The 144179-nt window shown below is 40.9% G+C and overlaps 3 protein-coding genes and 1 pseudogene across 6 annotated transcripts in view; 3 read left to right on the forward strand and 1 right to left on the reverse strand.

Moving 5' to 3' along the window:
• Positions 1-48962: 48962 nt before the first annotated feature.
• On the forward strand, positions 48963-68047 carry LOC117256905 (cyclin-D1-binding protein 1 homolog; annotated as a pseudogene). The gene is made up of 10 exons (XR_013492148.1): positions 48963-49102; positions 53011-53070; positions 53394-53473; positions 55143-55222; positions 55501-55597; positions 55923-55996; positions 57728-58062; positions 59336-59396; positions 66923-66969; positions 67788-68047. The product of XR_013492148.1 is annotated as a cyclin-D1-binding protein 1 homolog (transcript).
• Positions 68048-72681: 4634 nt separating this feature from the next.
• Positions 72682-91702, forward strand: LOC117256386 (protein-glutamine gamma-glutamyltransferase E-like). Its single transcript, XM_033625777.2, has 15 exons — positions 72682-72840; positions 74877-75047; positions 75613-75867; positions 78037-78155; positions 78475-78603; positions 79522-79699; positions 79899-80034; positions 83656-83765; positions 85291-85406; positions 85541-85667; positions 85756-86033; positions 88118-88286; positions 88480-88643; positions 90539-90672; positions 90933-91702. Exons 1-15 carry the CDS (start codon positions 72774-72776, stop codon positions 91078-91080), a joined length of 2301 nt encoding a protein of 766 aa, XP_033481668.2. The 5' UTR covers positions 72682-72773; the 3' UTR covers positions 91081-91702.
• Positions 91703-99154: 7452 nt separating this feature from the next.
• tomm34 (translocase of outer mitochondrial membrane 34) lies at positions 99155-108803 on the forward strand. Of its 3 annotated transcripts, none has more exons than XM_033627229.2 (8): positions 99155-99290; positions 100635-100784; positions 101795-101894; positions 102365-102517; positions 103850-104022; positions 104375-104522; positions 106333-106459; positions 108555-108803. In XM_033627229.2, exons 2-8 carry the CDS (start codon positions 100655-100657, stop codon positions 108654-108656), a joined length of 933 nt encoding a protein of 310 aa, XP_033483120.2. In that variant the 5' UTR covers positions 99155-99290; positions 100635-100654; the 3' UTR covers positions 108657-108803. The 3 variants fall into 3 exon arrangements, with proteins under 3 accessions (XP_033483120.2, XP_033483118.2, XP_033483121.2); XM_033627227.2 differs by having other exon boundaries at positions 99262-99408; XM_033627230.2 differs by lacking the exon at positions 99155-99290 and adding an exon at positions 99509-99614.
• Positions 108804-122426: 13623 nt separating this feature from the next.
• ywhaba (tyrosine 3-monooxygenase/tryptophan 5-monooxygenase activation protein, beta polypeptide a) overlaps positions 122427-144179 on the reverse strand; it is a 23797-nt gene continuing 2044 nt past the window's right edge. Inside the window, exons 2-7 of the mRNA XM_033626336.2 lie at positions 138082-138241; positions 134427-134567; positions 126896-127019; positions 124270-124433; positions 123809-123904; positions 122427-123246 (exon numbers count right to left, since the gene is read on the reverse strand). Of these exons, the coding sequence (XP_033482227.1) occupies positions 123190-123246; positions 123809-123904; positions 124270-124433; positions 126896-127019; positions 134427-134567; positions 138082-138234 (735 nt within the window). The 5' untranslated portion in view covers positions 138235-138241 and the 3' untranslated portion in view covers positions 122427-123189. The remainder of the gene's footprint in view (positions 123247-123808; positions 123905-124269; positions 124434-126895; positions 127020-134426; positions 134568-138081; positions 138242-144179) is intronic.

Genomic DNA, 144179 nt, shown 5'->3' on the forward strand with positions numbered 1-144179 from the left:
AGTTACAAGTGTTCAAAAACACAGTAAAAGGCATTCAAAAACATGTAGGAAAAAACGTACAACATGTAGATTTAATTTCCCATGTGAGCCCTCTTGTCAAACATTTATCTGTAGACATAAGGAAAATGACCAAAAAAAGAACCAGAGTTCTTCAAATACAGATACAGTTGTCAGAGTGTCAGATGTCAGAACACCCAGAATGTCAGAAGACCAAGCTATGACTATATTGACAAAACTCAAAGAGGCTTTGAGCAACGATGATGTTGAATCCCTCAAAACTGAAGAATTATTTGAAAAAATTGGAATATCTCAAAGCAATTTCGAAAATGCTCGCGCCAGACTCAGTGGCAAAACCAGTGTTGTTCACAAAAGAAACCCAGATGCTTTGTGGATAAACCAATACAATGAAAATCTCCTACGGGCCTGGAATGCAAACATGGATATCCAGTATGTGGTTGATACTTATTCTTGTGTTGTATATATCATATCATACATTTCAAAGGCTGAGAGAGAAATGGGATTACTCCTGGAACGAACACAAAAGGAGGCAAGAAATCAAAACCATGATGCAAAACAAGCCTTGAAAGAACTTGGTACAATCTATCTCCATAACAGAGAAGTATGTGCTCAAGAAGCTGTGTACAGATTGACTGGCATGCCGCTTAGAAAATGCTCACGAAAAGTACGGTTCATCCCAACAGGAGAAAATCCTGTGAAAATGAATAAACCACTGCATGTATTGCAACAACAGACCCAAGAGGGAAGCATTAGTGACAAAGAATTGTGGATGGTCAGCTTGTCAGACAGATATCGAAATAGACCAAACACTGAAAACCTGGAAAACATGTGTCTTGCAAGTTTTGCTTCAGAATACAGGGAGTTGTCAAAATCTGAAGTAAATCCATCCAAAGTGGAAAATGATGATAACATTGTGAAATTGAAGGAGGACTTTGGCTATATGAGAAGAAGAACTAGAACTCCACCAGCTGTTGTCAGATATGCCAGACTGTCTCCAACTAAAGATCCTGAAAAGTATCACCAAAGTATTTTACAGCTTTTCTTACCGCATCGAAATGATTCCGATCTGAAACCACCACCTTTTAAGTCATATGAAGACTACTATAAATTTGGAACAATAGATATTGATGGAAATTATCATTCAGTCCAGTCTATAGTTGATGGAAATAGATGTCTGTTTGAAAAAGAATCTGAGAAAATTGACGAATTGAAAGAAATGATCAAAAAATGTGGGGAGTTGGAAGATGTCTGGGGACAGATATGCCCTGAATCTGAACTTGAGCGTTTGGAATGCCAAGAGATCCTACAAATCCAGACACAAGACTTGAATGAAGAGGGCAATGTTGATATGATTCCTGATCTGATGATAAATCATGATGTAGCAGTTCTTATTGAAAAGACCAGATGTGAAATGTCAAGAGATGATGCACATAGTCTCTTACGGTCACTGAATGACTTCCAACGGAAAGCTTTCTACCAAATAAGACGATGGTGCCTAGCCAAATGCCATGGTGATAACCCAGATCCTTTTTATGTTTTCATAACAGGTTCTGCAGGAACTGGAAAAAGTCATTTGATAAAGGCAATACAATATGAATGCTCACGGATATTGCAACAGACAACAACGAATCCGGACGATGTCACTGTTCTTCTGACTGCCCCAACTGGTGTAGCAGCTTATAACATTGGAGCTACAACAATCCACAACACATTTCATATCAATGCTCATAGTAAGCTACCATATCAACCGCTTGGTGAAGAACAAATCAACACACTGAGAGCAAAACTAAGTAATGTACAAATACTGATCATTGATGAAATTTCAATGGTGGACCAGACACTTCTGTCTTACATTCATGGACGTCTCAGACAAATAAAACAAACGGGAGATTATTCACCATTTGGTAAAGTATGCATCATTGCTGTTGGTGACTTCTATCAACTTCCACCTTGCAGAAATTGGCCACTTTACGATGAATCGCATCTGGTTAATTTATGGGCAGATAATTTTGCCATTATCGAACTTCAAGAAATTGTCAGGCAAAAAGATGTATCATTTGCTGAATTATTAAACAGAATAAGGAAGCTGAAGAAGGGTGAACCATTGCTGGAAGCTGATATCCACATGTTGAAACAACGTATAACGGGAGAAGAGAAAAATGTTATCCACATCTTTGTAACAAATAAGGAAGTTGACATTTACAATGCAGAAATGCTGAGTAAAACCTGTAATGACATAATGGAGATTGAAGCTCAAGATTTTGAAAGAAATGCTAAAACTGGAAGATTGGAAGAGAAAATTGGCCACCACTCAAATGTATTCAATACCTGCTTGAAGAAATCTCTTTCTCTGGGCGTAGGTGCTCGTGTCATGTTGGTTAAAAATATCTGTGTGTCAGATGGTTTGACAAATGGAGCCTTTGGAACTGTTGCTTACATTGACAGTGATGATAGATGTTTTCCAAATGCAATTTACATTGTCTTTGATAATCCAAAAATTGGACAGAACCAAAGGTCTAAGGTGTTTCGCAGGCCATGTATACCACAAAATGCAACCCCTATAAAGCCAGAGGAAGATCAAGTCAATAACCATGGAGGCAAAAGAAGACAATTTCCCCTTCGTTTGGCCTACAGTTGTACTGTGCATAAAATGCAAGGTTTAACAGTGGACAATGCAGTTGTTTCTCTAAAGAAGATATTTGCACCCCGGCAAGCCCATGTTGCTTTAAGCAGAGTCAGTTCCATCGAAGGACTTATCATTGAAGATTTTAAAGAATCTGCCATTTATTGCAATGGTAAAATTCAAAATGCTATGAGCAACATGCCACAGTTCATTGAAGTGGAAGATAATCCTGCATGTTTACATCAGTCTTTCAAAATGGTTCTGCATAACATTCAAAGTTTGAAAGCACATATAAAAGACATGATTGCAGATGATCAGTTAATTGATGCTAATTGTGTTTTTGAATCACCAACAGCAAAACCGAGATGTTCCAACTGCCTCGAGCCTTTCGCGGGACCTCCCCGCGACAGTCTCCCACTCCCGTTTCTCATTGAGATTCCCCGTCGACGAACCGAGCCTCTTTGAGGTGTTTAAAGATAGTGTGTTAATCTAATAAAGGCTCCTTACACTTAGAACCAACACTAAATAGTTTTTCAATTCAGTGATATAATACATGAAATGATTATGCATTGCTACCTGACCATATTCTTCCACTTCCAGCTTGTCTGCAACCTGTGCACACACTCGAAGCATCCATACATATTTGTGAAGTGCGTGCTTGCAGCAGAAACCTTTTTTCTGACCCAGCAACAAGAAATATTATTTTCTGATTGGCTGATAGCTCGCTAATTCAAGACAGCTGTATGGATGGATTAAGCAGAAAAACCTGTCTTGCTTGCCCCGATATCGCTGCTTTAATTTTCTTCTTCTTCTGAGGAACTCATACTTCCCATGGGTGAAAACTCACCAAACTTTGCACAAAGGTCCAGTCCCATGCCAGATTACCTCAACTGTAAACTCAAGCCAATAGTCCTCATGGTGGTGCTACAGCAAGCGTCTAAAGTTCAAAACTTTGAAAATTCATAACATCAACCATACTTGCTACATCTTCACAACTTTCATCAAACTGTAGCCTCAATATTGAAGAAACTTTTGTACATTTAAACCTATTAAAAATTATGAAGTACATCACTCAGTTTTTTTTTCAAAAACTGGAAAACTTCTTAAACCTATTCCTCTCTCCTCCTTTGATTTATCAAAAATTGAGCCTCAAACTGAATTTTTCACAACATTTTAAATTTTTCTTTCATGTGAACAATTGGAGTCAATGCAATAATGACATAGCTAAACATCAGTTATTCACTTATGGAGCAAATCAATCACTTTTAAAAACAAATTACAAACATCTCCATGCTGCAATATGTGTATTTTCAGATTTTTGTCTTGATAACTGAATTTTTTACAGTGGTTTCAAATCTGCCTGCACAACAGTGAATGGCTTACTCAATTTGTGAAGCCACTGTTGTATTGCAACTTGCCAATTAGCTCAGAGCGATAGATGACAGTCTTTGGTTCCAGAAGTTGTGGGTTCAAGCCTCAAGTGGTCCAAAATGAACATTGTTGTCAACTGTCTTGTCTTCCTATTCTCCTGTTTCTTGCTCAGAATTGCCTAAATTTGCCAAAAATAGCCCGGACCCGACCCATTGCTGCGCAGCAGCTATAATTTGTTGTTTGCATTTTGGTCTATTTTGTGCTACAGCCGCTCCGACTTCTCCTTGTATGGTGTTCAATATTTGGGTAAAATGTGAGCTGTAGAAAAGAGCCATCGCCTTTAAAGTCATGAGTTGGACCGATACTTGAAATATCATTAGAATACATGGCACTTCCTTTTAGAGGAGGACAAAGAGAGAGGTCTCACTCCACTGCTTCTTGGTTCCCAGGAAGGGTCTACAGACCCACTTCCTGCTTTAATTCAAGGAAACTCTCAAAAAAAGGAAGGGTCATTATATCAGTGACAGCATTCGAATTTTGCATTGGTGCAAGACTTTGGTGCCACTTCTATTGAAGTCAATGGGGCGGCACGACAAGTCTCACTCTAACCCATCATATCTTTTTTTTGTTTCACCTTTGACTAAATAAAAACACACATTACGTGATGTCGACGGAGTTTTTTAATCTAAACATACACGTTCGATTTCCTTGTTATTGGTCTTAAACACATCATGGCTCTGTTCGTTAGCTGCATATAACTCAACTCAAACCCATTTGGTCCAGTACATCATGATACGTGACCAAACGGGGCATGTTTGACCTGTTATCACTGACCGGACTGCAATTTACCGGTCACTGTGCAGCGTGTGCTTGATGTTGCTTTGCTCCCCAGATCAGTCGCCTGGGTGAGTGCAGTGTGACCATAGCCGAAGGAAGTGCTGCCGAAAGGTGCGAGAACAACACCCATGTTATTGTAAACTGCCATTGTCGCACATGTTATTCAGTTAGCTTCAGTGACAGCTAATGACATGAGAAAACAAGGCAAGACAAATTGATTTGTAGCCCCGGTCAAACACACAGGCAATTCAAAGAAAACAAGGCGAAGATTTGTCAGAGCAACTTTACAAAAAACAATTAAAAAATGACGTTTAGTGCGGTCAGAAGTTGCCCCAAATTTAGTAAAGGGAATAAAAAGCTAAAGAATTATTAATCAGTCAAAGACAAAGTGAGTAATTGTCAACCTGCGCCCTATTTTCCCATGTTTTTGTGTCTACATGACTGAAGGGACAGTTTTTTAAATTTAAGTATTGAGTGAGTGCACAGCAGCGAAACAGGCTGCAATGTGACCACTCGGGGTAGCTATGCAATGTCACTTTATGCCCACTGTAAGTGTTTGTTTTTGCCACTGACAGGCTCCGATTATAATAAGTGTCTGCATTATGGAAAGGATCCTGACAGAGACAGGCAATTTTTAAAAGTTAATCAATCAATTCAATGTTATTTTTTTCATCTTGGCTCATCCTTTCTCTCTTCCGACAATCCCCAACTCTGGTTTGGTTAAGATAAGCAGATAAATAAGGGATAAATGGATAAATTAAGGCTCTGTTTTAACTGCAGCTTAGGGCAACAAAAAGTTTATCTTGGCTGCGTCAGTACAATGGACAACCAAAAAAGGGACGTCAGAGGCGATACCTGCACACAAATGCAACTGGGTTGGACGGCCACAAAAAAGTTTAACAGGCTGAGATCAATGAAAAAAAAAAAAGGTCAGTTTATTTAGAGACATTTTTTTTTAATTAATCTCATTGATCCGGGTTTGCTGATGGCGACTTCAGGGCTTTCTGGATAAATAAAAAGGATCTTAATTGTAGGTTTCCAATCAGTGAAGCCATAGCTTGACACTCCAATCATCCCCTTCATCTTAATCCACATGTGCAAGAAAAATTCACTGAACCGCTCAATAAAGTTTAACAGTTTACTTCAAAAGTCAAAGATGGTACAGAAGCAATCATCTCTCTCCAAATCTAAAATCATCCAGAAAAAAGAGGTGAAGAAAAAGGTGAAGACATAAGAGATAAGAGGTCAAAAACTGTGTGGCTCATCTCTCTACTGCAATCAACTCTCTCAAATCCAAAAACTCCTGCTATTACTGGTGAGAGTGTAAGGAAGGGGCAATTAAAGGTACAATGCAACAATAATAGGACCCTCATCTTAAAAGTTACACATGTAAAACTGCATTTAGGCTCCTACATTAATCCTTAACGAAAAGGTCTATCTCTGTAGGGAACGATTCTATAATGTTATGAGGCACTTATAACAACAATCTGATCTTGGCAGTGGCAGACACATGCACTTTAAGTTTATATACCCTCATGTGAAACTATCCATGAAGGAAAAATAGCTCTTTGGTTACACTGTTCATAACTTATGTCCACATCTACAGTATGATGAGGTTTACAGGGAAACATACAGTCAATGTAATGACACTTGAATATAACATCATAACACCTGTCAAACACACAGGCAATGCAAAGTGCGCAAAACAAATTCTGTCAGAGTAACATTTCAAAATACAATTTAAAAAATTACGTTAAATAAATGCAGAAAATCAGCATAAATAATAACAGGAAAGCAGTTTGAGTGCAGTCAGGAGTCATCCCAAATTTAATAAAGGGTATGAAAGGCTTGAAGCACAGTGAATCAGTCCAAGGCAGATGAAACAGCAGATTTTACCTGAGATTTGAAACAACAAACTGAAACAACGCGAGATTTCCTCCTTAACGTTTCCTTTCACTCAGCTGTTGGAGGGAGCCTGAGATTAAGGATATTACTGCCAGACAACAACTGCCTCTCGTTATGGAGGATGAAAAATGACATAAGTGTAAATAGATAAATAAATACAGGAATAAATAAAAACAGAAATAAATAAAAGAATAATAAATACTGAAATATATCCATAAATATGTAATCAATTAATATAATAAATGAATCTCCCTGATCTTTATCATCACCTTCATCGCACAGTGGAGGTCATCACTTACAAATGTGTTTGTAGCAATCTATAACAACATTAAATGCTTATTCTACTGAAGCTATAAACTCTCAATAAAATATAAATACATATTAAAAAAACTTTATATTTTTGTCATATACAGGTATGCAATGATGATTACTGGGTAACATGTAGGAGTTTTAGGCGTACATATATTTTACCTACAGTGCATCTTACTGTCGCTTTATCTTATATCCACTTGCAGATGTCACAGCTTGTCAGTCTGGAGAGATTTTGCACCTAAACTAGCTGCTGTAAATCATATCGTCTCATTACATGATTAAACAGAGACTCGATAGTGGACAAGATCAACATACATGTTACCCAACTATCATCATTACATATCTGTATGTGACAAAAACTACAAAAGAAAATAGGAAATTATTAGTTTTTTTATAGTTTATGTAAAATAAGCACATACATTTGTTATAGATTGATGCTATTTTACATAAAACAGGAAACGATGTTGGAGATATTTGCCTTTTTGAGGGCATATATTAAAAAAAACTCACCATTTTTGATTTAACATGAGTTCTTTGAGCAGTCAATCAATCAATCAGTTTTATTTATAAAGCCCAATATCACAAATCACAATTTGCCTCACAGGGCTTTACAGCATACGACATCCCTCTGTCCTTTGGACCCTCACAGTGGATAAAGAAAAACTCCCCAAAAAAAACCCTTTAACGGGGAAAAAATGGTAGAAACTTCAGGAAGAGCAACTGAGGAGGGATCCCTCTTCCAGGATGACAGATGTGCAATAGATGTCGTACAGAACAGATCAGCATAATAAATTAACAGTAATCCATATGACACAATGAGACAGAAAGAGAGACAGAGAGAGAGAGAGACAGAGAGAGATACAGGACAGATGGTAATGACAGTAGCTTACAACAACATTAATTAAAGTAATAATATTATAATTATAGTTCTGGCTACTGTGGTACAATATGTTGAAAGTATATATTAATATCTGGCAGTATACATGTGTGACAATAATCATATGTGTATAATAACAGTAGAAGAATGACTAATGACTAATGATAACAGCAGCAGCAGGAGGCATCTGGCAGGACCACGGCAGCAGCACAACCACACACGTCACGCTGTCCAGGCACCGCTGCGATATGAGTTAATCTGAGAGACAGTGGAGCACAAAGGCTCCGGAGAAGAAGCCAAGTTAGTGACATCTAGAATGGCCGAGTTAGCAAGATGCAGTAATAGGATACGAGAGAGAGAGAGAGAGAAGGAGAGAAGGTGCCCGGTGTATTATAGGGGGTCCTCCGGCAGACTAGGCCTAAGTCAGCCTAACTAGGGGCTGGTACAAGGCAAGCCTGAGTCTGCCCTAACTATAAGCTTTATCAAAGAGGAAAGTCTTAAGTCTAGTCTTAAATGTGGAGACGGTGTCTGCCTCCTGGACCGTAACAGGAAGATGATTCCACAGGAGAGGAGCCTGATAGCTGAAGGCTCTGGCTCCTGATCTACTTTTGGAGACTTTAGGGACCACGAGTAACCCTGCATTCTCAGAGCGCAGTGTTCTGGTGGGATAATATGGCACTATGAGCTCTCTAAGATATGACAGAGCTTGACCATTTAGAGCTTTATAAGTTAACAGTAGGATTTTAAATTCAATTCTGGATTTTACAGGGAGCCAGTGCAGAGAAGCTAAAACAGGAGAAATATGATCTCGTTTCTTAGTTCCTGTTAGTACACATGCTGCTGCATTCTGAATTAGCTGGAGAGTTTTTAAGGACTTACTAGAGCTACCTGATAATAGAGAGTTACAGTAATCCAGCCTTGAGGTAACAAAAGCGTGGACCAATTTTTCTGCATCTTTTCGGGTCAGGATAGGCCTAATTTTCGCAATATTAATGATAATATTATTGTAATATTAATTATAATGAGATCACAGATACAAGCGGAAATGAGTTTCCTACATGGGGTGGCTGGGCTCAGCCTTAGAGATAGGGTGAGGAGTTCGGACATCTGGAAGGAGCTCGGAGCAGAGCTGCTGTGCCTCCACTATGTAATGCAGTGTTAAGAGGCCGTGGTCCTTTTATGTGTTTTTGCAAGATCATGTTAACAAGTGGTCAGGAAAACAAGCAAGTTTAAGGGTGCTTTCAGACATAGAGTTGTCTTGCTTTGCTCTGAATCAGGGACTAATTTTGTTCCAAAGTTGTATAATTGCCTAGAGTTGGTTCGTGTTCTCACGGCAGCATTTACAAGAGGACCAGATCAAATGCCTTGTGTGAGAAAGCTGCTCTTGATTGGTCAGAATTTCCATGTGGGAAAAATCCAGGAAGTAAAGCAAACGTTGAAGAAGAGTACACTTGCAAGATAAATGTGACACTTTCTAATGTCACAATGGAGGGACAACTACGCAGGTTGATTTTAGCGCTGCTCATCGTGGACTATATTGCTGTCATTGTTCATTTTAGTCAAACCATACAGTTTGAAAACGAGGCGCGGCTCCAACTAGAAAACAATGTTTTGATGCATTGGATGTGCTGAATGTGCATATTAAGGCAGTACAGGAGGAGGTGCACATTAATAATCCTCCAGGACTGTAACATGCTCATGTTTAACCCAAACAATGTGTCATGTGACTGCAGTTGCTTCACATCCAGGTTGGGACAGGTTTGTTTGTAATCAGACCATGTTTGAGACCACCTCTTCAAGAAGGTCTCAGTCTGGTTGTTTTGGTGCACATCCGAATGTGATTGCTGTGTTCACACCTGCCCAACCGCACTTAGGGGGCAAATGAACTTGGGTTTGATTGAACCGAACCAAACAGGGCAGGTGTGAAAACATCCTGTGGCAAACCCTCAAAGTACAAAGGTGATTCATCTGTGGTTCAGCTTTGACCTACTGTACCTACCATACTAACGTACACTCAATTTTTCTGTGTAAAGAAGGGTTACTGACATTTCAGGCATGCACATCCACCTTTGTTAAAGCAGGTAAGATTCTAATAATTACAGAAAGCAACAATGGCATAAAGCTACAAAAATAAGAGTAGACACGAGTGGGGTTTCTGAGAAAACACTGATAAAAGCTTGACATTTGACTAAAATCTGTGCTTCAGGATATTATAAACAGGTTTACGCCTGGCTGCACACACACACACACACACACACACACACACACACACACACACACACACACGCACTGTCACCCTCTCCTCTCACTGCAGCAGCTGTGTGAGGTAATGTCTGTCTCTGTCTGTGTCTGTGCAACACCCTGCAAGAATAACAAATCCACCTCTCCCTCTGCCTCTCATCCTTTTTCTATCTCATTATCTTGCCCTCTGTCTGTCTGTCTGTCTGCCCCCCACCTTTACCTCCCTCTCTCTCTCTCCTGCGTCTACACTCTCCTTTTCCTCGCTCACTCACCCCCTTACTCCCCCGCTCCTGTTTGAGGCTAGACGCAGTAGACTATTACAAATGTCCTCTGTCGAGAAGAGATTATGTTGTAAACAAAGAGAGAAAGAGAGGATGAGGGAAACAGGTGTGAGGAAGGGAGGCTGGAGAGGAATCACACGGGAGAGAAGAAAGACGAACAAAAGAAAAATCAAATAATTTCCATAATATCATTTGCTCTTTTAACCTGAATAGTGAGGTTTACATTAACATCACCTTCAACTGAAGCCTAAGCAAACGTGTATGGGTTTCATTCAGAGATGTTCGTTTACACTGAGGTCAGATCGAAGCCCCAGCAATCTGTTGATGTAAAGGTCAAGTCCAAAGCGGTTCAATTTAGAGTCAAGAAGCTCGGGATCAAGATGTTAGCTGTGTCAACACTGACAATAAACTGCTTCATGTTAGTTATGGATGTGAACTACGATTGAATAACAATAATTCAATCATTCGTTCCATTTCCTTTACTTACCTTACCTTTTTCTAATCTCTTATCCTGTTGGTGGTCACGGGGGGCTGGAGCCTATAGAGGGGTGGGGAACACCCTAGACAGGTCACCAGACTATCACAGGGCTGACACATAGAGATAGACAACCATTCACTCACATTCACACCTATGGACAACTTTATATTTAATGTGTTGCATCTTTATTGTCAAGCAGTTTGGGCTACATCTCTTTGGCAGCTAGGTGATGCAGTGGTAGTGGTTAGCATTGTCGGGTTCCTGATTTGAACCCGGGGTGGGGGAGCCCCTCTGTGTGGACTTTGCATGTTCTCCCCATGTCAGCGTGGGTTTTCTCCGGGTACTCCAGCTTCCTCCCACAGTCCATGACATGCAGGGTAACTGGTGACTCTACAACCCCGTTTCCACTGAGCAGTTCAGTTTCCATTTCCACTGTGAAAAGTTGTGGATGGTACCAATGGAGCCGTTCTGTACCGTCCCCATGTTTGGTCCCCCTCTGTTGGGGTACCTAGCACACAGATCTGGTACTAAAAGGTGGAGCTGTTAACACTGCAGTCTGATTGGTTAGTAGAGGACGGTCACTCTGCTCAGGGCTGAGTTGTGTCTGGTTTTGAGGCTCATGTAACCACTGTTCATACTGTGGAGAGTTTTATTAGTAAACTGTAACTGTAAAATGAAAGGATGTTTTGCTGCCTGACAACTTTGACCATTACTTTAGTTTTTTTATGACTTTCAGTAATGAGTGGGGTCAGAGGGTCGCATCAGGCTAAGGCAACACTAAACCCCTGAGCTTGCCTGAGAAGGACTAAATGCACAAACCTGCTACTTTTAAATATCCCATGGAGGGAGACTCTCACTGCAGCCTGTTCTATTTTATTCTGAAAATGTCGAGGTGCAGCCTCGTTCTGTGGACGATAAACAAGGTGCAGATGGATAAAGGAGTAAATACAGTGAGTGCTGGACAGAGCAGTGAGTGACAACAACCCCGGCCACATTTAAGGGTACTGTTTGAGGTGGGAATGCTAAACGAACGTGGGATCTAGGTACCACGTCTGAAGGGTTACTGTTGGTTCCAAAGGTACCATAGCAAAAGTGTTTGGTGGAAATGGATCTTAACAGACTGAAAACAAACATGAGACACTAGGGAGGGTAAACAGGAAACACAAGAGGGAGGCAAAGCCAAAACCCTAAAATATGCATGGGAATAAATTACAATTTAATTTATTTCAATATATTTCTCACTTATGCTCACATGTGCTATATAAATAAATTTGTCTTGCTTTGCCTCAGAGGCCTTGAAAAGTTACTAAATCTAGTGAGAGAGTTTGCCATGTTGGCAACACTGAGTACACCGCTGTAGAGGAGAGGGGTGTGCTTGATTTATAGCACCAGACAAAATGAGATCATCATTACTAGACAGCACGCGCCGCAAGAATTGTTTTACCTCAATGATCTTGTTTTCATAATCATTGGAAGCCAAAATCATAACTGAATATAAGAATCAGGGGTGACCACTCACTGGGGCGCTCTGTCAAGTGCGACTCGGGGCAGCTCGCAAATGTTTGTGTTATTATTGTTGATTTCTTCATTTCTGTGTCGTGATCCTCAACTTTCTTTTTTTTCGGAGAGCTACGTGTGTACGTTGCAGTTATGAACCTGAGGAATTATGTGACGATATGTGCTGCTTTATGGACTTTATTCTCCTGGCTGGTTTGTGGAGATCAACGCAGTGACAATGGAGGCGGCGGCACTCCGAACCGAATCACTTATAGCCGTGAGTTTCTCCTGTCTTTACAACCTTCTGCAAGCAACCCTGAGATCTTTTCTTCACTGTTACGTGGACTGGACAGTGATCAGCTGTCCAGAAAGAAACCTTTGAAAAGGATTTGCAGGAAAAGAGGGAAAAGGGGAGGTGTCCAGTGGAGAATCAGGAAAGTTGATCTTGACGTCAGACGGAGTGTCCCTCCTCTCCCAACAATTCTGCTTTCCAGTGTGCAGTCCATCCGAAATAAGCTGGACGAATTGGAGGCTTACGCTAAATGCAAGCGGGAGTTTAAGGAGACGTGTCTTTTGGCTCTTACGGAGACATGGCTGGGTGAAGCTGACCGGGATGATGAATTATTCATCAGTGGGTTTGGTTATCCCATTCAGATGGATAGAAGTCCCTCTATCACAAATAAGGCTAAGGGGGGAGGAGTCTGCTTTTATGTGAATGAGAGATACTGCAATACGGTTGTTGTGTGGGAAAGGATCTGCACGACTGACCTCGAATTATTGTCCATCTCCCTCCGCCCCTATTATTTGCCAAGGGAGTTTTCCCAACTCTTTTTTACAATTGTTTATATTCACCCACGGGCCAATGTTACTGCAGCCATGCAGCTGATTATGGATATGAAACATAAGCTTGACTCTCTCTCTCCTAACGCTCCGAAATTCCCTCTTGGAGATCTGAATCATTGTCGGTTGGACAAATCATTAAAAACTTATGAGCAATATGTAACATGTGCCACTACACAACGGAATACAATGATTGACTTATGTTATGGCACTGTGCCTGGTGCTTATAAGTCTGTTCCTAGACCTGCATTGGGAGCATCCTACCACCACAGCATTTTCCTCTTGCCCTCCTATAAGCCCGTATGTAAAAGCTTGGAGCGCACTGTGAAGACAGTCAAGTGCTGGACAGAGGAAAGCATCAGCAAACTTCAAGCTTGTTTTGAGTGTACAGACTGGTCCATTTTTTATGATGCTTGTGATGATTGTAATGACCTGACTGAGGTGGTGTCTTCCTATGTATCTTTCTGCATAGATACTAATATCCCCTGTAAAGAGATTGCTATTTTCCCAAACAACAAACCTTGGGTTACTAAAGAATTAAAAAAGGTTCTTAATAAGAAGAAACGCATTTTCTTTACAGGTAACAGTCAGGATAAGAAAGAAGTATCCAGGGAAGGGAGGACTGAGATAAGGAAAGCAAAGAAAATATATAGAGAAAAAATAGAATTACAGTATAGTAGTGGTAATCTTCGAGATGCTTGGAAGGGCATTAAGTCCATGGCCGCTATAAACCAGAATAAAGACAGTATTGGGAAACACGTTAATCTGGAAGGGGTCAAGGACCAGGACTTGCCAAATGTTCTAAATGCTTTTTATTCTCGTTTTGAGCAGCTTGACTTTTCTGATAAGTGAACTTAAAAATTCACTTTCCCCAGCCAACGACATTATAATATCAGAAGACGAGGTGGTTAAGTTATTGAAAGGCACTGATGTGAGAAAAGCCCCAGGTCCTGACGGTATATGTGGCCGTACATTGCATCACTGCGCTGTGCAGCTTGGTGGTGTTCTTAAACATATTTTTCAAATGATAGTTGATTCTTTTCAGTATCCCAATACATGGAAAATATCTCATATTGTGCCACTACCGAAGAATAGTAAGCCTAGACAGCCTAATGACTTAAGGCCAATTGCTCTCACTTCATTGATAATGAAAATCCTGGAGAAAATAATTAAGAATGAGATTCTCACAGCTATCGAGGGTAAACTCGACCCTCTACAATTTGCTTACCAGGCTGGAAAGGGTGTTGAGGACGCTAAGATTTTTATTCTTAACACCTTGTATAAACATCTGGAGAAACCTAAAGCCCATGCTAGACTGTTGTTTGGAGATTTTTCCTCCACTTTTAATCACATGCAACCTTGTCTTTTAATCGAGAGACTGATTTCTGATTTTAAACTACCACATCAACTTGTTTTATTGATTTTAGACTTCTTGACCAACAGACAGCAGAGGGTCATTGTGAATGGTCATTTGTCTGACATTGTTGTAACTAATACCGGTTCACCACAAGGGTGCGTATTGTCACCTCTTCTTTATATCTTATACACTGACAGCTGCAGATCATCTTGTGACAGCAGCTTCCTCGTTAAGTTTTCGGATGATACTGTGTTGTTGTCTCTCCTTCAGCGTGCCCAACACAACCATGGTGTGGCTCTCCCTGAATTTGTAGATTCGTGTAAGGACAACTTCCTAGAGTTAAATGCATCCAAAACTAAAGAAATGATTGATTTTAGACGTAACAAGAAGGCCTTCACTGAGAGTGTCATAGATGGAGAGAAGATTGAAATTGTCAGCTCCTATAAATATCTAGGCACTGTGTTTGACAACCAGCTTAAATGGGATGTTAACACTGAAGCTCTGGTCAAACGTGGACAGCAGAGGACTCATCTCCTTCGAATGTTAAATTCTTTTTCTGTCAGTCCAGTGATTCTTTGTCGTTTTTATCAGTCCTTCAACAACCTGTCACTCAGGGACAAGAACAGCCTGAACAGAGTTGTGAAAATTTGTTCCAAGATTATCAGACTTAAGCAGAGAGACCTAGGTCCTCTATGGGAGCAACAGATTCTGAGGAAGTCACATAGCATTCTAAGTACTTCCGGGCATGTTTTAGCAAGTGAATTTTCACTATTGCCTTCAGGGCGTTGTTATGCCCAACCTGCTTGTAAGGGTAATTGCTTTTCCAAGTCTTTCATCCCCTCTGCTGTCCGATTGTTAAACACATCCTTATGAATTGTATTGTGTGTATTATGCATTGTGCATTGGGTACTGTGTACCTCTATGTATTTTTATCATCCGGTATTGCCGGTATTGATTACTTTTTTAATGAACATATTTATTGGTATTTTCTTCACATTTTAATGTAATTCATCATGGCGACTAACAAAATTTGCACACAGCTTTTAATTTTCTTTCAGTGTTCTATGTGTTGTGTGTGTGTTGTTGTGCGAGCTGTCAAATGAAATTGCCCTTTAGGGGATTAATAAAGTTGTCTTGAGTCTTGAGTCTTGAGACCTCTGACTCACCTGGTGGAGTGTGCAGCCCATATAGGCTGAGCTCTCTGCAGCAGCCCGGGTTTGATTAAAATCTGTGGCCCACTATAATAAAGGCAAAAGGCCCTCAAAATAATCTTAAGAAACAAAAACAGAAAAGAAAGATTTAAATAATCGCCCAGTCCTGATGTTGGGATGTAGATGCACAAATACCTGTGAGTAAATTTTGTGGTGGAATTTCCCTTTAACAGCTGAAAAAGACAAGTGTGCAGAGACACATTAACAGGATGAAACCAGGCACACACACACACATACACACACTCCTACACACATTATGTATGCTTTTATTTCAGTCCAGAAAATGAAAAACAGCAGGCAGGCTGGTAAAACACACTCACGTTAAGAGACACACACACACACACACACACACACACACACAGACACATTGTTCAAGACAGCCAAGGACACACATTTTTTTTAAAGAGACATATTACACTTAGATATGCACACACATTCAGCACACACACACACACACACACACACACACACATACAGTCTGGTAGGTTATTTTCACTTCATTGCTTAATGACTAATTTTGGTGTGTGTGTGTGTGTGTGTGTGTGTGTGTGTGTGTGTAATGGATTGATGATGTCATTATATGGTCAGACTAATCTGAAGTTTGATGACTCTCATTTTCTTGCCTGTTTTGTCCGTCTTGTGCAGACAGACAGACAGCCTGCTGATGTCTCTGAGGAAATAACTGTCTCTAAAGGCTCTGACACACCGAGCCGACGGTCGACCAGTGGTGAATCTGGGCTGTCGCTGAGCCTCTGATTGAGCATTTTGAATCAGTGACAACAACGTTGGAGCCCGTCAATGAATAGAATTCCTCATAAATACACACACTGTAAAATATATGACTGTACTTTCACAGTAAATTACTGTGACATTTTACAGTAAACTGTTGTGAAATGACAGCTGTATACTGTGATTTAGCAGTATGCTCCTGTAAAGTTACTATATTTAACTTTAACCTCACAGTTAAAACCCATTACATTACTGTGATATCACAGTATATTCCTGTAAATTACTGAATAAACTGTATCTTCGCAGTGTAAATACATTTAATTACTGCTTTTTAGCAATATGCTCCCATAGAATTACAGTATTTCACTGTAATCTCACAGTTTAACTCCATATATTACTGTGATTTAACAGTAAAAGTCTGAATTTGGTTAATAATCACAGTAAAAGTCTGTGAGGTAATAATAATGTACTATATTGTGAAATATTAGTTACATGTAACTTCCTGGAGATAATTTGTAGTACACATACACATATAGTACGGCGGTGAATGAAGAGGAATCTTAATGTTTTCTTTGGGTGATTTGATGAGAATGTGGATCCTTTAAATTAGTTTGAGGAGATCCTAAGGTTTGCATGTTCAACTGTGGCTCACAACTCCACAAGGTTTTCCGTTTTGCTGGAATCCTACCCAGAGTGTCATTTAGCTGCTAGGTTGGCAGCTGCAACTGCAGCTCTATTTCCTTTTGTGCTTCGGCCTTCTTCTTTTCGATCATGGTAAGAGCTGGAGGACACATCATACAGGTAAGACTTCTGGTAAATGGACCTGCATTTGTAGAGCGCCTTTCTAGTCATCCGACCACTCAAAGCGCTTTTTACACGAGTCACATTCACCCATAGGTGGCTGAGACTACCATACAAGGTGCCACCTGCTACCCAGTTTTTAACACACTCACACACTGATGGAACAGCCATTGAGAGCACTTTGGGGTTGGGTCAAGGATACTTCCACATGCAGACTGGAGGAGCCGGGGAATTGAACCACTGATCTTCCGATTGGTGGACGACCCGCTCTACATCTGAGCCACAGCTGCCCACAACTCCACAAGGTTTTCGTAGATCATAACAGCAGTCACACAGTGAGATGGTCATTCCAAATTTCTGACACTGTCAGAGTTTTATCCCAGTCTGTCTTCGATTGCAAGATAGTGATAACCGCCATCCTTGAACCTCTCTCACTGTGCGACGTAGGACCACCATTTTAGAGCCACGACCAAAGAAATCGCCACAGTTCCTTCATGATGGTCATCTTTCGTCTGGGACAGCCCAAAATCGCACAGTGTATACCAGGCTGAAGTGTGTCATGCGGTGTGGGACTCATCTGGTGTGGTCCTCAGAGACTTGGTCATGACTTGGTCTTGGTTTCGGTGGCGTTGACTACGATACTGATGAAAACTGACAGAAATACTGTGGTTGTTCAAAGAATGAAAACAGAGGGTGAAAAATTTAAACTAATTTCCATACCCTCACACACCTGAACAATCTCTCTGCTCAGTGAGTTTGAATGTCTGAGTGTTGGTTTGAAAAAGTGTCGCTGTTCAACCCTCAGACAGGCACTTATATGAAAGCATCCTGTCCTTACTGTCTACTTTTCTTGACTTTCTCTTCTAAATAAATGTTGGTTTTCTGTCTGTCTTGCTAATGGACTGAAATGTAAATGACTGCCTGTCTGGATGCATTTAAATGCAAGGAAAGTAAGTGAATTTGAAAACTGCAGATAATCACTCTTTCACTGCTCCCTGTATACAGACACTCCACTGTTTCCTCTGTAAACTGAGATTCCAGACACTTATTAATCATTTTGCTTATGCATTTCATTGTGTGCGGCAGAATCGTTGAATTTAAATGCTGTACCATGAATAGGGAGTGATAACGGAGACTGTGAGACATGATTTTACAGCTCTTTATCCTTCATCATGGCAGACGTCAGGTTAACAGCAGAAACGTTTAAATTACAGAGGAGTGTGTGTCTGCATGTTTTTTAGTCATCGTGATGATGTTGCATTACATTGCAGCAAAAATTGAGTCTGGTCCAATTTTTTTTTGACTGATTTAAAACCATTAACTGTTTCACTGCCTGACCATCCGTCTCACATACTCTCCAACTCAGTCACCAAACCAAAATGTCGGCATTTTATGGTTCTGCAAACCACGGTTACATTCCATCCATCGTTTCCAAAGTGATGCAGTGTATGAGCTGACCTTGTCATCAGGGGGGTGGAGGGGATGTCTAGGTGGTGTGACACCCAGGCGAGGCACCTGCCATGCTGCAGACCACTGTTGACCAACAAACAACACTGGAGTTTTTTTTAGCAAGGGCCGTAGGTCTGAATCAAACCCCGACCACTGCAAAGGACTATATAGGCTACTCTTGTCTTTAGTCATACAGATGGTGTTATCATTAGTTTGTTGACTTTATGAGAGACTTTGCGGTTGTTCAGACGAAAAGCCCATTCAGATCTGCTGGACATTGCAGTGTTTCTCCAGAATCAGTTGGACACATAACCCAAAACAAAGTAAAACTGGCTTAAACTAAACAGGTGAGTCATGTTGGCTTCCATTATATCGAGCTTTCAAGAAAGGAACGAAAGCGTCTGTTGTTCTATTAAAAGTCAATATTGTTTTAGTATACAGAGAATATTCTGTCACCTAAATGGCAAAGAAAAAAGTCACTGTTTAAAGGCTGAAACTGCAGCGCTGGATAAGCCTATTACAGCCTGTGTGTGTGTGTGTGTGTGTGTGTGTTGGGGAGGTTTTTGGACTCGTTGATTACTCATCACCAAGCTAAGAAACACACACACACACACACACACACAGACATGGAGTAAGTAAAGCCTGTGTGACTGACTCATTCACTCGTTTAATTTTTCTGTTTCCTTTCCTTTCTATCTCTATTTCCTCCACCCTTTCCTAGTTCCTCTCTATCATCCCTTTTGTTTATTCTGCCTTTTTTCCCTCCACATTTTTTCCTCTTATCTCTTATGTTTGTTTTTCTCTCCTCTTTTCTTTCCTTTTCCCATCCCCTTGTTCTCTCCTCTTATTATTCTCATTTCCCAATCCTTTCATTTCTTCTGTCATGTTTCCTTCCATCCTTTTCTTCCCCTTCACAAACTCTCTCTTTCTGTCTCTGACACTACACCTCTCTTTCCTTCACATCACATCACATCCTCCTCCCTCTTTCTCCTTTTTCATGCTCCGTCTATCCCCCCTCCCTCCTCGTCCCTCATTATTCGGTATAATCGGTTGTTTAGACAGAAGCTCCCCGCACAGATCACACCTGAGAGAGAGATGGAGGGAGCAGAGGAAAAAAAGAGACAAAGAAGGAAATGAGACACACACACACACACACACACACACACACACTGGCCCTTAGAGAAACTGCAGCTTGGCAATATGAAATACACTCATTAGTTTTGTTCACTACAGTCTAGACGGGTTGATTTTACACTGAGTGTGTGTTCGTGTGTGTGTGTGTGTCTCGTTCTTCTATCTTTGTGAGGACCGCTTTGATAGAGTGAGGACATTTTTGGAAAGTCAGGACTTTTTGGCCACATTTACAGCTGATATTCCCGTAAGACGCTACCTTGATCTGGATAAAGAAGAGGCATCTTTAAGGTTCAGTGTGAAGGATTTCAGGGATTTATTGGCAGAAATGGTACATAATTTGATTAACTATGTTGTCATTTATGATCACATGAAAAAAAAGAATTGTTGTGTTTTTGTTATCTTAAAATAGGACATTTATATCTACCTATGGAGCAGGTCCTCTTCCACAGAGTCCGCTATGTTGTTTATACAACATATCATCATACAATGGTTTGTATGATAGCCTACGAATTAGCACTCCACTAATGACGTTATGTCCTTAACTTGAAGTTACATAATTGACCTATGGATAAGTCATGCCCCCCTCCACTCACGCGGAGAAAATATCAACATTCAGTGACGGGCGCTATGCCAGGTGTCACAGTACACGGCATTTCGCAGGAGGCAATTGATGATTTTTGGAGACATAACGATCTGGGCCCTTATTCACAAATATTCTCAGAGTCCTCTCAAGGTGTGTTCACACCAGACCTGTTTTTTTTTTCGCTGTTGCTCGGTTCGCCCCTTTGATATCGCTTCATCGCTCAGCTGCAATCACTCGTCAATGTGGCAGAAATCAACAGACTCGCTTTTTCGCTTTGATGACGTCATTGAAGCGATCAGAGAATTTCAGGGAGGGGAAGGGGTACTTGACTGTCATGACATGTCAGCTTCATTAAAAGCATAGCTGCAAATTAAAAGCAACAATAGATGTAAAAACACACAGACACAATGCATCTGTGAACAGTTCCCTAATTTAATATTAACAATTTTTTCAATCTTCTCCAATTTCTCATTTTATTTTATGGACGCCACAACGGTTTTTATAATGCAAATAACTCTGTTTAGATGAAACCTACAAGCTTCTCTTTCTATGACTTTTACTAAAAAAAAATGCGTTAAGTTACAAAAATGAAACACACTAGACTTCTGAGCATTTATACCTCCGACCGCGGCAGACCGCTGCTGAAAGTTATACATTTTGATACACAGGCCCTACAGGTGGCTATACATATTGCAAAACTCTGTAAAAGTACACCAAAGCATACATTTTCGTTTCCAAATATTTATTTGAAAACAAAACCATTCATACGGTCAGTAAAAAACCATTTTGTTAATAATAAAAAACGAATCTCAACAGTGACTGCGCCAGCCGGCGGGACTGCGGCTGAACCGCTTCCAATGTTCATTCATTCATTCAGTCGCATGTTCAGTGTGTGTGTGTGTGTGTGTGTGTTAGTATGTCAGAGAGGAGGAGTATCAATAAAAAAAAGTTTCCACTAATTATTTCGGTGTTTATTTCTTTTATTCTTATTTTTTTTATTAAAATGTGTAATATAGCCAACAATATTATTACCAAAAGTTAATCTAATTTATTATTGTAGAATGTATTTAGCAAATCACCACTCTCAACTTGAGACACAGCGCAGCAGCAGTGCAGCAGCAAAAAGAAAAAAAAAAGGAATTATAAAAAGCCGACAAATAGTGTTAATTAATTGACATGAGACACTGGAGAGGTTGTCAGTCCTATTCTATAGTCTGTAATAATTTTTTTATTTTATCATAACTTCTCGGCAGCATAAACAATGAAGTTACATATGTTGCGGCGCTTGGAGGGGCGCTGTATTCCTGGCGGTCCTGTGTTAAGCACCATGACAGCGCCAATGCATCTATCACTGTAGCGCAGAGGCTCTGATGCCTGAGACAGAGCATGTGAGCGGAGTTGGAGCTGCCTGGAGCGAGGAGCGGGATGATTTTGTATGTATGTGCCAAAATAGGTAAAAAAAAAAAACAACAAAAAACTGAATTTCTTCATCTTTTGTATAATAAAATATTTGGAAACAAAAATGTATGCTTTGGTGTACTTTTACAGAGTTTTGCAATATATATAGCCTACCTATGTATCAAAATGTATAATTTTCAGCTTTTTATAATTATTCTTTTTTATACCTCCGCGGTCGGAGGTATAAATGCTCAGAAGTCTAGTGTGTTTCATTTTTGTAACTTTAAGGGCCCTATTTAGATGGTCTAAAACGCAAAGCGCCAGGCGTGCGGCGCATGGGCGTGTCCCAGTCACTTGCTAGTTAGACAGCGCATTTTCAAACTGTGCGCCATGGCGGAGAGCCTAAAAGGGTTGGACTTACTCTGTGAATTAGTCATGGGTGTTTTTTGGGCATATCATTCAACAAGCTAATCAGAGTGTCACCTCTCATTCCCTTTAAAAGAGGCGCACGGTGGAGAGCTAGTTAGATGGCGGACCTAACTGGAAAGAGTGAGCGTTTTACAGCTGAGGAGACGATAAATGTATCTCTGTATTGACTGTCCCGTCACATCTGATGTCAGATCAAAGGGGATTGGCACCGTTTGGCACGTTTGGCACGCATAATGGAAACCCAACCTGATTTGATTAACACAGCTGCAATCTAATAAGTTCACATCCCTCTCAGCCAGCCACAAACAGCCACAGCATCAGATAGGGAGTATATATTCAGCATCTGTCATCTTAGAAAAGCCAAAAGAAAAGAAACAGAGTGAGACTGCAAGAAAGAAAGAGAGAGCGTGTGCACGCACGAGAGAAACGCTGTCAACAAATTGTAAATTATTCAATTTATTTTATTTTAACCCGGGAGGTTAGAAAGCCCAGCTCCTTCTCCAGCATCCTGTGTGTTTATGTCAAAATAAAATTTATCAATTCATCACGTTTTCACATCATTGATTTTGTGATTTACATGCCAAAATGATCACAATTCAATTGGGAAAGACAAGTTCATTTTACAGGCTATGCATCATCAGCCCATGGAGGTCTGCTCGCAGTTCCGTATATTCGGACACTGCGAGCTTGGACCTCCCGGATTATGATGATCATTATTACTGCGATTAGATCATTCTGATTAATGACTGACCATTAAGACGTGTTTCTGATAAACATTTTAATGAGCACAATAATAACCTTTCACAATGTAATCATATTTTTATCTGTTATGTTTTGCATATGTGTGGCTGCTCCCTGTGTGTCTGAGCAGAGTGCACGCGCGTTGTGCACCCGCCTAGAGACGCATATTACCAACTTGTTTAACAGCGAAATACTGCGCTGTTGACTTTAGACCAGGTTTTTGTTGGTCACTGGCGCATTTGCTTTTTACATCATCTAACTAGCAAGGCGCCATGACTGCACCTGACCACTCCTCATTTTTAGACCAACACACCCAGAGAAGCGCAAGTTCATTTGCTAGTTAGACGACGAGGGCGCAGGGTGTGAAAATGACAACTGCGCCTGCATCTAAATAGCAATGACACTTGCGACATGGATTATGCGCCCTCCCCCGTCCACTTTAGACCATCTAAATAGGGCCCAAAGGCTTCAGAACACATACAAGACACATACAAAGTCATAGGAAGAGAAGCTTGTAGGTTTTATCTCAGAGTTATTTGCATTATAAAAACTGTTGTTGCAGCTCTAGGACAAGTGCACTTACATTGATCACTTCCATAAAATAAAACGAGAAATTGGAGAAGATTGAAAAAATTGTTATACTTTTAATGAAGCTGACATGTCATGACAGTCAAGAACCCCCCAGGATTCCGGGGTTACGGCAGCCAATCAGCGTTGAGCTGCAAGCGACAAGACCCAGTGAAATACCACTCCAGATGAGATTTCTCATCTCAAGCGACAAGCAAAAAATCGCTCTGTCGCTGTTGCTCGGAGCCCAAGCGATTTTTCTCCTGGGCGAATATACGCTCAATCGCCCGTTTGCATTGACTTTGTATGTAAACTCGTCGCTAGCGAAAAAAAAATAATAAGTCCGGTGTGAACACACCTTCAGAGAGCTCCTAACTTAGCCTAAAAATTCCTAGCAAGGAATCTTAGCTTAAGAGTGATTCAGGAAATTTCTGAGAGCAACTCTGAGCAAGGAGGGTACACAAACTTTTATCTTAGTGAGGAGGTGTGGTTGACCCCGTTGCTAGGTATGACGCAGTCTTCTAAAAGCTGTGATTGGTTGTTACAAAAAGGAAAAAAGAAAAAAAAAGAAAAACAAATACGCTCCTAGTAATGAATGGACAGTGAAATCAACCGATCATAGAACTTATTAAGAAATGTCTAATCGTGAAAATAATTTTATGTCATGATGATGAAACTCAGCAAAATTAAATTAATTGTTACACAGCTTCAAAATGTTTGAACGTGCCTCATTCACATGCCGATTATTATATTGATTTGCTTATTGTTATGTTTACTCGCCATGCTGGTAATTTTACTACTTAATCTATTTGATATTAATGGTGGAAAGCAGACTCAGCTGTCAGCAATTACTGTGATTGCTGGCCTCCTTGTAAAAAGCAGTTTGATTTGGCAGAATGACCAAAACAACTAATGAAATGGAGAAAAAAAGAACGAGAAAGCCGAACTGGACAGAAGAGCAGTGCCTGCTGTTGGCACAGCTCGTGGAGGAGAACAATGGAGTTTTAAGAGGGAAATTCGGTCCCGGGATCACGGCACAAGGGAAGAGGCAGACTTGGGAACGCATTGCCCGACAAATCAATGCGTCATTCCCTCTCCTTTTATGCACAAGCGATGAGTGTGAGAAGCGCTGGCACGTACTGCAATCCAAAGCAGGCGTTATTGCGTTACCACACTGGGTGGGAAAAGTAAGCTAATCCCTGATGAGGTCAACCACAAACATTATCCCTGCACGATCAAGCCGGTAGCATCTTATTAAATCACTGTCGTTCAATATACGGAGAATATCTCTCCTTCCTCTCTGTTTTTCCACCATCTTCTCTGTTTAAGACACTCTTAGGCTTCTTAAAAGTCCTCCTCCTTCCTCTTAACAATTTTTACCTTAGGAGCTCTCTTTTTTTTTTTTTTTTTTTTTAGGAGCTCTCTTAAGGCCTAAGATGCTTTGTGAATAACTTTTATCTTACCAAGGGAAAATTCTATGAAAAATCTTCGAATTCGAGGAATTCTAAGATTTTTCTTAGAATGACGTCACTAAGAGCTACTTTTAGTCTTGGGATTATTTGTGAATACGGGCCCAGATGTCATTGAGAAGTAACAAAAGAGCCTAAACTACGCATTGGAGGGATATTCATCATTTTATTGTTGAGAAGGTCGATGAAAAGCTTAAATTACAAGACAAAATTTACAGGTCACAGTGTAAGCGTGATAAAACGCATTTCGTTGCCTAAATTTTGGTGCATCAAAGTGCCACTGAAGTTAAGGTTTTTGGCTCAGAATATGAGAAAAGGATAACGGCCTTTTTACCATCTTTACCAAGAGTGTCTCTCCGTTAGTTTGGTGCTACAGTATTTACACTGAGTCATTCAGCATAACGTTTGCCAACCTTTGTTATCTCTGCCATTACAAATAAGTTAATGAAGCTAAGCTCCAGAAGTTAACGTTAGCTTAACTAGAGCCCTTTGGACAACAGCTAACAATGATGTACGATCACCAAAGTACAAAACTAGAGCAAAATAGGCTAATGAACTCCCAGCAAACAAGGTGACATGATGAACAACGCAGCTAGGAGCTAACGTTAGGCTAACTTTAGCTAACGTTAGCTAGAGATGTTAAAGATAACTTTATATTTCTTTCCAGCAAAGTGACAATATGTTGTCTCAAACACAATGTTGACTTACCTTAGAACAGATGTAGACATCATTGTTAATCTTATTCACCTTGAGTTGATGTTGTGGTCTAACGTTACCACACAACTTTATCCAAAGGAGACACTTTTCTCGGTTGAGATGTGGTTTAAAGTGTAAAAAATACACCTCATCGCCCAGCCTCTCAGGATACCTTGTGTCAGAGTTGCATGTACCCGGGTCATTCTATGGTGGCTTTTTGAACAGCAACTTTGACTTTTTTATTATTTTTTTTCAATCCAAAAGTTAATAATAGTAATAGTTAACTTCTTAACATTATAAATCAACACAAATGACAGCTTAAAGTATTTTTATATTTTTACTACATTACATTAAGTAATGCTTGTTCTCTTTTTTTGTCACTGGTGTTACCTATGTTTTAGATGATAATTCAGGCTTTAAAGAATGTAATTTGACTATTTAATTTGCACATATAATCAAAGACAGAAAAGGTGAATGATATAATTAAGAATTTTATATACTTTTAACACTTATGTGTAAAGTTATATTTTATGACATTTTTCCATTACTACCATTCTTTTTTTTTAATGTAACATTACAAATACTGGACACTCAGTCCTCAAACTTGAAATATCATGCACTTAAAATGTTTACTAATTAATGTAGTAACAGTTGGGTAGATACCAAAAACATATTTAAATTAATTGGGCAACTCTGATACCAGAACACCAATATGGCATACAGTAACACCAGTGACAGAATGTTAAGGAATGATAAAACAACACAAGTTCATTTGATATGATGAGTTCATGTTAATTCAAGGTTAACAATAAAATGATGGTTATTGGTCAAAGATTTCGACCAGAAGTTGACAGCTAAAAATGTGCTTCGTAACACAAGCATTATCGTGGCTAAAGTATGCTTGCTGCACAAAACACGTGCACGTGCAGTTTTCGTGCACGTTTGGCTGCCACGCATATTTTGCGGTCGTTTGGCGAGGTAGCATGACGCGTACGCAAGATGCAATATTGACATGAACATTAGAAGCACTCGTGCAAAGTATACATAGAGACTGTGAACGTGAGGTCGGAGGTCATCACAATGGCGGTGAATAATTTACATACCATCTCCAATGGCAGTGGAGACGCACACGCACGCGTACTATGACGTGCGCAAACTACATCACACGTAAGATGCGTACTGTACTTACAGCGTGTGCACGTCCGTCTGTCACCATTGGAGTAATGTTGTTAAGTGTCAACACACACGCGCGTTTGCACTTGTTGATTCTACGCAACTGGAAGTTTATCTGCATCGCGCACACCAGTCTGTGTGCACGAAGGCTCACATAGTTTCCTTTTTCATGTTATTATATAGTCATTGAATTATAGTTGACCGGGAAAAATGATTGAAAAATCATCAAACTATAGTTGACCGGGGGATCATCACATTGTGGGGAGACCAGCTATCAGACTGCATAATGTTTAGACTGTAATCCTAGCACCCTACCCAGTGAGCTAACTCTGCTCTCTGTGGTAATGGTACAATAAATATTTCATGCAAATACTTTTCTTCCACAATACAATACAATAAAAAAAACTGTATCTAGGCTACTAACTTTGTGTCCGTGTTTTTCCAATTACATCTAATAATAATACTTTAAAAAAAAAACTATAATCATATATACAGTACAGGCCAAAAGTTTGGACACACCTTCTCATTCAATGCGTTTTCTTTATTTTCATGACTATTTACATTGTAGATTCTCACTGAAGGCATCAAAACTATGAATGAACACATGTGGAGTTATGTACTTAACAAAAAAAGGTGAAATAACTGAAAACATGTTTTATATTCTAGTTTCTTCAAAATAGCCACCCTTTGCTCTGATTACTGCTTTGCACACTCTTGGCATTCTCTCCATGAGCTTCAAGAGGTAGTCACCTGAAATGGTTTCCACTTCACAGGTGTGCCTTATCAGGGTTAATTAGTGGAATTTCTTGCTTTATCAATGGGGTTGGGACCATCAGTTGTGTTGTGCAGAAGTCAGGTTAATACACAGCCGACAGCCCTACTGGACAACTGTTAAAATTCATATTATGGCAAGAACCAATCAGCTAACTAAAGAAAAACCAGTGGCCATCATTACTTTAAGAAATGAAGGTCAGTCAGTCCGGAAAATTGCAAAAACTTTAAACGTGTCCCCAAGTGGAGTCGCAAAAACCATCAAGCGCTACAACGAAACTGGCACACATGAGGACCGACCCAGGAAAGGAAGACCAAGAGTCACCTCTGCTTCTGAGGATAAGTTCATCCGAGTCACCAGCCTCAGAAATCGCAAGTTAACAGCAGCTCAGATCAGAGACCAGATGAATGCCACACAGAGTTCTAGCAGCAGACCCATCTCTAGAACAACTGTTAAGAGGAGACTGCGCCAATCAGACCTTCATGGTCAAATAGCTGCTAGGAAACCAATGCTAAGGAGAGGCAACAAGCAGAAGAGATTTGTTTGGGCCAAGAAACACAAGGAATGGACATTAGACCAGTGGAAATCTGTGCTTTGGTCTGATGAGTCCAAATTTGAGATCTTTGGTTCCAACCGCCGTGTCTTTGTGAGACGCAGAAAAGGTGAACGGATGGATTCCACATGCCTGGTTCCCACTGTGAAGCATGGAGGAGGAGGTGTGATGGTGTGGGGGTGTTTTGCTGGTGACACTGTTGGGGATTTATTCAAAATTGAAGGCACACTGAACCAGCATGGCTACCACAGCATCCTGCAGCGACATGCCATCCCATCCGGTTTGCGTTTAGTTGGACGATCATTTATTTTTCAACAGGACAATGACCCCAAACACACCTCCAGGCTGTGTAAGGGCTATTTGACCAAGAAGGAGAGTGATGGAGTGCTGCGGCAGATGACCTGGCCTCCACAGTCACCGGACCTGAACCCAATCCAGATGGTTTGGGGTGAGCTGGACCACAGAGTGAAGGCAAAGGGGCCAACAAGTGCTAAACACCTCTGGGAACTCCTTCAAGACTGTTGGAAAACCATTTCAGGTGACTACCTCTTGAAGCTCATGGAGAGAATGCCAAGAGTGTGCAAAGCAGTAATCAGAGCAAAGGGTGGCTATTTTGAAGAAACTAGAATATAAAACATGTTTTCAGTTATTTCACCTTTTTTTGTTAAGTACATAACTCCACATGTGTTCATTCATAGTTTTGATGCCTTCAGTGAGAATCTACAATGTAAATAGTCATGAAAATAAAGAAAACGCATTGAATGAGAAGGTGTGTCCAAACTTTTGGCCTGTACTGTATATATATATATATATATACATACATATATATATATGTCTACATAGAGTGTATTATTGGCTCCATGGCACCATCTACTGGATGAAAATGGAACACAGAAATAGAATGAAATGGAGAAGTGACGTGACGTGTTCATGCACGTGGACTGGTGCGCATGATGCAGATAAACTTCCGGTTGCGTAGTATCAAAAAATGTGAACGCGCATGTGTGTGGACACTTAACAACATTTCTCCAACAGTAACATGCACACGCTGTAAGTACAGTACGCATCTTCTTGTTACGCATGAAATACAATCTGCACGTAACAACGCATGTGCGCACGCACACGTACCAAAATTTACTATGTTAATCATGCATGCACACACACATTGCTGCGCGTGTGTCTGCTTATTTTGATATGGATAGGATAGTGGTATGAGTATGTGTGATGTGTGTGTGCTTGTGCCACACAGTCAGGTGCTCCTCCAAGTACGTACTTCCAGATACCGTGGCAAATTCCAAAAGATCTTTTTGTCACTGGCAGTGTTTTTGCCATATCTATAAAAAGGAAAGCCATGTGGTTACAATATTGAAACAACAATAAAGTGCTTTGAACCTTACTTTTGGAAGGAAAAAATTTAGTACAGTATTCTGTATTGTCAGTGGTGTTACCCTCATGTCACTGGTGTTTCTAACTGGAACAGTAACACCAGTGACAGTAACACCAGTGACAAATCTGCAGACAAGATGGCGTATCTAAGATGGTGGCCACTCAAGGTCAAATCGCATTTCTTAAATTGTAAATAAATCACATAATCATGCAATTTCATCAGTTATTGTAATCAAATTCCCTTTCCCATGACTATAAACTGTATAACACCAGTGACGGATCTTAAGTCCTCACGTAAAATAACTACCTAAAGCACAAAATTGTTAAATGTGAAAAGGAACTGCAGACTCATCTTGCACCTGAAAGATGGCCACTCTTCCAATAAATCTTTGAACCAGGAAGAAGTTGGAAAGGAAGTTGTAGTTTTTCCAAGGTGGTGGTTTTTAAATACGGTAACACCAGTGACATGAAATCAAGGGACGGCTATTTATTGTAAATTATTTTTAATATTAATACTTTTTTTTTTAGATTTTTAAAGTAGTCTGCTGACTAACTATAACACAGTCCTTTTGTATTATGACGTTTAAATGTGAGAAAATCATGTATTTTAATTCTAAAAATGTCACTAAATCATGACTCCTTACCCGAGGGACAAGCAAATTTAATGGCACTGACAATATTCAACAATGTAATAAAAAAAAAAAGATTTGCAATATATCGGTCTTATTTGTCATTTATTAACAATGAAACACTTACATTATAACAAAGCATGTATATTTTGTGTCATTCTCTGAGACTTTTGGGTGTTTTTCCTGGGGAATAAGGAAGGGACAGCAATGCCACCATTTTCATAGAACGACCCACCCCATGCACACCGTTTGACCATTTTTAAACTTCAAATCTCAGAAAAAGCTCATAAAACCGAACCGAACTTTCTGTAATGCATTTCAATGAACATCCAGGCAGAGAATGTCTGAGTGTATGAAAATGGCTATACGCACTGTGATTGGCTCATCCCGTTTGAGGGCTTGAGATTTAACTTTCAGGCTGGTTTTGTGGATTTGGAGCTAAATGTTGTGCCTGGGGCACGTCGTGTATTAATGATACTCGTTACCTGGAGAGGTTGGAAAAAGATATACATTTCTTCCCTGTTCCAAAACCAAAATCAAACCCTGAAAAGTGTAGGGTTAGCTAGCTAGCTACTGAAGATATAGCCTACTGAATGTATACACATCCTGCTTTTGATTTTTAATGATTATAACAATGAAACAAAGATGGACCCTGCTGTACAGGAACCAGTGAAGGGAAGCAGGGAAACTTTACTGATGTTCAACCAGCTGTGTGTCATTGCAGTGTGAACAGATGAACATTTTTTGACTTTTGACTCCCCTGGAGATCCCTGGCTGTCTGGTGGCAAAGCTCCAGCAGTTGGCAGCACAGGGGTGAAGCCAAACAGTGTTCCTCTGCACACACTGTGATGCCACACAGCTGGTTCAATATCAGCAAAGTTTCCCTTTATATTCATTGTCTTGTGTGGCGATTAGCAGTGATGTGGTGGTTCACTTTTACACTGTGATCTGTAGCCTATAGTTCGGCTTTAGCTTCTATCTTTGTCTTTTTAACCTGTTGTTGCTGCTGAGTCAGTTTGACATCCTGGATATATCCTTCAAACACAGACTGTAGACCCCTCTGTCTGCTTCTGTCATGAACTTTGGCACAGAAAAGGCAGGGCTCAAATGCACGACTCAGACCGGTTAAACACAGTAAAACAAGGTTTATTCCAGGCAGCGGTATATACACAAGGAAGCTGTACAAACCAGGCAGAGGTATCCCAGACGTGAGGCAAAAAGGCAAGGTCAAAAAACAGGCAAGGATCAAACACACTATGACTATGACTATGACTATGACTGAGGAAAAACGCTGGAACATGAGCAGAGAGCATCGACGACCTGGCAACGAGACAAGACACACGGGGGAATATATGCAGGGCTGATGGGGAGTGATTAGACACAGGTGCGGGAGACACAATCAGGGATCAGGTGCACGCAGACGGGGAGGGGGCAGGGCAGACAGGAACCTGGAACAGAGACAGCGGTGAGTGATCACAAAATAAAACAGGAAGACAAGACATGAAACATGAGGGAGAAATAAAATACTTAACAAACAGTGGAACATGACAGCTTCTCTCCGGAATCACTCTTTCATTTTTCCAAAAAATTGATAATATATCTTCAGGGAGTGCAGTTAGTTACTCCGACAGCCTCCCGTCAGCTCATTGGTCACCTGACTGCAGACTTCCAAAATATGTGGGTTATGCATGAATTACTGGCTCATCATTATGGGGGATATGCACAAATTTTGGTCCATTACTTTTCACAGGAAAATGTAAGAACAGTGCATGAAAACAGCCTGTGTTTCTACCGTACAAATCTAACGTGGACTCAAGACAAGCCATTTCGCATTTTTGTGTCAGCCACCACCGCTCTCCTAATTGACCTTCAAAGGAATAGTTTTAGAAATGGGATTTGTGCTTTTTTGCCTGCAGTTCGATGAGAAGTTTGACATCACTCTCAAGGTGATCTGTTTTTTGTATTCAGCTTGATCCAATAAGCGGGATGACTGCCACATCCTTCAAGTGCACACTCTTTTATACTCTCTCCCACAATGCAATATGTAGTTACAAAAATACAAACTACAACTTGAAACATGAACTAACCTGCCTGACTGTCAGCTGACCACCAACCACTCTCCCCACTGTCTTCTGTAAATATCCCTCGTCTCTTTATACTCTTCTCTCTTCTTCTCAAACACACTTTTTCTGTCGACTGAACTCGCCCATGTCTCTGTGCAGCACAGCTCCGCATCCATCTCATATTGTAATGACTTTGTCTTCAGCTGCAGGTGTGTGTCGTAATTAGTATCAATTGAAACCATAGGTGCATGTTGCCCTCTGATGGCCTTTTGGGTGTACTGCACAGAGATTTTCAACTAGAACCAACAACGTTATTCTACTTTTTATCAAGATAGATCATGCAGCTTCTGCTATTGTAAATGGTGATAACTTCCAAAGTGGATGTTTTCATCTACAGTTAAAGTCATGCAGATTTGAGGAGTAAGGGAAGATTTAAAGCTGGAGTTAGTAACTAGAGTTAGTAGATAAAACTGTTGCTAAAACTGTCACTGGGAGTGGAGAGGAGTCTTTAACGCAGAGCCTCATGTTGACCTCCAACAACAACATTTAAACAGCAGAGATCTGATCAACAAACATCATGAGATATCAAAGTCTGGGATCAAACCCGTGGACCACACAGAGGGAGACTGATCTGAGATCTGTGTGTGATACCTTCCATCTCACAATGAATGTATTCAACTGACAAAATAAATGTCGAGTACAAATTCAAAAACACAACACTTAGAAAATCTGTCTATTCAGTTCAGTTTAAAGATTTCTTGTCACAGGTCTAAGTTAAGTAGAAGGAAGTATAAGGTGCAACAAACCCAGAATGTGACGTCTTCATATGAGGACGCAGGTTCTCAGGAGGATATTCAGTGTCATACCTGCATTCGGCCATGTCGTCGAGTTAGTTTGCTGTCTCTGTGAAGTACCTGTCTATTATGGCACATCCACACCAGGATGGTCCGGGGGACTCAGTTCGATTGGGCGGGGAATGCCGAAAAATTTCACACCTTCATTTGGTTCGGTTCACTTTCACACTGCACTTTTTAAAGCGGACCAAACTGCCTGGGCAACGTCACACAGTTACAACAGCTGCTCGTTTGGGGGCGGTATTGCCCAAAACGACCACTGACCAGGAAGAAAAAAAACATGAGGAAGAAGAAAACCCGGCTCATCGATTGACCAGGACCGAAAACGGAAATCCATCCCCTTCAGCCAGCTTGGTCACCACAAAAACATCAAACACCAAAATGCACTGCGCTCTACATCACTTCCTCTCTTTGGTTCACTAGATAGTCTGTTTGCATTTCCCACTGTAAGCAAACCACACCAGGGTTCACTTGCAAGTGAACCGAGACCCCCAGTTTTCAAGCAGACCAGGGTTCACTTGTTTGGTCCGCACCAGAATTCGAATGAGCATTCGAATTTTGATATAGTCATATTTTGATGATTTTGATTATTGTCAGTACAGTCTGATAATCAACTTGCAAAGTGTTTAAAGTGCCTCCACCTTGTAATGCTGTTTCATCTCCTTCTTTTCAGTGCCTCTCCATGACTTCCACTACATCTATGCATGCTTTGAATCAGGGGAAGTGCAGGTGGATGCCCTTGTTGACGGGGACGTGGCCGCGTATGCTGATTTCAGCAAGGACGAAATGGTGATTGCGGTACCTCACGTGCCACAGTCTGCAGAAGAGATAACGAAAACGGCTTACGAATTTGCTAAAGCTAGCATTGTTCACTGTCGCGGCATTTTAGGTAGAATACTAAAAGCAGATCCGGGTGCTATTCTACGGCAAGGTGATGAGCTTATTCAACTTTATTAAAATAAAATTAGAATTTTTAATCATTATATATAAAATAATGATAATGATAATAAATATAAAATCACACCCTCAGTGTCAGTTCTTTCCCTTCTTTTCTTATTGACCAGATGCTCCAGATATCTCCATCTACACCCGGTATGAGGAAGAGGACGGTGTGCTGAACACTCTCTTTGGCTGAATACTCTGTTTGGCCAATCACTCTTCTGTTTGGCCAATCACTTCTACCGCTTCTACCGCTCTCTACAGCTCTCTACAGCTCTTTGTCTTACCCCAGCAAGAGCTGGGGTAAGACAAAGAGCTGTGGTGTCTGTCGTTCAAATCACTGTTGTAATTATTCTTATTATTCATTTTGGAGTCATTTTTCTTAGGACTGTCTAAGACACTAGTTCCCAACTGGTCAAGCCACGAGGTCCAGTTTTCTCCTTAAGCTGGGTTTATACTCGTGCATCAGCTCTATGCAGAGCCTACGCTATAGCCTATGCCGTTGTGCCGCTGTGTCACTCTGCAGTTATACCTCCAAAATACTAGTTGGCAGTGGGGTTTGTGTGAAGTGCTGTAAAGTTTAGTTGACTCAAAACACACATGAAACATGACTTGATAGCAACAATTTCAAACACAAGTACACAAATCAGCTTCACTATAACTCACAGCATTCACAGACAAACACTTGTCTTTATCTGGACACATTTTCCCCACAAATACAACATGCTAATGTTTTTAGCACAAGCCTATGGCATTTTACATTGTATAAATTAGCCTAGCGGCCAGCGAACTTTGCCTGTACTCATATGAAGCCAGGGACAACAGCGACATTTAACTAAGGTGACATTACAAAATTTGTCTCCATTACTACTCACGAGGTTCACGAGCTAAACACGTTTTCCAAGCAAATGTAACATGCTAACGTTATTAGCACAAGCTTATGGCATTTTACATTGTATAAATTAGCCTAGCAACGTGCGGAGATTTCCTCTGCTCATATGAATAGGCTGACCAAACGTCCTCTTTTGCCCGGACATGTCCACTTTTCATGTCCCCTCCAGGGCGTCCAGGGTTTTTTTATAAATTGATGATAATGTCAGGTTTTTCGTGTGTGTGTGTGTGTGTGTGTGTGTGTGTGTGTGTGTGTGTTAGAGTGCGGCACGGGCCACATATCTCTGTCCGAACCCGAACCGAGCCCGACATTATTTAATGACTAAAGCACTGAGTTTGTGTCACACAGTTGTTATGGTTACAGGCAATTTAACAGGCCGGGCATGCGCCGTGGGTGCTCTGCGGAGAGGGAGACCTCCGTGTTTGAGATGGGAGCGGGAGGCAGGATGTCCGACACTTCCAGCAAGGGGAGAGAGAGAAATAAGATAAAATAGGAAAAACCTGTCTCCCTCTTTTATTTTATTTTCAGTGTTTAATCAAGGCGGAGGCGGACGGCTGGAGGTCCAAGACTTCCAGAGAGGGGAGAGGTAGAAACAGTCAGCCAATGTGTGTCTGTGTGTGTTATGTTCAGGTGTTGTCAAGTAAATAACAGTGCCCAAGCAATAAACAGGACAGACAATAGGATTTTATTTATTTTTACACTACATTTTCACTGAAAGCTGACCGAATCCGACCCGAGCCCGAATACAGTTTATACATTTTTGACCAAACCCAGCCCAACCCGTTGGGCTCGGATCAGGTAGCCACACTCTAGTGTGTGTATGTGTCCCCTATCTATAGGGGCCTATCTGAGTGGGCGGAAGTTCGCTGCATAGATCAGCCTCTCATTGGGCAGAACGAGCCACCCACTGAAGTCTCGCCCTACCACCTCCAGTTGTGTAGCAGTTTTCAACACGTCCTTTACTAACTTTTGCGGTGTTTGGTCTTGCGGGGATGTAGCCATGGTCACAAGCGCACCGTTGCTGTGACACCACCCAGAACAATTGTCATTGGTTAAAAAGAAATACAAGCAGCTGGGGCGTTTTTTTCTCCAATCTTAAAGTGAGAGTCGGCCCAGCCAGACCTTTCTTTTCTTGAGAAAGGTCTGGTGAGCAAGACTCATAGGGGCCTATCTGTATTTTTGTCTTTGAGAGATATTATTTTGTAATATAACTGAATTTTCTATCCATACACATAAACTTTAAATATATTAAAATTATAAGGCATCTTTGAGTAAACTGCGAGTATCATTTAAGTAGGCTATCTCGTGGCTGGGCCAAGTGTCCTCTTTTTTGGAAATCAAAATATGGTCACCCTACATATGAAGCCAGGATAAATTCTGAAGTATAAATCAACAAAGGATAAATTACGCACAAGACTATTACAAGACAAGTAAAGTACTATTTTTGTGGAGGCTTTATTGTCTTCACAATTTATTGTTTCTTATCTGTGAAATTAAAGAAAATAAAAGCTTCCTTTCCACTGAGGGAAATGGTTTCAGCTTACAAAAATAGACAGGAGGTCTGCGCCGCTGTGACATGTAGTTACATTTCTGGGGAGGTGCATGTCAGGCCACGGTGAAGGGTACAGTGTAGGCTCTATGCAGAAGTATAAATTCTGCCTTAGTTGTTAGTTCAAGGTCCACACAGTTTAACACATTCAGTGTCATACTTGCGTTTGGCCATGTCATCGAGCTAGTTTGCTGTCTCTGTCAAGTAGCTGTCTGTTAGTCAGTCACTCTACAGCAGGAAACAGTGCTTAAAAAATGCAGCTCTGTGTCGGAAATGTTTTTTACAAACTAGACACGTTTGCAAGTCACTTGCAGTCCATTCAGAATGGACCCACCAGTTGGGAACCATTGGTCTAAGAGATCTCATGGTTACTCATCTCAGACAAAGTTCTTCTCTGTTCTTGGGTACTCATTTATAAAACAGTGCATAAGATCCATGCTAAAAATGTATGCACAAACAAAAGCCAAAAATGGCGTGGCCAAAAAATATTCAACCATTTCTACAATCAGGCCTCCAACTCACCATCTACATCGCCAATTTCTCGTCTCCAAAATGTTCATAAGCATGAGTCAAAGTTTCTCCCATCACGTCTGTTTTTATAGATCACAACTTTTGTGTGGGAAGTGGCGTACGCCTCTTTCAGGTCTTGTTTTGTGCATACGCAATATTTATAAATGAAACTTTGTAGTGTAATGTACTGATTTACTGAAGACATATACTGTACCTTTTAGCTGACCTTTAAAGATATGTGTTGAAGCAATATAATCTGTGCAACTGACAAATTACACACTGGTTTAATATTTCATGTATTCTTATGACACACACACACACTCATTGAGCACTTAAGCATTGTGGTGGAGAAGTACCTAGGACTCACTGTGAATCATTTCTAAAAATAGCATGAGGATGGGTTCAGAAAACACTAGTGGAAAATTAGGGGAATTACAGCTTGTCCTGAGAATGACCCTAGTAAGAGGAGGCGGTCTTAGATCTAGGAAAAACATTACTCAGCAGAAATATGACACCAATATGGTGGAGAAAAAGTGACTCAGCAGAGGTGGGATATGTTACGATCAGAGCCAAGTGAGAAGGATTAAGGGAAAGAGATGACTCAGCAGAAATTCTACGATAAAAGAGCAAGCGCAAACAAAGAAATTCCAGCCTTGCTCCGGAGCTTGGCTCATTTGGGTTGTGATGCGTTTGTTGCCTGCGAGCACATTAAACTCAGTTGCATCTGATTCTACGTGTCTCCAGTGATTTTTTTTGACCTCTGAGTATCTGAGTTTTTGATATCTAATGGAAGATAAAGAAAGTCCGTTTGAGAGGAAAAGAGCGAGGTCGCGAGCTAACTGGCCCGGCTCGGGACCTTGACTTTTTTGCTTCTACATTATTTGGCGAGTCAGCGTAGGAGGACGAGGAGGTCGGATCCTGAGATCGGGGGCGCTTGGCTGCACATCAGACGTACAGGTGGCCACCAGATAAGGTAAGCAGAGCCTTTTTTCTGCCTAAACCGGGTGCGTCTGAGGTGCAGTTGGGAGCCGCCAAGGTCGGAGGTATTTGACAAATTCCTCTCCTAAAGAACCTAAAATGTGATGTAAAAATTACTAACTAATAACACAACATTGGAACATAGCTGATATATTGCTGGAGACAACTGAATCTAGTGCAACACAGTGTGTGTGTGTGTGTAAGTTAGAGAGATAAACATGGAGAGTGAATGTGGGAGGGAGTGAGTGAGTGTGTGTATGTGTGTGTGGAATGTGGGGAGTGAGCTAGAGTAACCAAGCAGGCAAAAGAAAGAGTGAATGTGTGTGTGCTGAATGTACGGTAACAAATGTAGTGAGGAAGGTAGTAAGAGTAAAGTATTTAAAGTATTAAGAGTATTTAAAGTATTTAAAGAGACAAAAGTGCACAATAAGAGAAGAAAAGAGTCAGAGATACTCAAAAGCATATCCGTGGTTACCGCTATTGACTTGACAAACGCATCCTTTAAATCTGTGAAGGCAGGGGCGTTGAGCCAACCAATAGGCTGCTCGGGCGGAATGCAAAAATAAGAGAGTCAGAGGTACTCAAAAGCGAATCCGTGGATACCGCTAGCGACTTGCCACGCACACCTTTAAACCTGTAGGGGCAGGTGTGTGTGAGTCAACCGTTGGGACAGCTCAGACGGAGAGCTTAGGGAATAGAGATTAAGAAAAGGCCTAAAGTAAAAAGCTTCTGTGGATACCGCCGTTTTGAGGAAAGTGACCTCCCAGCCAAGAAGGAGGGGGAGTCACCGTAGACAGAACGGGACTGAACGGGCAGAACGCTTAAAATGTTGCAACCAAAGAGATAAAGGAAAAGTAAAAAAGACAAAAAACAAGTCAAAACAGTTAACAGATCGATCAAAAGTGTAAAATTGTAAAAACCTAACTGTAAGCTATAAAGTTGCTGTACATACATTGTAGTATATTTAGAAGTAAGTTGTAGTAAACACAGTATAATCTATTTAGAGTAATGCATGAAGCGTTGTATAAAGTGTTGTAAATACAGTAAAGTGTTAAATAAAATGTAACTGTAAAAAGACTGACAAATCATTGGGAGACTGACTAAACAGAGAGCACAAAAGGAGGGGGTGAGGCATGCAGCCAGCACAGAGTGAGGAACACAGCCAATAGAAGTGGGCTTATACAAAAAACAAAGCTCTGTTAAAATTTGATAGTTTGGTTCTGACCTCTATTGGGTTAAAGGTCATTACAAAGAAAAAAAGACATTTTGGGGCCTGAATGTTTTATCATAATCTGGTATCTGTGTGTTTGTTTTATGTGATTTGTTTCAAAGTTTTGTTACATGAGGTAGTTATTAACAGCGTCTCAGTGAAACAAAACCAGACAAGGGTAACCTAACGGTGTCAACAAATTGGGGACTGGAAACCTAACGGTGCCAACAAAAAGTCCACGTTTCACTGATTGAACCAGTTGCTCGGGTGAACTCCATACAAACTGGTTGGCTGTTAAGTGGAGAATAAAAAAGAAATATCTGTTATTTTAATTTAATTTTATAGATAAATAAAATAAGTGATAAGTATAGTCTCATAAATGAATAGAATAAGCAATAAAATTATAAATAAATTATAAATGATAAGTAGGTTTAGTTTATATGTATAGTTTTATAATAAATACAATAAGTAATAAAATAAAGAAAAAAGAAGTTGAGATCAAGCTGTTAAGAGTTGGATGGAAGAGGGTGACAGCAGTAGTAATGAAATTTGGGCTGAAGAATATTGCATGACTGATGGTTCAGTGGACACTAGAGGCATAAAAAACACATTTTGGGTTGGAAAGAAGCTACATAGACAGCGAAGGGGGTGAGCAGATAGAGAGAATCAAACTAAGCTGTTAAATAAATCAAGTACACGGGCTCGCTGCTGCAACATTGGGAGATCAAATTAGGCTGACTTCACTGGTACAACATCGTGGACCAGAGATAACACAAATAGGGAGAGTAATAAGGCAAACACATACATTTCACCAGTGACAGGTTAAGAGGTGAGGTTATACATAACTCACAGAACACCTGAAATAGATGGAAGAGGGAAATGAAGGGAGAGTGAGAATAAGACGCAAGAACCAGGTCAGTATGATGCAGAAGAGGAAGCAGACGACGAGGGAGATCAGATATGGTCAGACACAGACTCAAGGGAAGAATACGAGGAGAGAGCAGTGAAGCTTACAGGATTAATGAAGTCATATACAATGCCATCAGAAAAAGGCAGAGAAGGACAGTACAGAGTCAGCACAGGTTCAGCTGTTAAAACTCCAATTGGAAGATGCACGACGTAAAACCAACGATGCAAAAAAAAAAAAAAAAAAAAAAAAAGCAGAGAAAAAATCAACCAATCAGATGGTTCGGCAGCTTCCGCCCTTCCCCATACACACTCCAGATCTATTTCTGACCCCAGAGTGGGTTGATCCTCGCCCTCCCCATTGGAGTGGCTCGAGAAGAGGTACAGGAGGATTCAGAGGCAGGGGTGGGGGTCGTGGCGACCCAAGAGGGGGTCAGGGCGGTAGAGGGTGTTTTATTTGTGGAGCCACCTTGAATCTCCCTGTGTCTAAACACCAAATATCATCCTCAGCAGTTGAACTAACTGGGTTCCTGGGACAACCACAAAATCTGCCGCTCACCAAACCACTCACTACCACCATACTCCAGGCTGAACAGACATTTTCACGCAGATATGTTTCTTCTTTGTCATGCCCTGTGAATCTATTGGGGAGAGATGTGCTGCTGAAGTGTGGAGCTTCCATACTCTGCACCCGGATGGGCTGATAGTGACCTTCCCAAATGGCTACACTGTGAACTGCTCGTTAACAACTGTGCATTCCTCCTCGCAAATGTTGTTATCAGCGGATACCTCCCCCATGGCTGAAGGACATTGAGCTGATATCTACTGGGGCCTTCTCGAGCCAGAAACCATGGAGACGCCTGGCATTGGCACTCTCTATCAGTCTTGGCGTCCCTGGGTTCAGTCATTAAATCCCTACACGCCTCCTCTCGATCCCCTCCATGTAACTCTTTATTATGACAGGAATGGCAACGAGTTGTATCAACAGGCATTTTATAATGAGATAGAAGGGAAATGTGGGAGATAACATCCACCTGCATACTGGTGGGAAATGGGGGAGTGGCTGCAGCTGTTGAACTGACCTCAGAGCAATTGCAGTGGTATGAGGCGGCGGAGGAAGCCTCCCCTCACATATCTTTGGCAGTACATCAAACATCAAGCCAAAGACTTGGGCCCTATGTGTAAAAAACATTATTCACAGATGGATGTTGTTTTAGACATCCAACGGAGGGACTGAAAGCAGCATATGCAGTGGTAAGACAGACAGAGACAGGGTTTGAGGAAGTGATTACAGAAAGTGTGACAGGAAAAGAATCATCTGAATTGGCTGAACTCCAAGCAATGATTGCAGCATTAGAATGGGCTGAAGGGAAAAAAGAGAACATCTACACAGACTCTGCCTATGTCGTAGGAGCGATCCATGTGGAAATGACACAGTGGATCAGATCTGGCTTTTTAACAGCAGCAAAGACCCCCATTAAGCATGAGAAGGACATGAGGAGACTACGGGAGGCTCTGATGAAGCCGGCACAGGTAGCAGTGATTAAGTGCAAGGGTCACGACAAAGCAGGGACAGTTGTCTCCAGAGGGAATGACGCAGCAGATGTGGCAGCCAAAAGAAAGGCAGGATACAGTCAGCAGTATGTAATGCTACAAACAGAGAGAACAGTGCATGACCTCCTGCCGCCCTGTGATGTAAATATGTTAATAGCAGAACAGCAGAAAGCCTCTCCAGAGGAGCTCACAGTATGGAGAGAAAGAGGAGCAGTAAAGACAGAGGGTATGTGGGGGTCTCCAGACGGGAGACCTGCACTGCCCCCAGGGCTGAGGAGATCAGTCCTTCAAGAAGCTCATGGTGTGACTCACTGTCGGAAAACGCAAATGGCGCGATATCTCACTCATTGGTGGCACCCGTTTTTGCCAGCGGTGATTGAGAATCGCATCCAAGAATGTAAGATATATACAGAATACAATGTTAGACCCGCAGTGAAACCACATCAGGGGAGATTTCCCCTCCCCAAACTCCCAGGTCAAGAGGTCATTAATGACTATACAGACATGCTAGAGAGAGTGGGAGGATACAGGTGTCTTCTGGTGGCAGTGGATGCATACACTGGTTGGCCAGAAGCCATACCTGCCAAATCAGAGGATGCAAAGACAGTAATCAAATTTCTGATCAATCAATACATTTCCATGCATGGGTTTCCCGAAAGAATCAGATCCGACAATGGAACCCATTCCAAAAACAGAGATCTACAAGAAGTAGAGAGAGCATTGGGACTAAAACACACATTTGGCACAGTCTACCACCCTCAATCACAGGGAGCTGTAGAAAGAGCAAATGGTATTTTAAAAACCAAAATAGCAAAAATAGTAGTAGATAGTGGAAATAAGCTTAATTGGGTGGATGCTTTACCGCTTGCACTAATGTCTATGCGTTCACAAGCCAGCCGAGTCACGCATCTAACACCGCATGAAATGCTTACGAGCCGGCTCATGCCGCTACCATACTTAAGAGGTCCCCATGAGGGACCGTCCCTGGAACAATTACAAGGCGAAATGTTTGACTATTTACGAAGTCTAACCCGTATCCATAGGGCTATCTCCCAGCAGGTGAAAGGCACCACAGAGGACAGAAGGGTCGAAATCCCAGAAGACCTTCAACGCATACTTCCTGGAGAGTGGGTGTACGTCAAGGTGTTCAAAAGGAAGTGGGACCAGCCACGCAGAGAAGGTCCATACAAGGTCATATTAGCTACACCAACTGCCTTGAAAGTTGAAGGTAAGGACGTTTGGTTCCATCTTAACCACTGCTGCAGAGCTAACAACCCAGAGAGGGTGTCGACAGAGAGCACCTCAGAGGAAAACACCCCTTCCTCAGTCGCCACCTGGTAGCCACAGGGCTGAGGATGAGGGCCCAAGCGCAGAGAGAACAGAGAGAGGAGAGAGAGCAGAGGCAGAAAGAGAGCAGGGAGAAGAAAGCAGCAGCTCAGAAACAGGTGAAGATGGTAACCTGACTCAAGTTTACATACGTATGTAGACAGAGACCAACAAGTACAACATTCCAATTGAAACACTAAAAACCTCATCAATTCTTGATTGGTTAGAAAAGTTCTCTGTTGGAAAAATTTTACAGACTATAGGAGTAATATTTGGACTCAGCATCCTTCCCCTAGTACAGATCCTGATAAGAAGGGCCATGAGAATGGCCACGGGACAATTTATTATGCTGATACAACAGCAGGAAAAGCTCCCCGAGAAAGGCAAATTGTGGAAACTAGATAAACCGTGGGTAAGATCCTATGCATCCAAAAGATTGAACAACGATTTATATGAAACCATGATTGACAATACGGACATATGTGAGAATATGGCTGACAATATAAACTTATATGAGCCAATGAAGGGGAACCTGGAAGGGGAATACGAGGTTGTATAGAGAGAGAGAGGGAGAGCCGATTCAGGGTAAGAAATAACCAAATAATTGGCAATCGATTCAGGAAAAACCTTGCTGTTACCAAACCCATACTAACAATCGACTGATTAACATATATAGGTTATCTATACCACAGGGCAATTAGGAGGAAAAGGAGGGAAGTGAATTGAACTAAACAATGTCCTTTCTAACACAGAGATTGGTGCAGAGCATGGCCAGCATGTGGAGATCCCTGTATCCAAAGCAGCAGAATCCAGGGTTGGCCTACCAAGAGCGCCCAGCCATGTCAGAGGACCAGCCCCCATTTGAGCCCAGGCTAGGGATGACCTACAGCGGCAACTGGTCAACCACCACGTGCTGCAACAGAAGATTGAGATGCTGAGGGGGATCAGGTGGGGTCCTACTGGCGCCTGTGGATGACTGGTACATCCGCCTATGTGCCCGACGGACAGTAACTTGGCAGCATTAACAGCAAAGATAGCTATGTACCTTGCTTACTGTACCCGGTATATGTGAAGTTATCATGTATTCACTGAAGAAAATACCAGTAACGACTGTAGTCACAACCACTGTATAAGAATGTCATTATGATTAATCATGCAACAAGAAAAACAAAGACATTATTAGGCTAGCTCTTATACTCTATATACATACGAATTATTCGAGGTGATAATCATGAATTGTGTGTGATACCTACGGATGACAAAATGTGTGACAGATACTGCTGATAATCAATGAAGTATGACTTATGTGCAGCTCTACTGATGTTGATCACTGGAAAATGATTCGTGTGTGATAATAGCCAATCTAAATCTTAATGGTATGGGACTATAAAGTCCCAAAGGGGGGATATATATATTTTCTCCCCCTTGCTGTGATTTAAGATATTATATGGGACTATGGAGCCCCAAAGGGGGGATTGTAGTGTAATGTACTGATTTACTGAAGACATATACTGTACCTTTTAGCTGACCTTTAAAGATATGTGTTGAAGCAATATAATCTGTGCAACTGACAAATTACACACTGGTTTAATATTTCATGTATTCTTATGACACACACACACACACTCATTGAGCACTTAAGCATTGTGGTGGAGAAGTACCTAGGACTCACTGTGAATCATTTCTAAAAATAGCATGAGGATGGGTTCAGAAAACACTAGTGGAAAATTAGGGGAATTACAGCTTGTCCTGAGAATGACCCTAGTAAGAGGAGGCGGTCTTAGATCTAGGAAAAACATTACTCAGCAGAAATATGACACCAATATGGTGGAGAAAAAGTGACTCAGCAGAGGTGGGATATGTTACGATCAGAGCCAAGTGAGAAGGATTAAGGGAAAGAGATGACTCAGCAGAAATTCTACGATAAAAGAGCGAGCGCAAACAAAGAAATTCCAGCCTTGCTCCGGAGCTTGGCTCATTTGGGTTGTGATGTGTTTGTTGCCTGCGAGCACATTAAACTCAGTTGCATCTGATTCTACGTGTCTCCAGTGATTTTTTTTGACCTCTGAGTATCTGAGTTTTTGATATCTAATGGAAGATAAAGAAAGTCCGTTTGAGAGGAAAAGAGCGAGGTCGCGAGCTAACTGGCCCGGCTTGGGACCTTGACTTTTTTGCTTCTACAACTTCAGCAAAATAAAAACCATTCCTTCACTCCCCTCATACATTTAACAGAAGGATGTGATTGTTTTTGTGTCATCCACAGAGCTGGAGAAGAGTCAGAGCAGTTTGAGTCCTGCAGCTTTATTCTTCATAGCAAGCCTCGTTTTGTGTCTGTTTGGAATCGCGACTGGAATCTTCTTTTTTAACAAGGAGCAAAAGTAGTGCCTTTACATACTACTGAGAGAGGCTCAGCCAGCATGAAGCTAAGCACTCACATGTTTGTTGGCATATTCGAACACAGATGCCGATGTTTAAGAGTTTTTCACTGTTTATTTAACCCCAAACATTCAGAGTTTCTACACCTGAATAATGTTATTTATATTGTTTGTTATTTAATAAAGAGTTGAATCATTGTTGGATGATGTGCTTGAGTTGTTACATGACATACGTACAGTACAGGCCAAAAGTTTGGACACACCTTCTCATTCAGTGCATTTTCTTTATTTTCATGACTATTTACATTGTAGAGTCTCACTGAAGGCATCAAAACTATGAATGAACACATGTGGAGTTATGTACTTAACAAAAAAAGGTGAAATAACTGAAAATATGTTTTATATTCTAGTTTCTTCAAAATAGCCACCCTTTGCTCTGATTACTGCTTTGCACACTCTTGGCATTCTCTCGATGAGCTTCAAGAGGTAGTCACCTGAAATGGTTTTCCAACAGTCTTGAAGGAGTTCCCAGAGGTGTTTAGCACTTGTTGGCCCCTTTGCCTTCACTCTGCGGTCCAGCTCACCCCAAACCATCTCGATTGGGTTCAGGTCCGGTGACTGTGGAGGCCAGGTCATCTGCCGCAGCACTCCATCACTCTCCTTCTTGGTCAAATAGCCCTTACACAGCCTGGAGGTGTGTTTGGGGTCATTGTCCTGTTGAAAAATAAATGATCGTCCAACTAAACGCAAACCGGATGGGATGGCATGTCGCTGCAGGATGCTGTGGTAGCCATGCTGGTTCAGTGTGCCTTCAATTTTGAATAAATCCCCAACAGTGTCACCAGCAAAACACCCCCACACCATCACACCTCCTCCTCCATGCTTCACAGTGGGAACCAGGCATGTGGAATCCATCCGTTCACCTTTTCTGCGTCTCACAAAGACACGGCGGTTGGAACCAAAGATCTCAAATTTGGACTCATCAGACCAAAGCACAGATTTCCACTGGTCTGATGTCCATTTCTTGTGTTTCTTGGCCCAAACAAATCTCTTCTGCTTGTTGCCTCTCCTTAGCAGTGGTTTCCTAGCAGCTATTTGACCATGAAGGCCTGATTCGTGCAGTCTCCTCTTAACAGTTGTTCTAGAGATGGGTCTGCTGCTAGAACTCTGTGTGGCATTCATCTGGTCTCTGATCTGAGCTGCTGTTAACTTGCCATTTCTGAGGCTGGTGACTCGGATGAACTTATCCTCAGAAGCAGAGGTGACTCTTGGTCTTCCTTTCCTGGGTCGGTCCTCATGTGTGCCAGTTTTGTTGTAGCGCTTGATGGTTTTTGCGACTCCACTTGGGGACACATTTAAAGTTTTTGCAATTTTCCGGACTGACTGACCTTCATTTCTTAAAGTAATGATGGCCACTGGTTTTTCTTTAGTTAGCTGATTGGTTCTTGCCATAATATGAATTTTAACAGTTGTCCAATAGGGCTGTCGGCTGTGTATTAACCTGACTTCTGCACAACACAACTGATGGTCCCAACCCCATTGATAAAGCAAGAAATTCCACTAATTAACCCTGATAAGGCACACCTGTGAAGTGGAAACCATTTCAGGTGACTACCTCTTGAAGCTCATCGAGAGAATGCCAAGAGTGTGCAAAGCAGTAATCAGAGCAAAGGGTGACTATTTTGAAGAAACTAGAATATAAAACATGTTTTCAGTTATTTCACCTTTTTTTGTGAAGTACATAACTCCACATGTGTTCATTCATAGTTTTGATGCCTTCAGTGAGAATCTACAATGTAAATAGTCATGAAAATAAAGAAAACGCATTGAATGAGAAGGTGTGTCCAAACTTTTGGCCTGTACTGTATGTACAACTATATATATATTTAACCACATATGAGTGACAGGGAACAATAGGTATCAATAAATGGATGTGCTTCAAAAACTGTTCATATAACATGTGGAGTACCACAAGGATCTATTTTGGGACCTTTATTATTTCTTATTTACATTATTGATTTCTTTAGTGGTCTGTAAATTTTCTTGTCCTATCTTATTTGCTAATGTGGGATCTATAAAGGTGTATCTTATCTTATCTTATCTTATCACAATGTTATCACATACTGGCTTACACACTGTAAAAAAAATAACACAAATGAGGGAATGGTGAGTTTCAAAACAGTTTCAACTCAGTAAGCTCTCATTAAATGTTAAAAAATCAGGAGGTATGATAGGAGGTATAAAACCTCGAACAAAGTCATCAGTGCAGTAATTAACAGGGCCAGATAAACATACAAGGGGGCCCCAGGGCATATATAAGCTTTTGGCCCCTGTTGATACAAGATAAATGATTAAAATTGAAATTTCTTTTACTTTTGTTGTTGAACTTTTTTAAAACTTTATTGAACAGGTATCATCAAGGAACAAAGCCAGCTGTTCTGTGACAGAAAACATAAAATCTCTGCGCATGGCTCTGTTCATAAATATTAAGTCCAAAGTTCAAGTAACATCTAGGGTTGTAGCGATATACCGGTTTTAAGATACACAGTGATATGACGTTGACAACTATTGCACCATGTATACATCTGCTTATCTACGATATTGGGAAAAAAATGCAACTGGACGGAGATTCTCCCCTTTATTTTAGTTACTTTTAAAGGAAAAACTTTCAAGTCTCAGTTAAAGTAATAAAATATTCATTCAACCAAAAATAAGCCCTCCATTTTGATTCCTTCGGCAATCAATCTGACTGATGAAAATATAAAATCTGCAATACCATGAAACTGCATTTTCTTCCTGAGACGGTTATTGTACCATGAAAATCTAATATTGTAACCCTAGTAACATCAGTGTCCTTTTTAGTAAAAAAATTGCAGGATTTATACCAGTGAATGTTCCTAAAAGACACATATTTCACCTTAGTTGCAATCAAGTATTTAGATCATAAAATGCAGTCTTTCATCCAGCTGAAACAAGATTATTTTTTTGCGAAAAAAAGTACAAATTTTATTTGCTGTTATTGAGCTTCTTTGCAGAGAAACAGATGTCACCAATATAAAATAAAAGTAATGATAATTTGTTATCATAACCCATAAAATGTCTCTGTTATCCCAAAACATTTGCTTAATAGACAAATTTAAGGTGAGTTTTTCCCAGTAGCTAATATTACTACGTAAAATTTAAATTCATGCCAGTAACCTGCTTCAAATTAAGGTCAATTTTAAAATGGCCTCTGCTATTTATTCTTAAAATCTCTCTAAAAAGCATAAAACATATTTTAAACTGGTGGTCAGTCTCTGCCTGTGCTCTGCCTGAAATACTCAGGCACTCACTTGTTTCACCACCAGGTGTCACTAAAGCCACAATAAATGTGTCATCTCTTATTTCCTCCGGCTGCAGTGTCGGTGCCTCCCTTATTCTTGTCCCCGGTCCCACTTCCTTTCATTCTGTAGTTCCACAACACGCGTGTATCTGACGTTAGCTGGCAAAAACTTTGGTGACATGAGTGCTGATAATAGTGGTGGAAATGTTTCTGTGCCTTTACGAAATCTTCTGAACTCCATCCAGTGTGTAAGAGACCAGGTCAGAGGTAAATGTGACACATCAGATGTGACGCAGCACAAATAGTCAGCCGTTAACCCTATGGGCCCTAGGCGTTTTTGGGGTATTTTTACTGCCTTTACTTTTAAGCTCATATCACAGTCATTATAAAGGCTACATACACATGCTATATCTTGTTTTTTTTCAGGACAATGTGGGCTATCCATTCCATGTCCTTCTATGTGCCTGTATTTTATATTAATTTTTCTATCAATGAAAAAAACAAATCCGTGTGACTAAATTCTTACATTTTTACATGTATCTCACCATAGCAAGTTGGAAAATGGCATATTCCAGACTCTCTGGAATCTGGCAATATAAGAACCATGATGGTGGGACATTCTGTCACTTCACAGCTGTCCAAAACATGTGGTTTGTGCCAGGCGGACATGATTGCCAGTATTTTTTCATTATTGCAAGAAATTCCATTGACTCATTCACAAGTCAAAAATGTGTTTTATCTGAAGGAAACATGCAATATTTACATCTAAGATCATAGAAAAATAGTCAGCCAAGTGCAATGATGTCCTCCAAGATAATATTTGACACTTTGTTTGCAGTAAACAACATTTGTTGTTGTTTTTCAGTTTCAGTTATATATTAGGGGGGCATTTTGGGCATGGGGGGGGGCACGTGTCCCCCTCAATGTATATGGTGACTATGGCCCTGTCAAGCATGCATAATTAGGCTGCAGTTGTCTGGGTGCACAAAGGTGAAGTGGCTGGTCTTGTCACACAAAGTTTGATGGAGTGTCAACTGGACAGTATGGAGATATTTGCATCTTGAAAGCCGGACTACAAATGTGGATAGACGGGGAGAAACACACGCAAGCCTAAGACGTGGTAAGATACGATATTCCTCACTATATGAAGTGACTGATAACAAGATCTGTATCATGGATTGTAAAGAAATTCGTCAGGTTTTTATTTTGTAGACAGTTAATCTGTATTTATAGCATGATGGGATGACAGCACAATGACGTTTGTGGTATCATTGGAAAGCTCTGCTCCTGCACTTTCATGTGATATTTCTGTGCGAGCCTGCATTCGCGAGTAATCTATCCAACAGTAATATGTGTGCAAAGCTGTATGAAAGCTCTGTTATACATAATTTTAGTGTAACTTTATCATTTTTTTTTTGCTGTGAAAACATTGTACTACCGACAAGTGCTTGGCCTTGTTTCCGCTGTTTCACGTGGTATGCGTGGCTTCTCGCTATGACGCACGGTCGTGGAGAAGCTAAGTGTGCTAACCTGTCAAAACGGTTATTTATATTTTATGTAGAGTTACTTTGGGGGCGATTTCTTAGCTGTGAATTTTAATATTTACTTTTACAAATTAAGCTAGATAGAGTTACCCCCTGTCTGTTTGCTAAACTGTGATGAAATTGTCAGATTTTTATCTCAAATCTTTGGTCAAAATAAATACTCAGGTTGTCGGTGTATTTGGTAACTTACATACAGCTACATCTAGTTATAGCAACAGTTCTTCGCTATTTAATTAACGTTAGCTACCTTATGTAATGGCGTTGATATTCAGTTTCTGTAAAACTTGTGTCATAGACGTGTGGATGTACATTCATGGTCAATTTTTGGAGGCTGTAACATTAGTTTTAAACAGTATTGCGAGTTGTTTTTGTCTTTAGTTCGAGATGGAAGAACTATTCAGAAATGTAACTTGAGTGAAAGTAGCAATACTGCAGTCTGTCATTCAATATAGGGATAAATCGATATGGATTTTTTAGGGCTGATGCCGATACCGATTTTTTTCCATCACCCTTAGCCGATGACCAATTATGGACTGCCGATTTTCTTGAGCCGATATTTGGGGCCAATACTGCTTTTGCTCCCTCAATTTACATCAAAAAAATGACACAATGATAACAAATATTACAGATCTCAAGTTTAAAATAAGAAACATTTATTCAACAGTAAAAAATACTAAAACAAGATGGAAAGTTGAGGTAGAACAGGTAGAATATTATTATTATTATTATTACACATTCAAATAAAAAAAAGAGTTCAGTGCTCTTAAATCTTCCAGTAATGTCTTTATAAAATAAACAAATATTTAAGCTGAAGCATAAATAAAACAACAACTACTGTACACAGTAGGATTCAACAGCTTTGTTCAACTTAACCACATACTTTCAAATGACAAAAAGTGCCAGGGAAAAATAAATCTGCGAACCCACGCGCGTATCAGCCGATGCCGATACAAGTAAAAAACTCAAATATTGGCCCGATATATCGGCCGGCCGATGTATCGGTCTATCCTTAATTCAATATTGTACTCAAGCAAATGTACAAAGGCATCAAAATATACTTAAAGTACTGAGTAAAACTTCTCATAATACAGAAAGCACCATTTCAGAATCATAATTATGCTGTTGAATTATAATAAGTGATGTCAGTGTGTATGTTACTTTAATGTTGTACTTAGCTGTTAAAGGTGGGGATCATAGTAATCACTTTATATATCGCTGAGTAGGTTAACCTATCATAATACATTAGCATTTACTATTTGAACAATGCAAATTTTTAAATGGTGTGGATTAAAACACAACACAGCTCTGCAGCCTCCAGAATGACCATAAAGTTGAATTAACACCTCTTGAAACCAGTTTTGTCATCAAATGTTTTTAAATTGGCAGCTGAGTGTACATTTCAAGTTTGAGTGTATAATTTGGATCAAATCTGCTGCCAACATGTTTTATAAATATGCATATATATCATGATCTTTTACATTTTCTAGAAAAAAAAACACTTGAGAAAAGGTTTATGGATAAAATAAGTAGACCAAAACACATGATAAATTACGGAAGCGTATTGCATTCACTTGACAAATTAAAAGAAATCTGTTTTATTGAGTAATTTTTTCCTGTTTTTCGGAGTAATTCTTTTATTTTTCTGTTTTTCGTGGTAATTTTTTTCTGTTTTTCGGGGTAATTTTTTCTGAGTTAAGAGACCAATAGAACAATAGATGCTTTCATTCCTTTCTTGAGAGCTCGATATAATGGAAGCAAACATGACCCGCTTGTTTAGTTTAATCCAGTTTTACTTTGTTTTGGGTTTGAGACACTGGGAGATACTCTTGTCTTTGTCATATAGATGGTGTTGTCATTAGTTTGTCGACTTTACGTAGGCACCTTATGTTTGCTTCCATTATATTGAGCTCTCAAGAAAGGAATGAAAGCGTCTGTTGTTCTATTGCTCTAACTCTGAAAAAAATACTCTGAAAAACAGAAAAAAATTACTCAATAAAACATACAATAATAAAATCAATAATTTTCCCTCCATGGAAGTACACATCCACCCAGAAATATTATCATATATTATTATAGATTGGTATTGCTGGTACAGCATAAACAATGCAATGAAAAATATGTCAGTTTGCAAACTGAGTGCGACAGAACACAAAATGGACAACTTGATAACACCAGCCAGTAATGAAAAGCAACCATTACTAGGAATGAGCATATACATGAAGATGATGTCGCCATATTGCCAAAAAGAAATCATGCTGCCTGTAGCTATTTGCGGCGCTGCAACTAGCGATTATTCCATTATCTGTTATTATTCTTTAAAATCAGTTGTTTTTAACGGAACAGAAACGGCGAGGTGCCCATCACAAGTTCTGAGAGCTAAGGTCATGTCTTCAGATGTTTTGTTTTGTCTGACCGACGTTGCAACACCCAAATATATTCAGTTTACATTGATTTAAAACAAAGAAAAGCTGCAAATGTTCACATTTTGGTGATTAAATAACCAATTATTTGACGAAAGGTTTCACGTATCACCATTTTTCATTTTTAAGAATAATAATAATAAAAATTTAGTATGGTGTTTTCCCTGGAAGAGAGAACGTTTGCTAACCGAACACTCATTTTCCACCACAGACGGAGAGTCCAATGAGTCAGATGGAGCGTTCAATCTCTCCAACTTCTGGGACACTCTGAGTTGAGTATCATTTATTGTGGCCATCCTCCACTTCCTGTTCCTTCCCCTGCTTCTGTGAAGGTTCCATAATTAGTAAAAAAATCCCATCTTGTCACCCTGGATGTCTTGTCGTTACTTAAACATATTTTTGCATAATTTTTATATTAAACAACACACTCATTTTTGTGTGCTGGTTTTAGAAACCTCCAGATTGTGTTACAAATATTTTTTCATCTTTTAAAACTCAGGACACTCCTTATGTTAAGTACCAGCACCCCATTATCCTTCTGTTCATTTAGTGGGAGCTTTAAATGTGATGTAACTGTGACTCCTCTGTCCTCAGACCAGGCAGTGAAGGCAGTGTCCCAGGAAGCCACTGAACTCAGCCTGGCCTTCTCCAGACCCCCGCTGCCATCACAGCAGGTCAGATTATATTACTAGCATCATGATGTTTACCTTGTTGTGTTTATGTTGTATCAGCTATGATTCATTTTTAAAGCTCTCAGGAAGTTTGACTGAGAGTACAAAAATATAGGGATGGGATCTTAGTGATTGTTATCAGGACAGATCAAGGCATTTTTTAACTGAGTGGCACCGGCCAATGCAGGGCCACACGTAACACACAGCAACGCGAGTGCAGCCATTGTCAGCTCTCCAACTATCCGCTGTCTGTGTGTGTATAAGAGCAGCGACTGAGCCCTGCCTGTGGTGAAAAAACACATGTTCACGCCATAAACGAAAGTAAAACTTAGTATGAGACTTTTTATCTTACTATATAATGACGAAAACTCTGTCTGTGTCTCTTTTCCATGTTTTTCTCCTCACTGACTTGATCAATCCATGTGAAATTTGGCACAGTGGTAGAGGGTCATGGGAGGATGTGAATGAAGCAATATTACATCAGTTGGCCAAAGGGAGGCGCTATAGCAACCGACTGAAATTGCAAACTTTGAATGGGCATATCTCATGCCCCGTATGTCGTAGAGACATGAAACTTTGCACAGAGATGCCTCTCCTCATGAGGAACAAATTTGCCTCAAGAACCCATAACTTCCGGTTATATAGATTTTCCGCCATTTTAAATTTTTTGAAAAACACTTGAAATCGATCTCTTCCTAGGAAGTTTGAGCGATCTGCATGAAACTGGGTGAACATAATCTAGCGACCAATATCTAAAGTTCCCTCTTGGCAAAAGTTGGAAAACTTACTAAAACTGAGCTTCTATAAGGCAATGAATATTGCGGAGGGCGTGGCTCATCACATAAAGGTGTATAACATCTCAAGGGTTTCACCCATCACCACGCAACTTTGTAGGCATATGACCACACATAATCTGAGGGGACCCCTCCATTATTGACCCCATCAAACAAAATGGGGGCGCTAGAGAGCTAATTTCTTATCTAGGCCTAACCGCCATATGGATTTTTACTAAACTTGGTAGATATGTAGAACAGGACGCCTCAAGGTGACTGGAGAAATTTAACTCTAATTGGCAACTGGGTGGCGCTATAACAACAGAAAAATGCTTCAAAATGGCTAAAATGCGACCGATCGCTGTGGCTCCCCCTGTGGCCCAATGGTGTTGTTTTGTTCTAATTTTTGGTATGACCAAGTCATGGTATGGTATGCTGTACATAATCACAGAAACTGTCAGTGTGTCATTCTGTCAGTCAGTCATTCTGTCTGTCCCACGTTTTTCTACTCACTGATGTGGTCAATCTATGTGAAACTGCACATAGGCATTGAGGATTGACATAGGTAGAAGGTGACAAAGCTACCAATGGGTATGGACTAGCATATTTTATTTACCAAAGTTATGAGCACTGCTGTCATCTAAGGTGCGTGGGGTTTCACTGACGCAGCAATGACTCTGGATCGGGGACAAAAAAACTTGATTGGGACATCCCTAATGATATATTAATAAGGTGCAAATCCAGAATATACACAATGCCAAAAAATATAAATAGGTTAACAGTAAAGATCATCGATATTTAGTTCTAATATTTAGTTCTAATATTAATAGTTAAATTGTCACGCAATTCCCAACATGTTCATGTGTATTCTGTCTCTCTTCTTTCCTTCCTCTCTGCAGGATGGAGAGAAGTTAGCAGAGTCCATCCTGAAAAGTGTCCTCACTGTCCACTGTGTACTACTGGCTACCTAAGAGCCAAGGTAACGCCGCCACTCACCACCTGAAGAGCGCAGGACTTTGGCTTCTTGGCTGTCACTTCAGAGGAACAGCGTATTTACTCTGTTCTCATATATTATCACTGCAACAGTATATGGAGGCAATCACAGGATGTTAGAAGTCTTCAGAGAATCTCATGCTACACTTGATATTGTGGAACCAAGAGCATGCAGCCAAAATTAATATAAAATGGATGTAAAGCTTTTATTAGCAGCTTCAGCTTGTCACCATGTTTCTGTTGTCTGTCCTCTGTGTGTCTCAGGTGTCAGTCTGTGGCGACAGGTCCGAGACGCCACAGTCCAGGTTCTGGAGGGAGTCACACAGCTGGTCGAGGTCATACTGAGCTCACCGCTACAGAGGTACATTAACACACAGACACAGAGTCAGTGCAAGATATAGCATATTTATGAGTCACAGTAGAACAGAATGTATGAAAGACACAAACACACACTCACACTGGTGTTGTCATAATACCTGAAATTTCAATATTAGTGATACAGAAATTTGATCAACATGATTTTCTTCTGTTAGCTGACGTGTTTTATTAGTACAGAAAATAACCTTTTTACAACCGTCGATTTTCCATTTTCAGACAGACAAAAAACAGTATGTTGTGTGGTTTGTTTCTTTTCTGACTTCCTCCTTTTCTCTCCGTCCTCCTCTTCTCCCTCTGCTCACCTTCAGTCTGTCCCAGGAACAGCTGACGTCAACAGGAGGTGTGTGGTCAGCCTGCGACCACTTTGCCCAGTTACCACAAGGTTAGTAGATTTAAATAGATTCGATTTTTATAAGTGGAGTCGTTACTGAAGTCAGACACAATGAAATCCTGGCAAACTCTGTCACTAATTTGAATTTCATTGTTGAAGTAACAGTAGAAATGGTGGTGTTAGAAGTGTCAGTAGATTACTGCAGGTGGTGATGTTAAGTTTAATACAGAGTGTGTGTGTGTGTGAATGAGAAAGTTTACTCTGAGGGTGTGTGTGTGTGCATGGGTGTGTTTGTATTCATTTATTTATTTCATTTGTATTTATGATAATAGTAACCTTTAACACATTACAATCGAAACAGTGACAATAATATAGATATAAAATCTGATATAAATAGCAAAGAATAAAACAGACATGGTCAGATTACCTGACATTAGAAGGCAGTTTAAAAAGTTAAGTATTTACATTGTAGAAATACCAGCATGTTCGCAAAGTGCTGAGAAAAATGGAAAAAGAACAATAAAAGGACTTAAAATTAATTGTGACCTCAAAGGTAGAGCAGTAGGTGAAGTGAGGTGTTAACTAAGTTTCAGTAATAGTGATATAATACTTGCCGCAGGAGAAAAAAGGACTGGTTGTGCAGGGATTAAACACGAGAGGACTGGACTCATTCCAGAGCTAATTATGTTCAGACTAGTACCAAGTGTTCAAATCTCCCTTCAAAACTAAATATTAAAAGTGCACATGTGCTTTTCTCCACCACCAAATGTACTTTTAGCAATTCCATATTATTTCTAGACATAAAATCACGGTAATAGATGATTTACAAGTGAGCATGTTTTCATCCTCTGTGTCAAAGTACACCAGATTTTCTGAATCTATACAAACATGCTTTTAGTGTCATTTATGGTAAAAATTTAATAGAGAACCATCCTTTTTTGGCATGAAGCCAAACACGTCGAGTGGCCAACTGTAAAATATCCCCGGATGATCAGCACGGCTTCCACATAGAGCAACCGCAGTAGAGACTTGTGCCAGTCAAGTCGACTACTTCCGGTTATGCACTTCACTAACTTGAATAGAGTTAAAATGATTGAGATGTACAGCTCATGTAGATTTACCAAATGTTGTCGGACTGAATGGAGCAAATTCTGATCGTGAAACGAGTCAAGAGCTAAAAAAAATGTAATCACTGCTTGTAAGTTTATGTGAAAAAGTCTTTTGGGCCTATTAGCATCACAGGAAGGTGTAATTACACGGTATGACCACTACAAAAATTGGCTTCACAGCTTGGCTCACTTCCTGGGGGCGTGGATGTTCTTAGGGGCCTGGCAGAGATGCTGAGAGGGCAGATATGGAGTCAAAGCAGACTGTGCTTTTCGAGAGGGGCTAAATCTGAGTATTTCAGACAGAGGGTGAATACAGGTGTTCAGCAGAGAGTGTTTTTTGACCATTAAACCCTGTAAACATGCCCATTATAATGACCTGTTCCTCTTACATGAAGTAGGTGGCACACGATCAATCCATTTTGGGCGGCAAAAAAGTCAAATGATGCCACATTGATAGGAACGCAAACAGAGAAGAAGAAAACTGGGTTAACAAAGACAGCTGATAATCACAATAGTGATATTATCTTTGACTGGGTCAGCTAACACAAAGAAATATCTAATATGAAAAGAGTTTATTTTGCTTTCATGTCTTATTTCTGTTATTTTGTTTTGGGAGTTTTGCAAAATTTTAACCAGGTTTGTTGATGAAAAAACGTGCATGTGTGTTTCACAGATAATAAAGCAGCAGTGCTGGTGGTTCTGTCCAATCAGATTGGAGTTGTGAAAGATGCCATAGAAGAAATTGAACAGGTAGAACCACACACACACACACACACACACACACACACACACACACTCATCTGCAAATAGATCCAGGCTTTTATTAGACACTTACTGGTCAGAGAAGGACAGACGTGTGATTGGTCCGTGCCAGGGGCTGATGAAAGCATCAGCAGCATGTCTAAGGAAGCTGACGTTGGCCGTCAAAGCCAACGGGGACGTCAACACGTCTCAGAACCTGGCTCAGCTCGACGACCTGGCTGACATCACCAAGGAAATCAGTCCTGGGTAGGAACACGCGCACAGTCGTATTATTGTGTCATCAAAGTGACGATTTTCTCTGTATTGAGTTGTATGGCAATATTTTATAAGTCATCATATTTGGGTGAGAGGCTGGAGCTGCGGAGGAGTGAGGGGTGGATCTGACTGAGAAGCCGAGGACACTATCAGCAGATAGACTGTTGACTATTAATCACACGTAACTTTAAGCCTTAATAAAATGTAAACGGGTGACTTACTTGAAAATTTATCTCTGCGCAGGTGTCATGGACGGGGAATTAGCTGTAGAAACCAAAACTCGCTCTTGGAGCCAGGTTCAAGTGGCCATTAGAGGAACTGCAGTTTATGGCACTTCCATGTTGGCTTCATTTTTCAGTGCTGGAGGTTGCTGCTTGTTACATTGGCTTATGAAGTAATTTGCAGTCAATCGCAAGCTAGCCATTTTACCAGCCAGATGAGAACTGGAGTCTGAATTAAATACGCTGATCACTCAAGACAGTACTTTGCTACATTTGCTCATCAATAAATTGTCAGCATTAGCGCCAGGGGGCACTTAGACCACAAATGAGACAAGAATTAGCTAGCTAGCACAGCCCATAAACCCTCCACCTCACTTTCTGCCGCCATGACACTACGTCCCTGGGAGCAGAGTGGGCTGCTGTAGCAACTTAAATTCAGCCGGCTGGGTCGAACATGTGTAATGGCAGCAACAGAAAGTTTGCTGATCCGACAGGGACTTGGGTTGGTTGAAAGGGCGATATGGGATCAGATCCAGCACTCGGGTGCTTGATCTGGCTCTTGGTGAATTTGAGTTGTCACAGGGCGCCAAGTGAGGGTCCGTCTCCAGGCTGCTGCAGTTGCAAAATGTATCATGGAAACACAGTATGTGTCGACTGTATGTTGTGGTAGTTACAGGCTGTTTGTTGACTTCAGCGGACTCCATTTCTTGTTGTTACATTCTATTAGTGCTGTAGTGGAACTGAAGAGAGGCAAGGCAATCATAAGTGCACGTAACGTCCCATCTTTTGGATCTTCTCGGGAAATTTGTTTCGAGTTCTCGCATTGAAACAATCAATAACTCTTTCTTTATCAGCACAGCAACAGTTTGAATGAGATGGTGCATGTTTTTATGCATTTATAGGCTTCGTTCCTGCTGTCAGTGATTGTTGCGAGGCAGCTTTTGCCCAATAAGCTTCCAAAGTTTGATTTTTTTAAAAAATCAAAATACAATAAACATTTTTAAACAGTCATGCAAACAAATCTATGCGTCTTTTCTCCTCAGTGTTGATGATCTGGCTCTCTCCGTCTACCCACCGATGGACTACAGCGGAGTAGAGAGCAATGTAAGACACGCACATGCGCACACACACACCCACACACACACACCATCGTTAAATTTCTTTGATGTTCAGAGTAGGGGTGTAACGATCCATCGATCTTGATCAATATATCGATTTAATGATCAACGATCCAGTCACATCAATGCAAAGTGAAAAAATTGATCCATATTGTCATCTTTAGTATAAGCTTTTATTTTGAAAGTCTGTGTCACTTTCAAACAGCGGCAGGCAGATGGAAAGCAGCCAAGAGAAAGACGATTAGGATAATGTTGTTTACTTGGGAATAAATCAGCATATAAGGATTAACAGATAGAGCACGTGGCGTATGTAAACTGATGTTAGGAGATAAAACACGACGTAATGTTAGAATGCTGTTCTGTTGGGAGATGCAGTGACTTAAACCACCGGTGAGTAAGAAAAATAATAATGTTACATGTAATATGTTAAGCTATGAGAAGAGGAAAAATGTCCACTAGGCTAATTTATGCAATGTAAACATGTTTAAGCTAATAATGGGTGATTAGCAAAAAACAGTTGTTTTGTCCATGAACCTTGACAGTTATTACTGAGCTGAATATCCAGGGCTTGAAGTTCTCCATCACAGTGCTGGATTTCCGGCGCAGGAATATTCGAAGCGCAGCGCCCAGCAGCAGAGGCAGTTTTCAATCGGCGCCCATAGCTCAGTCCATAGGGACTTGGAGGGTCGCCTGTTCGAGTCCCCGTCCGGACCAAATATGGAGCGTGGACTGCTGGCTGGAGAGGTGCCAGTTTACCTCCTGGGCACTGCCGAGGTGCCCTTGAGCAAGGCACTGAACCCCCCAACCGCTCGGGGCGCCTGACCAAAGGGCAGCCCCCTCACTCTGAGATCTCTCCACTTTGTGCATGTATAGGCCCTGTTTGTGCATGTGTGTGTCTTTCAGACCTGTGTGTAATTGACAAGCAAGAGTGAAAACATTGAATTTCCCCTCAGGGGGATTAATAAAGTAAATTAATAAAGTAAATAAACTAAACTTAACCTATCTGACTGACTGTCCACACAGGCCGCTGAGCAAAGCGGAGCGCCCACGGAGGCTCGCGCACTGCAGTGCGTCAGTTCGGCATCTGGTCTATTTTTCACGCGAGCTGCGAGCGCTTCTGTTAAGCTGGATAGAGCGGATCGTACCAAACAGGAAGTCAGACACAGAAAAGACGAGAGAATCCGGCCAATTTTCAAAATAAAATAAACTTTAAAAATAAAAGCCTGTTTAATTATGATGTTGCTTGTCCGTCTATAAATATATGTTCAGTTTGGACTAGACACGAGAGAGATGAAAACACACACACACACACACACACATAAAGAGAGAGAGAGAGAGAGAAATGGCTACAGGTTGGGGGCTGCAATTCAGAGAGATAGAAGATGCTCCTTGATGTCAAAGGTCGTGAGTTCAAGCCTCAACTGATGTAAAATGTACATTTTAATGCAGACGTTTTTGTTGTCTTCCTATTCTGCCTCTTGTTGCTCAGAATTGCCTAAAATTGCCCGGCCCCAACCACATTAATTCATTTAGATGTCAAATGTTCAAAATTTTAACCGGGGGGGCATGCCCCCGGACCCCCCTAGCCCTCTAAAAAAATTTCAGGCACAGGATTTTTTCTTGCTTCAAGCCCTGAATATCGTATCATGATGAAACTGGTGATCTCAGCCCTAGTTCACATGAACCTTTATTAAAGCAAGTGTGCAAATTATCTAACCATTTGCCATCAGTCTGGAAACCTTTTCCCACATTTAAGTTGCCAGATCTTGTGCCAGTGGTAATGCGATTCAAATGTCATGTTGTTCATGGACCTGTGTTGGCTTGAATGTGCTTCGACAGTCATATAAGGATATGTTGGCGTGTTGAGTGATAAGAGGTGTGACAGAGAATCTTCCACAGAAAAACATCTTGCATGTCAGTTGAGATATTTATCGTTCCACATGAGTAAATAATTTCTAAAGTGCGGCAGCGTAAAAACAGTAAAACGTTTTTTTTTAGCCAACACATTAAAAGTGTGAGTATTATGCTGACAGCACAAAATACAAATGTAAGTCCATCGCCTTTGTTGACCAAAAATTAACATCAGCTGACACTATACGCCACGTGTGCCTTACAAGGGATTTTATATATGGAAATATTAAGCAGTTTTCTTAGTCCATTAGATTAAATTAGGTATTTTAATCATAAAAACGTGAATTATTTGATTTTAAATTAAACATAATATGTGTGTTTGAAAAGTAAAATAGATTATCACACCATGTCCTGTAACACACCAAAGTTGTACTAGTTTCTTTTGGCATGTCTTTGTGCCAAAGATCAGATAAGATCATTAACTGTAACTCCCTAAGGCAGCATACACCTTAAATTTGGGTCAGGTCAAAAATCTGCCAAATCATCAAGGTAATTAAACGCCTTTGTCAGGCTATTCCTGTCTTGTAGAGAACATTTGCTCTGAGCTGCATCACAGTCTCTGATCAATGCTTTCATAGCCTGCCAGGTATCCCCAGTCAGTGTCCAACATAACTGTAGGAAAGTTTACTATTTTCTTTATTTTGACACCTCTTTTTTCTTCATGTACATCACTTCCTTTTCTCTCTTTTCCTCGGCACTGCTTGGTTCCTGTTACTCTTTGTTCACTCATTAACTGACTGAGTTCACCAGTTCACCCCTAATGTTGATAGATGAAACTGTACAAAGCAAACCACGGTCGCTGTCTTCCACCCAGGCTTATTGTTGCGTCTGCAGAAATAGAAAACCCCTCTTTCTTTTTGTAGCCGCCTGGACCACACTGCCTAATTCTGCCTGCACAGTCTCGCTGGACTGCTGCAGCTTGTACATGTGTGGTGTCCACACAGACAGCGTTGCTGCTGTGGCGCTGCCTGTCAGTCCAATCTTTCTAAATTGAGTTTGCCTTTAATAACAGCCATAAATAACATCATATTTCATTTCATTCCATTTCATTATAAATGTAATTTATCTTTATTGTAGACAGAAATAGGGTAAGAAGGGTGTGCTCAGTTGTAAATAATACATGATTATATCAAAATAAGTAAATAATGAATATACAGTGATCCCGCTTTACTTGGCCTGGCTATGACTACTATGTTTCCACATTTAAAGGCAGTACTTAAAGGGGAACTAATGTTTTTTTCAACCTGGGCCCTATTTTCTGATCTACTTTTGTCTAAATGAGTGAGGGGATGTTCAATATTGGACATTTCTCCGGTACGAAGCTCGGGCTGACCTGCCTGCAGCCCGTGAGCGCGCGCTATATTAAACAATAGGGCACTCAGACAGCGTCAAACAACGTCAAAATACGTCCACTAAAAGTGCATTTTTTTCACACAGATAGGCTCGGATTGTTAGTATAATTATCCAACAACATAACATAAAGGAGAAATGAATGTCTGTGTTTACCTTTAGCTGGATTCGGACATGTTCCTCTGCCTGTTGCAATTTTAGTATATGTGCTACCAAAGTAACACTGCTCCCTCTCTCTCCTTGACCGCTCTTCAGTTTCAGTGAGCTCTGCTTTCGTGTACATCTGTGAACTCCATATTTGTCGGATAATTATACTAACAATCCGAATATTCAGAAACAAAGTCCACATTACTCAGGATGATTCACAGAATACAGTGTCAGCAGTTTTTAAAGGGACTCTTTCATCTGCAGAAAGTCAGTGCGTTGCAGTCAGAACAGGTCAGGATCTGGTTGGTTGGGGTCTTTTTTGTGTGATGGTGCCAGCTGCTCCCGCGTAGGGCTGGGCGGTATGACCTAAAATTCATATCACGGTATAAATCGAATCCCTTCACGGTAACAGTATATATCGCGGTATAAATTTAAGTGTAAAAGTTATAATAGAAGTGTTTCTGAATGGGTTTTGTAGTCCCTTAGCAAAGCTAAATTGATAAAAAAAAAAAAACAACAACAACAACAAAAGCAAAGATATAATGTATTTTTTAGAGCATTTATTGTGCAGAATGCAGATCTCAGAACTCAAAATTAAATCCAGTACTCTATGGTGCAAAATGTCCCCTGGGATCTATATCAAAAGGTAATTGCCTTCTTTTAGCAAAATCCTAAATGACTGAGTTGTGTTTTTTCCACCTGGACCTTCATGCTCTGCCATTTCTCCTCTAATCATCACGCTGTAACCTGTGACAGGCTGTTATGATACCACAACTATCACACAGTCACATATATGGAGTGTTTTGTCAAGCTGTGAGCGTTAAGTAGGTTTACATTACCAAAGGTTTATGACAAACTCTCTTGCCGAAAACCAACTCCCGTGTGCGCACGGCGAGAGAGGAGAGGGAGAGACGCTGTGCTGCTGCCAGAGGAGACACTGAACGAGTTCCCTCTGAGCGGTAAGTCGCTAAAAGAGTCTGAGAAGTCCGGGGCTGTTCATAAAACATTAACTTACTCACTCACAAGTTCTCCAGCAACACATGTTGCACGCGCTACGCTAAATCACGGACGTGAACCAGCTCCTCTTGCTCCGCTGTCTTTGTGCTCGCAGCCATTTTCACACTGAGGCAGGTGCGATGACGTCATTGACGATAGGACGGTAGAGTGCAAATCTCTACCGTGAGCCAAATTTATATCATTTCTACCGTCTACCGCATATACCGTGCAGCCCTACTCCCGCGCGTTATTTACTTACATGCTCCAGTCTGTCAGTTTCAACACTAACCCTTGTAAAGTATACAATAGGCAACAGCATGGCCCCCGTCCCTGTTTTATATTAATAGATCAGTTTTATTGAAGAGCATTGTTGGTCGAGGAGGAGCTAATTATATCTGCTTTATTTACTGCTTTCTGGTTCAGTCTGTTATCATACATTGTATTATTGTGTCCTCATCTAAAAGGTCATTAATGCCTCTGCAGAGAGTGGAGCCTCAACATGAACTCCACAACACCTTAAATAAACTTCCTAAGTAGAGAAACTTAACTACAGACATCAAACACCCCACAGGGTAAACATGCAGTATAGACAGAGCAGAGTGGGTGGAGGCTGAAGGAGCAGGCTCTTTACGTATCTCACTGAAACAGTGAAGTGCTCATGATAAAGAATCTGTTTTTAACCAGCAGCAGCACGGCTCTGTTGATCAGCCAGACGCAGCAGTGAAAGACGTAGTCTTGTATGAAATTTGAAGTAGCAGTACCACAGTGTGGAAATATATTAGTTAAATTATTTATAAGTCCTGCATTCAAAGTCGTATTTAAAAGTACAAAATTGTGAGCATCAAAATATAGTCCGACTCAGAGTTTCCAAAGTGAAAGTACTCAGTCTGTAGAATTTTCCGCTCATTATACCTGTGTGTGTTTGTAGTTATGTATTTCATCAATGCATCAAGATATTCACATTCAGGTTTTTTACACATGCAGAAGAACCCCCTGCACACTGTCACATTAAATCTGGAATCAAACTGAGCTCACATTTTGAAATGACATGAGTTAAGCTGAATCATCTCTCATTCTGCCTGGCTTCATTTTGCAGTTTGTCACAATATCTGTCAGTTTAACCACTTTAATACGAGAATCAGTTTCGTATGTGGGACACCTAAGAGAATATGTCAAACAATGCTGTGCTTTGTTCTACCTCCAGAGCAGCGAAAGGTACTTATCAACATTCCTAGCAGTACATGTAATTACTGTTGCAGTATGCAAAATTCAGAGCATTAGTACAGCGGCCAACAAGGCTTGGGGGTTAAATTCTTTTCATACCTTCATACCAAACTCAAATTTCTACATGACGATATTTGGGTGAAAATCTATCTCGGTCAGTCTTATGTTAATTGTAATATGTCGTTTTTCCTTCGTCTGTCTCTGTTGTTGCTGTAACGTTTCTTCAAATAAAGATGTATGTGTTAACCCAAGGAACACGTAGTATTATCTTACGTTTAAAATGCAACGTTACAAACTATCCAGATGGTTAAAATTGTAAAGTTAAGAGTTTAACCGTTTTATTTTTTTAAATGGATAGTAAAAAAACTGGTCTCTTTGGGAATTTACCTGTAACGCCGCTGCCATCTTCTTCTTCTTCTTCTTCTCCTCTCATTTCCTCTCATCTCCTTCTCATTTATTGGTGGCAAGAGTGTCAAGAAATCGCGAATTTGCATTTTTGACCCTGTAGACTTGCTGTTGTACACGCCCAAGTCATGACATGAGAGGTCATGAGACGAGAGCCATGAGACGAGAGGCTCCAGTCTGCAGCCATACCCGTCTCGACGGAGCAGTGAGTGACAACAACCCCGCCCACATTTAAGGGTACTGTTTGCAGTGAAAACACTAAGCGGACCTAGGGTCTAGGTACCATGTCTTAGGGTTACTTTTGGTTCCAAAGGTACTATACCAAAAGTGTGGTGGAAACAACGCTTAATATTATCCTCACCACTGGCAGCCACCATGTCTGTCAGCTCAGACTGACCTCTAGTGGTGTGTGGTGTGTACTACATAAGAACATCCTCAATACAGCACCTCCATATGAGTTTAATAGAAAGATGGGCATATATTTGAGAGTGTAGAAATCATATTGTTGGGATTTCTAAATACCCTGAAATGTCCCTGTGTGTGTAAACCACTCCCTAGCTGATATCGCCCTTACAACCCAAGGCATTATCGTGGAAGCCTAACGCCCACTCTCCTGTCAGCACAGTTAGCTGCTAGCACTGTTTACTGGTACTCACCGGCTCAGACACCTCCATATTAGGGCCTTGTGCAGGCAACCCTGGCTCAGGCTCAGAATCATAGATTCGCTCTAAATGTTGATAAACAGCTTCTTTTTTTCTTTATTTTAATTTGATAGGGACGATGCACTTAAACATAGTTCCAGTGTGGGACCAACGTGTTGCACAGAGAGTTTATAGCTGCTGCTAATTTTCAACTCTTGTCCCGAATTGGGCTTTTACATGTCAGCCTAAAATGTTATTAAAGATATACAGTTTATAACATCATAAAACTACAATACACTATTAACATGGAAGGCACAATAAAATACATTTACCACAATACATACATCACAACATGTACCACAATGCATCTACTACTATACACAAAATACGCCAATACACATCCAATTTGAAATTGTAAAAATTTTTGGCGCAGTTAACTAAAAGTGGGTACAGCTTTGGTTTGCTTTTAGCCAGCACTCGACCTTTTTTGTGACGAACTTTAAATCTGTCATCAGTTTGATTTCAGTTGGTAATGTGTGGTATTTTTCAAGTGCACTTCACGCTGCGCCTTGTTACTCTTTTACTGTCTTCTCTTTGAATAAATGTTTAAAGAGACTGGAGCTAAACTGTTGATACATTTGAAAGCTAATTTCAGGAAACAAAAGTTGATGAAGCTCTTCAAAGCTGAGAAGATTGTATTGCTCTGATATGTGACAGTGATGCTAGCAGACAGGCTTTTTGTCCATTATTTTTTGTGCCTGATTATGTAAAGATGTAAGGTTCCTTCTTGTTAAATATTCAGTTAAACATATCGCTGACATTTGTTTTTTCTCTTCAGGCCTCTAAATTGGCAGCACTGTTGATGAAAGTTCTGGAGATTATCAGGTAAGATTGATTCACCTTCATCAGACAAAACTAATGCCTTCTATGGAGAGTTGTCCTGACAGTCAATCTTTATATTATGGGCAACAGCATGCAAAACCACTGACATGTTACTTCAAGTGCTGTAAATGATAAAGAGATTGCAGCGCTGCAGTTGAGTTAAAGTGGAGCAATAAGGGCAAGTTTATTTATATCGCACATTTCAGCAATAAAGCGATTAAAAGTGCTCTACAAAAATCATCTGAAGCGTCAATTGAAGGCAGTGCTGCTAAGGAGGAGTGAACGTGGCATGGTGAAACTGCGGGTAAGGTGAAACATTTCCACGGAATCAGTAGTGACTAGCCAGATGCCCCCAGAGAAAGGTTTGGGTGTGAGAGGCAGTTTGAGAAACAAGTGGGCGGTGTGTCTGTTATCAGTGTTGTCACAGAACTGGAATTTCTAACTTTGGCACAATACCTTTATTTAAAGGTAAATCAAGCAAGGCACACGTTATAACATTTCTGTTTTAACTGCTATGTGTGATGGTTCTTTGTTTGCTTATCGATTGTTGTTAATGCCTTGTTCATGCATGACATCATTGAAAATTAGTTTTAAATAAAGTTTTGAATGAATGAATATGTTTAGTTAAATTGATAACATCCCATCAGCTCATCTTATGTTTGTTTGTTCACTTCATGTTTCTTAATGACGGCCCTGAGGCCACCTGTGCGTGCAGTTGCCTTCTGTGACTGATGGAAGCTGATGATGGTCGACCTTTAATTATTATTCTATCATCCTTGTTCGCCTTTCTTACAACCCTCCACTCCCTCTCACCTGTGCAGATCCAGTCATGTGTGCGGGGAATCCCAGCTGACGTGGGTTCAGTTCTTAGATGGAGCTGTCGATCACAACCTGCAAAAAGCCAAAGACTTTATTCAGCAAGACAGCTAGTGTGTGTGTGTGTGTGTGTGTGTGTGTGCGTGCGTGTGCGTGTGTGTGTGCGTGCGTGTGTGCATGCGTGTGCAGAGCATGTTTAAGAACTGTGCAGTATCAATGCTTGTGTAACATACAAATAAAAGGGATGACTTGAGTCCTAACATGAACTCTTTGTGTGTCAGTAGTGTTGTCTACTCAGTTAATCTTCACTTGACTGCACAACCGGTTCCAGGGACAGTTGTGTCACAGCAGTTTGCTAACTGGATTAATCACAATAAGAAGCAAATCTCTTCTATTTGTCTTGAACCGATGCTCCTTGATGACTGACTGAACAGCAAACAGTTTAACACAACAACTTTAAAGGCGGTGCTATGTCATGCTTTATGCAGTGTCCACAACAGGTTTTAAAGTGGCCAGAAAAATCTGTTACTGCAGGTGAAAAGTCACCTGGAAATACAGGAAAGTCCTCAGAATGAACTTGTGCATACAAAAGTTAAGACAGTTCTATAGATAAAAGAAATCCATGTATGTGTTTGGGTAAGAGTCAAGTAGATGTAGTGACATTTTCAGGGCCGCTGCTGGACATTTGGGTGCCCTAAGGCGAAATTTATACTTCTGCGTTGAATCGACACCATACCTAGCAGTGAGGCAGATCCCCTTCTATTTCTGTAAGCTGAAACCATTTCCCTCAGTGGAAACAAAGCTTTTATTAACTTTAATTTCACAGATGAGAAACAATAAACTGTGAAGACAATAAAGCCTCCACTAAGATATTATTTTAACTCTTCTGCATTATTTATCCTGGCTTCATATGGGTAGAGGAAATCTCAGCTCGTTGCTAGGCTAATCTATACAACGTAAAATACCATAGGCTTGTGCTAATAACGTTAGCATGCTATATTTGTTTGGAAAAGGTGTTAAGTATAAAACAGTTGTTTTGTCGGTGAACATCATTAGTTGTATAGAGTTGAATTTTGTGACATTACCTTTGTTAAATGTTGCTGTTGTCCCTGGCTTCATATGAGCAGAGGAGGGGCGGCAATAGCTCAGTCCATAGGGACTTGGGTTGGGAACCGGAGGGTCGCCTGTCGCCTGTTCCTGTCCGGACCAAAAATATGGAGCATGGACTGGTAGCTGGAGAGGTGCCAGTTCACTTCCTGGGCACTGCCGAGGTGCCCCTGAGCAAGGCACCGAACCCCCCAACCGCTCAGAGCGCCTGTCATGGGCAGCCCACTCTGACATCTCTCCACTTAGTACATGTATAGGTCCAGTTTGTGCGTGTGTGTTCGGACCTGTGTGTAATTGACAACAGAGTGAAAAATTGAATTTCCCCTCAGGGATTAATAAAGTATATAAAATTTGAAAAAAAAAAAAAAAAAAATCTGAAGTAGCTGGTAGGCTAATTTATACAATGTAAAATGCCATAGGCTCATGCTAATAACGTTAGCATGTTGTATTTGTTTAGAAAACATGTTTAGTATAAGACAGTTGTTTTGTCGGTGAACCTCATTAGTTGTAATACAGTAGAATTTTGTGATGTTACCTGTGTTAAATGTCGCCTTTGTCCCTGGCTTCATATGAGAAGAGGAAAAGTTTGCTAGCCGCCAAGCAAATTTATACAATGTAAAATGCCATAGGCTTGTGCTAATAACGTTAGCATGTTACATTTGCTTGGAAAATGTGTTTCGTATAAGACAGTTGTTTAATCCTGTATAACCCTTGGCCTTTAACAGTATTAAACTGTCCTATCAAAGACAAAAAGCCAAATAAAGACACCAGAACTTTACAATGCCAGTGTGTATTACACTATAGAGCTAACTACAGGAAAAGCAGACAGACACACACACACACACACACACGTTTGTGCAGTCTTCTTCAATTAAATAAATCATTACAGAGTCATTACAGACTCACCAAGGAATGAGTCCTAAAACCCAGAAATGAGTTAGCAATTCAGCACTCCTGGTTCCCTCATCTCAAAGTCAATGGGTTTTTCGTTAGATGCCTGAAACAAGGTCTGTAGTTTCCACAAGCTGAAGAGACTTTCACATTTTGTTCTGCAACATAAAATACATCAGTGAGTACCCCACTTGTGTATTTTGAAGCTTTTATGTGTCTTAAAAAAGACGGTACGGCCATGCTGTGGGGGCAACATTCAGACACGCAACTGTAGTGTAGTTTGTTTTTTACCTCTGGTGGCTGCATTCAGGCTTCAAAAATCATGAAAGTCGTGTTAGTTGATGAAGATTATCATGCTGGACAAAAGGTGTAGGGATCATAAATGTTTGCCACAGAGCTTAATTTCTGCAATGAGTCAAAATCCAATGGGAAAATCCAGCAGGCTTTTTGACGATTAAACCAGGACGACGCTGACTTCAGCGCCATCCTACAGAAAAAAGTCACCCCTGGAGCACTATGTGACAGCTTCTGAGCGAGTTTTGCATTGATGCTGCTGACAGAAAGACCGCCAGATGTAGCCTACCTGTCCTATTGTTGAACACAGGTATGTTTTAATGAGCTTAAGTTTTTTCAAAAAAAATTTCATCAGCAAAGGCAACAGACAGTATTAATGACTGTGACACTAACCTAGTGTGAGTTCAGCACTTAGGGAGATCGCGCAGCCGATCTTCCAATCAGTCTACCTCTGAGCCACTGTAACCATCAGCAGTGCAGCTCCACCGTGCTGTGTCTGAGGAGGTCTTCACTGGGAGAGTTAATGAAATATGCTCGATTATGATTGATGATGATAATATTGGGCTGTTTTGGTCCTGCGTGCCCTCAGCGGCGGCGCTGACTGTTTTATTTGTCCAGATTATGTGCTCATTTTTCATCCAGTAGATCTCATCTAAGATTTTCTCAGCCACTCCTTGTCACTTTGTACTGAGTGTTTGTTTATACAGCTGTTCAGGATGAACCAGCTTCGTTTATAATATTAATCACTTTATTTAAATAGCACCTTTATAAACAGAGTTTACAAAGTCTTTTGACATGCAAAGCGAAAGCACAAACAGGACACTCAGTCCTACCAAACAAGCAAGACAAAACTAGGGTAGAGTCAAGATAAAGTTCAAACAAGATGACAAAAAATACAGAATGCAGGACACAAAATGTCAGTATGTAAACACAAATCCATCCATTTTCATCTGCTGATCCAAAGCCGGATCATGGGGGCAGCAGGCCAAGCAAAGCACCCCAGACGTCCCTCTCTCCAGCAACGCTTTCCAGCTCCTCCTGGGGGACCCCAAGGCATTCCCAGGCCAGATGAGTTATGTAATCTCTCCAGCATGTTCTGGGTCTGCCCCGGGGCCTTCTACCAGTGGGATGTGCCCGGGACACCTCAAAAAGGAGGCGCCCAGGAGGATCCTGATCAGACATCTGAACCACCTCAACTGACCCCTTTAAACGCGAAGGAGCAGCGGCTCTACTCGGAGCTCCCTCCAGATGTCCGAGCTCTTCACCCTATCTCTAAGGCTGAGCCCAGACACCCCATGGAGGAAACTCATTTCAGCTGCTTCAAAATACAAATAAAAAGACCAAAAACAACAAAAGCAATAACAAGGAAATAAATACATATAAATAAATAAAAGACAACATCACATAAAAGCATCTCTTGTGAGGCATTAGTAAAATGGGAAGGCAGTGATGATGGAATCTACTAACTTGGATAAAATTCTGGTGTTGGAGTGATTTGCTAAATTTAGAGAAGAACAACGCTCTCGCTTCTTCAACTGCCTTTTGATATTTTTTCATTGCGTCTTTTTGTTATGTGATGAGGCAAGCTGCTGTGATGGCAGATGGTTACCAGGTGGAGAAGGAGTGGAGCAGGAGGCAGCAGACCTGGATAACGCTGCAGGTACAGGGAAACAGGTGCATTAATCAAAAGCACAGGATTCACAAGGTGGCTTGAACGTGACTGACTAGTAAGCAGAGTCTACGATCTGGCAGCGTGCTGGAGTTGGAGCCTGGTATTTGAAGCTGAGCTGACTGAAGATGATGAGCAGCTGTGGTGACTCCTGTGCACCAGACAACACTTCTTTAATCAGAGCGAGAGAGGGGAGGTGGGAAGCTCCTGGCTAGGAGGGAGAGGAGGCTGCAGTTAATAATAATTAATAACTTTGGCAACTTGATATATGTGCCTCCTTCCTCTTCAGCCCAGACAGCACAGTGGTGCAGTGGTTAGCACTGTTGCCACACAGTGAGAGGGTTCCAGATTCGAACCTGCCAGCCAGGCGGGGGTCGTCCTTGTGGAGTTTTCATGTTCTCTCTGTGTCAGCGTGGGTTTTCTCTGGATTCCCCAACTTCCTCCCACAGTCCAAAAACATGCAGGTTGGGTTATTTGGTGACTTGAAATTGAACTTGTAGGTTTGAGTGTGGTGTGAATGTGTCAGTCCTTTGATAGTCTGGCAACCTGTCCAGAGTCCAGGTTTCTTAACAGGACAAGCGGTTAGAAATAATGAATGAATTCATCTTCATCAGCACTCGCAAACCATGTCTGACTTTCATTTTTATGTCAGTGTGCACTTAGTTACACAAGTTGCTACCTGCCCATATAATTGGAGCTGAGGAAGCGTCTGCACGCATCCCACAGTATAGTATGAAATGCAGTCACATACACACACTCATAATACAATGTGATGGCAGCAAAGTGAACAGACATCTGTTACAAGCCTGCTAAAATCATTCAATGCTTAACTGAATCTTCAGTCCGATTGCATGCAGCAGTTTCAGGAAGTGGTCAAAAAATCCATGTTGCAAAATGTGTTGTATGTAAATGTGAGAATGGGGCTGGGCTTGCCAGGTCTTTAAAATCAGCCAAAGCTGGTGCACCCGTCAGTGCGCTGCACACAACCTGTCAGTTTGCATTGTACTGTCTTCAAATCCACCACTCTAAGATGGACAACAGTAGAACCTGTGGGACGTGTGAGGCTCCTCTAATGGTGCCAGGGGGGACTACGTCGAGTAAGTACACTAGAGTTTTTAACAAAGGTATCTGTTTTCACTTTCACGTTTTATCTTGTCCTGTGTCGATCTCTGCATCCACACCCCAAACCTGATTGCGTGCAGTGTATTGTGCTGTACATGAATACAGTCTGTAATGTTGTATCTGGTTGCGTAATGTGTTTAGACAGAAGCACACGGTATTGTACAGTCAGCTGGAAGTTTGGAGGATGATGCATACAGCTTGGTATGTACTTCAAACTGTAAATTAAATCAACATAATAATAAATCCTCACAGATCAGCTGCTGCTGTCGGGTCACATGGGCTCAGTCACATATCCGGTTTCCGTATGAAGCTGTCTGGCATGTGGTTTTTCATAGCAAGGTGTAATGTGTCTCTCAGAAAAACGGAAACAAAACAACAACAATGACACAAAAAACTACAAAGAAATTAAAAGCAACAGGGACAATGCTGTTTATCAGCTGTTATTTTACTGTCTTTTTAGCAGCTTAATTCAGAAAACATGTTTTCAGTTTGTCTCAAACTGTGCCTGTCTGTGGTTTGGTGGTCAAAGCCTGTTCTCATGCCAGCTGCTGCTGTAAGTGTTCATATGACTGTGGCGAGACACAAAAAAACAAGAAGCTGAGGTTAAAATGCTCCGTAGAGCTGACGACAGCTGAGACATCAGGTGATAACTCTCTGTGGGTTCGTCAAAGGAAGCAGATCCTTCATGTTATACATTATCATTTGATCTATTGTTAATATAAAAATATTTATTTGTAAGTGCAACGTTGGGGTTTAAAACAAGCTCATGACAAAGGAGCAATGGACAAACTTAAACTCAACAGTTAAAAGTTTCAACTAAGTCATTGCTGGTCAAGAATTGCCTCCGGGACATTTGAGGCACAGGTATTGTAAAGGTATTTCAGACTTACTGTGTCATGTTCAAGGGGTCATTTCATGTTGCACAAACTTGTCTCTGCTGCGTATCACACACAGCGTTAAATGAAATTGCCTCTGGCAGCTGAAACTGCTTTTATCAGAGTCTGGATTGTGTTTGTGCGTGACTGCATCGCCCCCACAAGCTTTTGGGGAGGGGGCTGACGTGATTTTCCAGGCTGCTGTTCTGGGGGGGCCTGAGGTGGAGCCGAGCATTTTTCTTTTCTTCTCTTATCCTCTCCTGTTGCATCACGCCCCACCCACGCACATTTCTTCACCACATACTGTAACTCTGCCAAAAGTGGTTGCATGTACAACCTGGCCTGTCCACCCCTGCCCTGCTCCAGTTTCTGCCAGAAACAGCATGCAAATTGTCAACATGCTCAGCCAGTTTGTCGAGGTGAATCTGGGTTTCTCCACATCCTCACCTGAGCTCGCCAAGCGTGACCCTCACCTGGGTCAGCACCAGGCTGCAATCTCCAAGGCTGAAAATGAAGCTAACACTCAAGTGCCAAAAACTGCAGTTCCTTAAATGGCCACTTAAGGCTGACTTCAGGAGCGAGCCAATCCACACAGACCCCCATGTTAAAATGCCAAACTTTACAGCAGAAATAAACATGTTTACAGCCTGATACACAAAGCAGAGAAAGAAAAACAGGTTTTGGTCTATGTAGTTAAGCGTCTACATATAAAGGACGCACGATATTATCAGTACATCATCAGTATCGGCCAATATCAGCTTTAAAATGAACTACCAGAATTGGCCAACATGCTTCTTCTAAATTTGCACGATGAGCAAAAAACATCCAGCATCGTGCATCCTTGGTATACATGTCTATGACTACGATGACAACCATAAAAATTGCACTAATCTAATTTGTTTTGGACACGAAAGAGATGGTCAAGTAAATGTTAGACATTATATTTGATTTATGCAAATTAATTAAATTATGGTCATTATCTTTGTGTGTGTCGCGGATAAATTAGACTTTTCTTCTACTCGAGATTTGCTCTTTATAAAAAGTGGATTGTAATGAAATTCACTGCCATCAAATAAGTAAATAAATGTTGTATTGTATTAACTTGTTCATGGTTGTTTGTTTTTAATCTCTTTCAGTCTTTGACTCTGTGCAGCCTTCCCCCATGAAGAACAACTTTCTGCACCACACCAGTGAAATCTCATTGACGGAGCTGATTGTGAGGCGAGGCCAGCCCTTCGACGTGGACATTAAACTGACGAAACCTTTCGACCCTAAACTTCACCCACTCAAAATTGTTGCAAGTACAGGTTGGTGTTTCATTAAGTTATTTGTTTTGAGTATTTTTTGAGGGTCTGTTCTGCTCTACGAAGCCAAAACACAGTAATATCTGGAAAGAACTCCGACCATGTGGCATCTTTTTACTGTATAAAAACATATGAATTGTTATTAATGAAATATTGTCACCGTTAGCAAGACAGAAGAGTTAGCGTTGGCCCGACAGGGAAGTTAACGTTAGCGTCTTAGCTTAGCAGAGCAGCAGTAACTGAAAATATGCACACTTCTACACATGCGTAAGAAATAAGATAAAATAAGATTTCATGCATTTTAATATGAGTATTCAGCTCAACTCTAGTCGGTACTGAGTTTCCCCTGAAGATTGTAAAACTACATTTTAAGTTAGCTTGAAATTTTCCCACAGTTTTTCCTTAATTTCACTTCTTAAAGTTTGAGGGATCTTGACAGCTAGTGAAATATCACATCACTACATTAATTGGATGGTCCAGTCTGTTTAAACCAATGGATGGATGAACGAATGGATGAATGGATGGATTGTTACATCGGTAAATGAAACGTCTGACTCCCTGTCTACAGGAGAAAAACCAAGCGAGGACTCGGGGACAGCATCAATGTTCGGCATCCCAGATACTGTGAAACGGTCAGCATCAGCAAAGGCAGTGTGGAAGGTGGAGCTTCACAAAGACTCTGACCCAAAGTCGGGCAAACTGGTCCTCAGCATCTCCCCCCCAGCTGACGCCCCCATAGGGGAGTACACCCTCAAGGGTTGGCACAGGGACGAGGAAAAACTGCTGGCAAAGCCTGTGGTGCTCTTCAACCCCTGGTGTCGCGGTAGGTCAATCATCTGTCTGTCTGTTAAAATACTCTGTTACAAGTAAACTCCTGCATTCAAATTGACCTACTGCTAAGCCACGCCCCCTCCACTCACTCGGACAAACAATCAACATTCAGTGACCGGCGCTATGGCAGGTGTCACAGTACACGGCATTTCACAGGAGGCAATTGATGATTTTTGGAGACAATACGATCAGATGTCATTGAGAAGTAACCAAAAGGGCCTAAACTACGCATTGGAGGGATATATTCATCATTTTATTGTTGAGAAGGTCGATGAAAAGCTTAAATTACAAGCCAAAATTTACAGGTCACAGTGTACGCTTGTGAACCGCATCTCGTTGCCGTCACCATCAAAGACAACAAGTTAAAGTGCCACTGAAGTTAAGGTTTTTGGCTCAGAATATGAGAAAAGGATAACGGCCTTTTTACCATCTTTACCAAGAGTGTCTCTCTGTTAGTTTGGTGCTACAGTATTTACACTGAATCATTCAGCATAACGTTTGCCAACCTTTGTTATCTCTGCCATTACAGATAAGTTAATGAAGCTAAGCTCCAGAAGTTAACGTTAGCTTAACTAGAGCCCTTTGGACAACAGCTAACAATGATGTACGATCACCAAAGTACAAAACTAGAACAAAACAGGCTAATGAACTCCCAGCAAACAAGGTGACATGATGAACAACGCAGCTAGGAGCTAACGTTAGGCTAACTTTAGCTAACGTTAGCTAGAGATGTTAAAGATAACTTTATATTTCTTTCCAGCAAAGTGACAATATGTTGCCTCAAACACAATGTTGACTTACCTTAGAACAGATGTAGACATCATTGTTAATCTTATTCACGTTGAGTTGATGTTGTGGTCTAACGTTACCACACAACTTTATCCAAAGGAGACACTTTTCTCGGTTGAGATGTGGTTTAAAGTGTAAAAAATACACCTGGTCGCCCAGCCTCTCAGGATACCTTGTGTTGGAGTTGCATGTACCCCATGCACACCGTTTGACCATTTTTAAACTTCAAATCTCAGAAAAAGCTCATAACACCGAACAAAACTGACTTTCTGTAATGCATTTCAATGGACGTCCAGGCAGAGAATGTCCGAGTGTATGGGAATGGCGTTTGAGGGCGGGACTTAACCATAGGTCAATTGTTACATAGGAGTATATAAATATAATCAGGAAGAGTATTTAAAATGCAACAAATACAACATATACCGTAATACAAAAATCCACCATAAAACAACAACTATTCAAACATAGAGGCCTCTCAAGAAAAACAAGCACATGTCTCTGTCACCACATTCTTTATGATGCCCTTAAATTAATTAGTGGATATAAGTGTTTCTTATATTAGATCTTTTTGAAGATTGTTCCATATCTATGATGCGTAGTAGGAAAATGCAGTTTTCCCCAGATCTGTTAAGACCATTAAAAAGCAACCACTTAGAGAAGCGTAGCTGGTAAATACCAGAGCCGACACACAGCAGTTTGCCCAATATTGCTTTATAGATAAAGATATACCAGTGCTCTTGTCTACGAGTGGTCAGTGATGTCCAAACCACTACATCATAAGGAATGCAGTGATGAGTAAGTGACTTTGCATTTGTAATAAAACGTAGAGTTGTGCATTTTCATTTGCTTGAGCTACACACGTGAGCATAGACTTTAATGAGGACTGAGATCAGGAGCCACTGCAATGATGGCAGTGAGGCAGGTAGATGAGATGACTAACTTCAATGTTAAGAAATGGTGTGGTCCACTTTAGGGGTTAGTTAGTGTCTGAAATTGTTTTACAAGATTCTTCCTGGCACGAATATAATATTTACAATTACAGGTAAGCAGAATTTGTACAAGTTTCGATCCCCCTGTTGTTTCTATGTCTTCTTGGGGGGGGGGGGGGGGGCAACTGTCATAATTAGGGAGGTGGCAAAGTGGCAACTCAAGTAAAGTATAATAAATTTGTACTCAAGTGCAGTACTTGAGTAAATATACTGCTATCTTTTACTTTTAATACGTTAAATACATTTTACTGATAATGGTGATGTTATCTTATGTGTAAGACTTTGAATGCAGGACTTTTACTGAAGTAAAGTATTTGAATACTTCTTAACCGAACACTGTCTGTCTGTCTGTCTGTCTGTCTGCATGTATTCACTCTCTGCAGACGACCAGGTGTACATGGAAAATGCGAAGGAGGTGGAGGAGTATGTGATGAATGAACAAGGAGTCTTGTACAGAGGAAGTAAAAACTACATCATGCCTCTAGACTGGGACTTGGGACAGGTACACACACACACACACACACACACACACACACAAATAACGGCCATAAAGATTTTAATCTTATAAGCAACTGAATACCTACTTGTGAAATTTAACCACTACTGAATACGTAGCCTTGATTCAGTATATCATGCATCTCTAGGTTTTATTATTATGTGTCATAAATTATCAATAATTGCAGTCTGATATAAAATAAGAGCAGATGATGTCTCTTATAAAGTTTACATAATAATCCCATCTTCAGTTTAACACCACTGTGTTGCCATCAGTAACATGAACTTGCACCTCCTCACCTCTCTTCCTGTCTGCTTCTGTCCAGTTTGAGGAAGACATGGTGAAAATTTCTTTAAAGATGTTGGACATCAGCCACAAACACTATGAGAACCCAGCTGAAGATGTTGCCTCTCGCAGCGACCCCATCTACGTCGGCCGCGTGATCAGCGCCATGGTAGGACACAAGACAACTCCACGAACCTTTTACAGCAGCGAAGCGTTTACAGGCTGACATTTCTGACTGTTGTGTGTCAAAATCCAGCCGTTATGTGATTCAGAGTGATGCCATGTTGGGGCTGGGGATGGAGTCTGCAACAAATTAAAGTCTCAACCCCTAAATGAGAGTAAAAGAAGGGTTTTTATTTTGGGTTTTCTGTGCTAATTAGCAAGTATTATTGTGCTAACATGATAAACTAAGATGGTGGTGGTGGTGGAAGCACTCGGGTAACTTACTTGAGTAAATTGTAAATGGACTGCCCTTGTATAGCGCTCTTTTTAGTCTGCTGACCACTCAAAGTGGTTTTACACTATTCACACAGTCACACACTGGTGGCCAAGGCAACCATACATGGTGCCACCTGCTATTCAGTGACCATTCACAGGCATCGGGAGCAATTTGGGGTTCAGTATCTTGCACAAAGATACTTTGACATGCGACACTGTGGAGTCAAGAACTCGTCTGTGCAGGGAGGCAGGTTGGTGAAGCAGTAGGTGCTCAAACTGTGTTTTTCTCCTATGTAATTTCACACTAGCTCCTGTATGTGTGTGTGAGAGAGAGAAATAAAGGGATGGTTCCTTATCAGTATATTTTTGAACGGTGGTATGAAGCCACATGACCCATCCCCACCTTCAGTGTTTCCCATGATATCCACTTCATGCCCCTCCCCCACAGCCAGTCAAATCACTAAAGGGTTAAAAGTAAAATTATTCATTATACAGAAAGGCCTGTTAGAAAGGCCACATATAAAAACATTAAAAAGACTTGGCAAATGTCTCTCATGTGACACGGTTTTAGGGTCATTCTTTGGAGTTGTGATTTTGAGGCAAAAAAAAGTCACATTGTAAGAATGAGAGTTTCCTTGTTTTCTTCCAGATCAACTCTGAAGATGACCACGGTGTCTTGGAGGGAAACTGGGGAGGCAATTATGAAGACGGGTTCTCACCCTCTCACTGGAGTGGCAGTCACGCCATCCTTAAACGCTGGTACGACAGCGACTGCAAACCGGTCAAGTACGGGCAGTGCTGGGTGTTCGCTGGTGTGATGTGCTCAGGTAACGTCTCACTCTGCAGGTCCCACACCTGGAACATATGTAAAGATAATTATCAACTCCAGTCATCGCAAACTTAACTGACAATTTTTGACTCAAATGTATGGACTTGTTTCTCCTCTCTGTTTTATATGATTGTAGATTGAATGTGTTTAGGTTTGGGACTTACTGGAATGACTCAAATCTTTGTGTTTGGTTCCAGTGATGCGTCTGCTGGGTGTGCCCACCCGCACGATCACCAATTTTGCGTCAGCCCACGACACCAATGGGAATCTGACCATCGACCGGTTTTACGCCGAAGAGGGAGTCACACGAAAACAGACCCATGACAGTGTTTGGTGAGACACACAGCGCTTTAATACAAGTCCATCAAAAGTAAAACATGTCCCACCACATTCTGTCCTTCAGTTTCCAGTTTCCTTAAATTCAATACATTGATCTGTAATGTGACTGATTGATCATATCCACCTTATTCCTGAGGGCCATTGATATGAGAAATAAAGTTTCACAAGACATCGCGAAAAAGTATCAAATCAGAATTAGCAGAAGAGAATGACACTTAGACTGACAGGTCCGTCACTCAACGTCAGTACATGATCCCTGTCATTCCCCGTCTGACTTCATTCTCAATCTACATTAGAAAATTGCTCGTTATAAAATAAACTCAGCAACATACATTGAAATATGTATTTAGTCATTAGGGCTGAGAATGTGTTACTGATTTACCGTACGTCCATTATATCATATAAAAAAACGAATGCCAAAAGTTATTTTTTTAACTACTACTTTATATGACTATAACTGAAGTCTGCTGCTAAATTCAGCTTCATGTTTCGCTCAGAACAGTTTTTATATTGGAAGTTAAAAAAACGTGTAAACTGCGTTGCTAATGCAGATGAGTGGAGGATTAGCTGTGAAGCATCACATTTATTCACTTTACATGGAGCTACAGTTAATACTGAATTATGTTTGTATCATTCACATTCATCAGAAATCAGAAATCATCTTTAGAAGGAGCAGATGTTAACCTTAAGCTAGCTCGGGCCATGTTAAAGTTAACAATATTTTAACGGAGTAAGGTGAGTTAATTACTAGCGTGCTCGGTTGAAAAAGAAAAAAAAAACACAAAGCTTTGAGATGGCTGTCAGAGATGGCAGAGGTATGATCACATGATCCTGTTTGAGCTATAACAGGTGGTGTGTTCCATGTTTTATTTCCTAATTACTCTTGGAAAGAAGAATAGAGTACTGTAAACAAACTGTTACCACTGGAAATCACCAGTTTCGGCTCAACGCTGGAAGTTGAACACATAATTACCTCCGCCAAGGAGGTTATGTTTTTGTCGGTGTTGTCTGTTTGTCTGTTTGTTTGTTTGTTTGTTTGTTTGTCTGCAAAATAACTCAAAAAGTTACAAACGGATTTTGATGAAATTTTCAGGAAAGTTGGATAATGGGACAAGGAACAGATAAAATTTTGGTGGTGATCGATTGAAGCAAAGTGGATAAAAGAATGAAGTCTATCGTCTGACAGCCTCAGCAGCAATTCCAATTTCTAATGACACGGTGAAAATAGTACCATCTGATGGCTGGAAAGCACGTCTTCTTCTACTTGCTAAGTATTGTTGTAATTCTAAAGTTGAAATTAATGTTCTGTGTTGGAAAAAAGGAAGTGAAAAATACAAAAAAACATATTATATTCTGTTTTGTTACAAAATAAAAACGAAATAAATATACCACAGTGTCTCCATGGTGAAGGCGTATATAACCTAATAATGATAGTGATGCAAATAACCTAACTGTGATGCAGGCTGCAAAATCTGATGCAGAGGGGGAGGGAATATCACTTACTTGGCGGAGGTCTGCACTCTGAGTGCTTTTCTAGTTCGCGCAAGGTATCGTGAGGGCTAAGAATAAGGTGGATAGATTATGTGTATACGAAACATTACAATCATAATTCAGAAATAATATTTACAAAATATCACTACCTTTTAGAAAAAAAAGGACCCATGCTGTCACACTACACAAGTTATTATAAGCGGTTAGCTAGCTAGTTAGCAGCACACGTTACAGACGTTTTCGAATTCACTGAAAGATTCGTTTTCCATGTCTGTGCTGATATAATATTCACATGCTGCTGAATTATTCACGGACACACTGTCTTGTAAATTCCCATGGGTGTGTAAAGTATCGTGCCAGACCAGTGCCACTCCTTACAGCTGAGTAAACAACAAAACTAAATAAAAACCAAATTAACAAGGGCAATCTGCCATGTTTTTAATGAGAAAGTGTTCCCAGTTTATAGAGGTCGGATCAGAGTAAAAAGGTTTCACATTAAACACATTCTCAGGCCTATTATCATGACAGCATGTCATTACCTGCTAACCGCAGCTACCAAAATAATCTGACCTCTGAACACTGTGATGTCTGTTGTGTTCTGGCATTTTACCTGATTTATATCTGAACATGTGGAGGTGTTTGGGTGTGGTGACTTATCGTAAGAACTTTTGATCCGCCAAGAAAGAATGTCACTATTGTCTACTGTGGAGAGTTGAAGTGTCCCATGACGCTTTGAATACTTTTTTTGGGGGGGGTCTTTCCCAACACCTTAAGTGTTATACTCAGATATCAGAATAGACTTTATTGTCATTGCACAGGAAGTACAATGAAATTTGCTGTGCCGTGCCTGAATATAAAAATAAGAAAAATAGACAGTAATAAATACACAACACATACGTGTACACAATCATCCCAAATCAATTCCAATATTTAAGAGTTCATCTGAACTGTATGAGAGCGATGACTCACTCAGCCCCACACATATCCACTCACATAGTGGATATGTGCGGTTTCAGAGTTGGAGGTTTCAGAGAGCACTGAGCTGCTGCGTCTGTGCGCGCCGCCATTCTCGACCAGAAGAGACTGGTTTTTAGAGAATTTATTTACAGGTGCACTTAGGTATGAGAAATGTCTTTGGCGATCAGACCCCATCATGATGTCATCTATTCCAGGAGGGTGGAAACCAAACCAACATGCTCCTCCTCTGCCCTCTTTATGCACCGCAGCCCCAAACTGCACATCATTTTTCTTTATTTAATTATCAGAGGCGTGATGTGGGAGACGTAAATATTATTTCAAATTAAGTTTTGGTCTAATAAGACCTGTGGACGTGGGAAAGCAATTTGCCGTCCGACCAGGCAGCTGGTGAACCCGAATCTGGCAGAGAGTTGGAGGGAGACGGTGTGGTTTTACGCCAGACTATCATACTTGTTGTTCAACTTAACGGTGGGTTATTGCCTACATCAGGCTGCCTGTATTAAGATGTTCTAATAGTGGTGTCATTTTACAACAGTGACAAACAATGCTGAGGCTCAGGGCAGACTGACAGAGATGTCACTCTGCTGATGTAAGCAATGCACTCGTCTGCAGCAGAGAGCTGTGACTGGGAGGAGCCTGCTGTAGCTGTTGTTATTGTGTGTACTTGAGCGTGTTTTTTGCATCTAGTTTAATGTCGAACTATTTTCGTTTGACTTTTTGGATGGTTCAGATGATACGGAGTTAACTGCACCTGTTTCATTTCATTTACCTGTCTCACATTACTGATAACAGAAGAAAATAAAATGTTTTTCTCACCTTCTTGAAAAGGTGGTTGAGGGAAGTTTACCATATTTGCGCATAGCCACAAACCTGTTGATATCCAAGTCTTTTATGATGTTTGAAAGTAGTTGTGTTTCTCCTTCCAACCAGAAATGTTGGCTTTTCTTTTGAGCATGCATCTCTACCCCAGCCTTGCAAACTGTTGGCTAGTTGGTTTGTATTCAACACACAGAGCCAACCATAAACAAGCAGGAGGCCGTGTGTTGGACCAGAATGTTCTGGTTCTTCTAAATCCAGTTTATCAGTGATGTATTTCAGTCTCACTGCACCACTGTGGCAGAATCTGAATGCTGTTTTGTGTTTTAGGAACTTCCACGTGTGGACGGAGTCGTACATGAAGCGCCCTGACCTGTCAGAAACAGGCAAATATGACGGCTGGCAAGTTCTGGATCCAACACCGCAGGAGATGAGCGATAGTACGGACTCCTTTGTTTATCTCCATAAACTTTAAATGTGATGTGCTTTCTTCCCTGCTCTGATGACCTTATTTCTCGCCCTAATTTTACACGCTGACCTGTTTCTACTCTGAGATTTTATCAACAGTGTCACTCATAAGTCCAATGCTTTGATGCAGATGATGATGACCAGGGAATGAGAATGGGCTGGAAAGCCCCTTTAAAGAAGTATTTCACTGCTGGAAAGAGTCTTTTCATGACGCAGAAAAATTAGTTGTAGACATATTTTAGTCATTTTTATCCGTCATAGTTTTAGTTGACGAAAACTCTAAACGTTTAAGTCGAGAAAAATTCCCGACATTTTAGTCATTATGTTTTCCATGTTTTTGGTTGTCAAACTAATCCAGTGAGTGAGAGTCAAGGTGACAGGTTGTATAGAAATTTAATTTAGACAATTTTTACTACAACAACTAATAATTTCTACACACTTACAAATTGTCATTTCCTGCGGGGATCAGCTGTGAAGTCCGACGGCCAGTGGCCGCTTGCTCCACTGCCGTTCCGCGGCTAATGACCGGAGCTAACTGCTAACAGCCACCGCTGCAACTCCCAAACTCCACAAAATTCATTCAACAGCTCCACCATCCACAGTCAGACACACACGGCTGATTATTTACTGCTGAATTACAGCTCACAACTCGCACCAACGGTGCACGCTGCTCCGGCGTGAGTGATTTTGCTGGCTATGTAAACATCCTGGTGTGGACTATTAACTTGAGTTTACCAGCCTGTCTCTTATGCAGCATGTGAAGAAAATTACAAGCACGGCTGCTCTCGGCTTTCAGTGTCAGATAGTCCACCACATTTTCGTCACGTCTTGTCTCATCGACGAAAAAAAAAATCGTTTTTGTCTTACTTTTTATTATCAAGATCTATTTTTAGCTCTTCATTGTTGTGTTTTCATCATGGAAAAAAAAGGTCATTGATGAAAAATTATCATCATAGTTATCGGGGAGGGGGTGTGGTCCTCTTCTGGCAGGCAAGACAAAAATGTGGAAGTTCAGCCTGCAGTTTGAGCAACAGCCCGAGAGCCAGCAAGACGTGTTTTGCATCATCAGGTTGAGTTTCTCTGGGAGGGGAGCAGGAAGATGAAGGCGCTGGTTAGATGGAGGGAAGTTTACCATAGTTCATTTACACATACTACCCACAGTTATGACACAAAGCTGGTTGAAAATCTGCAAAGTATCCTTTTAAAGTTATCATCTGTAGAAGTTCTCTTTGACTGCAGGAGATTATGATTGCATATGTGAGTTTCTTTTTGTATCAAAAGGAAACTCTATCCAAGAGGAGTCTTAAGTTCAGGACTGACGAAGCCTCTTAGATAAGAGGTGAAACGTTTTCCACGATACAGCAATTAGGACCATCACGTGGCAGCAAAGTGAGGAATTCAGATCAGACAGTGGTTTTCTGTGGTGGAAAAAAAATCTACTTTAAGTTGAGCAGTTTGTTACAGCATTTCATGATTTAATTGTCTCTTCTCCTGTAGATGTTTACTGCTGCGGTCCAGCCTCGGTCAAAGCCATCCGGATCGGACAAGTAGACCTCAAATATGACTGCCCTTTTGTCTTTGCTGAGGTCAATGCTGACATTGTTGATTGGCTGGTCAGTGAGCAGAGCTTGAGTCTAACCTCATCAACATATACATTTAATCAAGGGCTGCAGCAAAAGCTACTTTGATTGCAGATTTTGTGTGATGCATTGTTTCTTTTTGTTGTTTCTTTTGTTTGTCCTGTCAGGTCAAAAAAGATGGCTCACAAACAAAGATCGAGTCTTTCCCTGGGAGAGTTGGTATCAATACCTCCACCAAGGCTGTCGGCTCCAAAAAGAGGGTGGACGTCACCGACACCTACAAACCAAAAGAGGGTGGGTTCACCTAACAAACAGATCACACACACAAACTACTGAACTACAGTAGTGGCTCTGGAAATTGACCGAATTTCTTCATTTATAGGGTCAGATAAGGAGAGGGCTGTCTTTAAGTATGCCATCAACGTCACCAAAGACTACTCTGCAACTGATGACGATGAAGAGATGGAGGAAGAAGAAGAAGAAGAGATGGAGGAGAATGACGGCGCTGAAGAAGGGGAGGACAGCGTCGAGACAGAGGAGGGTGCTGAGGATGAAGAGGTGGAGGAGCCAGACATTGACGAGACAGAGGAGGATGAGGAAGCTCCAGCTCCAGCTCCAGCTCCAGCTCCAGTTCCACCAGTGGTCATGACGTTTGTAGAGGTGCGTCACAGAAAGCAAAGTCCCTGAGTTTCCCTTTAGTGCAATTGAACAGTGTTTTTTATCTTATTTTTAGTCTCAATTTTGTTTCTCAATGTTTTTTTCTCTGGTTAGGTTTAGGCACAAAAACCATTTGGTTATGATTAGGAAAAGATCACATTTTGGCTTAAAATACCAAGTTTTGGGGGTCCGATCCCTGCTGGAAATGCAGCGATGTCTCAGTACCCTGGGAGAAACACAGGGACAGCTCCCTAAAAAACAACTGTGTTTGGTGGCTAAGAAGTTGCTGGAAACACAGCAATGACCCGCTAAATCACAACCGGTTTTGTTGTTTGTGAGTCACTAACAGTGGTCTGCAGCTTGGCAGTCTTCTCACCTAGGTGATACGCCATCCACCCTCTCCTCCACCTCCAGATTACAGTGTCAGCTCATAAACTACATCAGTTTAGAGATGTTGATATGATACGTATGAAATGTGCCCATGTGATGAATCTGTGGTTTGAAGAAACATATGATGCCAACATTTTCTTCCAGTGATGTGACTGGTGATGTAGCACTGAGCGACGGCTAAATGTTAACAGACAACAGCGTGCAGAGTTAAGGGGGATTTAAACTTGTGTGGCAGACCCTTTACCGTGGCCTACGGCGTTGTGAGCATTTATACTTGTGCAGTGGTGTGTCTGTGTCACTCTGCAGTTAAACCTCCAAAACACTAGTCGACACTAGTGCTGTAAAGTTAAGTTGATTCAAAACACACTTTAAACACACTTTAAACACAATTTCAAACACAAGTACACAAATCAGCTTCACTATAACTCACAGCATTCACAGACAAACACTTGTCTTTATCTGGACACATTTTCCCCACAAATACAACATGCTAATGTTTTTAGCACAAGCCTATGGCATTTTACTTTGTATAAATTAGCTTAGCGGCTAGCATACTTTTCCTCTACTAATATAAAACCAGGGACAACAGCAACATTTAACAAAGGTAACGTTATAAAATTCGGCTCCATTACAACTCACAAGGTTCACTGACAAAACAACTGTCTTATACTAAACATGTTTTCCAAGCAAATATAACATGCTAACATTATTAGCACGAGCCTATGGCTTTTTACATTGTATAAGTTAGCCTAGCAACAAGCAGAGATTTTCTCTGCTCATATGAAGCCAGGATAAATCACACACAAGACTTAAAATGCTGTTTTTGTGGAGGCTTTATTGTCTTCACAATTTATTGTTTCTTATCTGTGAAATCATATAAAAAACTGAGGGAAATGGTTTCAGCTTTTAAAATAAACAGGAGGTCTGCGTGTAGTTGCATTTCTGGGGAGGTGCACGTCAGGCTACAGTGTAGTTTATATTTGGTTTTTGGATCTGACTCACACACTGCAGCGACGCCTCACGGTCGGCCTGTCACTCAAGCAGCCCCACTCTTATGAAGCCTCACTAAAATATACACGAGTGAGTAATATAAAAATTCACCTCCTGTACAGCTGTCATGAATGTTGAAATTAGCTGTAGAGACCAAAACTGTCTTTTGTACCAGGCTGTAAACATGTTTATTTCTGCTGTAAAGTTTAAGGCATTTTAACATGAGGGTCTGTGGAGAGTTACTCTGTTTTGGAGCCAGCCTCAAGTGGCCATTCGATGAACTGCAGTTTTTGGCACTTCCACACTGGCTTTCAGCCTCGGAGGTTGCAATTTAGTAATGATGGGGTTAACCTTCACCAACCAATATCTGGGTCATGCCTAACACCTCCTCTTAGCTGTTACAAAATCACCCTAATCCGTCTCTTGGCTCATGCTTAAACAAACACACACCTTTAACTGTTATTATGGAATGGGGGTTTCACATTTATTTGCGTAAAGCACACCCAAATAAGGAATGTTTTTTTGGCACTGTTGTATAGCGTGCTCATGCAGAAACACTCTCACCATCCCATGGTAGAGCACAAGCTCGAGTGCATAATTACTCTTATGTAACACTGAATTGATCAACCTTATTAAAGACCAACTTAGCTTTGTTTCAATTAAGTTTCATTTGGCCCTTCATCAATGTCTCCGTCCTGCCATTGCAGGTGACTCACCCGACAAACGGGAAGGATGTGAGATTGAAGCTGAAGCTGAAGAGCAGTACTGCCAGGCAGCTGTCCATTAACATCAGCGTCCAAGCCATGCATTACAACGGCAGGCCAGCTGTCAACATCAAGCATCAGGAGATGGAGAGGTCACTGGAACCTGGGAAAGGTGAATCTCTTTCACTGGACAGAGGTGTTTCTGTTGACTGCTGGAGGCAGATAAATAAAAGGGTGGAGAAATAAAACCAAAACCGTCTGCAAGTTTAGACACTATGAGGGATAGGTGAGAAAACATTGTATGTTTTTATGGAATTTGTTGTGAACCGACTTTAAATCTCCCCTCTCCTCTCTGTCTCTCAAAGCTCTGTTAATCCCTATCCGGATCCCGTTCATCATCTACCATGAACACATGATTAATGCTGACAGCATGAACGTATCAGCTGTGGTCACAGACATGGAGAACCCAGATCACACGTACCTGGCTGATGATGAAGTTGTGCTGCTTGACCCTCCCATTTCCCTGGAGGTCAGTATAAAACCTCTGTCTCTAATATCCCGTATTGTCTGGCTTCGTTCAGCTGTTTGTCACATTGGTATCTCATCTCACACTCAAAGTCTGGGATTTTAAAGAAAACAATCCCAAAACTAATGAAATAGTAATAGCAATAGTAATATAGTTCATTAATACCTTTGTCTATAAAGCTTTAAATAATGGCAACGCGCTTGAAGTTTTTTATTCATTCATCTTTTGTTTGTTTTGTTACATCTGGTGCATAATGTTGATTTGCTGATGTACTACGTTGTATTTTTATAGTTGCAATATGAGTGTAGAGCCCAAGACAAATTGACTTTTGCACACGACGTCTGTATTTTTCACAAGCATGTCAGAATCTTCCTCACTCATCTTATAGAACATGATGCATTGCTGTAGGTGAAACTACCCAACAGTATATTTAGGAGTTAAAATGAGCACAACCTTCAACATCTACAGTAAAATGCAACATATAGGCCCTGATCACACGGAAAGTGTTTTAGCAGCTGGAGGCGTCTTTTTGTAATTGTTTTTAATGAGAATGAAGCTTTTTGCTTGCGGTTTTGCGTTGCAGCCTGCCCCACATATCTACGCTCTAGGCGCCTGGTATTTTTGCCGCAGCGCTCTAAACACATCAAGTTGAAAAACTTCATCTCAGAGTGGAAAAGTGCCCCACGTTTCTTTTTTCGTCATCTTTGTCCATTCGGATGATTTGAGAGGCGGGCCTTCTGTGGTGGTCACAACAACAAGTTTTTTTTTATGTAAAACCTTTAATTGACAGGACAGACAAGTGTGAAAGGGGGAGAGAGAGGGGGAGCAACATGCAGGAAATGGCCACTGGCTGGAGTCGAACCCGGGCCCCTGCGGCAACAGCCTTGTACATGGGGCGCCTGCTCTATCCACTAAGCCACTGACCTCCCAACAACAAGTTTACAGTTGGTAAACAATGGAGGAGAAGCTGGTGGTAGTGGTTGCTGGATCCCCCAAGCTGGACAATAGAGAGCAGGTTGTCAAACTGCCCCTGAGTCATCCTAAAATATGCCTAGAAACAGCCATCATCGAGGAGAAGCTCCTGGACCAACTGGTGGTACTCCCCATGATCCACCCTCTTTTTTAGGGTCTGCAAAATGCATTCTGTTTGATCGGAGCCTAATGCAGCAGTAATAATAATCCAAAAACATCAGATAGTGTAGTAAAACACTGACAGGGAACATTTACTGCAGAGAAAATACTTTTACTTTGAGTAATTCAAGTATATTTAGCTGAAAATACTTACATACTTTTATTTAAGGTTTTGAATGCAGGAAGTATTTTACAAAGTGGTGTCAGTACCTTTACTTAAATGTCGGCCATTGTTATGTCATTACTTGGTTAGAGTTTGGGAGACAAATATAATAATTGACATCAATAAATCATCAATCAGTCAATTTAAAAAAAATATGTACACAAAGAGGATATTTTTGGCAGATATATAGATGAGGACAGGTTGTGTTAGAGGAGTGCATATTTATTTAGTAACACTGGGTGGTACTTTGACTGTAAATAAACTGGGTTTATTACTTATTTATTTAATTGGGTTGTAAATAGACTGTTGAATTTGTTGAAATATTGTATAAGTTAAAAGAAGAAATGTAAGGAAGGGATAGGGACTTATAATTTTTACTTCTACCTACTTCTGTTCAGACACTGTTATCTTTGTCGACGCTCATGATATAAGAATATATAACCGTAAACGTACACTGCAAACTTCTTTACATTAAAGCACATCTTGTGTTTGGGCTGTTTTTCTCTCATCTTGATGCATGATGGGAAGTGATGTTTCAAGAGGTTCCGGTTTGGTTTCCTGACTGAGTGTATCTGAATTATCTGTTAAAATGTGTGTATTCCAGATTTTCGGTAAGCCCCAAGTCCACCGAAGAGCGAGAGGGGAGGTGGTTTTCAGGAACCCGGCCAACGAGACACTGACAAACTGCCATCTGACTCTCTCTGGAAGTGGCCTGTGGCGAGATGAGGTTGAAGTCAAGTGAGTGTGTTTTCTTACAGCTGATCATCTTTTGGTACCTGACAGTTTTCAATACTTGGCGCTACGGACACATTTGAGTCGGCACCAAAAAGGTTTTGTGGTTTGACACACAGCTTTAGTTTGTGGTATATGACGGCAAAACAGTGCATCCCTTCAAAGTTGTGTTTCCTTTTTATAATCCAGACAACACCAGGCAACATAAAGAGCTTTACTCTCAAACTAATCTTTTTGTTTATTTTTACTCTTTGTGTTACTCACAGGATTCCAGATCTGAGGCCAAACAGACAAGTTCGTGTCAAGTTCTTTTTTTTCCCATACAAGGCCGGCAAGAAGACCGCCATGGCCGACTTCGACTGCAACAGCTTCAGAGACGTCAAGGTCTCTTGCCCGGTCAAGATCAGGAAGTAAATTCTCCCTGATGCTGACTGAGAGTCACATATGTTTACTCAGAAAGGTTTACTGTGGAGGTATGGAAGAATATAATATTTTCTTCAAGAATTCAACGTAACACGCAGGGAGTAATTATTATACAAATGGTCATATGCGGGTGAAGTATCCCTTTAATGTCAGTAAGGTGTCCACAACAGTGCAACAATGACTCTGCTTTGTAACAGGTGAGGGTAGAGGTGGGCTATTTTTGATAAGTTTCTCCTCAGCATGTGAAATAAAATAAATATCAGTAAATCGTCTGAGAGTTTGAACATGTTTGCCGTAATGGAATTACTAGAACTATACACAATTTCAAGTTGTGCTTTTTAGACAAAGTAAGACAAAAAACGTCTCATGGATAAGTAGAGTTTCTCTATAAAGGGTGATGTGGGAGTACTCAATGCAACATGCATCATTAAGAGAACCTTTTAGATTTGATGAGCATAAATCATAAGGTACATTTCAGTTTATAGCTTTTTGTGAAGCATACATTTAACAAGTTTTTTTAAATATTGAAATCTTTAATTTGACTCTTTACCCTTGACTGCTGTAACACTGGAATTTCTCAATTGTGGGATCAATAAAGGTGTATCTTATCTTATCTTCCATTTTTACTTTGACTTCATTCAGTGATTTCCAAACGAAAGAGCATGTTGTTTTCAGTCAAATGTGGTTTCAGGGCATAGACTGTGTAAAAGAAGTGGAAGGAACCACCATGACGTCACCCACTGGCTTGTGAAGGCCTGTTTTGAAGCCTCTCATTTTGGCATTTGGCCATCGCCATCTTGGTTGTTTGGAGCCAGAAGTGACCATATTTGGACAAGAGAGTGGAGCTGTAAAGCAGTGAGAGGTTGATCTGACTAGGACCCTACAATACCAGAGTAGCGACTCACATTGGTCATGTGGAAAGTTGGTCACGTGCCCTCTAGTGGCGGGATAGCATGTTGCATATCCGACCAAGAACTGTCTGAACTTCAGTATTGCTGCATTGCTGCCAACCAGGAATTCTTGTGCGTTTCCAAAGTCAAGCAAACCTAAAAGCATAATCTACCATAATCTACCGTAATAGGAGTATCGGTGACCCGTTTACAGGTAAAAAAAAACAAAAACAGTTGTTTTCATCAACTTACAAGCAAGTGCGCGTCAGACATACTGTAAGTGAATGGGTTTTCTGGTCGGGAAGGTAATGCCCTCATGCCCCACTAGAGGGCGCGTGAGGCTTAACTTCAGCATACCACAGGGGTCAATGGAAGTGTCGTCACTCTGGTATTGTAGGGTCCTAGATCTGACTACTGCGGGATTTATACTTGCGTGTCAGCTCTATGCAGAGCCTACACACGTGGCCTACGCAGTTGTGAGCATTTATACTTGTGCGGTGGTGTGTCTGTGTCACTCTGCAGTTACACCTCCAGAACACTAGTTTCTGTGCTGTAAAGTTTAGTTGGTTCAAAACACATTAAACACACATTAAACATGGCTTAATAGAGACAGTTTCAAACACAGGTACACAAATCAGCTTCACTATAACTCACAGCATTCACAGACAAACACTTGTCTTTATCTGGACACATTTTCCCCACAAATGCAACATGCTAATGTTATTAGCACAAGCCTATGGCATTTTACATTGTATAAATTAGCCTGGCAGCTAGTGGGCTTTTCCTGTACTCACATGAAGCCAGGGACAACAGCAACATTAAACAAAGGTAACGTTACAAAATTCGGCTCAATTACAACTCACAAGGTTCACTGACAAAACAACTGTCTTATACTAAACACGTTTTATACACAAATACAACATGCTAACGTTATTAGCACAAGCCTATGGCATTTTACACTGCATACATTAGCCTAGCCACAAGCTGAGATTTCCTCTGCTCATATGAAGCCAGGATAAATCACACACAAGACTTAAAATGCTATTTTTTGTGGAGGCTTTATTGTCTTCACAATTCATTGTTTCTTATCTGTGAAATTAAAGTAAATAAAAGCTTTGTTTCCACTGAGGGAAATGGTCTCAGCTTACAGAAATAGACAGGAGGTCTGCGTCGCCGAGATATGTAGTTTCATTTCTGAGGAGGTGAACGTCAGGCTACAGTTTAGACTCTACGCCGTGGGTTCGGCATCAATTCAATGCAGAAGTATAAATCCCACTTAAGAACTCAAGCAAACCACCATGGTAGTGACGTGTCAGTCACAAGGTAGCCATGCCCTGAAGCATACCGTGTTATTGTCTATTTTACTCTAAGTGGGACCATAACTTACTAAATGAACATCATGCTGTACTGAAGAGGACATTAAACTAGTGATTGAGGCCATGAACTCATCAGGAAAACCTTTACTAAGGTAATAAATCAAGTGAGTAGTAGAGTCATTCTCTCAGAGACAGTAGAGTCGCCATCTAGTGACCATTAAGGCACTTCTGCATTAACTTCACTTCTCAGACCCGGAGGCTCAGTGTTACCGACTTGTTTCCAATGAAAGTCACCAGCACAAGCTCCAAATGTTGCTGAAAGTCACAAGATGTTGTCATATGCTCATTTGCATATTGGTGGTGTCATCATGTGTTAATGGAAGCATTAATACTCCACTGAATTAGATTCAAAACATTTGAGTGGCATGAGAGCAATAGCACTTACACTACAGTGCTACAGAAGTCGCAAAATTTTTTGCCAGTTGCATTTCAGAAATAAAGTCGCAAGGGTCTGAAAAGTCACTGAATCTATAGTGATAAAGTTGGAAACACTGCAATGCTACATTCACTTCTTTATACAGTCTGTGGTGCAGGGTATAAAAAAGCCGGCTATGCAACTAACAGTTGGGATTTTTTGTCAGAACCAAACTTATTTGTTGTTTGCATTTTGGTCTATTTTGTGCTACAGCCGCTCCGACTTCTCCTTGTATGGTGCTCAATATTTGGGTAAAATGGGAGCTAAAGAAAAGAGCAATCGCCTTTAAAGTCATGAGTTGGACCAATACTTGAAATATCATTAGAATACCTGGCACTTCCTTTTAGAGGAGGACAGAGAGGTCTCACTCCACTGTTTCTTTGTTCCCAGGAAGAGTTTACAGACCCACTTCCTGATTTAACTCACGGAAACTGTTAAAAAAGGGAGGGTCATTACGTCAGTGACAGCATTCAAATTTTGCATTGGTGCAAGACTTTGGTGCCACTTCTATTGAAGTCAATGGGGCGGCATGACAAGTCTCACTCTAATCCATCATATCTTTTTTTTGTTTCACCTTTGACTCAAAAATGTATCCACTAAATAAAAAAAACACACATTACGTGATGTCGACAGAGTTTTTTAATCTAAACATACAGATTTGATTTCCTTGTTATTGGTCTTAAACACATCATGGCTCTGTTCGTTAGCTGCATATAACTCAACTCAAACCCATTTGGTCCAGTACATCATGATACGTGACCAAACGGGGCATGTTTGACCTGTTATCACTGACCGGACTGCAAATTACCAGTCACTGTGCAGCGTGTGCTTGATGTTGCTTTGCTCTCCAGATCAGTCGCCTGGGTGAGTGCAGTGTGACCATAGCCGAAGGAAGTGCTGTCGAAAGGTGCGAGAACAACACCCATGTTATTGTAAACTGCCATTGTCGCACATGTTATTCAGTTATGCTTCAGTGACAGCTAATGACATGAGAAAACAAGGCAAGACAAATTGATTTGTAGCCCCGGTCAAACACACAGGCAATTAAAGAAAAACAAGGCGAAGATTTGTCAGAGCAACTTTACAAAAGACAATTAAAAAATGACGTTTAGTGCGGTCAGAAGTTGCCCCAAATTTAGTAAAGTGAATAAAAAGCTAAAGAATTATTAATCAGTCAAAGTGAGTAATTGTCAACCTGCGCCCTATTTTCCCATGTTTTTGTGTCCAAGTGACTGAAGGGACAGTTTTTTAAATTTAAGTATTGAGTGAGTGCACAGCAGCGAAACAGGCTGCAATGTGACCACTCGGGGTAGCTATGCAATGTCACTTTATGCCCACTGTAAGTGTTTGTTTTTGCCACTGACAGGCTCGATTGTTACTGTAAGTGTCTGACAGCATTATGGAAAGGATCCCTACAAAGACAGGCCATTTTTTAAAAGTATAAGATCCTTTTTGTTTAACCAGAATGTGCTCCACAATCGCTATCGCCAAACCCACCAGACTCCATGTAAATAAACAGTTATTTTATCATCATAAAACACACTTTATTCAAAGTGAACAGAAACAAAATAAATCTCATTGGCTCATCCTCATCCTTTCTCTCTTCTGACATTCACCAACTCTGGTTTGGTTAAGATAAGCAGATAAATAAGGGATAAATGGATAAATTAAGGCTCTATTTTAACTGCAGCTTAGGGCAACAAAAAGTTTGTCTTGGCTGCGTCAGTACAATGGACAACCAAAAAAGGGACGTCAGAGGCGATACCTGCACACAAATGCAACTGGGTTGGACGGCCACAAAAAAGTTTGACAGGTTGACATCAATGAAAAAAAAAATAGGTCAGTTTATTTAGAGACATTTTTTTGTATTGCTCTCATTGATCCGGGTTTGGTGATGGCGACCGGGGCTTTCTGGATAAATAAAAAGGATCTTAATTGTAGGTTTCCAATCAGTGAAGCCATAGCTTGACGCTCCAATCATCCCCTTCATCTTAATCCACATGTGCAAGAAAAATTCACTGAACCGCTCAGTAAAGTTTAACAGTTTACTTCAAAAGTTAAAGATGGTACAGAAGCAATCATCTCTCTCCAAATCTAAAATCATCCAGAAAAAAGAGGTGAAGAAACAGGTGAAGACATAAGAGATAAGAGGTCAAAAACTGTGTGGCTCATCTCTCTACTGCAATCAACTCTCTCAAATCCAAAAACTCCTGCTATTACTGGTGAGAGTGTAAGGAAGGGGCAATTAAAGGTACAATGCAACAATAATAGGACCCTCATCTTAAAAGTTACACATGTAAAACTGCATTTAGGCTCCTACATTAATCCTTAACGAAAAGGTCTATCTCTGTAGGGAACGATTCCATAATTCTATCAGGCACTTATAATAACAAACGTCTACAGCATGATGAGGATTCATACAATTTTAAAGCTCCTGATTAACAAAATAAAATGTTTTGACAGACATGTTGGAGATACAGTGTGATGGATTTCTTTCTTTGTCACAAACACAACATTTTACAAAACACAACAACATTTTAGGAAACACGACATGTTTTGTGAAAAGTTGTCCTCTGAAATGTCATTGTGTTTTGTCCCTTCAGGGCCACTGTACTTTAGGTACAGCTCCTAAGAAACTAACAAAATCAATACATCTGAAGTTTGGTGATTACAGGGAAACATACAGTCGATGTAATGACACTTGAATATAACATCATAACACCTGTCAAACACACAGGCAATGCAAAGTGCGCAAAACAAATTCTGTCAGAGTAACATTTCAAAATACAATTTAAAAAATTACGTTAAATAAATGCAGAAAATCAGCATAAATAATAACAGGAAAGCAGTTTGAGTGCAGTCAGGAGTCATCCCAAATTTAATAAAGAGTATGAATGGCTTGAAGCACAGTGAATCAGTCCAAGGCAGATGAAACAGCAGATTTTACCTGAGATTTGAAACAACAAACTGAAACAACGCGAGATTTCCTCCTTAACATTTCCTTTCACTCAGCCTGTTCTCAAAAATAGAAACTTACCAACTGCTGCCCTCTGTCTGATGATGCGTTCAAGGCAGTGGGAAAGATGGACTACTGACAAGTTTTCACCTCGAGAATAAAACAGGACACCCTCTAATTTAACAAACTACTATTTGTTAAGTCACAAAATATAATGTGTGTTTCTATTTTATATATTTATTCATATATATATATATATATATTGGAGTCAGACCTGTACTCTGTAAGAACTTAGTTAACATTGTTCATGATTAGGTGCTCCACACTGACTGATGAATGTAAATCATTTTCAAATCAATTATAAATGTAACCCTTTATTGTTTTAACGTCTACACTGTTTTATGTTTTAGATTTTTCGGTTTTCGCTTGTATGATTTTCTTTAATGAGTGTTGCTGGAGGGAGCCTGAGATTAAGATTATCACTGCCAACAGCTGCCTCTCGTTATGAAGGATGAAAAATGACACAAGTATTAATAAATACAGGAATAAATAAAAACAGATATGAATAAAAGAAGAATAAATATTGAAATATATCCATAAATAAATAGATATATAATTAATTAATATAATAAATGAAACTACTTGATGTTTATCATCACCTTCTCAGCACAGCAGAGGTCTTCTCTTACAAATGTGTTAACTTGTTTAATTAATTTCCCACATTTTTCACATCCTTTTTCAAAACAGTTAACACAGATCTCATCGAAAGACCCAGAACTCTATTGGATTAACTACTGATTATGAATCTCTGATGCACCTGGGTGAAACTCCTTTGCACAACTCTTTAATCAGCAATCAGTCCTCATCCATCTGTAGAAGACACCACCTCTGCGTTGCTGCTTACAAACATGGATCAAAGAGGCCTCTTCAGCATGTCTGAGATCCAAAAGTATAGAAACATCACTGGGTAAAAACCTATTATAAGGCTGCTGTAGCCCAGCGTAAAAAAATGACAGTCTGGATGTTTCTTTATTTATTTTTAAATTTGGGGAAATATTTTGTGCAACTCTGTCTCGACTGTGTCTTCCTTGCAGGGCCATAGATATAGACAGTGCAGACAGTGGTGCAGCTGAACTGGGGCCCACAAATGATTCAGATGGTCAAAATAATAATTTTCTTTTCTTTTTGTGGGTAGAATAGTCAGCAGTAATCTATAACAACATTTAATGCTTATTCTACTGAAACTATAAACTCTCAATAAACTTTATATACATATTAAAAAAAACGGATAAAGTAAATTAATAATTTGTTTTTTTTATATTTTTGTCATGTACAGGTATGCAGTGATGATTGCTGGGTAACATGTATGGTAATGTTGTCGAAAGTCAAGTCTCTATTTGATCATGTAACAAGACAATATGATACAGCAGCTACCTTACGCCACTGTTGCTGTGGCGTAAGGTAGCTGCCATGGGCCCCAGTGCATGCTAGGTACTAGTCATGAAGCACACACGCACACACACACACACACACACACACACACAGTTTTAGGTGTACATACTGAATATTTTATCTACAATGTGTCTTACTGTTGCTTTATCTTATATCCACTTGCAGATGTGCACAGCTTGTCAGTCTGGAGAGATTTTGCACCTAAACTAGTTGCTGTAAATCATATGGTCTCATTACATGAGACTTGATATAGGACGAGATTACATTACATATCTGTATATGACAAAAACTACAAAAGAAAATGGGAAATTATTAGTTTAACTAAAGTTTATTCAGTTAAGTTATAGTTTTTTTATAGTTTATGTAAAATAAGCACATCATTTTGTTACAGATTGATGCTATTTTACAAAACAAAATGATGTTGCCTTTTTGAGGGCATATATTAAAAACTCACCATTTTTGATTTAACATGAGTTCTTTGAACAGTGTATAGGTTATGTGTATGTGTCTGTTTCATTTATGATTTATTATAACTACTTGTATTGTCTGTTACATTCTCATGTTTGGGAGAGAAATACTTTTCATATCAGAAGAGAATTGAAATTCTAGAGGGGAGGTTTTCACCATAAGCTCCGTCGTGTTTCTTACCTCTCCAACACAATGCCTGCCATGTGTATGTCTATATACTTGTTTTAAATTAAATATTGTGTGCTAATAAAATTCAAATTCAAACGGGTGCATATCTCCAGGTGGTAATCGGGCTCCTCAATGTTCCATTTGTGCTCCTGAGACTACGTCCTTGCACATTTGACTCTCTCAACAGGTGTTATATCCATTTTGACCAGCAGAGGGCGCAGTATGTTCTCCAAATCCTACAACTTCCACATGACTTTGAACGCAGCTTGAAAACCGAAGCGAAAGCGATACAGTAGTGACTCCCCCCTCAGCCCTTCCTCCTCCTCCTCCTCCTCCTCCTCCTCGTCTGGCCTCAATAAGCAAACCGAGAAGTTACCACAAGTTACTGGCAACTTCTCCGCTGCACCTTCTCCACCTTAAACACACGCAGAGGACCGGTCCGACCCACCTGGAGGGAGCAAGTACACAAGAGTAATGTCAGTATTAACACCGTACACAGCGGGTACAGATAGTTTCAGGTGCCGGTAGTCGGTTAGTGTCGTGAAGAGGACTAACGTTACTCGCTGCTTTGCTTTCTCTCAGAACCGACAGCCGGTAAGAAGCGTGAGAGCCCCCTACTGTTAGCACAGCTAGCTGTATGAGTGTGCTAAGTTAGCTTGCTAGGTTAGCTTTATTTAAACAGCGTTCGAATGCGAGTTAGCATGAGTAAGCTAGCGAGCTAGAACTTAGCAGTTAAGCTAGAAAAGAGTGGAAGTAACGGCTAATTTAAACAAAAGACAACTCAGGAACATTACGTCCAGGTGTGTCTTCATTTAAAGCCAACTTTTAGTGTTATTTTGGACACAAACGGTCGTAAAGAGCTAACGATAATTGAAGCTACCCGGATAAAACAACAACTACTGGCAGTTTAAGCTAACATGTATCTTGGATAAGTTAGCATACCGGAACAGTAACGTTATGGATAGGTAAACTGTGTTAAATTGATTTTAAGACAAACGCAGGTAAATTATATATGTGGACATCATTAGCAAACATAAAGTCTCTATTTTATATTCACAATGTATTGTGTCCAGCTAGCTAAAACCAGGTCAACACAACAGCCCTGAAATACATTTTACCTTAATGAATTTCATTTTTGTTGTAACTGTTTTATATTAAGGAATGTAGTAGATATTAGAAACACCTCTCAGGAGCAGTACAATTAAATAGCAGCACAAAAGCCTTCAGATTTATCATAAAGGTGAAATTAAACCTCTCTAAACCAGAACATACAAGCTTTAACCAGGGTACCTAATATTCTGGCCACTAAGTGGAAGCAAAGTGTGTAATGATATCTGCATATTTTAACATGTTTTAACCACCATTTCTTGTCTTATCTATGTTGAGATGCAGTTATTATTTAAATTGTGATGCGGAGCAGTTAAATCTGAGTGAGCAGGTGTGGAGCTCAGGAGCACACACTGCATTTGATTGACACACAACATTTGTCACAGCTGAAGTTATGTGAGTGAAACCCCGTGGCCTGGTAGTAACAGAAAAGCCAGGGGTAGGCAACCTGTGGCTCCGGAGCCACATGTGGGTCTGTAGCCCCTGTCCAGTAACTCCCTGTGGCTTTGACCCAAAAGTTATATGTAAATGATTAACAGTTATTTTTTATTTATCAATTTTATAGGCCTAAAGAAATTCTTAGATTCTCCAATTGTAAGAATGTTAAGCCTATATACCTATTAAAAATGTTTTAACAGAGCCGTTTGACTCTGTGATTATTTGACACAGACTGTTTTCATGTGCAGATGGTAACCAGTGTTTCATCTTTTCAGATAAGCGTCAAAAAGACGAGATGCCTCACAAACACAAGTCCAAGTCCTGGACGGAGTTGAAACAAACTGGGAACGATAGTTTCAAGGCGGGCCAGTATGGAGAGGCCACCAATTATTACAGCCAGGCCATCAAAGAGCTGGAGAAGTCCAGTAAGTGTTGCTTAAATATGACCTGTTTATTGTTTATTTATTTGCACACATAAAAGGAACAAATTATAGATTCAGCACAAATACTCTATATAGAGAGGGAGTTAGAGAATGTGCAGGTGAGGTCGGGGACCCAAGGAGCGCTTTTAAATTACACTAGTAGTCTACAATGAAAATTCAGTCAGTAGTAGATGATACATTTATCTAAAAAGATAAAATAGAAAATAGCACAAATGGCACAGAGGTCTTCCAGAAAGGAAATGTCTTCTTCAGAAGAACAACAAGGACACTATCTGTCAGCTGCTCTGGAGACCCAGACCTCTCACCCTGCTCAGCACAGACCAGATCAAGAAGGATATTCAGAAATACTGAAAGATCTTTGAGCAGAAGCATCGTCTGAGCCAGTCCAAGGCCTCCAAGGAGCTGGTGGACAAGCGCAGGTCCATGATGGAGGACTACCGTCACTACTGTGACCACAGTGCAGCAGACCTGTCTGGAACAGAAGAGCATTCGCCTCGAGCTCAGGAGGAGTGGAAACGGATGAGCTGGACATTAATGTGGACGACTGGGAGGAGGAGACCATTGAGTTTTTTGTCAGTGAAGAAAGCATTTCCCTTGGAGCTCTATAGCCATAAATATGAATATATACACATTACAAAGTCCAGGATATCCATATTTTGTGTTGAAACATTTATATTTTGCGTAGTGTTTTTATTTTTGTTAGTATTTGTGTTAGGTCAGAGGCTCTGTACATGAGGTCTTGAATATTTCCCAATGGTTAAATACTACACAGTGACAAATGACACGCTTGACTACATGGACACCAAACTGATCCTTTAATCAGTGTTTTATTGTCTCTCTTATTATTGCAACAGTCTGTCTTATTAGTTGGCCTTTTCTCATCTTTCCCCTTATGTGTCCTCTAAAAGGACCGAGCTAAAGGATGTTTGACTCAGACTAAATGACCACTCTGGTGAAGTGCTTCTTTTAAACCGTCTTATTTCTCTCTTAAGATAAAAAGAATCCAGAAGATTTGGGCATTTTGTACTCAAACCGTGCAGCCAGCTACCTGAAAGACGGCAACTGTGCAGAGTGTGTGAAAGACTGCAACACGTAAGTGTTTTTATCTTTTATTTTTAACTACTTATCTTTTATATATCTTTTTTATTACCATTTTACACTGTGTCATCTGTAGTCTGTGATTCTGTGCGGGTGTTTTAATTCTTGTAATTTTTGTTTGTTCGTCGTTCAGATATCACTTTGTTTTAGTTACACCGCACTGTTGTGTGGTGTAACTAAAACAGGATGTTTGTTCTTGTCACATAATTTTCTAATGTGGCTCACATTTGCTTCATAAGTAAACTTGTTAAAGACCCCAACCTTTAAGTTTTTAAGTTATTATCAACCATGAAGATATTAACCTTCATGCCAACAGTCCTTATGTTGTAGTACGGATGTTTTTTAGGCGTCTTTGTCTCTTTCAGTTTTGACACTTGACCTTGTTACAAATGGAAAATAAGCCTGTTCTGCTGTTTTGCTCTTTGTAAGTGTCTAACTTGTGAACTGAACACATTTTCTCTCAGGTCTCTGGAGTTGTACCCGTTCAATGTGAAGTCCCTGCTGCGTCGTGCTGCTGCCTACGAGGCTCTGGAGCGTTACAGGCCGGCCTATGTAGACTATAAGACTGCTCTGCAGATCGACTGCAACATAGCAGCCGCTCACGATGGCACCAACAGGTACCTTGGTTGTAGACTGGATTTATCCACTCTGGGGAATTTATAAGAACTAAAAGTTTGTTTGCTCTGGTCTGAGTGAGGGACCAGTTTTTCAAAATGTTGCATATCACCTCAAGTTTGTCCTGCATTCACATGGCGTTATTTACAAGCAGACCAAAGAGGAAACTGCTCTCTAACTGGTCAGAATTGTCATATGGAAAAACTACTGGAAGTAATCAAAGAGCAGAAAAAGAGTTATGTTACCGAAATAGATTAACGCACCACTTTCCAGTTTCAAAATGGAGGGACTACGCAGGTTGATCTTGGCTCTGTTAGTCACATATTGATTTAGCCTTTTTTAGCAAACAAGATGAAAGGTGAAAGTCAAGAGTTCCCACTTCGCTGCAAAGCCTAGGGAGCAAAGTGTCCTCAGAAGTACACAGCGCAGCACACTGACTAGGAGAAAAACAACAACAAAATGACTACTCGACTTGAAGCACTTGCAGTCGACTTGGGGGGTCTCTGACTGACAATTTGAATCTGTGACTTTCAAGGGCCAGCCCTAATAACAGAGAAGCTCCAGTTGTTGCCATGGTAATTGATGTCCAAATCAGTATTCGAATGGTGAATATATATAGATCAATCCATCTATCGATCATTCATTCATTTTCCATAACTGCTTATCCTGTTAGGGGTCACGGGGAGGCTGGAGTCTATCCCAGCTGACACTGGGTGAGAGGCAGGGTTCACCCTGGACAGGTCACCAGACTATCACAGGGCTGACACATAGAGACAGACAACCATTCACACTCACATTCACACCTACGGCCAGTTTAGAGTCACCAATTAACCTGCATGTCTTTGGACTGTGGGAGGAAGCTGGAGCACCTGACACTGACACAGGGAGAACATGCAGACTCCGCACAGAAGGGCTCCCCACCCTGGGGTTCAAACCCCCCGCCAAAAACTATTTCAATTTGCATCACTATTAATCAATATTAATTATTCTCAGACAGGGACTCTAAAACTTAGCGATAGCTTGTCATTATTTTAGGAGCATCGAATGAAAACTGATGATTAAAAAAGTCAGATTTTTGAGTGTTACTCAATTAGCAAATCTGTATTTCTGGTTGTTTCTGTCCAGCTGTTGGCAAGCTGTTATTGGGGTTTTAATGAGCTGACTAGAATTATATTTGACTATAACACGATGGCAATAATTATCCTTCAGACTGTAATTTCTGATTGTGAAAGTGCACAGGATGTTTTGTCTTTCCTGGCATCTTTCAGTGCACATAAAGGACCGCACAGGGTGTTAAACTCTAGATGTGTTTTCTCCCTATGATTGTGTCTCAGGATGACAAAGGCGCTCACAGAGGCAGACGGTCTGTCGTGGAGAGAAAAGCTTCCTCCCATCCCCACTGTTCCTCTGTCTGTTAGAGAGAAACTGGTCCAACAAGCTGCAGGCAACGCCGCACCACCAAACCCTACACCGAAACAGAACGGCACCAGACAAACAAACAAATCTGGTAAGAAGATTTTATGTTTCCTGTTTTGATTTCTACTCGAGTAAGTAAAATCATAACTAACTGGATGAGTGATTTTTTTATTAAGATAAAAGGACCTAATTTGTGTTGGCAAATGTATTTGATAATAACCAGTTTGAAAGTGACATCACTTCATATAGGATCAATTTGGAGATGTCAAAGAGTCTGATTACTGAGCAGCTGCATGTTAACACAGTCCCTGATTGCCACCAGTAACAGTTTCTTCTGTGTATGTCGTCAGAGTCAGGAGTATTGTCAGAATCTTAAAGGTTGACTTAGATCTTTTTCTTTTCTTCATCTCTGTCCCTCCCGTCATATTTTCCACTCTTGTCAGCTCCCAGTGAAAAAGACATGAAGAAAGGCCAAACCCTGAAAGAGGAAGGCAACGCCCTGGTGAAGAAAGGAGAGCACAAGAAGGCCATAGAGAAGTACACCCAGAGCCTCAAACTCAACCCCACTGAGATCACAACCTACACCAACCGGTGAGTCACATCTTCTTATTTTATCCCTTTAACCTTTTCCACTCCACTAGCTGACGCTGGCATGCTCTGCCAACATCACCGTCTTTCAGAGGGTGTAGTGGGCTGAGTTTAGTTAAACAGCGCTCCAAAGTTAGGCTAAATTTTGGCAAGTGAGAAACTGGCTTAGCTATTTTAATAGGGCTCCCTTGACCTCTCACCTCAAGATATCTAAATGAAAATGGGGTCAATGGGTGACCACGAGTCTCCCCTTGACAGACATGCCCACTTTGTGGTAGTTCTATTCAGCTTTTCCTATGCAGAACACGTGTTTCATTCGGGAGAGACTCGTTCTGAAAGAAAAGAATATTTATTTACATGTGCACATATGTATGAGAAATGTGAAAAGGCTTTGGCGTTTAGTCCCCGTTGTGATGTCATCTATTCCAGGAGGGTGGTAAAGACGTAGTAGACATGAAGTCTAGGCGCTGGTGGTGGTGATGAGATGAAGAGGGAGCTGAGGATGTGGATGTAAAGAGGAGTGGGCTTTTGATGAGCTCGTCCAGTCAGGTGACTGGAGGTGAATGGGGTGGAGGAGAGCATGAAATTTCGTCCTGAAATGACAGCTGACGGGAGCAGAGAGGAGAACAGATTTAAAGTCAGCTGATTTTAGGAAGCAGTGGGAAATGGGATAGGGAGAGAAATGTGAATGAATATAGCATAAAGAAAGTCTTCCTGATTGAACTTGCACTAGGCTTCATCAAATTAACCTATTGTATTTGAATATTTTTGCATGATCGGGTCCATAAACATTATTGAAATTTAAATTGAGACTCTTGTAAAGTCATTGAGCCCAATTTTATCCATATGTGATGATGTTACCTCTCCTTGTAACCATTTGACTGTAGTGAGTCATGTCTTTCAATTTGACATCACTGTGGAAAATGACCTCTTGTGACCTCTAGGATGATCACAGCCTCATGAAACTTTACAATCACAAACTAGAGACCTCAGACATTCAGAGGACGGATGGCTTTCATAGGTATTTTGACAGTTAGAGGGTTCTCAGCTGTTTCCAGAACACAAGTGCTTGAAAGTGTCACAGAAAAATGCCATTCTTAGAGTAATCTCCAAATCTCAAAAGTGTTTGATATCAAATCACAGCATGGATTTTTCTATGGTGTTCCGCAAGGGCTTGGTATCTTCCTGTGGTGTTTTGAAGGGATTTTTCGATCATTTTAATTATTCTCAAGCGGTAAAAAATGCTTAAATTTAAACCTAAGCTGTGTAGCAAATGGCATCAATGCAAAAATTGCTGCCACAACATAGGAGACATAATTAAGCATGGGAATGGCCGTCATATACCTCCATCATAATGTGTTAAAAACCAGTACACTCTAAAAGTTTGAATAGGCGCCTGACAGAAACACAGTGTTTATTTAGATTTATGACTAGAAATACTTGACACACAGAGCTGAGCTGCATCTCAAATTAATCTTCAGGTTCCCAGTTGATGTGAACCACTGCTGACTCACTATCTTTCCCCAAAAATCCCCTGCCCCCCCCCTAAAAAAGACAAAACTGGAGGGGAATGCTGTATACTGTAACCCAGTGTAATAATTATGATAAACAAATACAACCTTTATTCATCAATATGTGAGTGTAATCTGATCAGAAGCTATTACTATTATGTAAAGAATCAGTGCAGATTAAAAGCATCCCAGAGGCAATACACAAAAATAAGTGACCTTCTAGGTTAAAACACACAAGTAGCATATGAGCTCTCTGATGTTTTGATTCAATTGTATTTATTTGTGTGTGTGTGTCTTATCAGGGCGCTGTGTTACCTGTCAGTGAAGCAGTACAAAGATGCTGTCAGAGACTGTGACGAGGCCCTGATGATTGACAGCAGCAACGTCAAGGCTCTCTACAGGAGGGCTCAGGCTCACAAAGAGCTCAAGGTGAGAGCGTGAATCTTCATCACTGCGCCACAGCCCCCGATTCCCACAAGAGAGTAATCAGACGTTCGTTTTTAAAAGCCTCTCTCTCTGGAGGATTTCAGGGCGGGTGACAAAATAAAAGCATTTCCTGCCTTGATAATTGCTGATGTTTCCCCTGGCGGCCTCTCCTCATCAGTATTCAACACACACAGAGGACACGGTTAGCTCGGCTCTCACTGCTCCGTACAGTTGCAACTGTCGATTGTTTTGGAGGTTTGAGTTGTGTGAAAAACGTCCAGAAAAAAAAGCCATGACGAGCTGAGTAAACATAACCCAGCATAAATCTAACATTAGTGTGGCTGAACATGTACCTGGGTATCTTATCTGGATCAGGACAAAGTAGCGGTGGTTGCTATGTCGATTATACGCAATGTATCACGGCTTGTTCCACGCAAGATGTCCAAAATAACGTTTTTGAGAAGATTTAATATTAGTAGTCACACCATTTTTTTGTTTTTAGGCCACCAACATGAGACCTGCTTTGGTGTTTTCGTTGTCTTGCTCTGTCCTATGGCTCTCTCCCTATCTCAAAGACAGAAAGAGACTCACAAACATGACGAGTCACGAACACCCCCCTATCGAGTGTGTTTTTGTATCTGCCGGGCTCCAGGCCACACGACTGTATAGTAGTGTTTTGAAATCATGGAGCACTAATGTGAGTTGTAAATACTATAACTTATGAACTGGAGAGCTGTTAGGTTGTTTTCAGCTCACAGTCACTCATGTTTAACAGTGTGACAGCTTAACTTTAATAGCGAGCAGCAGCAGCGTCTTACCGTCCAACACCGGCACACAGTGAGGAGAAACAGGGCTTGGCAGGGACGGAGCACCTGCTGCAGCAAGCGTTTGGAGCCATGTTGAGTTGACGAGCAGACTTCACTACAAGCTGATTAGCTGTTGAAATAGATGACAGGCCTTATGTTCTAAAACCAGCCGCCGGCAATTTGACCAGCTGAGTTGCAGGAGACACCATCAACCGGCTTGAGTCGAGCTCAGACTGGCCAGTTCACACCGCTGCGAAGTTCTAAATCTTTGGTCTGAAGTGGGCTTAACTGTTAAAAGGAAGCTTCAAGTTCACGGCAAAAACATCAACGAATCACTGATGCAGTGACACGATTCAGCCACTTTAAGTCAAACACTTGACCTGTTTCCCAAAAGCTTCATCCACACCAGATGCAAGTTTGATCTGTTTACTGTCGCTGGGACAAACGTGAGCTTGGTCTCGAGACGCTTCTGGGAAACGCAGGTCTGGTTGATGAGAACTCAGCAAAAACATCAACACTTCTGGCCCGAGGTGAACAGGGGGCTTCGGAATAAAAGCGTCAGATGTTTCGCTTTGATTTATTTGGCTATGACAATATATAACTTGATCCTAACAGTGCTTTATTTATCTTTATTCTAACAGTACGTGACTTTACTGTAACAGTACAATCTAAGACTTTAAACCTTTTTGCGGGTCCATGAACGCAGTGTGTGTGGAAATTGGAAGGTTTTTTTTTCCTCAGCAGCAGTTTGTTCAGTTTGTCGACTGTGTAACGGGATGGAAAGTCTATCAGTCGATCAGTTTTGGGTCGAATCACTTAGAGCTAATCGGCTCAGATTAGAGGAGCAGCAGCTGCAGAAAGCGAGTGAAGCCAAATCCCTACTGCTGAAGCACAGGTTAGACCAGGCACTAGATGGCGGGGTGTGCGGTTTGTAAGGGAACGCAACCTGTTTTATGAGCAGGTTGGAAAAAACGATAGACGAGACATGTCAGCTGTCTGTCCCACCAGTAGACACTGACCTCTGGTGGCCCATGTTTTGCACTACAATACAGTGCCTCAATAAGGCATCTCAATATTAGCTAAAAAGAAAGATGAGCGTCTGTAGTTTTGATGCTACTGAAAATCACACTGTCAGATTTCTAAATACCCTATCGTGCACACGTGGTTTAAAAACAGTGGAGACACCTACATCTCTGAAATCAGCCTGAAAATTTACTGTTTCATTTCAGTGTCAGCGCTCTCCTCAACCTCGTTTTGTTTTTAAATCTAAGTCCTCTTTGTACGTCCTGCAGAACATCAAAGCCTGTGAGGACGATCTGAACAGCCTGCTCAAAGTGGAACCAAAGAACTCTGCCGCCCTGAAGCTGCTGCAGGAGGTGCAGAAGAAGAAATGACGACACATCAGGGACTCTGGAGGCAGCGGTAAGGATCTGTCACTGCACTGCGTACAGAAAGGAGAGGACGACGAATCACTGATGCTTTTATAAGAAGATTTAAAAAAACAGCCGAGCAGTGACACGATTCAGCCGCTTTAAGTCAAACACTTGACCTGTGTTTCCCAAAAGCTTCATCCACACCGGACACGTGTTTGATCTGCTTACTGTTGCTGGGACAAACGTGAGCTTGGTCTTGAGACGCTTCTGGAAAACGCAGCTCCGTTTGATGAGAACTGAGGCGCCTTGGCCATGTTTGTATTTTACCAGTTCAAGTCACTTAGTATTTATGTTTATTTATAAGAGGTGAAATTATTGACACACATCATAGTTCTAGCTGAGAATTAACCTTTACCGTCATCACTTGTTAAACTTCAGCAGGTAATCAGCCGTCACGTCGAGCTCCAAAACCTAGATGTGTTAACATGACAAGCTTGTTCTGCAATCACATGACATCAGGTCATGTGATCCAGCTCCACAGACACATGAAGTTTATGGCTTAAAAATGTTCTGACATTAGAACTGAATTAAAAAGATGAGGTAATTAGTTGCAGCTCATTAGGTTTCAGATAGGAGTGGGTGATATAGCAATCTGTCATGGTATATATTGATCAAAATGTATTGTGATACAGTCAGGGTTAGGAAAATAAATTGATAAAGGCCTAATACAAGTACAGTATTATTTCTTTTATTAGTACTGTCTTGTCGATCACCTTGTTTTGTCATTTTGCACAAAAGGTGCTATATAAATAAAGTTTATAAAGAAAACATTTTACCTGTTGAGACGTTTATATCGTCCCATGGTTTACGTCATATTTAGCAGCTCAGGTTCTCGTTGCAGTCAAGGTAATCGTTTGTTACTGCCAATAACGATATTCTGGAAACTCAAGATGACATTTTCAAGTTGCTAGTTTTGTCTGACAATCCAAAGATATAATTTAACTAGCGCATAAAACAAACGCCTTTAAATGATATTTTACAGAATGCCGTGCAGTGAAAATAACACAATCAGTGAAATTGGCAAACAACCTAAAAACAGTCTCTCAACTTAAATTTAATCTGCTCCTTATCGCATCAAAGCTTAAACTGTGTACACCAGGTCTGAAGAACGCGTGAGGTACCCACATTTATAAATATCAGTTTGTGTGTGGCAAAAGGCGTACGCATGGTTTTTATGCACACACATCATTAATGCACCTGGTCCCTAGTGTGTAGGATGTAGCGGTATCTAGTGGTGAAGCTGCAGATTGCAACCAACTGAAACGTCTCCCGTGTGCCAAGCGTGTGGGAGAACTATGGTGGCTGACGTGAAAACAAGAAACCATCTTGAGCCACTGTTGTGTTTGTCTGTTCTGGTCTGCTGCAGAACAACATGGCGGACTCCACAGACGAACATAACGAAACATAAACGGCTTATTCGAAGGTAAAAACACAGTGATTATTGTTTTCAGGTGATCATACACTAAAGAAAACTTAGTTATGAATATTATAGTCCAGTTCTCCTCACCTCAAAATTCAACCAACCCGCCCATCCAAACTTTGGTGATCGTAAAGGTTTATTCTGTATTTCATTGACAAGTTAACGACCATTTTTCACATAATGTTCTACACTCAGGTAGTTAACTTATTTATCCTATATTTGGTTTTCTGTACGTGTGAATGTGTGTCTTTTTCTCAGTGGACTGATATTCATGCCGTGTTCACGTCATATGGGATGGATTGTACTAGAGCTGCAACTAAAGATTGTTCTCATTATCGGTTACTCCGCCCATTATTTGTTAATAAAATGTTAAATTGTGAAATGAGACGAGTGTAATGTCCCGGAGCTCGAGGTGACATCTTCAGGTGGTTTGTTCTATCTGACCAACAGTCCTGAAATCCAAAATTATGTAGTTTATTATCAAGTACGACAAAGAAAAGAAGAAGCTTGAAACCAGTAAAAGTTTGTCTTTTTTGCTTCAAAAAACCCACTAAAATAATTGTGCAATTATTAAAATAGTTGCCAGTTAATATGAGGGTTCCCACATATTTCATGGACACAATTTCCAAACCTTTCCATGACTTTAAAGACCCACAATAATGATTTTTTATTTCCTTAGTTATCTGTTGATCGACTGATAGTTACAGCTCTAGAGATTACCATGTTTTCGACTTGTAAACATTTACATCGTCGGGCAACATGGGACGATTGCACTTAGTTATTGTTTACCATGCCATGGCAATATGGCACCATATATGTTTATTACCTTGAACGGCAGACTTTAGCAGACATGAGACGTCCACTTGTGCACTTCTGATTATTCTGGACGACTGATGTGAACTCTACTTACAACTCAAACCAGTAGTTATCATAATTCCGATATGACTTGAACGTAGCATCGCAAATTTGTTCGTCAGTATTGAAGACGGCGGCATCCTCAAATCCAGAGTCTGTCAGAAACAAAATGAAGTGTTCTTACCTGCTTTCCTGCCTCGTTTCAGACGTCTGAGACACACCTGTCACTCCACTGAGTTATATTTTTTGTGCTTTTAGGATCAGAGCTTCAGTTTGAAAGACAAATATGTGAACCAAGTGAAACTATCCTCAAACGGGTCATTATATTCACAGTACTGTCACAGTCTTTATTTCATCGCTATTATTGTGAAACAAAATCTCATCAGTGATCCTGCTGCAGCTTGACAGTCTCCATCCTGCCTGAAGTGCCTGTCTCCATCCTCTGTAGGTTTCAGCTCAGATGTAAAACGTCAGTTTCTGGTTTTAAGTAAAACAGCAACTCCGAGTACATGTGTCATGCAAGGAAAGCTTGTGAAACACATCTACACTTACTCATGTCTGCGCCATTGAGCCAAAAAGCTGCACAGTGCTACCACAGCCTGATGCTATTGGAAACAGAGATCTCTTATTTTATCTCACTTTTATCACCTTTCTGCTGTTTCTGTAATTTGCTGTTTTGTTTCTGTTGAACTGCTTCTGTTTTAACTGCAAATAAACATGAAATAAAAACACAGAATAATCCTGTCTTTTCTTCATCCTGAATGCAAATGTTCTATACGCAAAGTATCAATGCCCACTCATGTCTGTTTGGTTTATATGAAGCTACATCCTATTTAAGGTAGAAATATCACACTGTAACGTCGCCTTGCTGTTCTGTATACGAGGTATGATCGCAGAATGGGAGGACAGAGGTAGTAAAAGCAGAGAAACAATAGCTGTATAAATGGGATAGCTGGCAGGGTGGGATCGTGGGTGGCACCGGCATGACGTTTTGATGATGTGTTGTGTGTGCAACCCACAGTGGGAGATTTAAAAGTAGCTGATAGCAGTTAGTGGCTAACGTAAAGAAGAACAGTGACTGAAAATGTCCGCAAATAGGGAAAACAATGAGGTCTGAGAGCTCCTTACCTCCAAGCAGAGGACGAGATCAGCCGCCAAATAACAGGGATGGTGAAGGTTTAAAAAGAGCTGGTGATGCATGTTACATGTCAACATTTTTGATTCTGCAATGACAGGATGCAATCTATAATCACACGCTGACATGGTACGATGCTGCTGTCGTTTGATTCCAAGTAAAAAATGTGGAGGTGGCATTAAGAGTGGACTTCATGGCGGCGCTACAGCACTATTTCTGTGTAAAAAGGGTAAAGGTGGGCTGGTTTCAACTTGTTAAGCACTTTATTGACGCCTTGAGGGGTCAACCAAACATATGTGTTTGTTTCTAGCTGTGGTGCCGTGTTATTGAGCTTAGTTAGCCGACGCTATGATAGCTTTGGATGGCGTTCAGTTGAGGTGCTTTGTGGCAGGTAGGGGACGCACACAAGCCTGTGACAGCATACCAACGTTAACAAGCACTTAAGCCACACTTTAATGGTGACTCGGCAATAACGTAGCTGGTCATACTGATGCTGTCGCTCGTAGTGTGAACACAGGCAGCCGGCCGGCCTGACAAAGAAAAATTGCAGAACATATCCCCACTGTTGGATAACATATCTAATATCTATTACATATCTGATTCTGTACAAATGCCGACAGGAGGATTGTAGTAACTATGGACAGTCTATGCTAAGCTAACTAGCTGCTGGCTGTAGCTTCACATTTATCATACAGACATAAGATGTTGTAGTCATGCCCACCCCCAAAATACATTTTATATCAAAATACAAAATCTGCTCGAACACAGTGTCACTGGTGTAAAAGCAGCTCAGTGGTATAAATGCAAAATCTTGTTTAAAGGAATTCAGCCTCAAAACCAAAAGCACACTTTTTCTCTTCCCTGCAGTGCTGTTCATCAATCCTTGTTCGGGTGTGAGTTGCCCCGAATGTTGGAGATATTGGCCATAGAGATGTCTGACTCTTAAATACATTGGAATTAGATTGTTCTTGTCTTGTGGTGCTCAAAGCACCAAAGAAATACATTTGGAAAAACTGACTGTATCACCACACAGAAGGAAGCATGGATTTACTCATGGATTAACTGCATCTTCCTCGGCTGCGCTGTGATGTTAGCTAGCTCAGAGGTGTTAGGTGAGCGAGCAGTAGATGCACGCTTCCTTCTGCGTGGTGATACGGTTGGTGGGTGAAGTTCGATAGAAAGAAAATAGTTCCTACATCAAACTGCTCAACAAATCTGTGGATTTTCTTGAGTTACTGTGTCATGATTTCTGGAAAGAGACACTGCTGTTGACTTTTGTTTTTTTTGGCACTTTGAGCACCCTAAACTGAGTGTAATCTAGTTCCATTATGTTGGAGAGAAGGCAGACATCTCTACACCCGATATCTCCAACACTCTGCAACTCACACTGAAACAATCTAGATTGATAGCTAGCACTACAGGTAAGATGAAATATTTGTATTTTTGATTTTAGGGTGAACTGTCCCTTTAAGGACAGCCCTGAACGTTCTCATTCTTCCTGGGGGTGTGGATTTTGGGAATCTGTATTGTTTGTTATTCTTTTTAAGTATTTGAACTTCTCCCTCCTCTGTTAACACAGACAGCCTCGAATTGAAAGTGCAACTAACAGATTAAGATAAGAGATATTTATGTTGGCAGTAAACTCAGACATGACTCCTTTGGCAGATCCGGTCCAACTCAAACAAAGGGATGGGGACAACCTCAGTTTAGAGGAGAAGGTGCTTACTGAATGAGCACATTACAAATGTTAATTTAGTCAGAACTACAGCTAAAAGTTGTCTTTGTGTTAAATCATTAATAAAGGAATATGTTGGTCGCAAAAAGAGCATTTGGATATTAATTACTCAACATGTGTTACCTTGAATTTTTCTCGCATGTATCAACGGTGAATGAGGAATTCAAGAAAGACGAACCTCCTTCATAAATAGAAGAAATTGGGGGCCATGTTTAACAACAGCAAAGCTTTATCAAAACATCAGTTTACAAACTGTAACATGCAGCATGCCACACTGCAAACATGGTTCAGGAATGGCCCAAGGAATGTGACAAAGACCTCAAGGTGTCGACCTGGCCTCCAAATTCCCCAGATCCCAATCTGAATGAGCACCTGTGGCACGTGCCATTAACCCACCTCACAACCCACTGGACTAAATGGATCTGCTGCCAACGCACTGGTGCCAGACACCACAGGACACTCCCAGAGATCCTGTGTCCATGGCTCCACAGGTCAGAGCCAAGTCCCATCCAAGGAGGCCCCACCTTGGATTAGGGGTACATCTGGGGTACCGGCACATCACAAGAATCCTTGAGCAGATTGGGACCTGGGTAATTTAGAAGCCAGGTCGACACCTTGAGCTTTTTGTCACGCTCCACAGGCCATTTGTAAACAGTTTGTGTAGTCTGCTTTTTTCTGCTGGGGGGCCACTGCCATTGGGGAGTACTGTTGCCATGAGGTGTGGTACATGTCAGGTGGTATCCACATGAATGCCAGAACCAAAGGTTTCCCAGCAGAACAATGCATTGGAACTAAATAATCAAAGTTATTCACTTCACCTGTCAGTGGTTTGAATGATTTGGCTGATCGGTGTATGTGGTCTTGTGCAGAGTTAAGTAGGAATATGTTATCAGAGTGAGTTAAGTCAATCTACATTTTGCCAACAGGTAAGTACGAGTACCAAGTAAAATAACAGTATTATAGTTTTTAAAAGATTTGTAACATAAATGTGGACTTCTACATTGAAAGTCTTCACTCATTTTCACAAAAACATTGTGGATAAATGAAATTAGATAAATTGTCTGCAGTAGTTAAGAACTCACAAATTCAAATTTAAGACTCATAACATTTAAGGCCTTATCGTTGTAACATTCAAGACTTTTTAGTTGACACCCTTATTACATATCAGCAAAAATCTATTGTTTGTGAAGTACTGAGCTCACAACTGGATAAATGAGACTTGGATCAAGCTGCACGAGTTGTGTGAGAGTGTGAACTGAAGTCTTGCTGGTATTAAACGCAGACCCCAGTGACTTCAGTTTATAAAGAATTAGATGTGTCGAGGCGTGCAAGAAAAACCGTTTTCTTTATGAGTTCAACGCAACATGCAGTGAGTGAGTGTTAAACTAATGCCCAGGTTGTGGGTAAAGTCCACTGTCCCTCTGGTTTGTGCAGCTTTGTTTAACGTCCAACCATCTTAACGTGCATTTTGGTTGACGCATACTGAATTATATCGACTCTTAACCAAATAAAAAGCTTCTCTCTGCCTCTTTCAACATGTACGCTTTCTAATTCAAGCTTTCCACTTTGGGAGTCCGTTTAATGATGTTAAAGCGGCAGTACTGTTTATTTCCATTAATGACAAAAAAAGAACACAACAGAACAGCAAAGTCAGGCAGCGTCCACCTACATCTAACCCCAGTCACAAAGGAAGGTCATCTGACGGGCACTGACACAATGACATAAATCACCAAAGTGTCACCGTGTCTGAACGGGGTATCAGGGTTCTTATGCTCGTATGCAGAATTGGCACTTCTTATTCTGCTGTGTCGTCTTCTATGACAAGAATAACATTTAGCGTCTTTTGCATTAAACAGTTCAGGACCCAGGCACTCTTCAGGACAGTGACACTCAACTTGCAGCCCGTGGGCCAAATCTGGTCCGCAACGGGGTGCATGTTGGTCCGCTGATAATTTTCTAACTCAGTGAAAATAAACAAGCTTTGTTTCAATTCAGCAGCTGCAGCCTTTGGAGGACGCGGCCTTCACGGTCATCGTCAGTCAGCCATGTCCTTTGAGGACCACATCAGCCAAACTGAACGGTCTCCGAAATGTGATGGTCTGGTCTGCGGAGGATTTCCTGGTTGCATCACCACTTGTTCTTGCCCCAACCTGTTGGCGTTACTGTTACCTAGCAACCAGCTACACTTGATAAAAGAAGTAAGCTAGTTAGTTCGCCCTAAATCATGGACCCAGTGATTGTTATACAGTACAGGCCAAAAGTTTGGACACACCTTCTCATTCAATGCGTTTTCTTTATTTTCATGACTATTTACATTGTAGATTCTCACTGAAGGCATCAAAACTATGAATGAACACATGTGGAGTTATGTACTTAACAAAAAAAGGTGAAATAACTGAAAACATGTTTTATATTCTAGTTTCTTCAAAATAGCCACCCTTTGCTCTGATTACTGCTTTGCACACTCTTGGCATTCTCTCCATGAGCTTCAAGAGGTAGTCACCTGAAATGGTTTCCACTTCACAGGTGTGCCTTATCAGGGTTAATTAGTGGAATTTCTTGCTTTATCAATGGGGTTGGGACCATCAGTTGTGTTGTGCAGAAGTCAGGTTAATACACAGCCGACAGCCCTATTGGACAACTGTTAAAATTCATATTATGGCAAGAACCAATCAGCTAACTAAAGAAAAACGAGTGGCCATCATTACTTTAAGAAATGAAGGTCAGTCAGTCCGCAAAATTGCAAAAACTTTAAATGTGTCCCCAAGTGGAGTCGCAAAAACCATCAAGCGCTACAACCAAACTGGCACACATGAGGACCGACCCAGGAAAGGAAGACCAAGAGTCACCTCTGCTTCTGAGGATAAGTTCATCCGAGTCACCAGCCTCAGAAATCGCAAGTTAACAGCAGCTCAGATCAGAGACCAGATGAATGCCACACAGAGTTCTAGCAGCAGACCCATCTCTAGAACAACTGTTAAGAGGAGACTGCGCCAATCAGGCCTTCATGGTCAAATAGCTGCTAGGAAACCACTGCTAAGGAGAGGCAACAAGCAGAAGAGATTTGTTTGGGCCAAGAAACACAAGGAATGGACATTAGACCAGTGGAAATCTGTGCTTTGGTCTGATGAGTCCAAATTTGAGATCTTTGGTTCCAACCGCCGTGTCTTTGTGAGACGCAGAAAAGGTGAACGGATGGATTCCACATGCCTGGTTCCCACTGTGAAGCATGGAGGAGGAGGTGTGATGGTGTGGGGGTGTTTTGCTGGTGACACTGTTGGGGATTTATTCAAAATTGAAGGCACACTGAACCAGCATGGCTACCACAGCATCCTGCAGCGACATGCCATCCCATCCGGTTTGCGTTTAGTTGGACGATCATTTATTTTTCAACAGGACAATGACCCCAAACACACCTCCAGGCTGTGTAAGGGCTATTTGACCAAGAAGGAGAGTGATGGAGTGCTGCGGCAGATGACCTGGCCTCCACAGTCACCGGACCTGAACCCAATCGAGATAGTTTGGGGTGAGCTGGACCGCAGAGTGAAGGCAAAGGGGCCAACAAGTGCTAAACACCTCTGGGAACTCCTTCAAGACTGTTGGAAAACCATTTCAGGTGACTACCTCTTGAAGCTCATGGAGAGAATGCCAAGAGTGTGCAAAGCAGTAATCAGAGCAAAGGGTGGCTATTTTGAAGAAACTAGAATATAAAACATGTTTTCAGTTATTTCACCTTTTTTGTTAAGTACATAACTCCACATGTGTTCATTCATAGTTTTGATGCCTTCAGTGAGAATCTACAATGTAAATAGTCATGAAAATAAAGAAAACACATTGAATGAGAAGGTGTGTCCAAACTTTTGGCCTGTACTGTATATTTATATGTTTATTTTAATACTTGAGGAGAGGATTTACTGCAGGAGACACTACAGTTTGATATATTTCAGGCTGATGGAGGACTTCTTTCAGGTAAACTTATTTAATTACGATTGTTTCAGCTGTGTGCTTTTAGCTAACAGTAACGAGTTATTGCTGTTAGTTAATATATAATCGTCACCGGCGCGCAGTGCATCTTGGGATAGGGTGGGCCACGAAGGATTCATCCGTTGCATCCTCCAAATTCTGGGAAAGAAGGCTGCATTTATTGGCCGCATTTGAAGAAGCCTTCGAAATTGGACATCCTTGGTCGCGCCGATGTGACGCGATTGTTCTTTGGAAGGCTGCAGCCCCCAGATTGTACTTGGAATGTAAATAACGTGCCAGAGTTCATCAGAACCCCTCAAAAAATATTTTTTTTTATTTTAAAAAAAAGTGCCAGGGGAGGATACAGGGTCTGGGCTGAGCCCCTCAAATCAATGTCGTCAAATCCTAGAAACGCCCCTGCGTACACCTCTCCTGTTTATGGCTAATGCGACTGGATCTGCCTCGTCTAGTCATTTTACCTGATAAATATTATTATTATTATTTGTTTATTAACTGGTCCCCAGCCTCCTGTCATTTTGCAAAAGTGGCCCCCAAGCTACGAACGTTGAGCATCCCTGCTCTAGAAGAACAGAGCAGCCTTCTGTTATCCTGATGAATATTTGCATTCCTGTCCCAAGTGAGTGTTGCCACCGGGGCGGAGAAACCCAAACCTTTGATAAACTCACACACGTCCATGGCTTCACTGAATTTTGTTTATAGCCTCCTGGGACCCTGTGTCCTCATACAAGGACATCACATATTGGGTTAACTGGACCTTCTATTTCATTCTACTTAACTTAGACCTGTCATCCTCGTTCGTGGATACTTGTAGTGCCATCTAGTAGTAGTAAGAGCACAATACACTAATCCATGTAAAAACAAGATGGCAGCAATCTCTGCCAAGTCAGACTGCAGCTGATCCCGACAGTTAAGTGGACAAGGTCCAAAACCTGATCACATTTTATGTTGAAACTTGTTTATTTATGATTAATAATGTGGAGTGCGGAGTTTGCATGTTCTCCCCATGTCAGCGTGGGTTCTTTCCGGGCTCTCCAGCTTCCTCTGCTGTCCGGCTGTCCAAAGACATGCAGATTGGGGACTAGGTTAATTGATAACTCTAAATTGTCCGTAGGTGTGAATGTGAGCATGAATGGTTGTTTGTCTCTATGTGTCAGCCCTGCGATAGTCTGGCGACCTGTCCAGGGTGTACCCTGCCTCTCGCCCGATGTCAGCTGGGATAGTCTCCAGCCCCCCCGCGACCCTCAAGAGGATGAAGCGGTTAGAAGATGAATGAATGAATGTTTGTAGTTTGATATGGCAACTAATTTGACCAATTTTAGCAAAAGCAACAAGTTAAGACACTGTTAATTATGAAGTACTCATTTTAAGACATTCATACTTTATTATTATTGACAATGTTTAGTTTATTTATACTTATCAGGTCCTAATGATCTCAAATAGCTGAGGAAATTAAAAATGCGAACCAAACAAAAGTTCGGGTCTCAGAAGGATATATTCTAGTGCGACCTCTAGCTCACCTGGTTGTGTGTTCCCCCATAAAGGCTGAATCCTTTGCAGCGGTGCGCGTTCGTCTCCAACTTGTGGTGTTTTGCTTTCCTGTCTGTCTACGGCTGTCCAATGAAACGCCCCAAAAACAATAATAATCTCAACCTCCTTTCGCATTGTTTTCCGTTCTTCTCGCAGAAACTTTGACCCCTGCATGCTCTGAATCTTCAATCAGGAAACTCAGTATGAGATCAAGTCATAAACACATGTGGCATTAACAGGCTCGTGGTGGTAATAAACAGAACAGGGCTGATTCGGAACTGATAAAACCTTTATTTCACTTTAAATTGTCTTTTACATTTTGTCCTGTTTATAACATGTAAGGTGAAACTAGAGTTGGATTTTTTTAAAAGACATACACAAATCTAGTATTACTTCAATAACCAGGGTGGGGGGGAGGTGTCGAAGGGTTTTAATTTTTTTTTTTTTGTAATTTTTTTCATTTTTTTTTATTGGTGTCCTTAAGCTAAGTCTAAATTTTCACAACCACGTGCGCGCTAAGCAATAAAACCGTCACAGAAGCAAACTTTTTTTTTTTTTTTTTTGTTGGGGTTTTTTTTTGGGTTATTTTTTTTTCCTTTTTATTTTAAGCATAATACTGGTCAGTAAAAACAAAATGATTTGAGATACCAGATATACAGACAGGCTCGGTGCCACATTCACTACTGCATGGGATCATTTTTTTCCTTATAAAGCGTAGAATAACTGCCTTTTTGTTCAGCTAATGAGAAAAAGAGCGGCAGGGAGGAATTTTTTTTTCAACCTTTTTAAACTTCAGTGCATGAAAACATTTGTCCCCAGCAAAAAAGAAAAATAAACAAAAAACACTGAGACACATGACTTTTCTACACCTAAAGAGTGGAATGTCGATGGTTAGTGACAAGGTTATTGTGACACTGAGTGGATAAGTTTATAAAAATGGGGCTCTGACAGACTCACAGGTCTGCGCTGTGGTTGGCTGACATCCCCTGATAGTTCTCCAAGTTTGGGATTTGCTTTTTGACACGTACAGCATCTCTATCGGCAGGTCGTAGACATTTAAATAAGAGAGACTACAGGGCGTTTGTTTTATGCCAGGTCGAATTTTCTTATTGTAAAAGATCAAACGCAGGAAAAACGTACCGTTTACTGCTGATCGAGTGTTTTCCCTTTTCTAAATGCAGTCAGACAGATCATCTAAAGGTCGGCATGTACGCATATTTACATACTAACCTCAACACATTAACCATGATCCCAACGTCAGGTTTCCACAAACAGATGATTGGCTGATCGGCTGCCGGGAGATTTGGCTCCTTCAACGCACGTACCTGTTGTGGACTCAAACTGCGCATGGGTGACACTTAAAATCTTTAGTGAAATTTAATATCAGTCAGCTGGGTTTAGCCTGAGCAGTCTCGGACTTGCACAAAGTACTGAATCGAACTGTTATATATCAGGGCTCAACAATAGGGATCATCTGGGGCAAGAAAACGCCACGTCAGGCTAGTAAATTTAGCAACTCATCTGCCCAATCATGCAAGTGGTGTAAAAGAATGAAACTTTTTCCCAGAAATGATGATGGAAGTAGCTACAGAGTGAGCTGTCGCGCTGCTGAGAGTTGCACATGCGCAATATGGATTGGGCACTCGTGAGAAAATGGCGGCAGTTAAAATCAAAATTTGAGAGCTAAAGCAGCAGCTAGCATTTAGTTGGCTGGCGTTCGAGGATGTGGGTGAAACTCCAACTAAATATTGCGCAATTTGCCACAACTTTGAGAGAAGGTGGATAAAACAGGCCCATTTTCAATGACAATTAACTTTAGTCTGTGTTGGCATTTGATAACCACTAATGATAAAATCATTTGTGTTGGGGCAAGTGAAAACTACATTTTGAACGAGTAGATTTCTGTCCCACTTGCCTGATCGGGCAAGTTTGGTTTCACCTTTCTCGCAGATTTTAGTCAAAGATGCAACTTTTTGACTTTCTAAAGGTCCACTTATGTCACCTGAGTTTAGTTTTTGAGCCTGCTTTCAAGGTCAAGATGAACTCTGACGCTCAAATCCACTTTTGTTTTTAAGTCTGACCCTCTAATCTTGATCATCGTAGACATAACGATCAGGTGGCAGGAACAATACCTGACCTAACTGCCGCTCATATTTTGGAAATGAGAAAACAGGAAGTGTAAGTGTTGATCCACAGAGTGTAGAATTCCCCGCTCCACGCTCGCGGCAGATTTACATGGTGATAAATGACGGCATGCATTCCTGTTGGCAGATCATTCAGCAGCGAAGTGGAAACTAAAGACTTTTCTAGACTTGTCAGTACAAGCAGTTAGGGGGCATAAGGAGGCGTAGGGTAGGGGGTGGGGGGGACAGTACCAAACAATGTTCTGGTCAAAAATGCTAAAGCATAAAACAGCAGCTGACTGTAACGGCTTCAAGGTTTTCATTGCAAGCAGGTGTTAACGAACAACATCGACAAACCGTTTTCCAAAAGACAGATTTACAGTTAAGCTCTAAAAATGTTTTACAATTTTACAGTTCTCAAAAACCGGAAAGAAGTTTGATTTGTTATGCACACACACACACAAAAGGAAGGAAAAAAAAAGCAATCGCAAGGGGAAATGAACATGTTTAGGTTTTAACTTTAGGGACAGCAGTGCTGATGTCTCACAGCACCGTGACTGGAGGGAGCAGGCAGGTCCCGATGGTGGTGACAATGTCTAAACTCTCAGACATTAAGATGGAATGTATGCTCTTTTTTTTTTTTTTGTTTTAATCATTTTTAAATCGGTTTTTAGCTCCGAACAGAAAATATGCTGTTGAATAAACCTCCGGGTCTCAGTTAGAAAATAAAATAAAATAAAAAACAGTAAGTGTTTGATTACACAGCAGGTAAAACACTTTGTTTTTAGAATTGTCAGTGTCACAATACAGCCTTGTAGGAGGACCCTTCTGTATAAACCTCAGCAGAATTGCACTGCTGCTCAAACACACCCCCTCCCAGCTGAATATCATTGTTTTGTCATCAAACAGAGGATCTGGTGGCGAGGTGGAGGAAAAACTAAGCATCACAGTGTTTGTTGAAAATAAACGGACAGTTTAATAACCATTTTTTTGATGTTTTGTTTAAAGTGGAATAAAACCAGCCATTCGCCAGTACACTAAGAAAAGCCAAAAGAGAAGGGATGGACAACTACATGAGTGCGTTAACTCACTAGAGCGAGGAGGGGGAGGGGGGGAGGGGTCGTGGACAACTATATAAGTGCATTAACTCAATGGAGCGAGAGGGGGTGGACAACTATATATGTGCGTTCTCATTAGAGGGTCGGGAGGGTGAGAGCACATCCTGAAATGTTAGGAAGGAGGGAAGAGGAGTGAGGGAAGAACAAGAGGAGTAAGAACAAACAAGGAGGGTAAAAACAGAGGGATGTGGACTCTAATAAAAAGGATTCATTTTGTAGTTTTGGATAAAAACCCCTCCCTGCGTGCTATAAGACTAGACTGACCAGGAGGTTGAGTCTGCTGGCCGGCCTTGGAGTGCCATGATCATAAGGAGGGTGGGAGGAGGGATGGAGGGATCGTAGGCGGGGTGATGGAGTAGTTTTCTCTTTTTCCCCCTTCTTCTTCTTTTTAAATTATATTTTTAAATATCTGTCTGTGAAGGTCAGGTACTATTCATGCTGTTGGTTATACAGAAGGGAAGTCGGGAGGCTGGGCTTGAAAAAGTGGGACGAGGGAATGAACGGGCTGTTTATGTGTACGAAGAGAGGGAGAAGAAAGAGGAAGAGAGATAAAAGGAGGAGGAAGAGAGTGGGGATGGGTTAACAGTGAAGTGCGCTCTAGTTCTCTCCATCGCCAGCTTCGCCCTCATCTCCCTGGTTTTCTGATGTCCACAGCTGCAGAGAGACAGAGAGGAGAGATCTTTCAGTTATCTTACCAAAGCAAACACTTGAATCCTACGAAGAGTTTCTCAACAGGTTGAAAAAAATGTAACCTGTACTGAATCATGTGAGCTGAAAGCAGGATTTATACTTCTGCTTTGAAGCTACAGCACTGACATGCACCTCCTCAGAAATGTAACTACACATCGCGGCGTTTATTTTTGTAAGCTGAAACCATTTCCCTCAGTGGAGAGGAAACTTTAACTTCACAGATCAGAAACAATAACTTGTGAAGACAATAAAGCCTCCACAAAAATAGCATTTTCTTGTGTGATTCATCCTGGCTTCATATGAGCAGAGGAAATCTCTGCTCGTTGCTAGGCTAATTTATACAATGTAAAATGCCATAGGCTTGTGCTAATAACGTTAGCATGTTATATTTGTGTGGAAAATGTGTCCAGCAAAAGACAAGTGTTTGTCTGTGAGCATAAATAAGCCCTCACAAAACTTCTCCCTATTTTTAACCTACAGACGTGCTCGGATCATTTTTGGTGTCCAGTTTTTTGTGTGTACTCACAGTGAGGTTGTCCCTTAGTAGCTGCATGATCAGCGTGCTGTCTTTGTACGAGTCCTCGTTCAAGGTGTCGAGCTCGGCGATCGCCTCATCAAAAGCCTGCAGGGAGGAACAGAGAGGATCAGTGATGTAAACTCATGATGATGATGATGATGATGATATTTAAGCCATTTTCAAATTAGTCAGTCTTTGTTCAATGACTGTTCTGATGAAGACTTATGAGTTTATTTAGAAGTAGAAGTACACTTTCACATAAAGAGATGTCCTGGGCATGGCCTGCACATTTATTCAAATAGGCCTCAACGTTTCAAAACCTAATTCTGTCCAGAAATGGCGTCAGATGCCAGAGGACTGCAGATCCGTCTGGAGCTCCATCTTAACTGTTAACTGGCAGACTGTCCATGATCTGTATCGCCATCCAATACAGTGCTCTTACGTGAATAGACAAAGTGTTGTGTGCCCACCTGCTTGGCCAGAGAGCAGGCCTGCTCGGGCGAGTTGAGGATTTCGTAGTAGAAGACGGAGAAGTTGAGGGCCAGGCCCAGCCGGATGGGGTGTGTTGGCTGCATGTCCTTCTTGCTGATGTCGAAGGCTTGCTGGTAGGCCTGCTGAGAGTTTTCCACCGTGTCTATACAACACAAATAAAAGAGAAAAGATGAAAAATATAAATTGCGAGGACAGTAAAGCCTTTGAAGTCTTATGTGTGATTTTTCTTCCTCCTTCATGTGAGCAGAGGAAAAGTCTACTTGCTGCGAGGCTAATTTGAGCAATGTGTCGAGCAAAAGATAAATATTTTGTCTGTGTACCTTTTGAGTTTTTTACTGTGGTTTAATATTGTCGCTATTAAGTCATGTTTATGTGTGTTTTATGTATGCTGGTTAGATCAATCAACCTTTACTGCACTCTACAGAAACTCAACACAGAACACGACAGCCTCGTCACCAGCATGGCTGACAGCAAATCCAATCTGGTGTAAATTCTACGTGTGTCTGCATTAAACTTTTGTTTTATGACAGCTGGTGCACATCTGAGTGAACCTGCCACCAGCAGAGAGCAGTAACTTTGTCAACATCTCGTCTCAATTTCCTATACAACAGTTGCTAACCCTGGCAACAAACCATCATTGGTTACCATCTCTTGGCAACCATCTGAATGAGTCTGTCTCAGCGTTAACAACAGGAGCTCAACAAAAGGATATAAATAGATGACAAAAACATGTACCTGTTGAAGGTGTTACAAGCCTACTTTTCAAATATCACTGACTTGTGAAGCCTTTGTATGACATCATGGCTGAGACTTTTACCATAAACCCTGACGCTTCATGTGTCCTCTGACCCCTCTCTGCCATCTTTGTCTTTACTGAACAGGACTCATATGATGTGAAATTTGTTTTTTATTCCTTTTACCATCTGCAACCATGATAAAAAGCTGCATTTCTCAGTTTGTGCCTCGAGGCAATCTGGCACATTATTATCCTCAAAATCAAACCTGTTGCAACACAACGTAAAACGCAGTGTAGAGGCCGCTAGAGATTGACCAGCTCCTCAGTACTTGTCTCATTTGTTTACAGAAATAATACTACTGCCTCAACTTTAATACAATATTGGCAGACGACAGAATTGAGTGACGATTACAGACTATTGCAATTTGCTTGTGTGGAGAGTTATTTCCTCTCACACAGACGCTGAATGTATGGACTGGTTGGGCATCGGCTTTAGTCCTTGTCTGTTCATGTCCAACTTTTTGGCTGAGACACAATGACGTCAGGTGACTAGTTGCCACTAGTCATCTAAAGTTGTTGTGGTTGGTGACAATTGGTGTGGCTGTAATAGTGGCAGGGTCTTAAATTAACTTTTTTCACTGCCTTCCACTGTGGCAAGTGGTTTTTCTGCCATGCAGCTACTTTATCTGCCACTTTTGAAATCTATGTGCTAAAAGAAGGAGTAACATTTGCATCATAATGTTGCATCATTTAATGTAATGTATAATGTATAATGATATACCAGTGTTTACCAGCTGCAACATTAAAGTGACACACGCATTACTGCAACAGTAACTACACTCAAAAATATAATTTATATTTTTATTAAATGAGCCATTCTGCATAACGACTACTTTTACTTTTGGTACTTAAAGTATATTTTGATGCTAAAACCTATATACTTTAACAGAATATTTTCACACTGTATTATTACTTTGACTTAAAGATTTGAGTGTTTCTTCCAACACTGGTAAAATCCAACGTGAATTACACCATAGCTTTTGGGGAAGCACCATTTTTGGGGGATGGGAGGGTACTGTAAACATGCACGCACACACATGAATGCATCTACCTGTTGCCAACTGCTGTCTGCTCTGAGAACATCTACCATCACTTTCACTCTTGCTCGATCATCACATACTCGCTGCGCACTGAGCTGACAGTACAGGCCATGTGTGTATGTATTTGCGCATCTGAAATCTGGTGAACTCGACTGTCAAAATGAATAATGTTCTTCAGCTAATAGCGTTGCTTTTACCTATCAATTCTAAGTAAGCAACTTTCAAATGTGTAGCTCTATCCAAACACGCTAATTCCGAAACATGTCTTTCCATTGTGCCTATTCCCTGTCTGCCAAAGTAGCAGCTGGCCTGAAGATTTTACCAACAATTGATTCAGACCCTCATCAGTGGAAGGAGCTCCTAACTCTTAGCAATAAAGTTTTCTCATTACTGCAAGCAAAACAAATATTTACCAAGTTCTGTTTATTAGAGAGGAATATTTACTCTGAGCAACGCCGCAAACAGACTTTTGTTTGAGCGACAGAAAGACGCTCTGGTTAGTCTTTGATTTGACTGAGTGAGGAATCCCTTAAACAGGGTTGAAGATCCCTGAACCAACAAACTTCTCTCTGCTCAACTGCCCACTAACAAGACACTGAACCCCTCTGAGCTCCAGGACTGCAGCACTGAAGCTCAGCTACACCGAGGATCCGAAATGATGCGAGATGCTGTAATTATATCTACTTGTGCCTCCTTTAATAAAGGAATAACACTTTGCTTATTTTCCCAGACAAAATGCTTTTTGTAACTGCTCAAACCCACACTCACCCTTCTTTGAGTCCCCAGAGGCCACCTCTGACAGGTATCTGAAGTAGTCTCCTTTCATTTTGAGGTAGAACACCTTGCTCTCCGCCTGAGATGCGTTGGGAATGAGGAATTTATCGAGCAGATTCTGAAACAGACAAGACCAGAAGGGTTTATAAACAGAAATGTAAAACCAGACCAGCAGATTCTGTGTTTATACAACAACGGCAGGGCAACACAAAAAGAAACCTGCCAGTGTGCAAGTAAAGTGACAACTTGAGTACAGATGGTTTTACTGATGCATATCTGTGCACTGCAGCGTTTGTTTGGGTAGGGCGTGGCATTGAGGATATCAAGTGTGTGATGACGTGGAGTTCGTGTGGGGACACAAAAGAAACTGGACAGTAATTGCTTAGTGTAATGAGCCTGGTTAGCAACATGTGTGCCAGCGGTGATAGCAGTCAAAGCTAACCAGTCACTGACGAATGCTTATCGGATGATTGAATGGCTTTAGAAACCCACTCCCACACCATTTCTGGCATTGGGCTACGCAGGGATCATACTTCTGCACTGAATCTGTGCCGCAGCCTTTGTTCAGATGCGTAGCCTATGTCATAGCCTGACGTGCACCTCCTCCGAAATTTAACAGCACATCAGGGCGACGCAGACTTCCTGTTGAAGTGGCAATAAATCCCCAAGTAGCATTTGAGGTCTTGTGTGAGATTTATTCTGGCTTCATGTGAGTAGAGGAACATCTGTTAATGGCTAGGCTAATTTTTGCAACAGGGGATGTCAAAGGCTTGTGCTAATAACGTTAGCATGTTGAATATGTGGGTAAAAGGACTCCAGTATAAGAAAACTGGTTTGTCAGTGAACGTTTGAGTTATAATGGAGCCAAATTTTGTACTTTTGTTTAATATTGTTGCTGTTAAGCCATGTTTAAAGTGTGTTTAAGGCGTGTTAGTTGAGTCAACCAAACTTTACTGCACTTCATAGAAACCCCACCACCAACTAACATTTTGGAGGTGTAACTGCAGGGCACCACTGCACAAGTATAGATGCTTACAACAGCGTAGAGCTTGGACAATAAATTAGCCCTAAGCTAACCCTACTTTCTGAAACTGATGAGTTTGAACTTTCCCCTCAAATTCTATTTTATTCTTGTCACTATTACAACTGAGTTCAACACCATAAATGTGTTCCAGGAGAGAAGATTTGAAAATGTGCACCCTTATCCCCACATTAAAACTGAACCTCTACTCTTTATGACGACCATCTTTTCACTCTGAATAGCAGTGTGGCCCCTTTGAAACAACTACTAACATTACTGCAGACATGGTCGGACGAAATATTGTTTAAAAAAAGCTTATTTTCTAGTATAATCCAGCCCTCACACCCCTGTGGAAAGTCACTGTGTGGCAAGCTAGCATCTCTTCTGCAAGAGGCCCTCTCATTGTTTTCATAAAGTCCAGTATATAGACGTAGCCCTGCTGTTTAGAATGGTTAACGCTACTGTTTGTCAGCCTTATATATCAAGAGGAGCTTGTTAAAAATCAGTTCAGCTGTTCACATGTACACACAAAGGAATACCTCCTGGCCCCCAGCTGGGAACCACTGTATTAGACTATTTTATATCTTGTTGTAAATCAGTGATCAGGAACATTGGATTCCATATAGGCTTTGATTTGTCAGGTGTTTCATTCAAATGGATCTAAATGGATTAGACAATTAGATATATTCCAGTCTGGTTATTTTATCTAGAAACAGTTTCTCAACTGATTTTCCATCGAGTCTTACAATATATATTAATATTGCAAGATCAAATCAAATATACTTGTGACCCACTAGGTGGGGTTCTCCCACTGTGTTGAAGACATCAATCCATTTTGTCAAATTGATTCAGAAACACTGTTCCTCCACCTCTACCCATCTCTACTCCTTCAGCTCTAACACTGCCCACTAAGCATGACAAACCAGGCAGTCAGAAGTCAGTAGTGGCTCACACACCTCACACACCCACCTACAGAGCAGAGTGATCGACCAAAGCAGAAGCACCACTCTCGTTTCTTTTTTGTTGTCAGGTTGTGGGGCATTCGTAGCCGTGTTGCAGCCATTGTGGTTGCCTGTAGTAGAACTATCCAGTCGTCATAGCAGTCAGTTGTTAACAATAAAATAAGAATACCTACCATCGGGGATGGGCATTTTTAGCAACTCCCATTTATGAGTAGTACTAACATTAAATTATTAATTGGTGCATGGGTTAGACGCAGCACTCCTGCGACCACGCTCCTTCCGGTAAGTTCAGCATCTGTACAGTTAGCATGAAACAGCAACTCGAAACAGCCTGTCGTTAAAGCGCTTAGGATTTGTCGTTAACACCTGTTATAAAGCGTAGCATGCCGTAGGACTGCCCCCTGAAAGTCGGAGATTCGAATCTTTAGTCAGAGTCCCCTTTAGTCAACTGAGATTTTTTCAAGCAGAGCAGTCTTTCCTTTTCAGTCAGTCAGTGTGCAGTGTACTTCTGGGAGCATCCCCAGATTTAGTTGCGGAGTGAGCGCTCCTCGCTTTTGTCGGTACAGGCAGCTGTGGACACAGAGGCAGAGAAGATCACGTATCTTCTGCCTTTTGCTTAGAAGCGGTAAATTTACAGCTCACAGCAACTTACTACGACACAGTCTCTGGCTTTTGTTTGATATCTACTGTTGGTTCCATGTTTCTGATCCATCGTTAGCATTGCTAGTTTACTGTATGACGTAAATGTCCCTGTCACACTGAACATCTCGCTGAACGCCATTCAAACTCCATATGAAAAAAAAAGGAACACATATTCAGATTTGATTCGACTGATATGATTCTGAATCAGGTACAGATCACCGATGTCCAAATGCCGATCTCTACCTATGTACCTATACAGCAAATTACCTGACTTAAATGTTCACAGAATGGTCATTTCTGAATGCTGCTTATATTTTCGTCTGTATTATCAAACACGGTGCTCCCAACGCATGAAAGAAAAGCACTACTGTTCAAACTATTTTTTCCCCCACTTCAGGACAGAACAAATAAGAGAATCTATTTTTAGCTATAGTCTAATCCATTGGTAATATCTTGTAGCTCAAGGTCATGGACACACTCTTTGTCCTGCAGATGCATCAAATCTTTCTCTTTCCAAGCCTCCTGCTGCTTTAAGGACAGCATGTCTCCACCCGTCCTTCCCTCCCTTCATTCCTACATCACCACATCACTGCAGAGGCTTCCAGTTTGACCTTGAAGATATTATTAGAAGTCTGCTCAGGCGCTAAAAATTTGAGTCTGCCTTGACCTTGAGCAATTTCTGTTCTAACCCAGTCAGGACCTGGCAGTGTGGAGGTTGATCATGAGGACTGAATCAAAGACCTAACTGTTTAAAAACTGCAGATGATACATTTTCCCTCAACACTGTCCGACAGCATCTCTGAACTCTGACAGCCGAGTGACACTCAAATCTTTTAGGTTCTACTATGTTTAGGCAGGACTGACCACAAACTTACAGGACATTCAAGGGACTCTGTGTCGAAAGATTACGCAATTAAACAGACAGAAACTTACAGCTTTTAGGTGACAGAGCACTCGTAACTATTCTCTACAACTGCAAGTCACCGTATTTTTCCTTACTGTAATTTCCTCTTCCTCAGAGGCTCCGAAAGCAGCACACACAAGACCACCAGTGTTAACCCTGATTGTTTCTGTCACTGACTGAATCATTTTTCCTGATACAAAACTTTAAACACAATCTATTACTTGGATTTGAAGTAATTATTACAGTCATTTTACATACAATCAGACATTTTTCCATCAGATTTTACAAAATATAAACACAAAAAAATGTAAAGCGTAGAAACATAAAAAAAAATATATTTTCTAACACTTCTAAAGTTATTTAAATTATGAACATTATTTAGTTTTGGAGATGCAAAGCTGCTGTGGTGAATTCATCAATTAGTCCTCTGGCACTACTGCGCGTTTTCGCACCACATGTAATGAAACACAATGACGTCATTACAAGTGTACAACAAGACGACAAAAGACAGAGGCATTAACTTCCTGCTGCTAAAAGAATTAATGCTCTATGGTTCTTGTGGTTTTCATTTTAGCTCAATATACGAAGGAATATGCAAACAGCGATTTCCCACTGCCAATACAGGGAACTAATGGAATAATGAAAGCAAAATACCACGTTTGCACAGCATGTAAGATAAGGTAACGTAAGGTCATGAGGTCGAGAAAGGGAAGACAGATGCCTTCGCTTCCTGCTGCGAAAAGAATGATGGCTCTAGCGATTATGGATCTTATCATAGATCTATTTAAATAGAACCATGCAGAAAATGATCTCCTGCGGCTGTCCACTGGTGGTTCGTTTTTAAAGGGTTTTAAAGAGAAATATTACACTTATGTTTCAGGTGTAAGCACCACACATAATTAAACTTGTGGGGAGTTTAGGTAGGTACGTACACTGGTGAAGGATATGTTTTTTTTCTGACAGATGGATGACAAAAGAAAATACAGGCGAGTCAAATCCAATCCAGAGACGACTTTACTTGGGATTCAGGTTGAAAACAGCACTGCATTACAAAATCGTGGGGTCAAGGGATTAAGGCTTTTTGCCAAAGGTACCCCCTCTGCATTAACAACCCCTGTGCCAACACAGCGGCCTAAATGACTGCGAACACAATCTTATCCCTTAGTCAAAAGCAGGCCATGAGCCCATAGGTGGAGGCATGTTTAAACAGAACAGGTTTAGAAAATGTTATCAGACCACAACTAAACCTGTTCATAGGTGTTCCTGTTTCTAGCTGTTCTTAATCGCCACACCAGAAGGTGTGAACGTCACAGAAAGAGGTGAAATGAGGTGGTTTATAGTTGTTGCACATTTTTAGGTAATCTCTCACGGAAGGCATTAATGGTGTTAAACTCCGTTGTGTAAACAGAAAATGACCAACTGACAAGCACCTCTGTTGAAGCATACCGATCCCTGAAGGGTGTGTTCAGGCTGACAGTAACACTCTATCAACAGTAATCGCAGGTTCCTCATTCTTTTCAATCAGACCAATGTGTGTCTGCAAATATGCTGAGTCATATGCCACCTGGATTGACTCTTGCCTCAACGCGATGTAACATCACCTGGCAATACAGTGCGTTGACTAATCAAATGTAGGGATAAGCCAAATGTGAAATTCTGGGCTGATACCGATGTTTTGTTTTTGTGTATTTATTCCCCCTTTAGTGCCAGGGAAAACAAGAAATCTACATTATAGAAGAATAACTGTTTTTAGGTCACTCAGCCGTTCATTAAACTACATTTGACTGAGCATGAATTAAAAAAAAAAAAAAAAAAAAAAAATATATATATATATATATATATATATATATATATATATATATATATATATATATATATATATATATATAGCAACGTAATATATAACCGTTCACATGAAAAACATCTTTTAAAACTGTTTCAGATGCCTCTTTACTATATATCACTATTCCCTGTCTAACATCTATTTTATATTACTATAAAAACATTACTAAATTTATCCTTCAAGCAGCTGTGTTAATTCAAGTTTCCTACCTAAAATTACATTTTATAAGATTACAGTTGAACACATCATGATAAAGTCATAGCTACCTATGCTTAATACTAGAGCTGGGTATTGTTTAAAATATATCAATACCAGTACCTTTACAGTGATACCGATACCAACAGAATACTTAATTTGTATACTGTAAAAATTAACAGCCTGGGCTTTTATATGCTCCAGTCTCTTTAAACGACCCAGCTGGCCACCAACATCATTAGAGAGTGATATTCGGTTGAATTCAGGTTGTGACGTCTGGTGACCAAAGAAACTGAAGCTGCTGCTGAGTGTGAGGTTTGCACTGGTGCAGGTTGTGAGAGTCAGCCCGTCTGTACACACACAGCAACTGGGCTAACTGTTAGCTTCACATGGCTTGTCATCGATGGATTTAACAACAGTCTCGAGCAATTTCGGTGTGAGTTTATTGGGGGCATTTAACGGCATGATGTTGGATTTCAGCTGCTGCTGCAGCTGTGTAGCCAGTGCTTACCGGGCAGACACTGAACTAACCGTTCATGTTGAGGATAGCAGCTCTGGATATGACTAACAGAAAGCCTGCTAATGTGGCAAGGTGATGGGACAGGATTAAACCTCCGGCACAAGAAGGATCGAATGCAGGTGTTGTTTAAATGGAGATGTTTCAATACTACTTGGTACTGATTTGTTTCGGTTGGTACCTTGGAAGTATAGAGTACCAACACCCAACCCTATCCAACACTTATTTTTACTGAATAGAACTTGAACGCATCATAATGTAACTCAGTGCAACCTTTGTCGGCAGTTAGTTCAGCCACTGGCTATCAGCTAACATTAGCTAGCTCTCCTCCTGCCAAAAGCAACACAGATTTGTAAGCTGTGTTGTAAGCTGCTCCCCTTGACGTGTCGTTGGTGAGTTTACTGCTTACTTAAACCAAAACACATTTTATAATGTCCCTGGGAGACCGTTAGTCTCGAGCCCTGCTTGTTAGCCTGTGCCACATTGATGTGACATGACAGAAAAACATCGGCCACTGCCATTAGTGAATGTCTCATGATGATGATCTCATTTGATCTCATTTGCCGAACATGTAGTCAACAAGGAGAATATTGGTCAATAAAGCAGGGCATCCCTCATCAGATCCACACACACACCTTAAGCAGATTACTATGCAGTGACAAATTAAATTATTATGCTGTGGTATCTCAGCTGTAAAATCCTGTCTCATGCTATAAAATACTACTGGGCAGTCTTTTACCATCTGATAAGACTTTAAACTCATAGATTTATAACTTACATTGGACTTCCTGGATCATATTTCATCCTCTCACCTCCTACCTGTAGCAACACTCCCACGCTAGCAGCCCCTTGCTTGTTTTTCTGAATGCAACACTATTTACTTTCTGAACACCTGCTCAGGACTAAACTGACAGACACCACTTCAAAAAATAAGATGCAGTAGTAACGACGGGTTCATAAAATATATTCATTTAAAAATCACCCCTTGTCATTTCTGAGCCTTCATATGAGCAGTCTGGCCACACACACACATATATGACTTGAGCCACAGTGTTGCCTTTGTAGCAATCTTTTCCTCTGAAGCGAGTAAATACAATAAATGAAACACAGATACCCAAGTGAGGAAAAAGACAGAAGACAGAGAGGAAAACTAAGCTTTGTTTGACAACTCTTAGGAGCCACCAGCACTGCTGCTAGCAATATTATTACTGCCTCCACGAGTAACACCATGTGACTGGTGTTCTCTCCTCAGCCAGGAGGGATCAGCTCCAGTTTGCTTCCTTCCTCCATCTTCCCCTCGTCCTGCTCCGCTCCCTCTGTATACCTTCTGTACCACTCCTCCCTGCCCACCATCACCATCGCCACCCATCATGTCTATCCTTCCTCTCCGTCTTCACACCCCCTCGCTCCCTGCCTGCCCTTTCCCCATCCCTCTCCGTACCAGCACGTCGTGGCAGATTTCTTGGAGCTCACTCTCGATCTTCACACGGTATTCGCGGGCCATCAGCTGTTTCTTCTCGTTCCCCTCCGTCTTCTGCTCAATGCTGGAGATGACGCGCCAGGATGAACGACGGGCCCCCACCTAAAAGCAACAACAGCTACGTCAACCACAAAAACTGACATTAAATGACAGCATCTTATACACCTTTAATACAAGCCATACTTTGTGTTGTAGAGTAACCATGATTAAAAATTAAAAGCAAATAATTGCAGTTTGAAATCATTTACACATCAACAATATACAAGCAGTGTAATTTTATTAAATACTTGAGGGAAATGTGACAGTTTCCTTGTCATTAAAATGATGTTGAGCAATGACACAATGTGAAGCTGACATGTAAATCAACCACGAAATATATGTTAAGTATAAATAAGAACTTTTATGATAATTTTTTAAACTTTACAAATACTAATTTGTAATAGATGTAGGACAAGATAATCTTCAACTAAATTTGCTCTGTGATGCTCAATACAAAGCCTACAGTATCTTTCCCATCTTCACATTAGAACATGACCATCATGTGAGATAAGTGTGGCTGATGCTATTCCCTACGTCCAAACTAAACATATCCCACAGAGTGACTTATACCGTCCTCCTGGCTGGGTTACACATGCAACTTAAATAGTACTGAGTGGTCCTCTATGCTGTCAAGCACTGACAAAAAAATAAATAAATAAATAAATAAAAAATCAAGCAAACCTCAATGTAACTGGAGCAGCAGTGCTTGAAAACCTGAGGCTGCTCTTACATAATTTCTGCTTTTATAGTTAGATTATAAAATCTTCATAAAAACAAAACAAACAAAAAAAAAAAAAAATCACAAAAATTGTGGCCGTGCAGCAAGTGACAGACTACAGTTATATAAGAAGCTAAAGATTTTAACAGCCACTGTAAATACTATTAATAAACCTCAGGGGAGAGCAGACTGTTTTGTAAGACGTATCTCAAATCTGTGACTCCTGTTATAGCACATCCTAAACAAAATACAACTCTGCTTTCAAAGATGGCATTTTAACAAGTGAAGAGCTGAGATGTGACGAGCTGCAGTCAAACGTTGCAGCCTCAACATTATGTCCGGTTGTCCCAAACCACCACAGAAATGTTTCCCTGGAAAGATCTGGCAGTCATTTGAGAAAGAACAGAGGCTGTAACTTCAGAGGGAGATGTTTGCAACTGCCACAGGAGTTAAATCATTAACCTCAGATGCACCAAAGGTGTCTATTATGGGTGTAAAAATATATCACGGTGCAATGTTTGGAATAGAGAAACAGATAATCAAGTGGTGGAGCTGAAAAATAAATAAAATATCAATTTAATTCTATCAACATGCTGTGAGCGCAGTGCAAAGTTGGAGTGGAGAACCACAGAGTGAACTGTCACGTCACTTTGAGCACTGATGTGTTTATTCTGTTTTTTAGGCCACAAGAAGTCAATGAACAATCTTCTCATATGATCAGTCTCCTCTAGACTGTCCGCTGCTCCTGTCTCTAAATATATAACAACCCTTTGCTCAAGTTTAGGAAGGTCAACGGTTAACCCTTAACTGGTTAACTGCCAAGAATAGCCCCTTTTACAATGCCTGTTCAAGACACTGTTATTCCTTCTGGCCATTCCGTATCAAAGGTACCATAGTTGAAAGAGGGGACAGCGTTGTCTCGCCTCTGAGTCGGGAACGGGAATGGAGGTAGCAGCAGTGCCGAAACAAGATCTGTATTAACAGGACAGCCCATAGAACAGAATCATGGGCGGCATGGGTGTGATGATTTGACAACATGTTATACGTGCAACCCACCACGGGAGGTTCAAAAACCAGCTACCAGCAGTTAGTGGCTAACTCAAAAATGAAACAGTGGCCAAAAAAGTCCACACATTGAAACAACAATAAGCTCTGGGACCTCTGAGCGGAGGACGAGATCGGCCGCCATATAACAGGGACAGTAAATGATTGTTATTGACATGTTATTATTCATGAAGCACTGCTGACACGATTGTTACATGTCATGTGTGACATGACGCCTCTTTTGATTCCGCAGGAGTGGCATGATGCTGCCGTTGTTTGGTTCTGTGCAAAAATACAAAGGAAGCATAAAGAAGGGACTTCGTGGTGGCTCTGTAGCGCAGTGTCTGAGTAAAAAGGACTAAAGTTTAGCAACCTTCCTTTAGCAAATACCTATAATACGGCCATTCTAACACAAGTGTTGCTATGGAAACACGTTGCCCACCCTCCAGTCTCCCCCAGGTCACTCCACTGAGTAAACAGCTCAATTTTTATCACTGTTAGCTCTAGCCCTTTTTAGATAGGAATTGTGCAAATTCCTTGTCTCCTCAGTTGCTCATCTTTACAGTGTCTGTCAGGTTTGTGTTTCCCTCTTGTTACTAGCTGCTCGCTAATTCCTGCTATCAGCTGTTTCCTGTTTATCCACCACCAGTGGCTCGCACGTGCGGCGTCATCAACAGCTCCTCCCACAGGTCATCAACAGCCCCTCCCGTTGCGAAAGGCCGCCTTGGTCTGTTTAAACTAAAAGGGTTCCACCAATACGACTACCCTACGAGGCGGAAAACTGAGCACCTCGGATCAACTCGCCATTCCGCCTCTGTGTGTATAGACGCTTTCGGCTTGCCGGCAAACAGCCCAACATTCGCGGAAAATCTGGCAGTGTAAAAGGGGCTTCTGTTAGCACCACTAGCAGTGTCAGTAAAGCTAAAGTTGCTAACATAGGTAACAATGCTAAAGGAGGTTTGCAGCTCAAAATGAAGCTGCTTACTCACCAGTGTTACCTAGGGGGAGACCCGAGGGTTGGCACAGTGTGTCTAAGAACGCTAGACTGCTGTCTGTCTGTCAGCAAAGCCAACAGAACATACAATATAAGTCAAGACATTTACATCACAAAACTTTAAAATACCACCACTTCTAAATGGATGGCACTTTAAAATGCGGCCCTTACGCTCAATAGAGTCAAAGGAGTGCCAGACCTACAGAAAAGATCTCTTGTATTTCATGTCATTTAGCTTTTTTTTCCCCTCAAAAATTAACCGCCTAGTTACCAGTTCATGGGTGTTGTGCTACTGACAGCAAAATGAACTGAAACTGACATCCGTATTCCAGTTTAAAAATTCAGCCGCACATGTATGGATAGAGTTATGCTCGCCTGAATTTGTGCTGCCTAAAGAAAAACTGCTTCAGTTTGTATTTCCATTTCTTCCCCAAAGTTTGCGTTCATGCCACCTCTTTTTTGTGTTGCAAAAATCTAACTGAACAGCATCAACCACACTTAGTAATACATTTATTCTTTCTTCATGTGGACATTCTTATTTAGATATTGATTATTCCTTAACTTAATTTTATGGAGAAAATTTACTTGTAAAACAAGCTGATTCTATAATTAAGAAAATATATTATTTGCATTTTATAGTAAAATCCATGAGGTCATTTATCATTTATTTTTTAACTAAAAGTACTGTGGCAGTCCTAAGCTTTATATTGTGAAGTGAACCAAATCATGAGCTAACTGTACCGTTGCACTCTGCACATCTCCACATTTTGGGGGATGGGCAAACAAAGAAACCTGTCTGAGTCATTAGGTAGAAGCCATACCACGTTCTTGTAGGCGACAGAGAGCAGGTTGCGCTCCTCGTTGCTCAGCTCCAGGCCCTGCTCCGTCACAGCCTTCATGGAACTCGCCATGTCGTCGTAGCGCTCAGCCTGCTCTGCCAGCTTGGCTTTCTGCACCAGGTCGTTCTTATCCATTTTTAGGCTGCAGGCAGAAGAACAGGGGACAATTAGTATTTGGACTTAAGCACTGAGGCTCTCCGTTTACCATCTGGGACAGGCAAAAAAAAAAAATAAGGAAGACAGACTGGGAGAGAGGCAACAAGAACGTTACGAATAGTGTGAGAAATACAAGTGTGCAAGATCTGAGGGACCAAAATATGAGTAGAGTGTGGTGAAGAAGGGGAAAGAATTAAGAGAAACGGAAAACCACCCGAGTGGGACAGAGTATCGGCTAGATGCTGGAACATGTACGAGGTAGCTTATCCGTACCATAATCAAATCACTAACACTGGTGAGGTAAAAGCTAATCACTGTCACTGGTTGGATCCTACTATCACACACGAAAAAGTAACAAATAAAACCCACTGGCAAAGACCTAACAGCACTTCATAAAATGTCAAAACCCTTTCAATTCCAGCTCCCAGATATTTTGTCCCTGAGGGCTTCCTGCTCGCCAGATGAATCTGTAGGTCTAACTAGGCCACAGCTTCGCCTCAATCTCCTTTATATCTACACATCTCACTATAAATCTCCATTTTACCAGCTTCTAAGTATCTACATTTACATATCTAGTTTATTTAACTTGCATATCCCTTATTTCTACATTTAAATCTAATAAAGAATAAACACTAGAAGTTAAATATGTTAATACACCCCCACCAGAATACACCCACACCATAATCCAGTTTTACCCTCACATCTACATACCAACAAGTCTGGTAACTTTCCAGTCTTAGATGTTCTGTGTAGTGACCACCCTTCCACCAGAGGGAAACTGAAACACCACCCTGTTGTGTTCAAGTATTCTTGAAGACCAATCACCCCAAAACGGCAGCGGACAAGTCATTATGATATATGATACCATATGATACCGTGGAACTACAACTTCTGGGTCATCACGTGATGCCACTGGGCCCAAAAAGACTTTTTTCCATAGACCTACATTATGAAAGAAACGTCAGTTGATTAGTGGATACATGTTTTTAAATGTTACATGATTTGCTTCGATAACACCAAAACATTGCAAGTCTTGAAAAGCTGTACAATTGAATTCTTTATTTTATCTCCGTTCAAGTTTGTGCAGGGCTAAACCGGAAGCTAGCCAGCTCAGCCTGCGGAAGTCTCTGGTGCACTTGCTCTATGGGCACGTGAATGCAGGAGCTGTGCGTAATTTTTTACCAGGGATGTCCAACTTTTTTACCTGATGCCGAAAGAACAGAGCAAAAGGGGAACACGGTGGCTTAGTAGGTAGAGCAGGCATGTAATATACAAAGGCAATGTCTTTGCCACAGTGGTCGCAGGTTCAATTCCAGCCTGCACATTATCCCCCTTCTCTTCCTGCTTCACACTTAGACCATCCTATCTCATAAAAGCCAAAAAAACAAAAAAAGATCTTATAAAACAGGAAATGTATATATTTGGAGCCTTCATGCTGCACCCACCAACTGTGCAAGACGAACCCACCAACATGCAGTAGTGAATACATGAGGCCAAACCTAGCTATAATCTACTTTATAATTCATAATACATACAGATACGATTCCCCTTATAGGGAACAAGATGTAACCTTTTCCCTCACCGCTTCTCTTTAAATCTAACACTTAATAGCTAACTAAATGCTAACTTAGCATTTTCTACAGGGCTACCACTGGCGGACGAAGGGGCTAAGAGGTATTAATCATGCACTGATGGTGGGCGTATCATGTCACCAGTTTGCAGGTCACATATCAGGTCCAGCTGCAGTTATACTTCTTGAAAAATGGTATAAACTATGATAAATAACAATTACATCAGTTTTCAACCAAAGCTGTTCAAGTTTTTTTTTTCCAGAAGATATTGATGCAGATATTAGATTTAAATAGAGTTTTAATGAACATGGTCTCCAGTGTTGGGTTGCCATGGATACTGAATTCTGACCTGATACAGTAAGCCTTACTGTGATTGATATGGAATCAAAAATGAAAGCAAACCAGTAAAAACAGCAAGTTATGACAAAGCCTACTTTAATGAATTCCACAAAGAATAAATGGCATGTGGTCTGGAGAAAAAAAAGGATTCAACTCTTTAAAGTCAACATTTAGTAGAAACATAACTGGCAGCAGTAACAGTATCTGGGGATGTCTTCATCAGCGTTTCAAATCAGAACACTGCCATGTCGTTCCCTTGTTGTTCTTTGCCAAAGTGCTCAGCTCTATCGTGTTTAATAGGGACTGTGGGTGAACTGTAATTTCAAAGTCCTGCCTCAAATTCTTGATTGAACCTAGGCATAATGTAACCACTCCAGGACATTATTATTAGTTTTAAGCCATTCCTGTGTGGATTTGAGCTGGACAATAAATCTCCTGAGTCATCTAAAACACCGCAGCAGCCTTTACTCTTGGATATTTGTTTTAATGCATTCATGTCCACGTCTCCACCTTCACAAGCAGCATCCCCACAGCGTCACATGCCAGCACCAGGCATCATGCTGATGTACAAGTGCTTGGCCGAGGTACAATGGTCAAAATGCTCATCACAGATCCTTCTTCCAGTTTGTTTCACTGTTTACCACATCCTCTTGCAGAGCCTAAGTACGGTCCATGTTTGTTTTCCCAACAGTAGCGTTCTCTTCTTTCAGCCCACTATGCTGTTGAGCTGTAACTGCTAAGGCACCCGTCAATAGAGCACACGCTGTTTTCATCTCAGCATTGGAGATCTGTATCTCCTTCAGAGCTGCTGTAGCCCTCTTGATGGCCTCCCTCACTAGACCTGTTCTCGCATGGACAGAGTGTTTGTCTTTTTTGAAAGGGAAGCCTTTTGTGGGCACACTCCACAGGATACTTGGGGCTATATATAGATGTAAAGGAAGAAAAACATTAACTCAAAATGATCAATTTGATATTTTTAGGTGTTTTTTCCTGTTTCTCTAAACAGTGGATGTATTTTTCATGTGTACATCATGACGTTTACTTCAAAGTGCCACCAGATGGCACCACGGTATCCATAGCGACATTTGCCCCTCCCCATTTTGCGTTTGTGTACTCACCATGCTATATTCCGAAGAGTTAGTTTTGATGTTCACTTCCATTTTATTCATGGAATCAGATTGGTGCGAATTGTGGTGCTTGTGAACTACTTTTAATTATCAATAAATCAACTCAACATAGAGATAATCACATGTAGTTCTAGCGTTTAGTAATATGACAATATTTACCATCACTGTGTACAAATATGTCAATCACCAGGGATTTTGCCACACAGTTTATACAACGGTAGCTGTCCCTTTTATATCTCTGGTTGTATTAGCCCATGGGATACTCAACTTGCTCTTTGCCTGGCGGGCCAGTTAAAAAACGAACAACATATATGCATGACTAATTATCAGTGTGTAAATGAATTGCCTGTTTCCAACCTTTTAACATTTGCGGTCCTCACTCATCTTTACCAAGAGGCAAATCCATTCAGTCTTGCACAGGTCACATGTATACAGGAGGATTCTAGGAGGATTTTCGGGGCTTAACCCAAACCTCTGTTAAGGCATCCTCCCCTGGAACTTTTTATTTTTAAACAAGCTCTAATTTCATGCTTTTCTTATGCACGCTGGCACCTTATTTACAGATGACAAAAAAAAAATCCAGTGTGGATTAGAAAATGTTTGGTGGGCCACCTGGCACCCTTGATCTGGATCTCAATGTATTACCCCTTGGGCAATGTTGTAAACCAATGAGCAGGACCCCATCAGAAGATTTTTCTATTAATTTTGCATCAGCGTATGAACCACCTTGATTTGTCAAGTATTTTGGAGGATTCAACAACTAGACATTCACGACTGCAGCCCTCACGCCTGCCTTAAGAGAAGAAAAAAAAACCCTTTGTCATTCATAAAGTTTGACCCTGCTGCTACTCTTGTGTACTTCCTGTGGTCTGTAAAGTAACTGTTAATCTCTCAGCTGGGAGCGCACCAGTGGCACAGTTCCAGTGCTGATTCAAGGGCTGAATCATGGAATCAATTATCTGCTGATACTGAGAGCAGTTCCACCAAAAAAGACTAAATAATGAGACCATTAGTGTATGGGATCATTAGAAATTCAAACACCCATTTCCTCCATTATCAGGACACTAACTGAGAAGCAACCGGAGACCGCTCGAAATCCACCAGTGTTGCGCTGTGGTTCACAAAAAGATATTCTGCTATAACCCCAACATCAGCATCTCTATGGTCAGTTTCAGTTCTCGATCTGACTGTGTGAGGGATTTTAGCAGCACCTGTTAATCACATTACACTAGTTTAATAAGGAATTTAAAAAAGGCTGAGGTTACAACATGCTACACTCATCATGGACGTTTGATTTTGCATTGATACACCAAACCGGTTACAGTAATAATTATGGGAAAGGTGGTGTTTACTGTATGGATTTTACAACAGAACCACTTGTAATAGTTTAAGCTGAGCATTACTTTAAATGTCTGACATCTTCATGTCATTTAGAGCTTTAAGAATTGTAAATCGATTTGCAGAAAATTCAACAACACAATCATTTGCCAACCTTAAATGGTTTAATTCATGGTATACCAAGTATATGGATATTTGGCCTGGCTATGTCAACTTGAGTTCAGGGAAACTGTCGTGGGCATTTATTGCTATTTTCTGACATTTTATCGAGCAAAATATTAGTCCATTAATAAATACATAGGGCTAGGCAATAAATAGATATTGTATCCATATCATGATGATAATCGAAGAAAATCTCATTGCGTAGGATATATATTTTATGAAAGCACCAAGAATCAACCATATTGAGGTATTTGGTCAAAAATATTGATGTCTGACTTTCTCCATATCGCCCAGCCCTACAAAAAAAAAAAAAATCAGCTGATTAATCAATGATTAAAAAAATCAGTTACAGCCCTGCTAAAGTTACAGTTTCTTTTCTTTATCATGAGAGTGGTGAGAGATTTTATCTGTCAGCTGCACCTTAGTTCAGGAAATTGTAAGGTATTGGTGCAAGGTGGTCCACTTGCTGTTGCCAAAATCCACCCGACGTGTTAGTTTGACTTTTAAAAGCTTACAAGGCTATACGGCTGCACCAATTACACAGCTGAACACCCATATCAGCCAATATTGGTCTCGTTAACTGCCATTGTCTTATCAGCAAATAAGACGCCAGTCACCAATGGCAGTTGCCAATGTTTTTCTGTTGTGTCGCATCAATTGTACACAGACTAAAAAGCAGAGACTGCCACAAATTTAAACTAATGAGCAGGTACAAGAGGAATACAGTGACTTCTGGCAAATGGGCTCTGTGATCTCAGTTGTGTGACAAGATGGCTAGCAGCCATAGAAAATATGTTTGGGACACACTGGTCTTCCCCAGCAAACCTTCAAGACGAAAGGATGTAGTGAACTCACTATTGTTGTGTCAGAGGACACACCCTATTGTTTCCCCGATGATACTACATTATTGACAATTGACGACAAATCCATGTTAAAATTGGCAGGAGAGCTCATTCGTTAGCTTTAAGTGGCAGGTTGCCGCAGTTAACAGCTCATGGAGGTTGCAACGATTTATGTTATGGTGCATTTTAAAAAAACAGTATTTGGCAAAAGTTAACTGTAACATCAAATGTTCAAATGTAATCTTGTACAATGTAGCTTTTGGTGAGAAACTTGAAAAAATACTAGTTGCATAAGGGAGATAATTATTATTTCTACAGCTAATAAAATAGATATTAAAAGAGGAATTTAGTTTATATATATATATATATATATATATATATATATATATATATATATATATATATAAACTAAATATATATATAACAGGCCTTTGAAGCACAAAAAGTATGTTTTTCATGTGACAGTTTTATTAAAGCTTGTGTCATAAATTCATGATTGAATTTGTACTCATTCGTAGGTAATATAATGAAGAGCTTAAGGCCTT

Source organism: Epinephelus lanceolatus, chromosome 1 (assembly GCF_041903045.1).
Source record: "Epinephelus lanceolatus isolate andai-2023 chromosome 1, ASM4190304v1, whole genome shotgun sequence".
Classification (NCBI taxonomy): Eukaryota; Metazoa; Chordata; class Actinopteri; order Perciformes; family Serranidae; genus Epinephelus; species Epinephelus lanceolatus.

Coding starts and splice junctions, on each gene's coding strand:
- LOC117256386 (XM_033625777.2), top strand. CDS start 72,774: ATGGACAACAGTAGAACCTGTGGGACGTGTGAGGCTCCTCTAATGGTG. Junction 75,048..75,612: donor CAAAATTGTTGCAAGTACAG/GTTGGTGTTTCA, acceptor CCCTGTCTACAG/GAGAAAAACCAAGCGAGGAC. Junction 80,035..83,655: donor CAGACCCATGACAGTGTTTG/GTGAGACACACA, acceptor TTTGTGTTTTAG/GAACTTCCACGTGTGGACGG.
- tomm34 (XM_033627229.2), top strand. CDS start 100,655: ATGCCTCACAAACACAAGTCCAAGTCCTGGACGGAGTTGAAACAAACT. Junction 101,895..102,364: donor TGTGTGAAAGACTGCAACAC/GTAAGTGTTTTT, acceptor ATTTTCTCTCAG/GTCTCTGGAGTTGTACCCGT. Junction 106,460..108,554: donor AGGCTCACAAAGAGCTCAAG/GTGAGAGCGTGA, acceptor TACGTCCTGCAG/AACATCAAAGCCTGTGAGGA.